This window comes from Coregonus clupeaformis, chromosome 15, assembly GCF_020615455.1.
Source record: "Coregonus clupeaformis isolate EN_2021a chromosome 15, ASM2061545v1, whole genome shotgun sequence".
NCBI lineage: Eukaryota > Metazoa > Chordata > Actinopteri > Salmoniformes > Salmonidae > Coregonus > Coregonus clupeaformis.
Genome location: NC_059206.1, coordinates 12377597 through 12521775, shown reverse-complemented (window position 1 = coordinate 12521775; position 144179 = coordinate 12377597). Strand labels below are relative to the sequence as shown.

Below are 144179 nucleotides of genomic sequence, written 5' to 3'. Positions count from 1 at the left end.
AGAAGGTTGACGACATCCGATCCTCATTTATTAAGTCAATTGACACCGCTGGTCCTGCTCACACTGCCCTACCCTATGCTTTGACTTCTTTCTCCTCTCTCTCTCCAGATGAAATCTTGCGACTTGTGACGGCCGGCCGCCCAACAACCTGCCCGCTTGACCCTATCCCCTCCTCTCTTCTCCAGACCATTTCCGGAGACCTTCTCCCTAACCTCACCTCGCTCATCAATTCATCCTTGTCCGTTGGCTATGTCCCTTCCATCTTCAAGAAAGCGAGAGTTGCACCCCTCCTCAAAAAACCTACACTCGATCCCTCCGATGTCAACAACTACAGACCAGTATCCCTTCTTTCTTTTCTCTCCAAAACTCTTGAGCGTGCCGTCTATAGCCAACTCTCCTGCTATCTCTCTCAGAATGACCTTCTTGATCCAAACCAGTCAGGTTTCAAGACTGGTCATTCAACTGAGACTGCTCTTCTCTGTGTCACAGAGGCTCTCCACACTGCTAAAGCTAACTCTCTCTCCTCTGCTCTCATCCTTCTAGACCTATCTGCTGCCTTTGATACTGTGAACCATCAGATCCTCCTCTCCACCCTCTCCACCCTCTCCAAGTTGGGCATCTCCGGCGCGGCTCACTCTTGGATTGCGTCCTACCTGACAGGTCGCTCCTACCAGGTGGCGTGCTCTCACCACTGGTGTCCCCCAGGGCTCAGTTCTAGGCCCTCTCCTATTCTCTCTATACACCAAGTCACTTGGCTCTGTCATATCCTCACATGGTCTCTCCTATCATTGCTACGCAGACGACACACAATTAATCTTCTCCTTTCCCCCTTCTGATAACCAGGTGGCGAATCGCATCTCTGCATGTCTGGCAGACATATCAGTGTGGATGTCGGATCACCACCTCAAGCTGAACCTCGGCAAGACGGAGCTGCTCATCCTCCCGGGGAAGGACTGCCCGCTCCATGATCTTGCCATCACAGTTGACAACTCCGTTGTGTCCTCCTCCCAGAGTGCAAAGAACCTTGGCGTGACCCTGGACAACACCCTGTCGTTCTCCGCTAACATCAAAGCGGTGACCCGATCCTGTAGGTTCATGCTCTACAACATTCGCAGAGTACAACCCTACCTTACACAGAAAGCGGCACAGGTCCTAATCCAGGCACTTGTCATCTCCCGTCTGGATTACTGCAACTCGCTGTTGGCTGGGCTCCCTGCCTGTGCCATTAAACCCCTACAACTCATCCAGAACGCTGCAGCCCGTCTGGTGTTCAACCTTCCCAAGTTCTCTCACGTCATCCCGCTCCTCCGCACACTCCACTGGCTTCCAGTTGAAGCTCGCATCTGCTACAAGACCATGGTGCTTGCCTACGGAGCTGTGAGGGGAACGGCACCTCCTTACCTTCAGGCTCTGATCAGTCCCTACACCCAAACGAGGGCATTGTGTTTCTTCCACCTCTGGCCTGCTGGTCCCCCTACCTCTGAGGAAGCACAGTTCCCACTCAGCCCAGTCAAAGCTATTCGCTGCTCTGGCACCCCAATGGTGGAACAAGCTCCCTCACGACACCAGGACAGCGGAGTCACTCACCACCTTCCGGAGACACTTGAAACCCTACCTCTGTAAGGAATACCTGGGATAGTATAAAAGTAATCCTTCTACCCCCCCCCTACCCCACCCCCACAAAAAAAATAATAATAATAATAACAATAATAATAATAAAAAAAAAACATTATAATAAGAATTAAAAAAAATATATATATAAAAAATACAAAAAAATATATATATATTTACAAAATATATATATAAAAAAAATTATATATATATTTATATAAAACAAATGAAAATTAAAAATATACTCAAAAATAAAAAAATATTGAAAAATAACACAAAAAAAATTGTAAAGTGGTTGTCCCACTGGCTATCACAAGGTGAATGCACCAATTTGTAAGTCGCTCTGGATAAGAGCATCTGCTAAATGATGTAAATGTAATGTAAATGTAAATGTATATTGTATCGTATCGTATTGTATCGTATGGTATTGTATTTTATTGTATTGTATCATAATGTATTGTATTGTATTGTATTGTATCGTATCATATTATATTGTATCATATTGTATCGTATTGTATCGTATTGTATTGTATCGTATTGTATCGTATTGTATTGTATTGTATCGTATTGTATTGTATTATATTGTATCATATTATATTGTATCATATTGTATCGTATTGTATCGTATTATATTGTATTGTATCGTATCATATTGTATTGTATTGTATCGTATTGTATTGTATTGTATCGTATTGTATTGTATCATATCGTATTGTATGGTATTGTATTGTATCGTATTGTATTGTATCATATTGTATTGTATAATTGTATCGTATTGTATTGTATCATATCGTATTGTATCCTATTGTATTGTATTGTATTGTATTGTATCGTATTGTATTGTATTTTATACAGCGGGTGGTTTGGGATTCCCATTGTTACAGCCTCTCCTGCCAGTGATATATGAGACAGGATGCACACGGCCACGTTCAGATAGAGTGGCATCGTTTACGTCGTTACCTAGCAACGCACTACCACTCCAATTATAACAACTACTAGTCTTAGCACCTCTAACTCGTCATGGATGATTTTAAAGTCACTTTTGATTTGTTTCATCCACTAAGATGGGAAAATTCTCAGGAGTTTCTAAGCCACCGCAAGGACTGCTAAAGGAGACCGATATGGAATCAGCAGCTCCGCTGGACTGCGGGCCGGTCTAAACGGAGACCGATATGGAATCAGCAGCTTCGCTGGACTGCGGGCCGGTCTAAACGGAGACCGATATGGAATCAGCAGCTCCGCTGGACTGCGGGCCGGTCTAAACGGAGACCGATATGGAATCAGCAGCTCCGCTGGACTGCGGGCGGTCTAAACGGAGACCGATATGGAATCAGCAGCTTCGGCTGGACTGCGGGCGGTCTAAACGGAGACCGATATGGAATCAGCAGCTCCGCTGGACTGCGGGCGGGTCTAAACGGAGACCGATATGGAATCAGCAGCTCCGCTGGACTGCGGGCCGGTCTAAACGGAGACCGATATGGAATCAGCAGCTCCGCTGGACTGCGGGCCGGTCTAAACGGAGACCGATATGGAATCAGCAGCTTCGCTGGACTGCGGGCGGGTCTAAACGGAGACCGATATGGAATCAGCAGCTCCGCTGGACTGCGGGCGGTCTAAACGGAGACCGATATGGAATCAGCAGCTCCGCTGAACTGCGGGCGGTCTAAACGGAGACCGATATGGAATCAGCAGCTTCAGCTGGACTGCGGGCGGTCCCAAACGGAGACCGATATGGAATCAGCAGCTCCGCTGGACTGCGGGCGGTCTAAACGGAGACCGATATGGAATCAGCAGCTTAGCTGGACTGCGGGCGGTCTAAACGGAGACCGATATGGAATCAGCAGCTCCGCTGGACTGCGGGCCGGTCTAAACGGAGACCGATATGGAATCAGCAGCTCCGCTGGACTGCGGGCGGTCTAAACCGGAGACCGATATGGAATCAGCAGCTCCGCTGGACTGCGGGCCGGTCTAAACGGAGAACGATATGGAATCAGCAGCTCCGGCTGGACTGCGGGCGGTCTAAACGGAGACCGATATGGAATCAGCAGCTCCGCTGGACTGCGGGCCGGTCTAAACGGAGACCGATATGGAATCAGCAGCTCCGCTGGACTGCGGGCCGGTCTAAATCGGAGACCGATATGGAATCAGCAGCTCCGCTGGACTGCGGGCCGGTCTAAACGGAGACCGATATGGAATCAGCAGCTCCGGCTGGACTGCGGGCCGGTCTAAACGGAGACCGATATGGAATCAGCAGCTTCGGCTGGACTGCGGGCGGTCTAAACGGAGACCGATATGGAATCAGCAGCTCCGCTGGACTGCGGGCCGGTCTAAACGGAGACCGATATGGAATCAGCAGCTCCGCTGGACTGCGGGCCGGTCTAAACGGAGACCGATATGGAATCAGCAGCTCCGCTGGACTGCGGGCGGTCTAAACGGAGACCGATATGGAATCAGCAGCTCCGCTGGACTGCGGGCCGGTCTAAACGGAGACCGATATGGAATCAGCAGCTCCGCTGGACTGCGGGCCGGTCTAACGGAGACCGATATGGAATCAGCAGCTCCGCTGGACTGCGGGCCGGTCTAAACGGAGACCGATATGGAATCAGCAGCTCCGGCTGGACTGCGGGCGGTCTAAACGGAGACCGATATGGAATCAGCAGCTCCGCTGGACTGCGGGCGGTCTAAACGGAGACCGATATGGAATCAGCAGCTCCGCTGGACTGCGGGCCGTCTAAACGGAGACCGATATGGAATCAGCAGCTCCGCTGGACTGCGGGCCGGTCTAAACGGAGACCGATATGGAATCAGCAGCTCCGCTGGACTGCGGGCCGGTCTAAACGGAGACCGATATGGAATCAGCAGCTCCGCTGGACTGCGGGCCGGTCTAAACGGAGACCGATATGGAATCAGCAGCTCCGCTGGACTGCAGGCGGGTCTAAACCGCCACTTAAATGAGCCCACTGAGCCGGTCTTGGTGCCTGATGAGAGATATTGAGTTCCTGAACTCAGACAATGTGTTTGCTGGTATCATAATACAGCTGAGAAGGGAGCGCAGGGACGGGAAAAACATGAGGAGATGGAGTAACATCCTAACAGCTGGGTGCGACAACAGTTGTTCCTGAGAAACGGCACCCAGCTGCGCTTGGGACCCCGGGATTGAATGTATCATAAATAAATAGCTGTCGATGCTGTGACCATCTGGCAAAATGTGTCATTGTGGTTTCTGATCTGCTGTATCAATGTCTTTGCTACAATGTTTCAGCTCTGTTTTCAGATCCATGGACAGCACCCCTATGTCATGTTTTCCATCTGTCATTCAATTTTCCTATGCATAGACGTGCGCTGTGTTCAGAACCATGGACCAGCGTCTCTAGAAACCAAGGTTCTGGAACCATCAACCATCCCTTTGCTTTACATGGCAGTCAATGTGACTAGACCTAACGACCAGAGAGCACCTAACATGTCACCAGTGTTAGTGAATGTAGCATCACGTTTTGTTGAAAAATGGATGGTTTGGGAAAGAATATAGCTTTTTAATGCTGGTAACCCGTTGTATAAAAGCAATAATACACTGGAGTCCATGTGTCATGACATTTGTATCATGGCTGTGGTGGTCTGCTTGGCTTCACCTCGTGGCCATGACCAAGTCACAGCCATGTAACACATGCCATAACACATGGCCTCTCATGTATTATTGCTTAAGTATCGTATCGTATCGTATTGTATTTTATCCTATTGTATCATATTGTAAAGTATCGTATTGTATCGTATTGTATCCTATTGTATTGTATCCTATTGTATTGTATCCTATTGTATTTTATCCTATTGTATCATATTGTAAAGTATTGTATTGTATCCTATTGTATTGTATTGTATCCTATTGTATTGTATTGTATCCTATTGTATTGTATCCTATTGTATTCTTTGTATTGTATCCTATTGTATTGTATCCTATTGTATCCTATTGTATTGTATCCTATTGTATCCTATTGTATTGTATCCTATTGTAAACAGATTCCCTTCGGGGCAATAAAGGTTTTCAATCAATCAATTCTAATTGTATCATATTGTATCGTATTGTATTGTATCGTATTGTATTGTATCGGATTCTAATGTATTGTATTGTATGGTATCATATTGTACTGTATGGTATCTGATTGGTCAATGGCTGGACCATCAGTTATAGATCTATTGTCTTCTCCCTGTGTCTCCAGCGTGTCCTCCAGGGTTCTATGGAGCTGGCTGCAAACTGAAGTGTGAGTGTGGGGACAAGGGAAAGTGTGACCGCTTCCGTGGCTGTGTGTGTGAGGGACGACACGGTGCTCACTGTGAAAGAGAAGGTAAAAGGTTTTAAAACATTGTAACTTTAGCTCTATAAACTCTCCCACTATCCTTAAAGTTGATTGATTTGATTGATTGATTGATTGATTGATGGATTGAATGAATGAATTAATGATTGATTGTTGTTGTTGTTGCTGATGATGATGATGATGATCTTGTTGATGATGATGTTGCCTATAGACAGGGCGCCTGTTGTGGTCAGTAACCTGATCGATACAGAGTTGAACGCTGGGATTCACCACCTCGTCAACTGTAGCGCCACGGGCCAACCAGCACCATTACATGGAGAGATCATCCTACTCAAACCAGACAAAACCAGAATATATGTAAGTGGTAGCCTGGTCCCAGATCTGTTTGTGCTGTCTTGCCAACTCCTACGGTCATTGTCACACCCAGGCTATGTAAGTGGAACACAAATTATTTAATTTTTTTGTATAGATGTGTATCCTTAAGTAGATGGAAGTTAATTTGATGATGAAAAATCATTAGGATTAGCTATGATCAGCATACACACTCACAATCACCATTATTAGCAATCACTGCATTAGCCATTTCTTCTAATCAAATGCTTGATTTATATTTTCCTAGGCTTTTGACACTGATACGGTGGATGACCAGACCACGTCTACGTTCAGGGTGGATAAGATCACTGAGCGAGATGCTGGTCGTTGGATCTGCCAGGTGAAAACTACAGCAGGGCAGGCAGAGAGAGAGTTCATGGTCATCGTCCAAGGTAAGAGTCAAAATCACTCAAATTTAGTCCCGTTTCCCAGACCCAGATTATACCTAGTCTTAGACTAAAGTACTTTCAATGGATAATCTCCATTGAGAATGATTGATCTGGGTCTGGGAAACCAGTGCTGGTTAGTACCTTCTCCATAGCTATTCTGTGGATGTGGATCAGTTGCTTTCTCTCTTCAGTCCCTCCAAAGCCCCAGAACCCTCCCGTGTTGAACGGTAGTGGTCCGCATCACCTGGTTGTGTTGGTCAATAAGGAGCCGTACACAGGAGACGGACCGGTGACCTCTGTCAAGGTCATCTACAAGCAGGTCAATACCTCTGTATGGAAGACCGTTGAAGGTACTGTCCACCCACAGACATTAACTCTTATCTGCACTGTCCACCCACAGACATGAACTCTTACCTGCACTGTACACTCTTACCTGCTCGATGAAAGAACCATCCAATGCATAAGTCATCTGAAATATTTCTACTAGAATTAGAAAACAGCATACATTTCGTTTTTTCCACATTAAGTACCAATTGTTATTATAAAAATAAATAATTGTTGTTGTCATTTTTACCCTACTTTTTCTCACCAACTTCGTGATTACGATCTTGTCTCATCGCTGCAAGTCCCCAACGGGCTCGGGAGAGGGAAGGTCGAGTCATGCGTCCTCCGAAACATGACCCGCCAAGCCGAGCTTCTTAACACCCGCTCGTTTAACCCGGAAGCCAGCCGCACCAATGTGTCGGAGGAAACACCGTTCAACTGTCGAACGAAGTCAGCCTGCAGGCGCCCGGCCCGCCACAAGGAGTCGCTAGAGCGTGATGAGCCAAGTAAAGCCCCACCCGGCCAAACCCTCCCTAACCCGGACGACGCTGGGCCAATTGTGCGCCGCCCTATGGGACTCCCAGTCACGGCCGGTTGTGGCACAGCCTGGGATCGAACCTCAGGCTGTAGTGACGCCACAACACTGCGATGCAGTGCCTTAGAACGCTGCGCCATTCAGGAGGCCTCAGAGTAGCCTTTTTGATCATAATGAATACGATTATATGGGCAGGGGGGACCTGAAGCACTCCGACTTTAAAGCACCCCTCTTGAATATGGGCCCTGGTCTCAAAGGGAGTATAATGATGTGCTAAATGATATCACATTCCTGTGAGCTTCAGTAAATGTTTCCTGAAACTTCATCCCACTAGTTGTTATCATGACTGTACTGAACAATTAGAATGATATCATCTCCCTGAGGGATGTTATTGTGTGTTGGAAACTAACATACTGCTTCCAGAAGGTCCTCTTCCACTTATGTGTTCTTCCAAGTATTACTTTCTTTGTACGTGTAGAAACCTTTGTCAACATCATCATATGGAGTCATTGATGCACGTGAGTGATGAGCCCCCCTCCCTCCCTCCCTCCCTCCCTCCCTCCCTCCATCCCTCCATCCCTCCCTCCCTCCCTCCTCCCTCCCTCCCTCCCTCCCTCCCTCCCTCCCTCTCCCTCTCAGTGGTTGGCCCGGTGGTGAAGCTAGAGAACCTGTCTCCTATGACCCAGTACACCACCTTTGTCCAGCTGAGTCGCCATGGCGCAGGAGGGGCGGGGTTTCCCGGGCCAGAGGCCAGCTTCTCCACACAGATGCTTGGTAAGAACTATAGAAGAACCAGAAGAACTATAGAATTAGAATGGATTGGTAAAAACCATATCATTAAAATGAACTAACACTGTAGTTCTGTGGTAAATACCACCCTAGTAACCACCCTAGTAACCACCCTAGTAACCCACCTCAGTAAGCCAGATGCTGGGTAAGAACCATCCCATTCTCTTTAAAATCCAACCTCAGGTGGACATCAGTAAGGGAATTTCCTCTGATCTGGACATTACAAATGACACATGGAGGCCTTACAGTAACCTGATTTACTGCTAGCCTCTGAGTTACAGTGCATTTGGAAAGTATTCAGACCCCTTGACTTTTTCCAGATTTTGTTACGTTTACAGCCTTATTCTAAAATGGATTAAATAAAACAATTTCCTAATCAATCTACACACAATACCCCATAATGACAAAAGGTTTGTAGAAATGTTTGCAAATGTATTAAAAATAAAAAACAGAAATGCCTACTTTACATAACTATTCATACACTTTGCTATGAGACTCGAAAATTGAGCTCAGGTGCATCCTGTTTCCATTGATGATCCTTGAGATGTTTCTACAACTTGATTGGAGTCCACCTGTGGTAAATTCAATTGATTGGACATGATTTGGAAAGGCACACACCTGTCTATATAAGGTCCCACAGTTGACAGTGCATGTCAGAGCAAAAACCAAGCCATGAGGTCAAAGGAATTGTCCATAGAGCTCCGAGACAGGATTGTGTCGAGGCACAGGTCTGGGGAAGGGTACCAAAACATTTCTGCAGCATTGAACGTCCCCAAGAACACAGTGGCCTCCATCTGTTTGGAACCACCAAAACTCTTCCTAGAGCTGGCCGCCCGGACAAACTGAGCAATTGGGGGAGAAGGGCCTTGGTCAGGGAAGTGACCAAGAACCCGATGGTCACTCAGACAGAGCTCCGGAATTCCTCTGTGGAGATGGGAGAACCTTCCAGAAGGACAACCATCTCTGCAGCACTCCACCAATCAGGCCTTTATGGTAGAGTGGCCAGACGGAAGCCACTCCTCAGTAAAAGGCACATGACAGCCTGCTTGGAGTTTGCCAAGAGGCACCTAAAGGACTCTCAGACCATGAGAAACAAGATTCTCTGGTCTGATGAAACCAAGATTGAACTCTTTGGCCTGAATGCCAAGTGTCACGTCCGGAGGAGACCTGGAACCATCCCTACGGTGATGCATGGTGGTGGCAGCATCATGCTGTTGGGATGTTTTTTCAGCGGCAGGGACTGGGAGACTAGTCAGGATAGAGGGAAAGATGAACGGAGCAAAGTACAGAGAGATCCTTGATGAAAACCTGCTCCAGAGCGCTCAGGACCTCAGACTGGGGTGAAGGTTCACCTTCCAACAGGACAACGACCCTAATCACGCAGCCAAGACAACGCAGGAGTGGCTTCGGGACAAGTCTCTGAATGTCCTTGAGTGGCCCAGCCAGAGCCCGGACTTGAACCCGATCGAACATCTCTGGAGAGACCTGAAAATAGCTGTGCAGCGACGCTCCCCATTCAACCTGACAGAGCTTGAGAGGATCTGCAGAGAAGAATGGGAGAAACTCCCCAAATACAGGTGTGCCAAGCTTGTAGCGTCATACCCAAGAAGATTTGAGGCTGTAATCGCTGCCAAAGGCGCTTCAACAAAGTATTCAGTAAAGGGTTTGAATACTTATTTAAATGTGATATTTCTGTTTTAATTATTTTATACATTTGCAAAAATAAAACCTGTTTTTGCTTTGTCATTATCGGGTATTGTGTGTAGATTTAAGAAGAAAAACATATTTTTAATCCCTTTTAGAATAAGGCTGTAACGTAACAAAATGTGGAAAAAGTCAAGGGGTCTGAATACTTTCCGAATAGCTAACCCCAGACAAGAATAGGCCCAAGGCATTTCACTACTAAATCAACTGACCTATGGCAGGATCCCAGTCTCTCCCTGACCTCAAGACTCTTTCTCTCCTTCTCCCTTACTCCCTCTCTCCCCTAACCCTCCCGCTCATCCAGATCACCCACTCCCCTCTGGGGTGAGGCTTGTCCCTGTATCCCAGACATCCCTGAGCCTGTCCTGGGACCGTGTCGTTGGGCCTGGGTCTCCCAAGGAAGACTGGACCTTCCAGGTAAGCGGCCCTCTGTGTCTGAGTTGTTTAGAGCATAGCTCTAGAAACACCAGGTTTGTGGGATCTATTCCTGGCTAGGGTCAGATACAACAACAATTATGTCACTCATTGTGTACTGTAAGTTCCTTTGGGAAAAAGTAGTAGTAACTTACTAAGTAGCTTTGTCCGATCCAGAACGGCCCATAGGGCAGGAGTCTATCTCCTGTTTCTGTAGAGTGAACCAGAACGGCCCATAGGGCAGGAGTCTACCTCCTGTTTCTGTAGAGTGATCCAGAACGGCCCATAGGGCAGGAGTCTACCTCCTGTTTCTGTAGAGTGATCCAGAACGGCCCATAGGGCAGGAGTCTATCTCCTGTTTCTGTAGAGTGATCCAGAACGGCCCATAGGGCAGGAGACTATCTCCTGTTTCTGTAGAGTGATCCAGAACGGCCCATAGGGCAGGAGTCTACCTCCTGTTTCTGTAGCGTGATCCAGAACGGCCCATAGGGCAGGAGACTATCTCCTGTTTCTGTAGAGTGATCCAGAACGGCCCATAGGGCAGGAGTCTATCTCCTGTTTCTGTAGCGTGATCCAGAACGGCCCATAGGGCAGGAGTCTATCTCCTGTTTCTGTAGCGTGATCCAGAACGGCCCATAGGGCAGGAGACTATCTCCTGTTTCTGTAGCGTGATCCAGAACGGCCCATAGGGCAGGAGTCTATCTCCTGTTTCTGTAGAGTGAACCAGAATGGCCCATAGGGCAGGAGTCTATCTCCTGTTTCTGTAGAGTGAAGCAGAACGGCCCATAGGGCAGGAGTCTATCTCCTGTTTCTGTAGAGTGATCCAGAACGGCCCATAGGGCAGGAGTCTATCTCCTGTTTCTGTAGAGTGAACCAGAACGGCCCATAGGGCAGGAGTCTATCTCCTGTTTCTGTAGAGTGAACCAGAACGGCCCATAGGGCAGGAGTCTATCTCCTGTTTCTGTAGCGTGAACCAGAATGGCCCACAGGGCAGGAGTCTACCTCCTGTTTCTGTAGAGTGATCCAGAACGGCCCATAGGGTAGGAGTCTATCTCCTGTTTCTGTAGCGTGAACCAGAACGGCCCACAGGGCAGGAGTCTACCTCCTGTTTCTTTAGAGGGATCCAGAACGGCCCATAGGGCAGGAGTCTATCTCATGTTTCTGTAGAGTGATCCAGAACGGCCCATAGGGCAGGAGTCTATCTCCTGTTTCTGTAGAGTGATCCAGAACGGCCCATAGGGCAGGAGACTATCTCCTGTTTCTGTAGAGTGATCCAGAACGGCCCATAGGGCAGGAGACTATTTCCTGTTTCTGTAGAGTGATCCAGAACGGCCCATAGGGCAGGAGTCTACCTCCTGTTTCTGTAGAGTGATCCAGAACGGCCCATAGGGCAGAAGTCTATCTCCTGTTTCTGTAGAGTGATCCAGAACGGCCCATAGGGCAGGAGTCTATCTCCTGTTTCTGTAGAGTGAACCAGAACGGCCCATAGGGCAGGAGTCTATCTCCTGTTTCTGTGGAGTGAACCAGAACGGCCCATAGGGCAGGAGTCTATCTCCTGTTTCTGTAGAGTGAAGCAGAACGGCCCATAGGGCAGGAGTCTATCTCCTGTTTCTGTAGAGTGATCCAGAACGGCCCATAGGGCAGGAGTCTATCTCCTGTTTCTGTAGAGTGAACCAGAACGGCCCATAGGGCAGGAGTCTATCTCCTGTTTCTGTAGAGTGAAGCAGAACGGCCCATAGGGCAAGAGTCTATCTCCTGTTTCTGTAGAGTGATCCAGAACGGCCCATAGGGCAGGAGTCTATCTCCTGTTTCTGTAGAGTGATCCAGAACGGCCCATAGGGCAGGAGTCTATCTCCTGTTTCTGTAGAGTGATCCAGAACGGCCCATAGGGCAGGAGTCTATCTCCTGTTTCTGTAGAGTGATCCAGAACGGCCCATAGGGCAGGAGTCTATCTCCTGTTTCTGTAGAGTGAACCAGAACGGCCCATAGGGCAGGAGTCTATCTCCTGTTTCTGTAGAGTGATCCAGAACGGCCCATAGGGCAGGAGACTATCTCCTGTTTCTGTAGCGTGATCCAGAACGGCCCATAGGGCAGGAGTCTATCTCCTGTTTCTGTAGAGTGAAGCAGAACGGCCCATAGGGCAGGAGACTATCTCCTGTTTCTGTAGAGTGATCCAGAACGGCCCATAGGGCAGGAGTCTATCTCCTGTTTCTGTAGAGTGATCCAGAACGGCCCATAGGGCAGGAGTCTATCTCCTGTTTCTGTAGAGTGATCCAGAACGGCCCATAGGGCAGGAGTCTACCTCCTGTTTCTGTAGAGTGATCCAGAACGGCCCATAGGGCAGGAGTCTACCTCCTGTTTCTGTAGAGTGATCCAGAACGGCCCATAGGGCAGGAGTCTACCTCCTGTTTCTGTAGAGTGATCCAGAACGGCCCATAGGGCAGGAGTCTACCTCCTGTTTCTGTAGAGTGATCCAGAACGGCCCATAGGGCAGGAGTCTACCTCCTGTTTCTGTAGAGTGATCCAGAACGGCCCATAGGGCAGGATGCTAGTCTATCGCAGGGCTTCGGATAAAGGCTTCTGCTAAATATGATTTATTATTACGTTCTCAGGTGGAGTGTGTTCAGAGATCTGACTCTGGGAACGTGAAGATCTACCAGCTCCCTTCCAACTTGACGGGCATCCAGCTGATAGGTGAGGAGGACTGAACAGATATACTGTACGCTAATATTGTCATGAATTTACTGTACTGATTTAGTGTACGCCGGGGTTCCCCCCATGTCTTCCGAGCAAAAAATAATAATAAATACATTTATTTTTTATTTTTTATAGTTGGACATAAGACTGTAAAAACACAAGGAAATCAGCTCCAATTATTTTAATTTAAGAAATCTGTTCCCAAGTATTCCCACGTATAGTAGAGACATGTGATCGTATACAAATGTAAGCAAGGTTTGAAATTATTATGTTTTTGTCAAAGATTATATCTGTTTGGGCTTCTTGCGGTCAATTTGCAGTCTACAAATTATTTGTAATTATGTTCCAGCCCCCAGACCATCTGCTCAACAACAAATCGGCCCGCGGCTGAATCTAGTTGATGATCCCTAATATTGTCATGAATTTACTGCACTGACATAGTGTACACTAATATTATCATGAATTTCCATGGAAATCAAAGTATTGTATTGTGTTGTATTGTATCGTATCGTATCTGGTTGGTCACTGGCTAATCTCGGTAAACCCAGAACAAAAATCTCATGTAATTTGGTCAGATTTAAGTAGTTTAACCACAAGACATTACTCACTGGCTGGAGTACAATTTAGAATAATGGTGATTGCCTAGCTTATTGCTGGACTGTACAGTGATTTGGTAGGCATCATGTTTTTAGGACAGTAATGTAATGGGTTTGTTGTTTTCTGCCAGAGCTGAAGCCCAGACACAAGTATGAGTGCAGGGTGAGGATGATAACGGTGTCGGTGGGACAGCACAGCCTGCCTGTCTCTGCATGGACACTCAGCCACGGTAAGACCTGGGAGGGCAGTAGCTGGGGAACACTTAACTCTGTTCTCTTACACTGTATATACAGCAGTATGTGGACACCCCTTCAAATTAGTGGATTCTATTTCAGCCACACACGTTGCTGGCAGGTGTATAAAATCGAGCGCACAGCCATGCAATCTCCATAGACAAACATTGGCAGTAGAAGGGCCTTATTGAAGAGCTCAGTGACTTTCAACGTGGCGCCGTCATAGGATGCCACCTTTCCAACAAGTCAGTTCTTCAAATTTCTGCCCTGCTAGAGCTGCCCCGGTCAACTGTAAATGCTGTTATTGTGAAGTGGAAAAGTCTAGGAGCAACAACAGCTCAGCCGGGAAGTGATAGGCCACACAAGCTCACAGAACGGGACCGCCGAGTGCTGAAGCAACGTCAGCACAAGAACTGTTCGTCGGGAGCTTCATGAAATAGGTTTCCATGGCCGTGCAGCCGCACACAAGCCTAAGATCACCATGTGCAATGCCAAGCGTCAGCTGGAGTGGTGTAAAGCCCGCCGCCATTGGACTCTGGAGCAGTGGAAACGCGTTATCTGGAGTGATGAATCACGCTTCACCATCTGGAAGTCCAATGGACGAATCTGGGTTTGGCGGATGCCAGGAGAACGCTACCTGCCCCAATGCATATTGCCAACTGTAATGTTTGGTGGAGGAGGAATAATGGTCTGGGGCTGTTTTTTATCGTTTGGGCTAGGCCCCTTAGTTCCAGTGAAGGGAAATCTTAACACTACAGCATACAATCACAAGTCCCCGCAGCAATGTTCCAACATCTAGTGGAAAGCCTTCCCAGAAGAGTGGAGGCTGTTATAGCAGCAAAGGGGGGGAACCAACTCCATATTAATGCCCATGATTTTGGATTGAGATGTTCGACAAGCAGGTGTCCACGTACTTTTGGTAATGTAGTGTATATCGAGGTGGAGTTGAGTTTTTATAACTGGTCTCACGATTTGCAAGCAACAACATTGAGTTACCATCAGTCGATATTTGTAAAAATTCTGAAAACGCTTACCAGTACCTGTGTTTGTGCTGTACAACAGCGCTCCTTCTGCGCGGTGCTGAAATGTATACTTTTAATATAAACCTTTATTGAAAACAACCACCGACTTTTTCCTCATTTGTGTTGCTCGTACTAGGTACTACGTAAACTGAGATTCAATTGGCACATGCACATTATGCGATGAGTTGAGCAACACAAATGAGGAAAAAGTCGCTGGTTGTATAGATATAATCTCTGGTGTCTATACTATCCTATATCCTCTCTGGTGTCTATACTATCCTATATCCTCTCTGGTGTCTATACTATATCCTCTCTGGTGTCTATACTATCCTATATCCTCTCTGGTGTCTATACTATACTATATCCTCTCTGGTGTCTATACTATACTATATCCTCTCTGGTGTCTATACTATACTATATCCTCTCTGGTGTCTATACTATCCTATATCCTCTCTGGTGTCTATACTATCCTATATCCTCTCTGGTGTCTATACTATACTATATCCTCTCTGGTGTCTATACTATACTATATCCTCTCTGGTGTCTATACTATCCTATATCCTCTCTGGTGTCTATACTATCCTATATCCTCTCTGGTGTCTATACTATACTATCTCCTCTCTGGTGTCTATACTATCTTATATCCTCTCTGGTGTCTATACTATACTATATCCTCTCTGGTGTCTATACTATCCTATATCCTCTCTGGTGTCTATACTATCCTATATCCTCTCTGGTGTCTATACTATACTATCTCCTCTCTGGTGTCTATACTATCCTATATCCTCTCTGGTGTCTATACTATACTATATCCTCTCTGGTGTCTATACTATCCTATATCCTCTCTGGTGTCTATACTATCCTATATCATCTCTGGTGTCTATACTATCCTATATCCTCTCTGGAGTCTATACTATCCTATATCCTCTCTGGTGTATATACTATACTATATCCTCTCTGGTGTCTATACTATACTATATCCTCTCTGGTGTCTATACTATCCTATATCCTCTCTGGTGTCTATACTATCCTATATCCTCTCTGGTGTCTATACTATACTATATCCTCTCTGGTGTCTATACTATACTATATCCTCTCTGGTGTCTATACTATCCTATATCCTCTCTGGTGTCTATACTATCCTATATCCTCTCTGGTGTCTATACTATACTATCTCCTCTCTGGTGTCTATACTATCCTATATCCTCTCTGGTGTCTATACTATACTATATCCTCTCTGGTGTCTATACTATCCTATATCCTCTCTGGTGTCTATACTATCCTATATCCTCTCTGGTGTCTATACTATACTATCTCCTCTCTGGTGTCTATACTATCCTATATCCTCTCTGGTGTCTATACTATACTATATCCTCTCTGGTGTCTATACTATTCTATATCCTCTCTGGTGTCTATACTATCATATATCCTCTCTGGTGTCTATACTATACTATCTCCTCTCTGGTGTCTATACTATACAAAATCCTCTCTGGTGTCTATACTATCCTATATCCTCTCTGGTGTCTATACTATCCCATATCCTCGCTGGTGTCTATACTATACTATATCCTCTCTGGTGTCTATACTATGCTATATCCTCTCTGGTGTCTATACTATAATATCTCCTCTCTGGTGTCTATACTATACTATATCCTCTCTGGTGTTTATACTATCCTATATCCTCTCTGGTGTCTATACTATCCTATATCCTCTCTGGTGTCTATACTATACTATATCCTCTCTGGTGTCTATACTATACTATATCCTCTCTGGTGTCTATACTATCCTATATCCTCTCTGGTCTCTATACTACTCTATATCCTCTCTGGTGTCTATACTATACTATATCCTCTCTGGTGTCTATACTATACTATCTCCTCTCTGGTGTCTATACTATACTCTCTTGTGTCTATACTATACTATACTATACTATATCATCTCTGGTGTCTATACTATACTATATCATCTCTGGTGTCTATACTATACTATATCCTCTCTGGTGTCTATACTATCCTATATAATCTCTGGTGTCTATACTATACTATATCCTCTCTGGTGTCTATACTATCCTATATCCTCTCTGGTGTCTATACTATCCTATATCCTCTCTGGTGTCTATACTATAATATCTGGTGTCTATACTATACTATACTATATCATCTCTGGTGTCTATACTATACTATATCCTCTATGGTGTCTATACTATCCTATGTCCTCTCTGGTGTCTATACTATACTATATCATCTCTGGTGTCTATACTATACTATATCCTCTCTGGTGTCTATACTATCCTATATCCTCTCTGGTGTCTATACTATCCTATATCCTCTCTGGTGTCTATACTATACTATATCCTCTCTGGTGTCTATACTATACTATATCCTCTCTGGTGTCTATACTATAGTATCCCATGCTATCCTGTCTCTTCTACCAGAGTTGCCCCCGGCCCCGTCCAACATCAGGAGCTGTAACATCACCGACTCCTCTGCCATCATTACCTGGTCTCTGGTCGAGGGACATTCCATCTCCAAGGTCATTGATTGATTTATTGATTGAATGTATCATTAAAATACATATAAAGCCGCTCCAGTCAGAAACACTATTCCACACTTTTAAAACAGCTATCAAGGATTTAGTCTAAAGGCTTTTTTTCTATTAAATAAAATTAAAAAATACAGTTATTTATCCTTGAGGAGCATTACTTATTTCCATTGTGATTCTCAGGTGATGTTGCGTTTCCAAGACAACACACTGGCTGACTACAGCCAGCTGGCAGAGATCAACGTTCCGCAGCAGGGGGAGGGGCCAGAGCAGCAGACAGCCAATCAGATGCAGTTCCAGCTGCGTGGTCTGAAACCTGACACTCCGTACCTGGTGGAGATCTGGTCCAAGAACAACATGGGGGAGAGTCTAGAGGTACCTCAGATCCTCCTCCAGACCATGACGCTGCAGGAGAGCTCTCGTAAGTTAGTTACCCACAATACCTTACACCTGTAAATTAGTTACCCACAGTCAGGGCCTAAAATGATGGTACAAAATGCAGGTACATTTTGGCATTGGTGGGTAAGATGCCTATTTCACCAGCCACGTTGGCGGGTGGTCGGGGCTCCACAGTGAGAGCATTTCACTCACATTTGATCATGATCACATTTATAGTAAAATAAATGCTGCAGTAGCTGTTTTCAAAGTATTTCCACCTCGCGCTGCAACACTGCCTGGCTGAGGTAAAGAGCGGAGTGAAAGATTCATTTTTAGAAGTACTGTGCACAGGCATAAAAGTTGGTCTAATTTACTTGAAACAAAAGCCTAAATGCTCTATTAGACTGGTGCCGACGAAGATGGCGGCCTCGCGACTAGCTCTTAGGAAACTTTGCGGTATTTTGTTTTTTTATGTATTATTCTTTTACATTATTAGCTCAGAAAGTGTTTTGTATCATTACGTACAGCCGGGAAAAAACTATTGGATATCAGAGCGGCGGTAATTCACCAGCATTACGACAAGGAATACGACTTTCCCGAAGTAGATCCTTTGTTTGCTCTCCCCAGGGCAACTGAACTGATTCCAGCGGCTGACCCAAAACATCGACGATGGAGGAGAGGCACTCGGAGCGGCCTGCTGGTTTGACTGAGGAAGCGCGCACACCACCCACCGCTTCCAAGTATACTACTCGCTAATGTTCAGTCTCTGGTTAACAAGCTCGACGAGCTCCGGGCAAGGATTTCTTTCCAGAGAGACATCAAGGCCTGTAACATACTTTGTTTCACGGAAACATGGCTCTCTGGGGATATTCTGTCGAAATCGGTCCAGCCAGATGGGTTCTCAGTTCATTGCACAGACAGGAATACATATCTCTCCGGGAAGCAGAAGGGCGGAGGTGTGTGTTTCATGATTAATGACTCATGGTGTAATTGTAGTAACATACAGGAACTCGAGTCCTTCTGTTCACCCGACCTAGAATACCTCACAATCAAATGCCGACCGTATTATCTCCCAAGAGAATTCTCTTTGGTTATAGTCACGGCCGTGTATATCCCCCCTCAAGCCGATACCACGACGGCCCTCAAAGAACTTCACTGGACTTTATGCAAACTGGAAACCACATATCCTGAGGCTGCATTTATTGTAGCCAGGGATTTTAACAAAGCAAATTTGAGGACTAGGCTGCCGAAGTTCTATCAACATATCGACTGTTGTACTCGCGCTGCTAAAATCCTCGACCATTGCTATTCGAAGTTCCGGGATGGTTATAAGGCCCTCCTTTCGGCAAATCTGACCACGACTCCATTTTGCTCCTCCCTTCCTATAGGCAGAAACTCAAACAGGAAGTACCCGTGCTAAGGACTATTCAACACTGGTCTGACCAATCGGAATAACGCTTCAAGATTATTTTGATCACGTGGACTGGGATACGTTCCGGGTGGCTTGCGAAAATAATTTAGACGAATACACTGAAACGGTGACTGAAGGAACTGTAAAGGTGATGTTGTGCCCACTGTGACTATTAAAACCTACCCTAACCAGAAACCGTGGATAGATGGCAGCATTCGCGCAAAACTGAAAGCGCGAACCACCGCATTCAACCATGGCAAGGTGACTGGGAATATGGCAGAATACAAACAGTGTAGCTACTCACTCCGCAAGGCAATTAAACTGGCAAAACATCAGTATAGAGACAAAGTGGAGTCGCAATTCAACGGCTCAGACACGAGACACGTGTGGCAGGGTCTACAGACAATCATGGACTACAAAAGGAAAACCAGCCACGTCGCCGAGACCGACGTCTCGCTTCCAGACAAGCTAAACACTTTCTTCGCCCGCTTTGAGGATAACACAGTGCCACCGACGAGGCCCACTACCAAGGGCTGTGGCCTCTCCTTTTCTGTGGCCGACGTGATTAAGACATTTAAGCATGTTAACCCCCGCAAGGCTGCCGGCCCAGATGGCATCCCTAGCCGCGTCCTCAGAGCATGCGCAGGCTAGCAGGCTGGTGTGTTTATGGACATATTCAATCTCTCCCTTTCCCAGTCTGCTGTTCCCACATGCTTCAAGATGGCCACCATTGTTCCTGTACCCAAGAAAGCAAAGGTAACTGAACTAAATGACTAACGCACCGTAGCACTCACCTCTGTCATCATGAAGTGATTTGAGAGACTAGTCAAGGATCATGTCACCTCTACCTTACCTGTCACTCTAGACCCACTTCAATTTGCTTACCGCCCCAATAGATCCACAGACGATGCAATCGCCATCACACTTTACACTGCCCTATCCCATCTGGACAAGAGGTATACCTATGTAAGAATGCTGTTCATTGACTATAGCTCAGAATTCAACACCATAGTACCCTCCAAGCTCATCATTAAGCTTGAGGCCCTGGGTCTGAACCCCGCCCGGTGCAACTGGGTCCTGTACTTGACGGGCCGCCCCCAGGTGGTGAAGGTAGGAAACAACATCTCCACTTCGCTGATCCTCAACACTGGGGCCCCACAAGGGTGCGTGTTCAGCAATTATAGGCAATTAGCAAGACACCCCCAATAAAGAAGTGGTTCTGCAGGTGGTGACCACAGACCACTTCTCTGTTCCTATGCTTCCTGGCTGATGTTTTGGTCACTTTTGAATGCTGGCGGTGCTTTCACTCTAGTGGTAGCATGAGACGGAGTCTACAACCCACACACGTGGCTCAGGTAGTGCAGCTCATCCAGGATGGCACATCAATGCGAGCTGTGGCAAGAAGGTTTGCTGTGTCTGTCAGCGTAGTGTCCAGAGCATGGAGGCGCTACCAGGAGACAGGCCAGTACATCAGGAGACGTGGAGGAGGCCGTAGGGAGGGCAACAACCCAGCAGCAGGACCGCTACCTCCGCCTTTGTGCAAGGAGGAGCAGGAGGAGCACTGCCAGAGCCCTGCAAAATGACCTCCAGCAGGCCACAAATGTGCATGTGTCTGCTCAAACGGTCAGAAACAGACTCCATGAGGGTGGTATGAGGGCCCGACGTCCATAGGTGGGGGTTGTGCTTACAGCCCAACACCGTGCAGGACGTTTGGCATTTGCCAGAGAACACCAAGATTGGCAAATTCGCCACTGGCGCCCTGTGCTCTTCACAGATGAAAGCAGGTTCACACTGAGCACATGTGACAGACGTGACAGAGTCTGGAGACGCCGTGGAGAACGTTCTGCCGCCTGCAACATCCTCCAGCATGACCAGTTTGGCGGATCATGACCGGTTTGGATCCCTCAGGAGACCATCCGTCACCTCATCAGGAGCATGCCCAGGCGTTGTAGGGAGGTCCTACAGGCACGTGGAGGCCACACACACTACGGAGCCTCATTTTGACTTGTTTTAAGGACATTACATCAAAGTTGGATCAGCCTGTAGTGTGGTTTTCCACTTTAATTTTGAGGGTGACTCCAAATCCAGACCTCCATGGGTTGATAAATTTGATTTCCACTGATAATTTTTGTGTGATTTTGTTGTCAGCACATTCAACTATGTAAAGAAAAAAGTATTTAATAAGATTATTTCATTCATTCAGATCTAGGATGTGTTGTTGTTCCCTTTATTTTTTTGAGCAGTGTATAAATCAAGTAGCTGGCAAGCGTGCATGTGCAACATTTGGTTCTGGGTGCCAAGATTACAACCCACTCAATGTGACACAACTAGGGACTAACTAGGGACTAACTAGGGACTAACTAGGGACTAAGTAGTAAGATTTCACAACCCATGACTGTAGCCAACATATTTCCCGTAAAGATAGACACCCGCACGCTGATGAATGCTCCCGCAGCTAATTGTGCAATGTTTCGACCCAAAGGTCTTCATCAGGCTTAACCCGCATGAAGCTTTGAGCCAAGTTATTGGATGTGCATACACCATGTTTGAAACATATTACAGCTCCTCTCCCCCTCCTCCTCTCCTCCTCCCCCCCTCCTACCCCTCCTCCCCCCCTCCTACCCCTCCTCCTCTCCTCCTCCTCTCTTCCTCCCCCTCCTCCCCCTCCTCCTCCTCCTCTCCTCCCCTCCTCCTCCCCTCCTCCTCCCCCTCCTCCTCTCCTTTTACCCCTCCTCCCCTCCTCCCCTCCTCCTACCCCTCCTCCCTCTCCTCCTACCCCTCCCCCTCCTCCTACCCCTCCTCCCCTCCTCCCTCCTCCTACCCCCTCCTCCCTCTCCTCCTACCCCTCCTCCCTCCTCCCCTCCTCCTACCCTCCTCCCTCTCCTCCTACCCCTCCCCCTCCTCCTCCCCCTCCTCCCTCTCCTCCTACCCTTCCTCCCCTCCTCCCTCCTCCTACCCTCCTCCCTCTCCTCCTACCCCTCCCCCCTCCTCCTACCCCTCCTCCCTCTCCTCCTACCCTCCTCCCTCTCCTACCCTCCTCCCCTCCTCCTCCCCTCCTCCCTCCCTCCTCCCTCCTCCCTCCTCTCCTCCTCCTCCTCCTCCCCCTCCCCCTCCTCCTCTCCTCCTCTCCTCCTCCCCTCCTCCCTCTCCTCCTCCCCCTCCTCCTCCTCTCCTCCTACCCCTCCTCCCCTCCTCCTCCCCCTCCTTTTCTCCTCCTACCCCTCCTCCCCTCCTCCCCTCCTCCTCCCTCTCCTCCTACCCCTCCTCCCTCTCCTCCTACCCCTCCCCCTCATCCTACCTCCTCCCCTCCTCCCTCCCCCCCCTCCTCCTCACCTCCTCTCCTCCTACCCCTCCTCCCCTCCTCCCCCTCCTCCCCATCCTGCTCCCCTCCTCCCTCCTCCTCCTCCCCCTCCTCCCCTCCTCCCCCTCCTCCTCCTCCTCCTCCCCCAGGTCTAGCTGGGCTTGGCAGCGAGGGCAACATGCTGTTCTATGCCATCCTGGGTTCAGTTGGGATGACCTGCATCACCATCCTACTGGCCTTCTTCATCGTCCTACAGCTGAAGAGAGCCACCTTCCAGAGACGCATGGTCCAGACCTTCCAGAACATAGTGGTGAGTTCTGGGTCGGCCTGGCTCTCTTTAGTGCTGCCCTAATGGGTCGGCCTGGCTCTCTTTAGTGCTGCCCATATTGTGAATACATAAATACAGATGAGAACCCTCACGAAGCATTTACATTGTGGAAGAGACGTTAGCTGTAGACGGCAGTATTCTATTGCTTCCGTACACACTACAAACACAGATATATGGATGAGCACAACATCTCTAGAACAATCTATGATTTTCTCGTCCATGTGTAGAGAGAGGAGCCAGTGGTCCAGTTTAGTTCTGGCTCTCTCAACCTGCCCAATAAGAAACAGAAGAACCCAGAGCAGCTCGTGGCCTACCCCACCCTGGAGTGGAGCGACATCAAGTTCCAGGACGTCATCGGAGAGGGAAACTTCGGCCAGGTGCTCAAAGCTCGCATCAAGAAGGACGGGCTAAGGATGGACGCTGCTATTAAACGAATGAAAGGTGCTCCTTTAATTAATAAATGGATGGATGGATGGATGGATGGATGATGGATGAATTAATGAATTAAAAGATTTAACGTCTCACTATCTCATTATATTTAACAGAGTATGCGTCTAAAGACGACCACAGGGACTTTGCAGGGGAGCTGGAGGTGCTGTGTAAACTAGGTCACCACCCCAACATCATCAACCTACTGGGGGCCTGTGAACACAGAGGTAATATAATAATATCATCAACCTACTGGGGGCCTGTGAACACAGAGGTAATAGAATAACATCATCAACCTACTGGGGGCCTGTGAACACAGAGGTAATAGAATAATATCATCAACCTACTGGGGGCCTGTGAACACAGAGGTAATATAATAACATCATCAACCTACTGGGAGCCTGTGAACACAGAGGTAATAGAATAATATCATCAACCTACTGGGGGCCTGTGAACACAGAGGTAATAGAATAACATCATCAACCTACTGGGGGCCTGTGAACACAGAGGTAATAGAATAATATCATCAACCTACTGGGGGCCTGTGAACACAGAGGTAATAGAATAATATCATCAACCTACTGGGGGCCTGTGAACACAGAGGTAATATAATAACATCATCAACCTACTGGGAGCCTGTGAACACAGAGGTAATAGAATAATATCATCAACCTACTGGGGGCCTGTGAACACAGAGGTAATATAATAATATAATCAACCTACTGGGGGCCTGTGAACACAGAGGTAATATAATAATATCATCAACCTACTGGGAGCCTGTGAACACAGAGGTAATATAATAATATCATCATCAACCTACTGGGGGCCTGTGAACACAGAGGTAATATAATAATATCATCAACCTACTGGGGGCCTGTGAACACAGAGGTAATATAATAACATAATCAACCTACTGGGGGCCTGTGAACACAGAGGTAATATAATAACATCATCAACCTACTGGGGGCCTGTGAACACAGAGGTAATATAATAACATCATCAACCTACTGGGGGCCTGTGAACACAGAGGTAATATAATAATATCATCAACCTACTGGGAGCCTGTGAACACAGAGGTAATATAATAACATCATCAACCTACTGGGGGCCTGTGAACACAGAGGTAATATAATAATATCATCAACCTACTGGGGGCCTGTGAACACAGAGGTAATAGAATAATATCATCAACCTACTGGGGGCCTGTGAACACAGAGGTAATATAATAATATAATCAACCTACTGGGGGCCTGTGAACACAGAGGTAATATAATAACATCATCAACCTACTGGGAGCCTGTGAACACAGAGGTAATGTAATAATATCATCATCAACCTACTGGGGGCCTGTGAACACAGAGGTAATATAATAACATCATCATCAACCTACTGGGGGCCTGTGAACACAGAGGTAATATATTAATATCATCAACCTACTGGGGGCCTGTGAACACAGAGGTAATATAATAACATCATCAACCTACTGGGGGCCTGTGAACACAGAGGTAATATAATAACATCATCAACCTACTGGGGGCCTGTGAACACAGAGGTAATATAATAATATAATCAACCTACTGGGGGCCTGTGAACACAGAGGTAATATAATAATATCATCAACCTACTGGGGGCCTGTGAACACAGAGGTAATATAATAACATCATCAACCTACTGGGGGCCTGTGAACACAGAGGTAATATAATAACATCATCAACCTACTGGGGGCCTGTGAACACAGAGGTAATATAATAATATCATCATCAACCTACTGGGAGCCTGTGAACACAGAGGTAATATAATAATATCATCAACCTACTGGGGGCCTGTGAACACAGTTTCATCCAAACAAACCAAAATGTATTGTATACTGAAATATAAATATGGGGAGAAAAATGATGCAATGAAGTGCCATAATGCTCCCTGCTTCTCTCTGTCTCCAGGCTACCTGTACCTGGCCATAGAGTACTATGAACTGATTCAATTGTTATTAACCAGTGTTTTCTGTTACAGGCTACCTGTACCTGGCCATAGAGTTCGCCCCTCATGGCAACCTGTTGAACTTCCTGCGTAAGAGCAGAGTGTTGGAGACTGACCCGGCCTTCGCTATCGCTAACAGCACCGCCTCCACCCTCACCTCACAACAGCTGCTGCACTTTGCTGCGGACGTGGCCCGCGGCATGGACTACCTGGCTCAGAAACAGGTTAGCGTTAGCCTGGTTCCAGACCTGTTTGTGCTCTTGTAGCAGTGTTGCTTCCTTCCCTCTCCTTGCGCCAACCTGGGCTCGAACCGGGGACCCTCTGAACTCATGGACAACTGTCTCTTTCATAACGTCTGAGATCCCCAGAGATTGGAAAGCTGCCGCGGTCATCCCCCTCTTCAAAGGGGGTGACACTCTAGATCCAAACTGCTACAGACCTATATCCATCCTGCCCTGCCTTTCGAAAGTATTCGAAAGCCAAGTTAACAAACAGATCATCGACCATTTCGAATACCACCGTACCTTCTTCGCTATGCAATCCGGTTTCCGAGCTGGTCACGGGTGCACTTCAGCCACGCTCAAGGTCCTAAACGATATTATAACCGCGATTGATAATAGACAGTACTGTGCAGCCGTCTTCATCGACCTGGCCAAGGCTTTCGACTCTGTCAACCACCGCATTCTTATTGGCAGACTAAATAGCCTTGGTTTCTCAAATGACTGCCTCGCCTGGTTCACCAACTACTTCTCAGATAGAGTTCAGTGTGTCAAATCGGAGGGCCTGTTGTCTGGACCTATGGCAGTCTCTATGGGGGTGCCACAGGGTTCAATTCTTGGGCCGACACTTTTCTCTGTGTATATCAATGATGTCGCTCTTGCTGCTGGTGACTCTCAGATCCACCTCTACGCAGACGACACCATTTTGTATACATCTGGCCCTTCATTGGACACTGTGTTAACAAACCTCCAAACGAGCTTCAATGCCATACAACAATCCTTCAGTAGCCTTCAACTGCTCTTAAACACTAGTAAAACTAAATGCATGCTTTTCAATCGAACGCTGCTAGCACCCGCCCACCCGACTAGAATCACCACTCTCGACGGGTCTGACCTAGAGTATGTGGACAACTACAAATATCTAGGTGTCTGGTTAGACTGTAAACTCAACTTCCAGACTCACATAAAGAATCTCCAATCCAAAGTTAAATCTAGAATCGGCTTCCTATTTCGCAACAAAGCCTCCTTCACTCATGCTGCCAAACATGCCCTCGTAAAACTGACTATCCTACCGATCCTTGACTTCGGCGATGTCATTTACAAAATAGCCTCCAACACTCTACTCAGCAAATTGGATGTAGTCTATCACAGTGCCATCCGTTTTGTCTCCAAAGCCCCATACACTACCCACCACTGTGACCTGTACGCTCTTGTTGGCTGGTCCTCACTACATGTCCGTCGTCAAACCCACTGGCTCCAGGCCATCTATAAATCACTGCTAGGCAAATCCCCGCCTTATCTTAGCTCATTGGTCACCATAGCAGCACCCACCCGTAGTCTGCGCTCCAGCAGGTATATCTCACTGGTCATTCCCAAAGCCAACACCTCCTTTGGCCGCCATTCCTTCCAGTTCTCTGCTGCCAATGACTGGAACGAATTGCAAAAATCTCTGAAGCTGGAGACTCTTATCTCCCTCAATAACTTTAAGCATCAGTTGTCAGAGCACCTTACCGATCACTGCACCTGTACACAGCCCATCTGAAATTAGCCCGCCCAACTACCTCATCCCTATATTGTTATTTATTTTGCTCTTTTGCACCCCAGTATCTCTATTTGCACATAATCTCTTGCACATCTAGCATTCCAGTGTTAATACTATTGTAATTATTCTGCACTATAGCCTATTTATTGCCTTACCTCCATAACTTGCTACATTTGCACACACTGTATATATATTTTCTGTTGTATTTCTGACTTTATGTTTTTTTTACCCCATATGTAATTCTGTGTTGTTTTTATTGCACTACTTTGCTTTATCTTGGCCAGGTCGCAGTTGTAAATGAGAACCTGTTCTCAACTGGCTTACCTGGTTAAATAAAGGTGAAATAAAAAAATAAAAAAAATAAAAAAGGCATCGTTACCTGTCACTCCACAAAAGCTGCGTTTTTTGCGAAGCAAGGGAAACATTTAATTCTAGGTCTCAAAGCAGGTGACGTCACCGACTGAACGCTACTAGTGCGCACTGCTAACTAGCTAGCCATTTCACATCGGCTGCACTCTCTTGCCAACTCCTGTCACTTATTGTCACTTAGCGTGGGACCAGGCTAGGTTAGTGTCTCTCTGTGGTACCAGGCTAGGTCAGTGTCTCTCTGTGGTACCATGCTAGGTTAGTGTCTCTCTGTGGTACCAGGCTAGGTTAGTGCCTCTCTGTGGTACCAGGCTAGGTCAGTGTCTCTCTGTGGTACCAGGCTAGGTCAGTGTCTCTCTGTGGTACCAGGCTAGGTCAGTGTCTCCCTGTGGTACCAGGCTAGGTCAGTGTCTCTCTGTGGTACCAGGCTAGGTTAGTGTCTCTCTGTGGTACCAGGCTAGGTCAGTGTCTCCCTGTGGTACCAGGCTAGGTCAGTGTCTCTCTGTGGTACCAGGGTAGGTCAGTGTCTCTCTGTGGTACCAGGCTAGGTCAGTGTCTCTCTGTGGTACCAGGCTAGGTCATTGTCTCTCTGTGGTACCAGGCTAGGTCAGTGTCTCTCTGTGGTACCAGGCTACTTCAGTGTCTCTCTGTGGTACCAGGCTAGGTCAGTGTCAGACCCCAGAGACAAGAGATCTAGCTTTTACTCATCACATCCCATAAGGCATTGCACAGAGGATTTATTCTTGTGAGTTGAATAATCTGACCAGATCTTTTCCCATGTCTAGTTCATCCACAGAGACCTGGCAGCCAGAAACATCCTGGTGGGAGAGAGCTTAGGGGCCAAGATAGCCGACTTCGGTCTCTCCAGAGGGCAGGAGGTCTATGTGAAGAAGACCATGGTAAGAGTCTCTGAAGCTGACAAACTTCAACGTCAACATAAATTCACACTAAATGATCCTCTCAGGCCGCTGTGGTCACAAACAGAAGGCAGTCACCTAGCCTGCCTTCCAGTTGGGCGGAGGGACGCACGAGGGCTGCCCACTAGCACCACTCTTATTAGCCCTGGTGCTGAAACTTTGTTATTCACAAAGACATCTTTACTGTGTGTGTTGAGACAGACATGTCTTTTTATTGTGTGGATTGAGAAAGACATGTATTTTTATTGTGTGGATTGAGAAAGTCATGTCTCTTTACTGTGTTTTCAAACAGGGACGGTTACCTGTCAGGTGGATGGCCATAGAATCACTGACCTACAGTATCTATACCACCAACAGTGACGTGTGAGTACTGAATCCTACCACTGATAGTGACGTGTGAGTACCGCATCCTACCACTGATAGTGACGTGTGAGTACCGCATCCTACCACTGATAGTGACGTGAGTACTGAATCCTACCACTGACAGTGACGTGTGAGTACTGCATCCTACCACTGATAGTGACGTGTGAGTACTGCGTCCTACCACTGATAGTGACGTGTGAGTACTGCGTCCTTCCACTGATGTGTGAGTACTGCATCCTACCACTGATAGTGATGTGTGAGTACTGCATCCTACCACTGACAGTGATGTGTGAGTACTGCATCCTACCACTGACTGTGATGTGTGAGTACTGCATCCTACCACTGACAGTGATGTGTGAGTACTGCATCCTACCACTGACTGTGATGTGTGAGTACTGCATCCTACCACTGACAGTGATGTGTGAGTACTGCATCCTACCACTGACTGTGATGTGTGAGTACTGCATCCTACCACTGACAGTGATGTGTGAGTACTGCATCCTACCACTGACAGTGATGTGTGAGTACTGCATCCTACCACTGACTGTGATGTGTGAGTACTGCATCCTACCACTGACTGTGATGTGTGAGTACTGCATCCTACCACTGACTGTGATGTGTGAGTACTGCATCCTACCACTGACAGTGATGTGTGAGTACTGCATCCTACCACTGACTGTGATGTGTGAGTACTGCATCCTACCACTGACTGTGAGTACGGCATCCTACCACTGATAGTGATGTGTGAGTACTGCATCCTACCACTGACAGTGAAAGTTGCAGACTGAACATGTGCCAGATACACATATATGAACCAATGAATTGAAAACTGATTGTCTTTCTCTCTTCAATCCCAGATGGTCGTATGGTGTACTTCTCTGGGAGATAGTGAGCTTAGGTTTGTATCCAGTGTGGTAAATGATATATACACTGTACTGTTTGGAGTGAAGTGGAGTCTGATTTTTTATTTTTTTATTTAACCTTTATTTAACTAGGCAAGTCAGTTAAGAACAAAATCTTTTTTTTACAATTACAGTCTACTTACAATGACGGCCTACAATACAGAAATCAAATCAAATCAAATCAAATTGTATTGGTCACATGCGCCGAATACAACAGGTGCAGACATTACAGTGAAATGCTTACTTACAGCCCTTAAGCAACAGTGCATTTATTTTAAAAAAAAATAAATAAAAATAAAACAACAACAAAAAAAAGTGTTGAGAAAAAAAGAGCAGAAGTAAAATAAAGTGACAGTAGGGAGGCTATATATACAGGGGGGTACCGGTGCAGAGTCAATGTACGGGGACACCGGCTAGTTGAGGTAGTTGAGGTAATATGTACATGCGGGTAGAGTTAAAGTGACTATGCATAAATACTTAACAGAGTAGCAGCAGCGTAAAAAGGATGGGGTGGGGGGGCAGTGCAAATAGTCCGTGTAGCCATGATTAGCTGTTCAGGAGTCTTATGGCTTGGGGGTAGAAGCTGTTGAGAAGTCTTTTGGACCTAGACTTGGCACTCCGGTACCGCTTGCCGTGCGGTAGCAGAGAGAACAGTCTATGACTAGGGTGGCTGGAGTCTTTGACAATTTTGAGGGCCTTCCTCTGACACCGCCTGGTATAGAGGTCCTGGATGGCAGGAAGCTTTGCCCCAGTGATGTACTGGGCCGTACGCACTACCCTCTGTAGTGCCTTGCGGTCGGAGGCCAAGCAGTTGCCATACCAGGCGGTGATGCAACCAGTCAGGATGCTCTCGATGGTGCAGCTGTATAATTTTTTGAGGATCTGAGGACCCATGCCAAATCTTTTCAGTCTCCTGAGGGGGAATAGGCTTTGTCGTGCCCTCTTCACGACTGTCTTGGTGTGTTTGGACCATGATAGTTCGTTGGTGATGTGGACACCAAGGAACTTGAAGCTCTCAACCTGTTCCACAACAGCCCCGTCGATGAGAATGGGGGCGTGCTCAGTCCTCTTTTTTTCCCTGTAGTCCACAATCATCTCCTTTGTCTTGGTCACGTTGAGGGAGAGGTTGTTGTCCTGGCACCACACGGCCAGATCTCTGACCTCCTCCCTATAGGCTGTCTCATCGTTGTCGGTGATCAGGCCTACCACTGTTGTGTCGTCGGCAAACTTAATGATGGTGTTGGAGTCGTGCCTGGCCATGCAGTCATGGGTGAACAGAGAGTACAGGAGGGGGACTGAGCACGCACCCTGAGGGGCCCCCGTGTTGAGGATCAGTGTGGCAGATGTGTTGTTACCTACCCTTACCACCTGGGGGCGGCCCGTCAGGAAGTCCAGGATCCAGTTGCAGAGGGAGGTGTTTAGTCCCAGGATCCTTAGCTTAGTGATGAGCTTAGAGGGCACTATGGTGTTGAATGCTGAGCTGTAGTCAATGAATAGCATTCTCACGTAGGTGTTCCTCTTGTCCAGGTGGGAAAGGGCAGTGTGGAGTGCAATAGAGATTGCATCATCTGTGGATCTGTTGGGGCGGTATGCAAATTGGAGTGGGTCTAGGGTTTCTGGGATAATGCTGTTGATGTGAGCCATGACCAGCCTTTCAAAGCACTTCATGGCTACAGACGTCAGTGCTACGGGTCGGTAGTCATTTAGGCAGGTTATCTTAGAGTCCTTGGGCACGGGGACTATGGTGGTCTGCTTGAAACATGTTGGTATTACAGACTCAGTCAGGGACATGTTGAAAATGTCAGTGAAGACACTTGCCAGTTGGTCAGCACATGCTCGGAGTACACGTCCTGGTAATCCGTCTGGCCCTGCGGCCTTGTGAATGTTGACCTGCTTAAAAGTCTTACTCACATCAGCTACGGAGAGCGTGATCACATAGTCATCCGGAACAGCTGGTGCTCTCATGCATGCTTCAGTGTTGCTTGCCTCGAGCGAGCATAGAAGTGGTTTAGCTCGTCTGGTAGGCTTGTGTCACTGGGCAGCTCGCGGCTGTGCTTCCCTTTGTAGTCTGTAATAGTTTTCAAGCCCTGCCACATCCGACGAGCGTCAGAGCCAGTGTAGTACGATTCAATCTTAGTCCTGTATTGACTCTTTGCCTGTTTGATGGTTCGTCGGAGGTCATAGCGGGATTTCTTATATGCGTCCGGGTTAGAATCCCGTTCCTTGAAAGCGGCAGCTCTACCCTTTAGCTCAGTGCGGATGTTTCCTGTAATCCATGGCTTCTGGTTGGGGGTATGTACGTACGGTCACTGTGGGGGACGACATCATCGATGCACTTATTGATGAAGCCAGTGACTGATGTGGTGTACTCCTCAATGCTGTCTGAAGAATCCCGGAACATGTTCCAGTCTGTGCTAGCAAAACAGTCCTGTAGCTTAGCATCTGCGTCATCTGACCACTTTTTTATTAACCGAGTCACTGGTGCTTCCTGCTTTAGTTTTTGCTTATAAGCAGGAATCAGGAGGATAGAGTTATGGTCAGATTTGCCAAATGGAGGGCGAGGGAGAGCTTTGTATGCGTCTCTGTGTGTGGAGTAAAGGTGGTCTAGAGTTTTTTTTCCTCTGGTTGCACATTTAACATGCTGGTAGAAATTAGGTAGAACGGATTTAAGTTTCCCTGCATTAAAGTCCCCAGCCACTAGGAGCGCTGCATCTGGATGAGCGTTTTCCTGTTGATTAATGGCCTTGTACAACTCATTCAGTGCAATCTTAATGCCAGCATTGGTTTGTGGTGGTAAATAGACAGCTATGAAAAATATAGATGAAAACTCTCTTGGTAAATAGTGTGGTCTACAGCTTATCATAAGATACTCTACCTCAGGCGAGCAAAACCTCGAGACTTCCTTAGTATTTGATTTTGTGCACCAGCTGTTGTTTACAAATATACACAGACCACCACCCCTTGTCTTACCAGAGTCAGACGTTCTGTCCTGCCGATGTAGCGTATAGCCTGCTAGCTGAATGTTATCATTGTCGTCGTTCAGCCACGACTCGGTGAAACATAAGATATTACAGTTTTTAATGTCCCGTTGGTAGGATAACCGTAATCTTAAGTCGTCCAATTTATTATCAAATGATTGAACGTTGGCTAATAGGATTGATGGAAGAGGCAGTTTACTCGCTGGCCGTCGGATCCTTACAAGGCACCCTGACCTACGTCCACAATATCTCCGTCTCTTCCTCACGCGAATGACGGGGATTTGGGCCTTGTCGGGTGTCTGTATGATATCCTTCGCGGCCGCCTCGTTGAAGAAAAAATCTTCGTCCAATACGAGGTGAGTAATCGCTGTTCTGATATCCAGAAGCTCTTTTTGGTTATAAGAGACGATGGCAGAAACATTATGTACAAAATAAATTACAAATAACGCGGAAAAACACACATAATAGTACAATTGGTTAGAGGGCTGTAAAACGGCAGCCATCTTCTCCGGCGCTGTTGTTGTCATCTAGAATGACTAGAATGGGAAACCTAGTCAGTCATTCCATTACTATGGAGTCTCATAGTCCTGTTGCGTGTAAATAACAGTGTGTGTGTATCAGGAGGTACTCTGTACTGTGGGATGACCTGTGTGTGTGTGTGTGTGTGTGTGTGTGTGTGTGTGTGTGTGTGTGTGTGTGTGTATCAGGAGGTACTCCGTACTGTGGGATGACCTGTGTGTGTGTGTGTGTGTATCAGGAGGTACTCCGTACTGTGGGATGACCTGTGCTGAGCTGTATGAGAAACTCCCTCAGAGCTACCGGCTGGAGAAACCACTCAACTGTGACGATGAGGTGTAGGTACCACAGACGGACCGTCTTACAGAGCAGAGATCACAGGAATATACACACATACATTATTAGTAAAAACATCTACATTTGGAATCCAAGATTATTCACCATGTATAATACGGATATACAGTGTACCACCCCTCTCCTGTGTGGTCGTGTCCAGGTATGACCTGATGCGGCAGTGCTGGACAGAGAAGCCATGCGAGAGACCAACGTTCCAACAGATACTGGTCTCCCTCAAACGGATGCTGGAGGACCGGAAGGTAAATCAAACACACATTTCATTTTCTTCAGGAAATGTACCTTTTTGAGTTTCATATTATATACACTAGGGTCTGTAGTAAGGTGAACTGAATGTTTTCTAACCTTTCAATGAAAACAGTGTTCTAAATAAAATCCTATTGTTACTTGTTATTATTTCTGAATTAGTTTAATAATTAACATTATTTAATAATTAACATTATTTCTCTGTGTGTTGTTCAATAGACATATGTCAACACCACCCTGTATGAGAAGTTCACCTATGCTGGCATTGACTGCTCCGCAGAAGAAGCAGGATGATCTTGTGCTAAAACTACAGCGCAATAATTCTACCATCGTGTTGTACAGGAATCATAAATCTACGTGGGTTTAAGCCAATCCTACACCGGGGATTCAAGGACTAGTATTGTGCGCATATTGTGTATTCCAAGTTATGCGCTTAAACATTGAATCATAAAACTGACAGTCAAGACTGTCATCTTGATGTAAACCTGCGTTATTGTTGATGATTCCCAAATGGCACCCTATTCCCTATGGGTCCTGGTCAAAAGTAGTGCACTATATAGGGAATAGGGTTCTATTTGGGATGCATCCTATGATAGTCATTGGCTGACCTATAACAACATTGTAATGCAGTGAAACCAGATGTTACAGACATGTCAGCCAACAGTGATGTCACATGTATTGTAAATATCTTTTCACAAACTGAGGCCTAGATTCAATCAGATCGATGCGTTAACCGGCATAGCTAATGTTTTGGCGGCGTCTGAGGGCGTAACTGCGGTTGGGGCCTTAAAGGTGAGTGAGCAGCTGCTCTTGTGATCATTGCCAGAAGCCACACCCCGTCCCGCTCGCTTTAGAAGTTCACAACGAGAAAGTGTAGGCCACAGGCCTAGCCTGCAGAAATAATGACGCTCAAATTGAAAATCATTAAAGAAAATAATGAGGATTTCTATCAGCCTTATGGAGCTGTAGATTACATCTCACATTCCAGTGTTACAACTTGTAAACTAGGCTGCATGGGATTTATCTTAATGCGACTCCATGCGGCCAACGGCGACGTCCTCTTCAGGTATAATACCGGGAGCTTCTAGTGGATTTGACTGCTCTAACACAGTTCCGCCTCTGCCAAAACAACCGCTACAGAATCTAGCCTGAAACCACTACATAGACAACTGTATCCTTAAAACGAATAAAACGTTTTGTGATTAAATACTTATCTGTGATGTATGATTATTGACGCTTTTGACTAATGATATGAATACCTTACAATTCTGAGGATCTAACCACGTTTGTTCTTGTAAACGGCATATGGGCCTGAAACCACCTAGTGGTATAGTATTCAAGCAGTTTACAAAGCATTGAGCCATGTCCAACCAACCTACAGCATATGGGTCATTCCACCTAGTGGTATAGTATTCAAGCAGTTTCCAACCAACCTACAGCATATGGGTCATTCCACCTAGTGGTATAGTATTCAAGCAGTTTCCAACCAACCTACAGTATATGGGTCATTCCACCAATGCGGTGCCTTTTGAGAAGTGTAACTGGGTAAAAAATAAGAGTCTCCTGACTGTCCTAGTCTCCTGACTGTCCTAGTCTCCTGGGTGTCCTAGAGTCTCCTGACTGTCCTAGAGTCTCCTGACTGTCCTAGAGTCTCCTGACTGTCCTAGTCTCCTGACTGTCCTAGAGTCTCCTGACTGTCCTAGAGTCTCCTGACTGTCCTAGAGTCTCCTGACTGTCCTAGAGTCTCCTGACTGTCCTAGAGTCTCCTGACTGTCCTAGTCTCCTGACTGTCCTAGAGTCTCCTGACTGTCCTAGAGTCTCCTGACTGTCCTAGTCTCCTGACTGTCCTAGTCTCCTGACTGTCCTAGAGTCTCCTGACTGTCCTAGAGTCTCCTGACTGTCCTAGAGTCTCCTGACTGTCCTAGAGTCTCCTGACTGTCCTAGTCTCCTGACTGTCCTAGAGTCTCCTGACTGTCCTAGTCTCCTGACTGTCCTAGAGTCTCCTGACTGTCCTAGTCTCCTGACTGTCCTAGAGTCTCCTGACTGTCCTAGAGTCTCCTGACTGTCCTAGTCTCCTGACTGTCCTAGAGTCTCCTGACTGTCCTAGAGTCTCCTGACTGTCCTAGTCTCCTGACTGTCCTAGAGTCTCCTGACTGTCCTAGAGTCTCCTGACTGTCCTAGTCTCCTGACTGTCCTAGTCTCCTGACTGTCCTAGTCTCCTGACTGTCCTAGAGTCTCCTGACTGTCCTAGTCTCCTGACTGTCCTAGAGTCTCCTGACTGTCCTAGAGTCTCCTGACTGTCCTAGAGTCTCCTGACTGTCCTAGAGTCTCCTGACTGTCCTAGTCTCCTGACTGTCCTAGTCTCCTGACTGTCCTAGAGTCTCCTGACTGTCCTAGTCTCCTGACTGTCCTAGAGTCTCCTGACTGTCCTAGTCTCCTGACTGTCCTAGAGTCTCCTGACTGTCCTAGTGTCTCCTGACTGTCCTAGAGTCTCCTGACTGTCCTAGAGTCTCCTGACTGTCCTAGTCTCCTGACTGTCCTAGAGTCTCCTGACTGTCCTAGTCTCCTGACTGTCCTAGTCTCCTGACTGTCCTAGAGTCTCCTGACTGTCCTAGAGTCTCCTGACTGTCCTAGTCTCCTGACTGTCCTAGAGTCTCCTGACTGTCCTAGTCTCCTGACTGTCCTAGAGTCTCCTGACTGTCCTAGAGTCTCCTGACTGTCCTAATCTCCTGACTGTCCTAATCTCCTGACTGTCCTAGAGTCTCCTGACTGTCCTAGAGTCTCCTGACTGTCCTAGAGTCTCCTGACTGTCCTAGTCTCCTGACTGTCCTAGAGTCTCCTGACTGTCCTAGTCTCCTGACTGTCCTAGAGTCTCCTGACTGTCCTAGTCTCCTGACTGTCCTAGTCTCCTGACTGTCCTAGTCTCCTGACTGTCCTAGAGTCTCCTGACTGTCCTAGTCTCCTGACTGTCCTAGAGTCTCCTGACTGTCCTAGAGTCTCCTGACTGTCCTAGTCTCCTGACTGTCCTAGAGTCTCCTGACTGTCCTAGTCTCCTGACTGTCCTAATCTCCTGACTGTCCTAGAGTCTCCTGACTGTCCTAGAGTCTCCTGACTGTCCTAGTCTCCTGACTGTCCTAGTCTCCTGACTGTCCTAGTGTCTCCTGACTGTCCTAGAGTCTCCTGACTGTCCTAGAGTCTCCTGACTGTCCTAGTCTCCTGACTGTCCTAGTCTCCTGACTGTCCTAGAGTCTCCTGACTGTCCTAGAGTCTCCTGGGTGTCCTAGTCTCCTGACTGTCCTAGTCTCCTGACTGTCCTAGTCTCCTGACTGTCCTAGAGTCTCCTGACTGTCCTAGTCTCCTGACTGTCCTAGTCTCCTGACTGTCCTAGTCTCCTGACTGGCCTAGAGTCTCCTGACTGTCCTAGAGTCTCCTGACTGTCCTATTCTCCTAACTGTCCTAGTCTCCTGACTGTCCTAGTGTCTCCTGACTGTCCTAGAGTATCCTGACTGTCCTAGTCTCCTGGGTGTCCTAGTCTCCTGGGTGTCCTAGTCTCCTGACTGTCCTAGTCTCCTGACTGTCCTAGTCTCCTGACTGTCCTAGAGTCTCCTGACTGTCCTAGTCTCCTGACTGTCCTAGAGTCTCCTGGGTGTCCTAAGAACACAAGACCAGGAGTGGTCAGCGGAATCCCATCGGGCTGTCCTTGCGTCTCCTGTCCTAGGGACTCACGTCTGGCTACCCTAGGTTCCGGTGTTAGCCCTTGCTGGGGTCCCAGTCCAGTCTGTCTCTAGCTGGCCTATAGGGTATCCTGTCTGTCTTGTCAGGCTTCCTGTCCTAGGGTCCAGGTCCACAGGGCTGTCCCTCAGTGGCAGAAGATGGTTGAAGCTTTATGTCCCGGGATGAAGAAAAGTAATGTGGCATAAAACCACCTCATCAGACAGACTGACTGACTTACCAGAGACACACAGATACCTACCCACTCACTCAGCTCCACTGAGTTAAGAGGTACTATAGAGGTGGAATGAGAGTGCTTGGAGAGCTTTATGCAGGCCTGCTGCCGGACATCGATCTGATTGATTAGTCTCTCTTTATTAGCTCTAACAGAGTGTGTACAGTTGAAGTTTACATACACCTTAGCCAAATACATTTAAACTCAGTTTTTCACAATTCCTGACATTTAATCATAGTAAAAATTCCCTGTCTTAGGTCAGTTAGGATCACCACTTTATTTTAAGAATGTGAAATGTCAGAATAATAGTAGAGAGAATGATTTATTTCAGCTTTTATTTCTTTCATCACATTCCCAGTGGGTCAGAAGTTTACATACACTCAATTAGTATTTGGTAGCATTGCCTTTTAATTGTTTAACTTGGGTCAAACGTTTCGGGTAGCCTTCCACAAGCTTCCCACAATAAGTTGGGTTAATTTTGGCCCATTCCTCAAAAAAGAAAATGGTGTAACTGAGTCAGGTTTGTAGGACTCCTTGCTCGCACACGTTTTTTCAGTTCTGCCCACACATTTTCTATAGGATTGAGGTCAGGGCTTTCTGATTGCCACTCCAATACCTTGACTTTGTTGTCCTTAAGCCATTTTGCCCCAACTTTGGAAGTATGCTTGGGGTCATTGTCCATTTGGAAGACCCATTTGTGACCAAGCTTTAACTTCCTGACTGATGTCTTGAGATGTTGCTTCAATATATCCACATAATTTTCCTTCCTCATGATGCCATCTATTTTGTGAAGTGCACCAGTCCCTCCTGCAGCAAAGCACCCCCACAGCATGATGCTGCCACCCCTTGCTTCATGGTTGGGATGGTGTTCTTCGGCTTGCAAGCTACCCCCTTTTTCCTCCAAACATAACGATGGTCATTATGGCCAAACAGTTCTATTTCTGTTTCATCAGACCAGAGGACATTTCTCCAAAAAGTACGATCTTTGTCCCCATGTGCAGTTGCAAACCGTAGTCTGGCTTTTTTATGGCGATTTTGGAGCAGTGGCTTCTTCCAAGCTGAGCGGCCTTTCAGGTTATGTCGATATAGGACTCGTTTTACTGTGGATATAGATACCTTTGTACCTGTTTCCTCTAGCATCTTCACAAGGTCCTTTGCTGTTGTTCTGGGATTGATTTGCACTTTTCGCACCAAAGTATGTTCATCTCTAGGAGACAGAACGCGTCTCCTTCCTGAGCGGTATGATGGCTGCGTGGTCCCATGGTGTTTATACTTGCGTATTATTGTTTGTACAGATGAACGTGGTACCTTCAGGTGTTTGGGAATTGCTCCCAAGGATGAACCAGACTTGTGGAGGTCTACAATTCTTTTTCTGAGGTCTTGGCTGATTTCAAGCAAAGAGGCACTGAGTTTGAAGGTAGGCTTTGAAATACATCCACAGGTAGACCTCCAATTGACTCAAATTATGTCAATTAGCCTATCAGAAGCTTCTAAAGCCATGACATCATTTTCTGGAATTTTCCAAGCATTTTAAAGGCACATTCTACTTAGTGTATGTAAACTTCTGACCCACTGGAATTGTGATACAGTGAATTATAAGTGAAATAATCTGTCTGTAAACAATTGTTGGAAAAAGTACTTGTGTCATGCACAAAGTAGATGTCCTAACCGACTTGCCAAAACTATAGTTTGTTAACAAGAAATTTGTGGAGCGGTTGAAAAACAAGTTTTAATGACTCCAACCTAAGTGTATGTAAACTTCCGACTTCAACTGTAAGTAAACTAATAGTGTTGAGACACCTGAGGTAGAACAAAACAAAACCATGTGTTTTCACATCTCTAATGTCTCCCTTGTATGAAATGGATGTTTGTTTAAAAATATTTTACTGTAAAAGTTGTTAAATTGATCGATATTGTGAGACACCCCCTTAACTGAAAAAGTGCAGAATAATGCCTGGCTGGAGGGGGGGACACATAAACTCATGTAACCCAATATTGCAAGCTCTGATATTGCTATAATTTGGAATACAAGTAGTCAGTTGTATGTTAAGTCTTATGTATCATAAGTCAGTTGTATGCCCCACATACACAAAGAAATAGCATTAGGATATCGTAATGCATCTAGGAAATATAGACCTGTAAACAGGATAGAGGAGGAGATAGAGGAGATACAACAGGCGGAAATATCAACAATGAATATAACCTTTAACGTTGGTAAGGGAAAGGGGGATACCTAGTTAGTTGTACAACTGAATGCATTCAACTGAAATGTGTCTTCCGCATTTAACCCCACCCCTCTGAATCAGAGAGGAGCAGGGGGCTGCCTTAATCGCCATCCACGACGTCGGCGCCCGGGGAACAGTGGGTTAACTGCCTTGCTCAGGGGCAGAACGGCAGATTTGTACCTTGTCAGCTCGGGGATTCGATCCTACCCGCCAGGCTAGCTGATTAATAGACACATTTCCAAGTCAAATGTGCTCTCATTCAGTGCTGTATGGTCATGAATACATACAGCCAAAAATACATACAGTTTTACATCTTTTGATGTGTGGCTATTGTAATCGTCACACAAGTGGGCTCAAACATCCAAATTACAATTTTCTGGGGTCCAAAGTTTGTTGAAGGATTTTGTATCTTTAGCCCCTACTCTTGCAATTTAGTGAGGGGGTCACCACAGATTATCTTTGGGTCCACCCTGGACTTTGCCTCAACTCCAATATGGCGTCCAAAATCCAATATGGCTGCCATACTACCATTTGATGGAGGTCAAAGCACGTGTAAATATGAATTCTATAGATTATTGGTGCTAAACCGTGTTGTTGGAGTCCGGCATGCTAGCTGGCTGTGGCGTCTTATGACTAGGTGCCCTGGACGATTTTCACGGAAGAATACTGTACCTAGTTAGCTAGCTGAATAAACTAAGTTAGTCTATTCCTAGAAAACATTGAACCGCTGTAGTTTACAACAATTATAGTTTCTGAGGTGGAAGTTGGGAGAGTTATATTTGGGTGTTGTGGTGAGGGAGGCCCCGCTCTCTCCTTTCCCAGATGTTTAGTTAATTTCATTCCGATCTCCTTTGCATTATTGTAGCCATTTTCTGCAGCCTGTGAACTATGCCTCTGTCTATCCCTGTTCTCTCCTCTCCGCACAGGCTATACAAACGCCTCACACCGCGTGGCTGCTGCCTCTCTAACCTGGTGGTCCCTGCACGCACCACCCACGTGGAGTTCCAGGTCTCAGGCAGCCTCTGGAACTGCCGTTCTGCTGCCAACAAGGCAGAGTTCATCTCAGCCTATGCTACCCTCCAGTCCCTCGACTTCTTGGCGCTGACGGAAACATGGATTACCACTGAAAACACTGCTACTCCTACTGCTCTCTCCTCGTCTGAACATGTGTTCTCGCATACCCCGAGAGCATCTGGTCAGCGGGGTGGTGGCACAGGAATCCTCATCTCTCCCAAGTGGACATTCTCTATTTTTCCCCTGACCCATCTGTCTATCTCCTCATTTGAATTCCATGCTGTCACAGTCACTAGCCCATTTAAGCTTAATATCCTTGTCATTTATCGCCCTCCAGGTTCCCTTGGAGAGTTCATCAATGAGCTTGACGCCTTGATAAGTTCCTTTCCTGAGGATGGCTCACCCCTCACAGTTCTGGGGGACTTCAACCTCCCTACGTCTACCTTTGACTCATTTCTCTCTGCCTCCTTCTTTCCACTCCTCTCCTCTTTTGACCTCACCCTCTCACCGTCCCCCCCCCTACTCACAAGGCAGGCAATACACTTGACCTCATCTTTACTAGATGCTGTTCTTCTACTAATCTCACTGCAACTCCCCTCCATGTCTCTGACCACTACTTCGTATCCTTTTCTCACTCGCTCTCCTCCAACACTACTCACTCTGCCCCTACTCAGATGGTAATGCGCCGTCGCAACCTTCGCTCTCTCTCTCCCGCTACTCTCTCCTCTTCCATCCTATCATATCTTCCCTCTGCTCAACCCTTCTCCCTCCAATCTCCTGATTCTGCCTCCTCAACCCTCCTCTCCTCCCTTTCTGCATCCTTTGACTCTCTATGTCCCCTATCCTCCCGGCCGGCTCGGTCCTCCCCTCCAGCTCCGTGGCTTGATGACTCATTGCGAGCTCACAGAACAGGGCTCCGGGCAACCGAGCGGAAATGGAGGAAAACTAGACTCCCTGCGGACCTGGCATCTTTTCACTCCCTCCTCTCCACTTTTTCTTCATCTGTTTCTGCTGCTAATGCCACTTTCTACCACTCTAAATTCCAAGCATCTGCCTCTAACCCTAGGAAGCTCTTTGCCACCTTCTCCTCCCTGCTGAATCCTCCTGCCCCCCCCCCTCCTCCCTCTCTGTGGATGACTTCGTCAACCATTTTGAAAAGAAGGTTGACGACATCCGATCCTCGTTTGTTAAGTCAAATGACACTGCTGGTCCTGCTCACACTGCCCTACCCTATGCTTTGACTTCTTTCTCCCCTCTCTCTCCAGATAAAATCTTGCGACTTGTGACGGCCAGCCGCCCAACAACCTGCACGCTTGACCCTATCCCCTCCTCTCTTCTCCAGACCATCTCCGGTGACCTTCTCCCTTACCTCACCTCGCTGATTAACTCATCCTTGACCGCTGGCTATGTCCCTTCCGTCTTCAAGAGAGCGAGAGTTGCACCCCTTCTCAAAAAACCAACACTCGATCCCTCTGATGTCAACAACTACAGACCAGTATCCCTTCTTTGTTTTCTCTCCAAAACTATTGAGCGTGCCGTCTTTAGCCAACTCTCTTGCTATCTCTCTCAGAATGACCTTCTTGATCCAAACCAGTCAGGTTTCAAGACTGGTCATTCAACTGAGACTGCTCTTCTCTGTGTCACGGAGGCTCTCCGCACTGCTAAAGCTAACTCTCTCTCCTCTGCTCTTGTCCTTCTAGACCTGTCTGCTGCCTTTGATACTGTGAACCATCAGATCCTCCTCTCCACCCTCTCCGAGCTGGGCATCTCCGGCGCGGCTCACTCTTGGATTGCGTCCTACCTGACCGGTCGCTCCTACCAAGTGGGGTGGCGAGAAGCTGTCTCCGCACCACGTGCTCTCAACACTGGTGTCCCCCAGGGTTCAGTTCTAGGCCCTCTCCTATTCTCGCTATACACCAAATCACTTAGCTCTGTCATATCCTCACATGGCCTCTCCTATCATTGCTACGCAGACGACACACATTTCATCTTCTCCTTTCCCCCTTCTGATAACCAGGTGGCGAATCGCATCTCTGCATGTCTGGCAGACATATCAGTATGGATGACGGATCACCACCTCAAGCTGAACCTTGGCAAGACGGAGCTGCTCTTCCTCCCGGGGAAGGACTGCCCGTTCCATGATCTCGCCATCACGGTTGGCAACTCCGTTGTGTCCTCCTCCCTGAGTGCGAAGAGCCTTGGCGTGACCCTGGACAACACCCTGTTGTTCTCCGCTAACATCAAGGCGGTGACCCGATCCTGTAGGTTCATGCTCTACAACATTCGGAGAGTACGACCCTGCCTTACACAGGAAGCGGCACAGGTCCTAATCCAGGCACTTGTCATCTCCCGTCTGGATTACTGCAACTCACTGTTGGCTGGGCTCCCTGCCTGTGCCATTAAACCCCAACAACTCATTCAGAATGCCGCAGCCCGTCTGGTGTTCAACCTTCCCAAGTTCTCTCACGTCACCCCGCTCCTCCGCACACTCCACTGGCTTCCAGTTGAAGCTCGCATCTGCTACAAGACCATGGTGCTTGCCTAAGGAGCTGTGAGGGGAACGGCACCTCCGTACCTTCAGGCTCTGATCAGTCCCTACACCCAAACGAGGGCATTGCGTTCATCCACCTATGGCCTGCTGGCTCCCCTACCTCTGCGGAAGCACAGTTCCCGCTCAGCCCAGTCAAAACTGTTCGCTGCTCTGGCACCCCAATGGTGGAACAAGCTCCCTCACGACGGCAGGATAGCGGAGTCACTCACCACCTTCCGGAGACATTTGAAACCCCACCTCTTTAAGGAATACCTGGGATAGGATAAAGTAATCATTCTACCCCCTTACCACACCCCCCAAAAAAAAACATTGTAAAGTGGTTATCCCACTGGCTATAAGGTGAATGCACCAATTTGTAAGTCGCTCTGGATAAGAGCGTCTGCTAAATGACATAAATGTAAATGTAAATATATATATATATATATATATATATATATATACAGTGGGGGAAAAAAGTATTTAGTCAGACACCAATTGTGCAAGTTCTCCCACTTAAAAAGATGAGAGAGGCCTGTAATTTTCATCATAGGTACACGTCAACTATGACAGACAAAATGAGAAAAAAATCCAGAAAATCACATTGTAGGATTTTTTATGAATTTATTTGCAAATTATGGTGGAAAATAAGTATTTGGTCAATAACAAAAGATTCTCAATACTTTGTTATATACCCTTTGTTGGCAATGACACAGGTCAAACGTTTTCTGTAAGTCTTCACAAGGTTTTCACACACTGTTGCTGGTATTTTGGCCCATTCCTCCATGCAGATCTCCTCTAGAGCAGTGATGTTTTGGGGCTGTCGCTGGGCAACACGGACTTTCAACTCCCTCCAAAGATTTTCTATGGGGTTGAGATCTGGACACTGGCTAGGCCACTCCAGGACCTTGAAATGCTTCTTACGAAGCCACTCCTTCATTGCCCGGGCGGTGTGTTTTTGATCATTATCATGCTGAAAGACCCAGCCACGTTTCATCTTCAATGCCCTTGCTGATGGAAGGAGGTTTTCACTCAAAATCTCACGATACATGGCCCCATTTATTCTTTCTTTTACACGGATCAGTCGTCCTGGTCCCTTTGCAGAAAAACAGCCCCAAAGCATGATGTTTCCACCCCCATGCTTCACAGTAGGTATGGTGTTCTTTGGATGCAACTCAGCATTCTTTGTCCTCCAAACACGACGAGTTGAGTTTTTACCAAAAAGTTCTATTTTGGTTTCATCTGACCATATGACATTCTCCCAATCCTCTTCTGGATCATCCAAATGCACTCTAGCAAACTTCAGACGGGCCTGGACATGTACTGGCTTAAGCAGGGGGACACGTCTGGCACTGCAGGATTTGAGTCCATGGCGGCGTAGTGTGTTACTGATGGTAGGCTTTGTTACTTTGGTCCCAGCTCTCTGCAGGTCATTCACTAGGTCCCCCCGTGTGGTTCTGGGAATTTTGCTCACCGTTCTTGTGATCATTTTGACCCCACGGGGTGAGATCTTACGTGGAGCCCCAGATCGAGGGAGATTATCAGTGGTCTTGTATGTCTTCCATTTCCTAATAATTGCTCCCACAGTTGATTTCTTCAAACCAAGCTGCTGACCTATTGCAGATTCAGTCTTCCCAGCCTGGTGCAGGTCTACAATTTTGTTTCTGGTGTCCTTTGACAGCTCTTTGGTCTTGACCATAGTGGAGTTTGGAGTGTGACTGTTTGAGGTTGTGGACAGGTCTCTTTTATACTGATAACAAGTTCAAACAGGTGCCATTAATACAGGTAACGAGTGGAGGACAGAGGAGCCTCTTAAAGAAGAAGTTACAGGTCTGTGAGAGCCAGAAATCTTGCTTGTTTGTAGGTGACCAAATACTTATTTTCCACCATAATTTGCAAATAAATTCATTAAAAATCCTACAATGTGATTTTCTGGATTTTTTTTCTAATTTTGTCTGTCATAGTTGACGTGTACCTATGATGAAAATTACAGGCCTCTCTCATCTTTTTAAGTGGGAGAACTTGCACAATTGGTGGCTGACTAAATACTTTTTTTCCCCACTGTGTATATATAATATATATATATATATATATATATATATATATATATATATATATATATATATATATATATATATATATATATATATATATATATATATATAATATAAATAATAATCACATTCCTTTCAATCTTTTACCCAGATTTTAGCAGAGATGCAGAGAAGCAGATTTCGTTTCTTTAAAAAAAAGAACCACCAGTCAGGAGGGTACAGACAGCTCAAGAGAAATACTTAGATATGCAGAAAAATAGACATATATATATATATATATATACATTTTTTACATAGAATTAAGCATAATGATTATGGCTATAGATTGCAAGAAAAAGCTGTTTCAGCGAACCTCACGTACTTTGTGCACCCTCAGATGTTTGTGGTGCATGACACCCCTGCCGTTGCCTGTATATAAATTACCCTGGTTTATTTTGTATTGTGTTATTCAGTCTTTAAAAGCCCTTAGATCGCAATATCTACTAAGTTAACATATGGAATTGTTTTAAGATGGTCATCAAATGTATCATTTAGCCATTTGATTTGGAATTTTAGGACCCTTGTAAGTATAAAAAAAAGATACCAAAATATTGGATGAAACATTGAATTTGGTCTTTACTGCTATCACCCATAGAAACGCATTGAATAACATATTCATAAATGGCAAAACAGAACATCAAAAAATTAATAATAAGTGTAGTGATGTCTGATAGTTATCCCCGTAATTGATTGGTTATGTGTGTCAACGTCATAACCGGATGTGACTGACCTAGCGAACTACGCTAATATGACTAACCTAGCAATAAGGACTAGCAGATAGTAGCTCGGTGGACTGCATGTTATTTGTCTGATTTAAGAGTTATTAAACATAACTAAACCAGATAATTCACTGCCTGGTCTCCATCATGACATGGTGTCAGAATTATAGAACTCACACGCCGAAGATTACTGAGGAAAATTTGGAAATTAAACCCACCAGAGCCGTTTGATTTCTCGCAGCCGTCGGCGTGTCTGATCTGGAGACAACAGCTGTGTTCGAATACTCATACTAACCTCATTAACCCTACTATTTGTGACGTAAATTGAGTATGTAGTATGCTTATTGGTCATAGTATGGTTATAGTTAGTATGCCATAAGTTCCTGGATGTCGTACTACATTCGCCAAAATACAAAGTATACAAGCAGTGGACACTATTTCCGTTCTTTGAGGGCCCATAATGCAATTCTTCCGAAAATGGGTGTGACTTCACAATATTTTCAGATTAGAAGAAAATGGTGGAAAATATGCAGCCGAAGTCCGACGAGAGCGGATCCAAATTCACTGCTTTAACTAATTATGACAAATGTTAAGAAAATGTGGAGCAATGTAATAAAGTAATTACTTTTCAAATAAGTTACGTTACACGTTATGTTGGCTGATAATTTGTTAGCTACGCTATCCTTACGAACCGCATAACATATCATTACAGCAGTATGTGCTGGTATGTTAGCGAGCAACCTAACGTTAGTTGGCTACTAATACATCAAACTTGGCAGTATATTAACTATATGCTATCTAACTAACTACCCAAAGTTTATTGACTTGATTATTCACCTCATTCTTAGCTTAGCTAAGTGGTATAGTCATTGTGCGTTCTCAATGGACATTGTTAATTCGGGTGTGTTCGTAAATTCGCTCTGGCTATCTACTCCGATTTCAGAGCACTCTTGTCTGAGTGTGACAGAGCGCAGAATAACTGATTAATTTACGAATGCTCAACACCCATTGAATATGGCATGTGTCAGTAAACGTCTGCAAAAAATCGTAATTAAATTGTTGCTAAGAGCACAGTTACAGTCACCAACGCTCTGGATAACATGAAAACAGCCTAACCAGCTCTGCTAGGGCGAGTAGAATGGTCAGAGTGAGCTGTTCTCTCATTTGTGTCAAGCTAGCCAACGTTGGATCAACCCTACTCCTCGGCCAGAGCGTCCAGTGTGCGCTCTGAATGCTCCAAGAGCGAAACGCTCTGAATTTACGAACTGACAATCTGACAACGCTCTGAATTTACGAATGCCCAGAGCACACTCTGGCACTCCAGATTGAATTTACAAAACACACCCGAAGTCATAAAATGTCTAGCTAGTAATTTGTTATGCTAACAAGCTAGCAAGAGGTTGCATAGCAACAGCATCAACTTCCGGTAGACAGGCGTAGCGCTAGTACTGTCAACTGAAAGGATACCGTTCATTTACAGTATACTAAAATTAACTATTAGTATGTAGTATGCAGTATGTTAGTGTGGGTATTCCAACACAGCTAACGTTTTTCCCGTTTTCGAGTGGCATCGAAACTGGATAAGGAGGCCGGTGTGGTGCAGGTGAATTCACTACTTTATGCCCAGGGGGAAAGATGCAGACATTGTCTACAATGCATTCTCCTTTGATGACTTTAATGATGAGTTCGACTATGATGTGGTGATCAATAAACTAAATGAACATTTTGTGCCACGGCGCAACGTGATTCACGAATGAGCATGTTTCTATTAACGGATTCAAAAAAAGGGGGAGAGACAGTGGAATCTTTTGTAAGGAATCTGTATGAGCTGAACACTGCGAGTTTGAAACTACAAAGGACGAACAAATAAGGAGTTTGGAACTAGAAAGGACCAACAAATAAGGGACAGGATTTGTGTGATTGGCAGTATGGACAGTGATGTTTCACAAAAGCTACAGCTCAAGCCAGACTTGACATTTGTTGGTGAACACATAATTGGAGAGGAAGTACAAAACCAACGACGCTAGACAGAGAGGAATTTGCTTAAGCAAAAGGCAGTTTATTAAAACAGAGATAGCTGGTACTGCTCAAGCTACATGCATGGGCCCTATGCATGGACCCAATCAATTGCCTCTTATGGAGACAGTTGAGAAGGATGATTAAAAGAGTTTACAGCATTACTTTATACAATGTAACATAAAGGAAGGGGTCCTTCTTCTAGTCCCTTGATTGGTTCCCGAGGCGTAGGAGGCGGGTCTGCTCTGTCCAGAGCAGATGCCCCATTGGTGCACGGCAGAGTCCTCTGCCCTTGGCACCCGACCAGTAGAAGGGGAGTTGAGAATGTGTGTGCGTCCACAGTGAGATGTGTGTGTGTGTGTGTATGTGTGTCAAGTTGAGAATGAGTGTGCGTCCACAGTGAGATGTGTGTGTGTGTGTGTGTGTGTGTGTCTCAAGGGAAACTCGTGGGGAGCAGCAAGTGATTGTGGCCTGTGGCGTGGGTGTTGTCCTTGGCCACCTGGTGACAAGATATGGTCCTCTGTCCATTGTTCTTGCATAGGAACAGCATTTATTGAAAACAAGCTCCTGACACAATTTGTCTTGCACAACCTTTTGCACAACATTTTACTCAGATCAATCTATAACATTTTATATTTACTACGACACACTGGAGAAGGCGATAAAAACCGCGCAGCAGATAAAGCAGCATCGCGCGGGAGCTGAGAAGGACGTTGGTGAGGTGAGACGCAAACCACAGCGTTACAACAAACACTGCTGACTGCAGGCGGCCACAACAAAAAGAAACAGCCAGTCAAAACAGGGAAATTGCTCACGTTGTAACCCGCAGCCATGATGACAGTGAAAATTATCCAGCACCCGACAAAAGATGCAGGAAGAAAATGGGGCATTTTGAGATTTCATGCAAAACAAAAAAATGGTCAAAGAAGTTACAGCAGAAGATGAAGAGGGGGATCTGTTTAGGATCAGTTACCAATCAGTCTGATTCTGAAGATCAGTGGCATGTTGAGCTCCCACTGAATGTCACACGTGTAAAGTTCAAGATTGACACTGGTGCTGATATTACGGTGATGTGTCAGAGCATTTACCAGAGCTTGCCACAGCGCCCCCTACTGGTTAACATTGAAACTGACGTTCACAGCCCAGGTGGCAGGATTGATTGGAAAATTCCTAGCCATGAGTAAAAGAAAAGTAGAAAAGTAGAAATTCTGGATCTTTGTGATTCGAGGACCATATGCTAATAACCTACTTAGCAGAACCGTTGCATGCAAGATGGGTTTGGTCCTCAGAGCAGATAAGGTAAGATAAGATAAGCTATATTTTAAAATTAATATTAATAAGATCAGCACAGATGTGTTTGGAGAGATTCAGTAGGGCTTCTGAACTGTGAACCGGTCAAGATTGAGCTTGATGCAGTCCCCTATTCTCCGACTACGCCACGCAGAATTCCTTTTTCCACTCCTTCCAAAAGCAAAGGAAGAACTGGACAGAATGGAAAGAAATGGCATCATCGAGGGAGTAACCGAGCAAGACTGGTCCCATTGTGCTGGTGATTAAGAAAAAATGGCAACGTGAGAACATGCGTAGCCTTAGAGGGGAGTAGCTTTCATTATTAAACTGTAATGTGTTAGAGGACAGTCTTCCTCCCGGGGAAGGAGCCTTTCTATCCCTCTGACACTGAGACAGGTAGAACCTATTCTATTAACCTCTCAAGGAACACACCCTGCTTTTCACTTTTCCTCCTTAAATGACATACCCAAATCTAACTTCCTGTAGCTCAGGACCTGAAGCAAGGATGTGCATATCCTTGATACTATTTGAAAGGAAACACTTTGAAGTTTGTGGAGATGTGAAATGAATGTAGGAGAACATAAACACAATAGATCTGATAAAAGACCAAACAAACAACAAAACATAGTTGTTGTTGTTGTTTTTTTGCATAATCTTTGACATGAAAAATAAAAGCCATACATTCAGATGGGAAGTTGGAGGGAATTGAGATGTTGTCCACAAGAGGTCAACAGTGTATGTGCAGAGTTTCAGACTGATACCTTCAAGAATGATGGAGCTACATAACATTTAGTATGAAGTCACCCAGGTGTCCCTCACCAGTTTGCCCAAATGTACCCAGGTGGCCTCCAAGTGGCTGAATTGGTAAATTGATACATTTTCAAGTACATACAGTGAGGGAAAAAAGTATTTGATCCCCTGCTGATTTTGTACGTTTGCCCACTGACAAAGAAATGATCAGTCTATAATTTTAATGGTAGGTTTATTTGAACAGTGAGTGACAGAATAACAACAAGCAAATCTATAAAAACGCATGTCAAAAATGTTATAAATTGATTTGCATTTTAATAAGGGAAATAAGTATTTGACCCCCTCTCAATCAGAAATATTTCTGGCTCCCAGGTGTCTTTTATACAGGTAACGAGCTGAGATCAGGAGCTCCTAATCTCATTTTGTTACCTGTATAAAAGACACCTGTCCACGTACAAAATCAGCAGGGGATCAAATACTTTTTTCCCTCACTGTATCTATAGAGAACATACAAACATGCTATGGTAATAACAAATACAAGTTTACACACTCCCAGGAACGTCGTACATGATGGATCATTATCTTCCCTACATAAAATATACTAACAGGAGAATGCTGATCCAATGCCTCCCAACACAGAAGTGAACTATTTAAGATAAGGGTCAAGTTAGCAGCCAACACTGATCTAATGTCGTAAGTGAACACACCACAAACCACACACAAAGTGACAATTAAAAAAATATACAAATATATTTACACACTATTTACAATTCCAGTCTTTAGAACACCCACAGTCCTCTACACAAGATTGCCAAGTCCCATAGCAGTCTCGTTCTGCTGTAAAGGGTAAGAGAACTAGTAGTGGATGGGAGATTTCTTGTGACACCTGGGTGACTTCATACTAAATGTTATGTATTCATATACCTTATGGAACAGCGGGGACTGTGAAGCAACACAAACATAGACACAGACACACGCATACACACACACGATAACATACGCACTATACACACACGTACACATGGATTTAGTGTTGTAGATATGTTGTAGTGGTGGAGTAGGGGCCTGATGGCACACAGTGTGTTGTGAAATCTGTGAATGTATTGTAATGTTACAGCTAATGGGGATCCATAATGGGGATCCATAATAAATACAAATACAAATACAATGATGCCTCCCTGCTGTGCTCTTTTGGCCCTGAGGCACATTCATGTCAGCAGTAATGTATTTTGGCAGGTGAACACCACTGGTGGCAGGAGTAGAGGGGTGAAGATGAAGGGGCTGTACTTTCCAGTCATGTCCAGCTGAGGTCCTGGCTGCCTTTTCGGTCAAAATGTTGGTGGAAGTGGCTCCACATCATCTTCTGGGCTGGCCTCTTCACACCTCTAGATGGCCGGGCGGGGGGAGCAGTGGAGCCAGAGACAGCAGCAGGGGTCGGCCTGAATAAATAAAACAATTCAGTAAGAATACTTTTACAGATGAGCCCTGCATCAATACATCAAATAAACAACACATATCTATAAACATATATATTATATAGAGTAGGGGCAACACAATCACTGTGGTGAAGTGTGTGTACCAATGGTAAATAAGGCTGGTGAGGGGAGGACGGCTCGTAGTGGTGGCCGGGGTGGGGTGAGTGGGATGGGGAGGACGGCTCGTAGTGGTGGCCGGGGTGGGGTGAGTGGGATGGGGAGGACGGCTCGTAGTGGTGGCCGGGGTGGGGGTGAGTGGGATGGGGAGGACGGCTCGTAGTGGTGGCCGGGGTGGGGTGAGTGGGATGGGGAGGACGGCTCGTAGTGGTGGCCGGGGTGGGGTGAGTGGGATGGTATCAAGCACATGGTTTTCGTCTGTTTGGTGCTGTTCCATTCACTCCATTCCGGCCATTGTTGTTGGCCGTCCTCCCGTCACCAGCCCCCACTGGCTTTTATATATATATATATATATATATATATATATATATATATATATATATATATATATATATATATATATTTGTGATGTCACGAGAGGCTACACAGCTTTCAGCGGGGATTGCTCAAGTAGTGCAAGGAGACCAGGTTCAACCAAAACAAGGATTTTATTAAAGGTCTTGGGAAACTAACGAAAGTATAACACAATTCTGTTCTCTGGTGGCTCTTTAAGGGTTAACAGTTCAGGGATGTCTCTTCCACATCCAAAATCATAACTCTCCCTCGCTCAAATAACTTTTCCCCAGTCTTACTGTATTCCACGTTGCAGCTAGTGGCCAACCCAGCAAAACGTCCTTCCAAATGTCCCACACGTATTTCCACAGGTGCATATATCCAAAGGTGAGTATTTCCCAAAGGTAAGTATCTCCAAATCCTTATATTCCTCATGGAAGTGGACGTGCAGCACTCTTGTCCTCCAGAGAGCCCAGGTTGGAGACCGTGTCTCTTCCCTCCAACAAACCTTCAGCTCATCAGCTCCTGATTGGTTTCAGCTGCGTGGGAAGATTGGCCATAGAGGGTTGGAGTTCCCGACCATACCAGCAGATGGAGCCATAGCTGTCTGGGTTTGCAGCCATCTCAGGGGGATGTAACGTCCCTCCAGGACACAGCCTCTCGTGACATCACACATCCCCCTCCTCGGGACCGACGTCCTCGTCGGGGTAAAGGCAGCGAAGAAGGCATCACGCCGGGAGAGGGCGTCCGCATTGCCGTGGTGCTTGCCAGCCCTGTGGACAACAGAAAAGTTAAACGGTTGCAAGCTCAAAAACCATCTGGTTACTCTACTGTTTGATTCCTTGTTCTTGGCCATCCACTGCAGAGGGGCGTGATCAGATACCACCATGAAACGTCGGCCCAGGAGATAGAACCGAAGGGACTCCAGGGCCCAGACTACAGCCAGACATTCTTTCTCCCATGCGTTCAATGACCTCATATGGTCCTTGCCAGGTTGCCAGGAATTTGCACTCAACGGTTGGCACCAGGACCAGCACTCTGTCCCCCGGCTTAAACTCCCTGGGTTGAGCAGATCTGTTGTAGGAGGCTTGCTGTTGCCGCTGACTGGCCTCCAGGTGTTCCCGCATCATGGGATAGATGGCCTTCATTCTCTCCCTCATAGCCCCTACATGGTCGATCAGTGTCCGCTGTTGGCATGGCTGCTCCTCCCAGGCCTCCTTGGCGATGTCGAGCAGTCCTCTGGGTCTGTAGGAAAGCAAGAGCTCAAAGGGTGAAAAACCAGTAGAAGACTGAGGTACCTCTCTCACCGCAAATAATATGTATGGTAACAGCTGATCCCAGTTGCGCCCATCTTCCCCTACCGCTTTCCGCAGCATGGATTTTAGTGTTTTGTTAAAACGTTCGACTAGGCCATCTGTCTGGGGGTGGTAGACCGAGGTTCTCAGCTGTTTGATTTTCAGTAAAGCACAGAGTTCTTTCATCACCCTGGACATGAACGGAGTCCCTTGGTCTGTCAATATCTCTTTTGGGATTCCCAGACTAGTTGAGAGACGGAACAGCTCCTTGGCGATTTGTCTGGATGTAGCCTTCCTCAGCGGAATGGCCTCCGGGTACCGGGACGCATAGTCCAGAATGACCAGAATGTATTGATGTCCCCTGGCACTTTTCGGTAAGGGCCCGACTATGTCTAATCCAATCCTCTCAAAAGGAGTTTCGATAATGGGCAAGGGAATGAGCGGGTTTCTATATGTGGGCTTTGGCGCAACCTGCTGACACTCAGGGCAACTACGGCAGTAGTTCTCTATCTCTTTGTGTACTCCTGGCCAAAAGAAACGTTGCATGATTCTTTCCTTAGTCTTCTCTACCCCCAAGTGGGCCCCTAGCGGGTGTGTGTGGGCTAGGTTGAGTACTGTGGCCCGATAGGGCTGTGGCACGAGGAGCTGTTCATGCACTTCCTCATTTTTCTTGACTATCTGATATACTAACCCCCGGTTTACTGCGAAATGGGGGTAAGTAGGGGTTGTCTTATCACCTAACACTACACCTTCTAATACCTGCACATTTCTTAAGGCATTTGCAAGAGTAGGATCTTGTAATTGAGCCGTACCATACTGGCCTGTGAGAGGGGGAAGCTCTTGGGTGCCTGGGACGTCTTCTTCACTGGAGAACGGAGCACTTTCCTGGGCTGCGTTCTCTTCTCCCGTATCCGGACCAGTCTCGGTGTCGGTCTGGGCACCTGCCATCCCTATCAGAGCCCGGGGCGGGAGTGAGTAACTCGGAGGATTGCACCGGAGCCTTCCCAGGATGAGTCTTGCCTCTCCGTTTCCGAGGTACTCGGGTTATCCTCTCCTGAGACTCTCTCCAGAGTGGGTAAAAGGCTGGGCAGTCTCGTCCAATTAGGACAGGGACGGGGAGGGAATCAACCACCCCGCCGTCGTGTGTATGGTTCCCCGTGTGCTGGTCATTGTAAGTTCAGTAATGGGGTATTCTCTGGTGTCCCCATGGACACAGGAAACTGGGAGGACTTTCCCCGGGGTCAGACACGTTGGGCCCACCAAATCCTTACGCACCAGGGTGGCCCGGCTACCAGAATCCAGTAAGGCCTCCACATCATGGTGATTCACAGTTACCGGGCAGGTGGGGGGTCGATCTGGGCCGCCATCTACGACTCCCAAGAGCGAGGCAACACGGTGTGTGGGTGCTGAGCTGGAGGACTCCGCAGTGGGCATAGGTTCATCGGCTGGTTTCCCACACTGCCAGGAGATATGTCCCATCTCCCCACACCGGTAACACTGTCGAAGTTTCCCCCTCCTGGTGTACTCTTCTTGGCCCCGCCTGGTTTCTGGCTCCCCCTGGAGCCGGGATAAGTCCTGACGTGGCTGGGTTCGAGACCTTGGGGTCCTTTGGACGGGTTCTTCCCATTTGTGGTGGGGCCGCACTCCTGGGGTCTTTTCGGGAAGCATTCAGCATCTCCGCTGTGGCCTGGTACTTTTCCACAGCTTCCACGGTCAGATCAGCCGTGGTCAAGGCCTGTTGACTGATGAACCGTTTTGCCTCATAAGGCAGGGGCGCGTAGGTAACGATCCACCACAACGGCCTCCACCACCGCCGCTGCTGTATTCCTCTGCGGATCCAGCCATTTCCTTGCGATTCGGACAAGTTCATGCATCTGCGCCCGAGGAGGTTGGTCTGGTTGGAAGGTCCAGCTGTGAAAGCGCTGGGCCATACCAAACTTTGTGAGTCCATATCTGCTGAGGATCTCAGACTTCAGGGCATCATAGTCAGTAACCTGGTCAGGGCCCAGGTCCCGGACAGCATTCAGCGATTCCCCGGTTAGAAAGGGGGCTAACAGACCAACCCACTGTTGCTTGGGCCAGGCTTCCCTAGTGGCCGTGGCCTCAAATGCATGCAGGTATGCCTCAATGTCATCGGTAGCTCCCATCTTAGATATAAAGTCACTTGCCTTTATTGGGCGGGTATTTTGGACAACCCTCTGTCTCTGCAACTGCAATTCCTCTGCCTTCAGAAGGTTGGCTTTCTTTTGCTCCTCCAAGAGAGCCACGTTTGCTTGCATCTGGGCGTGCTGGCCAGCAACAAGGGCTTTCAATATGTCCTCCATTTCAGTCGGGCGGGAGCCTACGGCCAACTTGGAAAACTGGGTGATCAAACCTTCGGTATCCTCCTCTGACATGCACTATTAACGCTTGAGCGTGCCCGTATTCTCCACCATCTGTGATGTCACGAGAGGCTACACAGCTTTCAGCGGGATTGCTCAAGTAGTGCAAGGAGACCAGGTTCAACCAAAACAAGGATTTTATTAAAGGTCTTGGGAAACTAACGAAAGTATAACACAATTCTGTTCTCTGGTGGCTCTTTAAGGGTTAACAGTTCAGGGATGTCTCTTCCACATCCAAAATCATAACTCTCCCTCGCTCAAATAACTTTTCCCCAGTCTTACTGTATTCCACGTTGCAGCTAGTGGCCAACCCAGCAAAACGTCCTTCCAAATGTCCCACACGTATTTCCACAGGTGCATATATCCAAAGGTGAGTATTTCCCAAAGGTAAGTATCTCCAAATCCTTATATTCCTCATGGAAGTGGACGTGCAGCACTCTTGTCCTCCAGAGAGCCCAGGTTGGAGACCGTGTCTCTTCCCTTCAACAAACCTTCAGCTCATCAGCTCCTGATTGGTTTCAGCTGCGTGGGAAGATTGGCCATAGAGGGTTGGAGTTCCCGACCATACCAGCAGATGGAGCCATAGCTGTCTGGGTTTGCAGCCATCTCAGGGGGATGTAACGTCCCTCCAGGACACAGCCTCTCGTGACATCACAATATATATATATATAGACCCACAATGTATAGCCAATGTGTATTTTATGTAGAGGTCTGTAATTTTTATCATAGGTACACTTCAACTGTGAGAGACGGAATCTAAAACAAAAATCCAGAAAATCACATTGTATGATTTTTAAGTAATTAATTTGCATTTTATTGCATGACATAAATATTTGATCACCTACCAACCAGTAAGAATGATGTAGTAACCAAAACAGTGTTGTGCGCGTGCTGAATACACAGGCTTTTCCTCAGACAAAGGACCACCTCATACTCCTGTAAAGCCCTGCTCATTGGCTATCTAGCTAGCTGTGTTTCAAAACAATAGGTGGTCAATCAAGTGAACACCACCCGTCTCATCGGCGCGTAATGATGTCGTGGCTAAAATTGTTTCTGTATCGGATATACCTAATGCAGAATGATGAAGCAAAGGCTGGTTACCTTCTAGAGTGTCTGAGGAATAAATAGGAACCTTTCTTGACTGGCTGAAACAAGTTTTAGCTTTCGATTTTCACAGATTTCTTTCTTTGCAAGTTGAACGAGTGGGAATACAACATGGTTCGTGCATACAACATGGATCGTGTTAAGATATAAAAATGGATTTTATCAAACAAAACTATGCTATATTTTATCTCTGGGACCCTCAGGATGACAAATCAGAGCAAGATTACTGAATGTAAGTACATCATCTTCAGAGATGAATGAATCAAACCAGTTGCCGTGATAAAAGTGTTTTGTTGTTGTGCACTATCCTCAAACAATAGCATGGTATGTTTTAGCTGTAATACCTACAGTAAATTGGACACTGCAGTTAGATGAACAATAATTGAAGCTTTCTGCCCATATAAGACATTTATATGTCCGTGAAAATGTGCTTTTGTTTACAAAGTCATTGTAGTCACATTATCTGTATTGAGAAACAACTGTCCCGATTTCGGGACACCCCATCCAGTAGAGGTTAAACTAGCTGATGTAAACAGCCTCCTTTAAACTAGCTGATGAGCTAGCTGAGGTTAAAACGACTCAACCAAGCAGTGAAACGGGTTAATCTTACCCACCTTGCAGGATATAGCACCAAAGCTATCCGGGGCAAGAGTCTTCTCCACACTCGATGCGTCTAGCAGGTTTTTGGCAGGTACCGCGTGAATCCAGCTGCAGAAAATGGACGACTTTCATCACTCCTGTGGGGAGATTCTGCTTCAAGCACCTTCCTTTTGGAATAACCAGTGTGCCAGAGGTCTTTTAGAGGGAGATGAGAAAGCTCCTGAGAGGACATGAGGGCACTGTCGTCGTGAAGGATGACATACTGATCTATGGTGCAAACAAGGAAGAACACGACAGGAATCTGAGCAAAGCACTACAGACTATCAAAGAGTCAGGACTAAAGCTGAACAAAGTCAAGTACCACTTTGGGAAGTCGGAGATCCGGTACTTCGGTCATGTGATCGGAGTGGATGGGATAAAGCCGGATGACAGCAAAGTGAAAGCCGTCTCCGAGATGCCCAGTCCAACAAACATCGCTGAGCTTCGCCAAATGCTGGGACTGGTGAGCTACTTGGGCAAATTCTTGCCGGGCCTGTCATCAGTGCTACACCCCATCACTGAGCTGTGTGCCTGGCAGGTGTATGGGCATGTGAACGATTTGCCCGCTACCTGCAGCGCATGGACAGCTTTGTTTTACAGACAGACCATAAGCCACTCCTTCCATTGATCAACACGTACGACCTGGACTGCTCATGAAACCCACAGACACAGAAGAAGAAGAAGTCAAAGCTGTGGAAGCTGTTGGGGAGAGCCGACCAGTGTCTGCTCACAGGCTGGATGACATCAGAGAGGTGACATGCAACAATGCAGATCTCGAAATGGTCATGGGCTACATCCGAAAAGGCTGGCCTCAGAGAACGGCGCAGCTACCCTACTCCCTACAGGGATACCACACAGCGAGAGCGCAAGAAGTAAGCATTTCACGCCAAGGTCTACACCTGTTGTATTCGGTGCATGTGACAAATAACATTTGATTTGATTTGATTTATCAGAGCGGGACGGACTTGTGCTATATCAAGACAGGATTGTCATCCAAGCTTCACAGAGAGAAGAAGTTCTACAACAGATACACGAAGGTCACATGGGGGGCTGACAAAGTGCAGAGAAAGAGCCAAGATGTCGGTGTGGTGGCCGGGCATCAGCGCCCACATCGCGAGAAAAGTGATCTCATAAAGGTTCTCTACAGAGAACAAACCAACTCAAAAGAGAGAAGCACTTGTCATGACACCTTTACCTAAGGGTCCGTGGCAGAAGATCGCAGCGGACCTGTGTCAGCTAGAGGGTAAGAAATACCTCATAGTGGTGGACGACTATTCTGAGGACATAGAAATACCTCATAGTGGTGGACGACTATTCTGAGGACATAGAAATACCTCATAGTGGTGGACGACTATTCTGAGGACATAGAAATACCTCATAGTGGTGGACTACTATTCTGAGGACATAGAAATACCTCATAGTGGTGGACTACTATTCTGAGGACATAGAAATACCTCATAGTGGTGGACTACTATTCTGAGGACATATAAATACCTCATAGTGGTGGACTACTATTCTGAGGACATAGAAATACCTCATAGTGGTGGACTACTATTCTGAGGACATAGAAATACCTCATAGTGGTGGACTACTATTCTGAGGACATAGAAATACCTCATAGTGGTGGACTACTATTCTGAGGACATAGAAATACCTCATAGTGGTGGACTACTATTCTGAGGACATAGAAATACCTCATAGTGGTGGACTACTATTCTGAGGACATAGAAATACCTCATAGTGGTGGACTACTATTCTGAGGACATAGAAATATCTCATAGTGGTGGACTACTATTCTGAGGACATAGAAATACCTCATAGTGGTGGACTACTATTCTGAGGACATAGAAATAGCTCGCCTGCCCACTACCACTAGCCATCAGGTCATCACCCGCCTCAAAGGTATGTTTGTAAGATGGTGGATACCTACCGAGCTCGTTAGCGACAACGCTACTCAGTTTGTCTGCACTGAGTTCAGAAAGAAGCATAGTTTCGCTCATACCACCTCCAGTCCCCATTACGCTCATACCACCTCCAGTCCCCATTACGCTCATACCACCTCCAGTCCCCATTACGCTCATACCACCTCCAGTCCCCATTACGCTCACACCACCTCCAGTCCCCATTTCGCTCATACCACCTCCAGTCCCCATTACGCTCATACCACCTCCAGTCCCCATTTCGCTCATACCACCTCCAGTCCCCATTACGCTCATACCACCTCCAGTCCCCATTACGCTCATACCACCTCCAGTCCCCATTTCGCTCATACCACCTCCAGTCCCCATTACGCTCATACCACCTCCAGTCCCCATTACGCTCATACCACCTCCAGTCCCCATTACGCTCATACCACCTCCAGTCCCCATTTCGCTCATACCACCTCCAGTCCCCATTACGCTCATACCACCTCCAGTCCCCATTACGCTCATACCACCTCCAGTCCCCATTTCGCTCACACCACCTCCAGTCCCCATTACGCTCACACCACCTCCAGTCCCCATTACGCTCATACCACCTCCAGTCCCCATTACGCTCATACCACCTCCAGTCCCCATTACGCTCATACCACCTCCAGTCCCCATTTCGCTCATACCACCTCCAGTCCCCATTTCGCTCATACCACCTCCAGTCCCCATTACGCTCATACCACCTCCAGTCCCCATTACGCTCATACCACCTCCAGTCCCCATTACGCTCATACCACCTCCAGTCCCCATTACGCTCATACCACCTCCAGTCCCCATTTCGCTCATACCACCTCCAGTCCCCATTTCGCTCATACCACCTCCAGTCCCCATTACGCGCAGGCAAATGACGCTGCGGCGCAAGCTGAGCGACGGTCCACGTGCTGGATGCGAAACTCAGCCACAACAGTGTTAAACAGAACCACCACCTCAGCCAGCCTCACCACCACTGGTGAGTATGACCTCCAGAGGTCGAGAGGTAAAACTACCACTGAGGTTCAGAGACACTTTAATAATCCTGATGATAATGCGGACAAAGGGCTGTATACCCTAATGTGCTAGTTGACACAGTTATGTGTATTGTCGATGTTATATAGAAATTGTTTGTATTGAAACGGTCCACAGGGTGAATATTTGTATTTGGCAGAGAAGATATTCTAGTTTTGATTTCTCTCAGAAAAGGGGAGATGTAGTGATGTCTGATAGATATCCCCGTAATTGATTGGTTATGCGTGTCATCTTCATAACCTGATGTGACTGACCTAGGGAACTACGCTAATATGACTAACTTAGCAATGAGGACTAGCAAATAGTAGCTCGGTTAACTGCATGTTAATTGTCTGATTTAAGAGTTAATGAACATAACTAAACCGGATAATTCTCTGCCTGGTCTCCGTCATGACAATAAGGAACAAGGTTCTGAAGTGTCTGTCCTATATCTGAGAGATATAAGAAAACCCACGTTTGGGCACGTTATTTTTGGCAAATGTTCCCCTTTCCCCTGAAGCTGGTGTATCATAGAGCAGAACAACCGACACCTTTGTGTTTGTGAGAGTCTCCCCTTTTGAAATTGGTGACACATTAGTTTGTAGCTCTAACTGTTCGGTCTGGACAGTCGGTTTTGTGAGAAGACCCCTTCAAAATGAGGATGTCCATAAAGAGTTCGGAAGACTGCCATAAAGCTTGCGGATGTCCTAGAGCCAAACAAACCGACACTGTTGTGTTCGAGACAGTATCCCCCTTTCGGTATTGGTGACGTATTAGTTTGTAGCTCACACGATTTCGTGACTGTTGTCTTGTGCCGGGTCCTCTCATGTGTAGAAAAAGCCCCATGTTAGATGCAAACTTTATATCGGTGGAAAAAGGGGATTGAACTGCAGCCACTACTAGAAAGGGTAAGTCTCTAGCATAAACACACAGGGAGCTATTCATTATTCAAAATGATGTCACCATGTACACACGATGCGTGACTCTAGATCATGAGCATAGAGAAGAAAAATACATGCTTAGAACTGATAATTGATCGGATGGTGCAAGAATGAATGCAATGAATTGATTATTGAATGTTATGATGGTCACAGCTTTATAGAACCAAAACATACACAGACTCTGCTCAACAAACCGGAGAACAAATAATTTGGGGGGCTGCAGTTCACGTATTGACATTGTGCTTAACACCCTCACAGCAGTCAATCATAACTCTTTTGAGTTTTCAGTTTATCGTTCGCCGGTAGGGGGTCCTGCGTGCTCTGGGCATTACTGACTCAAATGAACGAAATGTGTCGAAAGATTTGTTCTTTTGACTGAACAAGTCGATGAGATCTGAGTCAGTAAAAAAAAGAAAATCCCATCACAACAACAAAAGAGTCCGTGAAATGGCTGTCACAAACAGACCTTAGATCTTTCCAACAACTAATTGACCTGTGGTTGGAGTTTTCTATGTTGAATGTGGCAAAAAAAAAAGTCCTGCTGGTCACATCCTACATATTCCTTTATATTTCTTTGGAAGTCAGGTAGGATGATTATTTGGCTGATATTTACTGTGGGTAGTTGGCTGTGATTACGGTCTGGGGCAGGCCCAGCAGGAGATGAGGAGACAGAACCTGTGAGGGTGACCTCAGGTTACCTAGAGGTCACAGACTATGACTATGAAGCATTGGTTAAGAGGGACGTAGCACAGCTCCAAAAAACATCTGAAGGTGATCCCTGGGCTTTGATGGACAGTAAAGGGGTTGCAGAGGAGGTGTAACTAATCAAGCATGGTGCACAAAAGACCACTATCTCCCAGTCAATCGCCAGCCACCACACACTATGACATACATACGTTTTGCCATCCTAAGGGACCTCTTGTTGGCCATAGATGGCATTATGTCCTTATAGGATATTATTTGGGATTACTGAACAGTTTCCCAGACCACAACATGAGTCACCACAACATGAGTCACCACAACATGAGTCACCACAACATGAGTCACCACAGCATGAGTCACCACAACATGAGTCACCACAGCATGAGTCACCACAACATGAGTCACCACAACATGAGTCAACACAGCATGAGTCACCACAACATGAGTCACCACAACATGAGTCACCACAGCATGAGAGCTCATTCTTCACATGCGAGTCCAGTTCAGGTGTCACATGGGCTGGCCAGCCATGGGTGGTAGCAACATCGGTACATATGAGGGCAATGCACGCCAGCACTTTCCAGTTGGCATTTTGGCCTCCTGTTGAATGGCCTCCTGTTGAATGGCCTCCTGTTGAATGACCTGCTGTTGAATGGCCTCCTGTTGAATGGCCTGCTGTTGAATGGCCTCCTGTTGAATGGCCTCCTGTTGAATGGCCTCCTGTTGAATGGCCTCCTGTTGAATGGCCTCCTGACATGTGGCAGTCCAGTTCCTTGGTGTCTCTGTGGGCCTATTGAGGACAGTTCTGGGATATTCAGGATGGCATTGGAGAGGTGTGCTGGTTCAGTGTGGTGAACACCTGCCTTATGAGCTTGTCATCATTTTCAATCTAAGCCTACTAAAAAGGGTGTGCCCTCAGGCCTGAAGGGAAGCAAAGGTTATTCCCCTACCTGAGAACAGTAAAGCCCCCTTAATTGGCTCAAATGGCCGACCAATCAGCCTGTTACCAACCCTTCGTAAACTTTTGGAAAAAATTGTGTTTGACCAGATACAATGCTATTTACAGAAAACAAATTGACAACAGGCTTTCAGCACGCTTATAGGGAAGGACATTCAACAAGCACAGCACTTACACAAATGACTGATGATTGGCTGAGAGAAATTGATGATAAAAAAGATTGTGGGGGCTGTTTTGTTAGACTTCAGTGCGGCTTTTGACATTATAGATCATAGTCTTTTGCTGGAAAAACGTATGTGTTATGGCTTTCACCCCCTGCTATATTGTGGATAAAGAGTTAACCTGTCTAACAGAACACAGAGGGTGTTCTTTAATGGAAGCCTCTGCAACATAATCCAGGTAGAATCAGGAATTCCCCAGGGCAGCTGTTTAGGCCCCTTACTTTTTTCAATCTTTTCTTTTTGCCAGTGTGTCCATGTATGTGGATGACTCAACACTATACACGTCAGCTGCTACAGCGACTGAAATGACAGCAACACTTAACAAAGAGCTGCAGTTAGTTTCAGAATGGGTGGCAAGGAATAAATTAGTCCTAAATATTTCAAACTAAAAGCATTGTATTTGGGTCAAATCATTCACTAAACCCTAAACCTCAACTAAATCTTGTAATAAATAATGTGGAAATTGAGCAAGTTGAGGAGACTAAACTGCTTGGAGTAACCCTGGATTGTAAACTGTCATGGTCAAAACATATTGATGCAACAGTAGCTAGGATGGGGAGAAGTCTGTCCATAATACTGCGCTGCTCTACCTTCTTAACAGCACTATCAACAAGGCAGGTCCTACAGGCCCTAGTTTTGTCGCACCTGGACCACTGTTCAGTCGTGTGGTCAGGTGCCACAAAGAGGGACTTAGGAAAATTGTAATTGGCTCAGAACAGGGCAGCACGGCTGGCCCTTGGATGTACATGGACAGCTAATATTAATAATATGCATGTCAATCTCTCCTGGCTCAAAGTGGAGGAAAGATTGACTTCATCACTACTTGTATTTGTGAGAGGTATTGACATGTTGAATGCACCGAGCTGTCTGTTTGAACTACTGGCACACAGATTGGACACCCATGTATACCCCACAAGACATGCCACCAGAGGTCTCTTCACAGTACCCAAGTCAAGAACAGACTATGGGAGGCGCACAGTACTACATAGAGTCATGACTACATGAAACTATATTCCACATCAGGTAACTGATGCAAGCAGTAAAATAAGATTTAAAAAACAGATACAAATAAACCTTATGGTTAGTTTTGGTATTTTATTAGGATCACCATTAGCTGTTGCAAAATCAGCAGCTACTCTTCCCGGGGTCCGCACAAAACATGAAACATGACATAATACAGAACATTAATAGACAAGAACAGCTCAAGGACAGCCTCCATTCACTATTCCAGTGCATACAGTGGGGGAAAAAATAATTTAGTCAGCCACCAATTGTGCAAGTTCTCCCACTTAAAAAGATGAAAGAGGCCTGTAATTTTCATCATAGGTACACGTCAACTATGACAGACAAATTGAGAAAAAAAAATCCAGGAAATCACATTGTAGGATTTTTTATGAATTTATTTGCAAATTATGGTGGAAAATAAGTATTTGGTCACCTACAAACAAGCAAGATTTCTGGCTCTCACAGACCTGTAACTTCTTCTTTAAGAGGCTCCTCTGTCCTCCACTCGTTACCTGTATTAATGGCACCTGTTTGAACTTGTTATCAGTATAAAAGACACCTGTCCACAACCTCAAACAGTCACACTCCAAACTCCACTATGGCCAAGACCAAAGAGCTGTCAAAGGACACCAGAAACAAAATTGTAGACCTGCACCAGGCTGGGAAGACTAAATCTGCAATAGGTAAGCAGCTTGGTTTGAAGAAATCAACTGTGGGAGCAATTATTAGGAAATGGAAGACATACAAGACCACTGATAATCTCCCTCGATCTGGGGCTCCACGCAAGATCTCACCCTGTGGGGTCAAAATGATCACAAGAACGGTGAGCAAAAATCCCAGAACCACACGGGGGACCTAGTGAATGACCTGCAGAGAGCTGGGACCAAAGTAACAAAGCCTACCATCAGTAACACACTACGCCGCCAGGGACTCAAATCCTGCAGTGCCAGACGTGTCCCCCTGCTTAAGCCAGTACATGTCCAGGCCCGTCTGAAGTTTGCTAGAGTGCATTTGGATGATCCAGAAGAGGATTGGGAGAATGTCATATGGTCAGATGAAACCAAAATAGAACTTTTTGGTAAAAACTCAACTCGTCGTGTTTGGAGGACAAAGAATGCTGAGTTGCATCCAAAGAACACCATACCTACTGTGAAGCATGGGGGTGGAAACATCATGCTTTGGGGCTGTTTTTCTGCAAAGGGACCAGGACGACTGATCCGTGTAAAGGAAAGATTGAATGGGGCCATGTATCGTGAGATTTTGAGTGAAAACCTCCTTCCATCAGCAAGGGCATTGAAGATGAAACGTGGCTGGGTCTTTCAGCATGACAATGATCCCAAACACACCGCCCGGGCAACGAAGGAGTGGCTTCGTAAGAAGCATTTCAAGGTCCTGGAGTGGCCTAGCCAGTCTCCAGATCTCAACCCCATAGAAAATATTTGGAGGGAGTTGAAAGTCTGTGTTGCCCAGCGACAGCCCCAAAACATCACTGCTCTAGAGGAGATCTGCATGGAGGAATGGGCCAAAATACCAGCAACAGTGTGTGAAAACCTTGTGAAGACTTACAGAAAAAGTTTGACCTGTGTCATTGCCAACAAAGGGTATATAACAAAGTATTGAGTAACTTTTGTTATTGACCAAATACTTATTTTCCACCATAATTTGCAAATAAATTCATAAAAAATCCTACAATGTGATTTTCTGGATTTTTTTTCCTCATTTTGTCTGTCATAGTTGACGTGTACCTATGATGAAAATTACAGGCCTCTCTCATCTTTTTAAGTGGGAGAACTTGCACAATTGGTGGCTGACTAAATACTTTTTTCCCCACTGTACATACTTTTTTTTTAAGGCACACGTAGTTTAATTTTTGCTGCGTTACGAAAGAAACTAGACACGGACATGAATTATCTGTTTAGTGTGTTAACACACTCTTGGTGGTTTGTTGTAACCAAGTATTGGTGCTAAACTGTGTGTTATTGGATGCTAGCATGCTAGTTAGCTATGGCGTCATAGCTAGGCATCGTGGGCTGTTGTGGTTAGTTACTGTGGGTTGGCATTGTTGTTCGGCGGTGCCGGGGGTAGCACGAAGCTAGCTAGCTAGCCGTTCTTCAAACAAGGTCAACACAGTGGCCATTGCTAGCTAGCCAACAGACACGGACACGAATTATCTGCTTTGTGTTAACACACTATTGGTGGTTTGTTGTGACCAAGTGTTGGCGCTAAACTGTGTGTTTTTGGATGCAAGTGTTGGTGCTAAACTGTGTGTTTTTGGATGCTAGCATGCTAGTTAGCTATGGTGTCATAGTTAGCTAGCTGAATAAAGTGGGTTGAGTCTATTCCTTTAAACATTGAACCGCTGTGGTTCACAACAATTCTGATTTCTAAAGGTGGAAGTTGGTAGAGTTTTTGTTCAGGTGGTTCAGTGAAACAATTATAGTTGTTAGAAGTAGAAGTTTTGGTGAGGGAGGCCCTGCTCTCTACTCTCCCAGATGTTTAGTGCATTTCATTCCGATCTCCTCTGCATTATTGTAGCCATTTGCTACAGCCTGTCAACTATGCCTCTGCCTATCCCTGTTCTCTCCTCTCTGCACAGGCTACACAAACGCCCCACACCGCGTGGCTGCTGCCTCTCTAACCTGGTGGTCCCTGCACGCACCCCACACCTGGAGTTCCAGGTCTCAGGCAGCCTCTGGAACTGTCGTTCTGCTGCCAACAAAGCTGACTTCATCCCAGCCTATGCTAATCTCCAGTCCCTCGACTTCCTGGCGCTGACGGAAACATGGATTACCACTGAAAACATTGCTACTCCTACTGCTCTCTCCTCGTCTGACCATGTGTTCTCGCATACCCCGAGAGCATCTTGTCAGAGGGGTGGTGGCACAGGAATCCTCATCTCTCCCAAGTGGACATTCTCAATTTTTCCCCTAACCCATCTGTCTATCTCCTCATTTGAATTCCATGCTGTCACAGTCACTAGCCCATTTAAGCTTAATATCCTTGTCATCTATCGCCCTCCAGGTTCCCTTGGAGAGTTCATCAATGAGCTTGACGCCTTGATAAGTTCCTTTCCTGAGGATGGCTCACCCCTCACAGTTTTGGGGGATTTCAACCTCCCTATGTCCACATTTGACTCATTTCTCTCTGCCTCCTTCTTTCCACTTCTCTCCTCTTTTGACCTCACCCTCTCACCGTCCCCCCCTACTCACAAGGCAGGCAACACGCTTGACCTCATCTTTACTAGATGCTGCTCTTCTACTAATCTCACTGCAACTCCCCTCCATGTCTCCGACCACTACTTTGTTTCCTTTTCTCTCTCGCTCTCCTCCCACACTACTCACTCTGCCCCTACACAGATGGTAATGCGCCGCCGCAACCTTCGCTCTCTCTCTCCCACTACTCTCTCCTCTTCCATCCTATCATCTCTTCCCTCTGCTCAATCCTTCTCCCTCCAATCTCCTGATTCTGCCTCCTCAACCCTCCTCTCCTCCCTTTCTGCATCCTTTGACTCTCTGTGTCCCCTATCCTCCCGGCCGGCTCGGTCCTCCCCCTCCAGCTCCGTGGCTTGATGACTCATTGCGAGCTCACAGAACAGAGCTCCGGGCAGCGGAGCGGAAATGGAAGAAAACTAAACTCCCTGCCGACCTGGCATCTTTTCACTCCCTCCTCTCTACATTTTCTTCATCTGTTTCTGCTGCCAAGGCCACTTTCTACCACTCTAAATTCCAAGCATCTGCCTCTAACCCTAGGAAGCTCTTTGCCACATTTTCCTCCCTCCTGAATCCTCCCCCCGCCCCCCCTCCTCTCTCTCTGTGGATGACTTCGTCAACCACTTTGAAAAGAAGGTTGACGACATCCGATCCTCGTTTGTTAAGTCTAATGACACTGCTGGTCCTACTCACACTGCCCTACCCTATGCTTTGACTTCTTTCTCCCCCTCTCTCTCCAGATAAAATCCTGCGACTTGTGACTGCAGGCCGCCCAACAACCTGCCCGCTTGACCCCATCCCCTCCTCTCTTCTCCAGACCATCTCCGGTGACCTTCTCCCCTACCTCACCTCGCTGATCAACTCATCCTTGACCGCTGGCCATGTCCCTTCCGTCTTCAAGAGAGCGAGAGTTGCTCCCCTTCTCAAAAAAACCAACACTCGATCCCACTGATGTCAACAACTACAGACCAGTATCCCTTCTTTCTTTTCTTTCCAAAACTATTGAGCGTGCCGTCTTTAGCCAACTCTCTTGCTATCTCTCTCAGAATGACCTTCTTGATCCAAACCAGTCAGGTTTCAGGACTGGTCATTCAACTGAGACTGCTCTTCTCTGTGTCACGGAGGCTCTCCGCACTGCTAAAGCTAACTCTCTCTCCTCTGCTCTTGTCCTTCTAGACCTGTCTGCTGCCTTTGATACTGTGAACCATCAGATCCTCCTCTCCACCCTCTCCGAGCTGGGCATCTCCGGCGCGGCTCACTCCTGGATTGCATCTTCCTACCTGACCGGTCGCTCCTACCAAGTGGCGTGGCGAGAAGCTGTCTCCGCACCACGTGCTCTCACCACTGGTGTCCCCCAGGGCTCAGTTCTAGGCCCTCTCCTTTTCTCCCTATACACCAAGTCACTTGGCTCTGTCATATCCTCACATGGCCTCTCCTATCATTGTTACGCTGACGATACACAACTAATCTTCTCCTTTCCCCCTTCTGATAACCAGGTGGCGAATCGCATCTCTGCATGTCTGGCAGACATATCAGTATGGATGACGGATCACCACCTCAAGCTGAACCCCTGGCAAGACGGAGCTGCTCTTCCTCCCGGGGAAGGACTGCCCGTTCCATGATCTCGCCATCACGGTTGACAACTCCGCTGTGTCCTCCTCCCAGAGTGCGAAGAGCCCTAGGCGTGACCCTGGACAACACCCTGTCGTTCTCCGCCAACATCAAGGCGGTGACCCGCTCCCTGCAGGTTCATGCTCTACAACATTCGGAGAGTACGACCCTGCCTTACACAGGAAGTGGCACAGGTCCTAATCCAGGCACTTGTCATCTCCCCGTCTGGATTACTGCAACTCGCTGTTGGCTGGCCTCCCTGCCTGTGCCATTAAACCCCTACAACTCATCCAGAATGCCGCAGCCCGTCTGGTGTTCAACCTTCCCAAGTTCTCTCACGTCACCCCCTTCCTCCGCACACTCCACTGGCTTCCAGTTGAAGCTCGCATCCGCTACAAGACCATGGTGCTTGCCTATGGAGCAGTGAGGGGAACGGCACCTCTGTACCTTCGGGCTCTGATCAGTCCCTACACCCAAACGAGGGCATTGCGTTCATCCACCTCTGGCCTGCTGGCTCCCCTTCCTCTGCGGAAGCATAGTTCCCGCTCAGCCCAGTCAAAACTGTTCGCTGCTCTGGCACCCCAATGGTGGAACAAGCTCCCTCACGACGCCAGGACAGCGGAGTCACTCACCACCTTCCGGAGACATTTGAAACCCCACCTCTTTAAGGAATACCTGGGATAGGATAAAGTAATCCTTCTACCCCCCAAAAAAAAAAAAATTGTAAAGTGATTATCCCACTGGCTATAGGGTGAACGCACCAATTGGTGAGTCGCTCTGGATAAGAGCGTCTGCTAAATGACGTAAATGTGCCCTTGAGCAAGGCACTTAACCCTAATTGCTCCTGTAAGTCGCTCTGGATAAGAGCGTCTGCTAAATGACTAAAATGTAAATGTAAATGTAGTCTACATATCAATACATACACACACATTTTCTAGGTCAAATAGGGGAGAGGTGTTGTGTCGTGAGGTGCTGCTTTATCTGTTTTTTGAAACCAGGTTTGCTGTTTATTTGAGCAATATGAGATGGAACGGTGACATTAGAGAAGCTTCCATTAAAGAAAACTCTTTGAGTTCTATTAGATAGATATCTCTGAATCCACGATATGGCCAAGGTTGAAAAGCCATAACACATACGTTTTCTCAACAACAGGTTATGGTCAATAATATCAAAGGCTGCACTGAAATCTAACAGTACAGCTCCCACAATCTTCTTAATATCAATAATATTTTTCAACCAATCATCAGTAATTTGTGTCAGTGCAGTACATGTTGAGTGCCCTTCTCTATAAGCATGCTGAAAGTCTGTTGTTAATTTGTTTACAGAGAAATAGCATTGTATTTGGTCAAACCCAATGTTTTCCAACAGTTTGCTAAGAGCTGGCAGCAAGCTGATAGGTCTACTGTTAGAATCAGTAAAGGCTGCTTTACCATTCTTGGGTAGCGGAATGACTTCAGCTTCCCTCCAGGCCTGAGGACAAAGACTTTCCTCTAGGCTCAGATTAAAGATATGACAGATAGGAGTGGCTATAGAGTCAGCTACCATCCTCAGTAGCTTTCCATCTAAGTTGTCAATGCCAGGAGGTTTGTCATTATTGATCGATAACAAAAATGTTCCACCTCTCCCACACTAACTTTACAAAATTCAAACTTCTTTCATTATTTTATTTTTTATGCATGAATACAATGGCTCACTGTTCATTGTTGGCATCTCCTGCCTAAGTTTGCCCACTTTGCCAATGAAGTAATCATTAAAATAATTGGCAACATCAAATGGTTTTGTGATGAATAAGCCATCTGATTCGATGAAAGATGGAGTTGAATTTGTCTTTCTACCCATAATTTCAGTTAAAGTACTCCAATATTTTTTCCCCCATCATTCTTTACATCATTGATCTTGGCTTCATAATACAGTTTCTTCTTCTTTTTGTTGAGTTTAGTCACATGATTTCTCTATTTGCAGTAAGTCAACCAGTCAGATGTGCAGCCAGACTTATTAGCCACTCCTTTTGCCCCGTCTCTTTCAACCAGACAGTTTTTCAATTCCTCATCAATCCACGGAGCCGTAACAGTTCTAACAGTCAGTATCCTAACAGGTGCATGTTTATCAATAATTGGAAGAAGCAATTTCATAAATTCATCAAGTGCAGCATCTGGATGCTCCTTATTCATCACACCAGACCAACAAATATTTGTTTCAGCAGCTAATGGGGATCCATAATAAATACAAATACAAATGTGTGGTTGCATCCACCCCATAATGTCACCAAGTCAACATATACAGCAAATCCAGGGTAGAAATGATTTAAAAAATATATATACTTGTGCCAGTTCCACCCGGACAGTATAAGAGTGCACCATGTTGGATTCAGGCAGCCATATTGGACTAGCCATGAATGTAAACAATAAGGAGGTGACTTAAGAGCCCGATCCTGGAGACAGTGATACCACAGTGGGTAAACCGGACGTCGTAGATACCACAGTGGGTAAACCGGACGTCGTAGATACCACAGTGGGTAAACCGGACGTCGTAGATACCACAGTGGGTAAACCGGACGTCGTAGATACCACAGTGGGGTAAACCGGACGTCGTAGATACCACAGTGGGTAAACCGGACGTCGTAGATACCACAGTGGGTAAACCGGACGTCGTAGATACCACAGTGGGTAAACCGGACGTCGTAGATACCACAGTGGGTAAACCGGACGTCGTAGATACCACAGTGGGTAAACCGGACGTCGTAGATACCACAGTGGGTAAACCGGACGTCGTAGATACCACAGTGGGTAAACCGGACGCTGAGATACCACAGTGGGTAAACCGGACGTCGTAGATACCACAGTGGGTAAACCGGACGTCGTAGATACCACAGTGGGTAAACCGGACGTCGTAGATACCACAGTGGGTAAACCGGAAGTCGTAGATACCACAGTGGGTAAACCGGAAGTCGTAGATACCACAGTGGGTAAACCGGACGTCGTAGATACCACAGTGGGTAAACCGGACGTCGTAGATACCACAGTGGGTAAACCGGAAGTCGTAGATACCACAGTGGGTAAACCGGACGTCGTAGATACCACAGTGGGTAAACCGGAAGTCGTAGAGTTTGGGAGAGGGTGTCCAGGGTTCTTTTCCCTTTCGTTGGAGCCTCCAAGTTGCCTAATTTATCCTCAGAGGCTCGTGACTTGGAATACTTGTTGTTGCCATGCCAAGCAGTCTGCTGCAAACATTTTTTTTACAACCATCCATTTCATAAATGGGAGACATTAGAGATTAGTTAATGAGCTCAGATGAAGAGATTGAAGCTCAGTGTTTCGCTCAACAACAGATGTGCACAACACCAGTAGAAGGTGAAACTAACCCATTTGAAATGACAGGAAAGATTCTGAGAAAAGGAATCAAAATAAACTTTATTGGTTCTGGTGTAGTCATGTTGACATGGAATCATGAACAGTCAAACCGAATTCAACCCAGAACAGTAAATATGTGTTAGTGTTTTATAGTAAAACAGAATAAACATCCAGTTCCTGTGTCGGACCAAGCTTGGGACTATACACTTCAGACTGTGATGATTGTATGACATTTTTTTAGTCATTTAGCAGACGCTCTTATCCAGAGCGACTTACAGTTAGTGAGTGCATACATTTTCCATACTGCCCCCCCCCGTGGGAATCGAACCCACAACCCGGGTGTTGCAAGCGCCATGCTCTATCAACTGATAGCTACAGGGGACAAACTGCATGGCAGTGTTGCTAAAGTCTCACACAGGACTACCATATTCCCCAGGATAAGGATGCTACGGGTTCAGATTAGACTGGATGGCAGTGTTGCTAAAGTCTCACACAGGACTACCATATTCCCCAGGATAAGGATGCTACGGGTTCAGATTAGACTGGATGGCAGTGTTGCTAAAGTCTCACACAGGACTACCATATTCCCCAGGATGAGGATGCTACGGGTTCAGATTAGAATAGAAAGAAGTCCTCACGGTGAAGTGATTGAAAAACATGATCATGATTGATGTACATCTTATTTGAAGAGTAACTCAATGCTAACAGCACCTGAAAGGACCTGTGAAAGTACAGAAGCTATAGTCATTCTGTTTGTCCTGCTGTCATTGATCATCCTGGGTACCTGAAGTCAAGTGACAGTATTTCATTTCTCAAAAAAAGACTCCACAGTCCATCTGCTTTTGAATCATAAAAATGTACACAGATGAAACATCAAATTAACTCAATGTGATTCAACAAATAAATGTAATTGTTATAAACTATGAACTAAGCAATCACAGATTCAACCACATGAATGGTAGCTAAATCAAGACGGTTATTAGTCAAACCCCATGATGACACTTGCCATTCCTGCAAGGTTAAACTCACTAAACACAGGACACTTGCCATTCCTGCAAGGTTAAACTCACTAAACACAGGACACTTGCCATTCCTGCAAGGTTAAACTCACTAAACACAGGACACTTGCCATTCCTGCAAGGTTAAACTCACTAAACACAGGACACTTGCCATTCCTGCAAGGTTAAACTCACTAAACACAGGACACTTGCCATTCCTGCAAGGTTAAACTCACTAAACACAGACTAAATTAATGAAAACAACAGAATGATTTCACCGTCTCCACACCAAAGATCATTATTACAAACATGAAAACATAACATTTTGTGATGATTTTCAACTGTCCTTTTGAAAACTAAGAGGAAAAGCAGGTTCCAAAACAAAACATAATTAAACAACTAAAACCATGTTATCATTGGAGACTAATTAAGCCAACTACAACCAACACCAGGAAAACGTCTGTATCCGTCCACATCATATCAAATACCTCATCAGTGTATCAAAACATCATCAGTGTATCAAAACATCATCAGTGTATTAAAACATCATCAGTGTTTTAAAACATCATCAGTGTATCAAAACATCATCAGTGTATCAAAACATCATCAGTGTATTAAAACATCATCAGTGTATCAAAACATCATCAGTGTATTAAAACATCAGTGTATTAAAACATCATCAGTGTATCAAAACATCATCAGTGTATTAAAACATCATCAGTGCTTTAAAACATAATCAGTGTATTAAAACATCATCTGTGTTTTAAAACATCATCAGTGTATCAAAACATCATCAGTGTATCAAAACATCATCAGTGTATTAAAGCATCATCAGTGTTTTAAAACATCATCAGTGTATCAAAACATCATCAGTGTATTAAAACATCAGTGTATTAAAACATCATCAGTGTATCAAAACATCATCAGTGTATTAAAACATCATCAGTGCTTTAAAACATAATCAGTGTATTAAAACATCATCAGTGTATTAAAACATCATCAGTGTATTAAAACATCATCAGTGTATTAAAACATCATCAGCGTATTAAAACATCATCAGCGTATTAAAACATCATCAGCGTATTAAAACATCATCAGCGTATTAAAACATCATCAGCGTATTAAAACACCATCAGTGTATTTACCATGTGCAGCATTCTACAAAGCTTTAGTCCTACTGTAGAGCGCCCCATAGTGGTGGAAGGAGGTCAGGTTCTACCAGCAGTCAGTCAGGTGGTCCTAGTAGTCATAGTCCCTATATAGTGCACTACTTTGAATCATCAGGACCCATACAGCTCTGGTCAAAAGTAGTGCACTATATAGGGAATAGGGTGCCATTTGGGACTCAACCTCTATTACGCAATCAACTCATGTAAACTTTAGTTACTCAGTTCCTCCTCAATGACGTGGTGTTACAGAGGGAGATCCTCCTCAATGATGTGGTGTTACAGAGGGAGATCCTCCTCAATGACGTGGTGTTACAGAGGGAAATCCTCCTCAATGACGTGGTGTTACAGAGGGAGATCCTCCTCAATGACGTGGTGTTACAGAGGGAGATCCTCCTCAATGACGTGGTGTTACAGAGGGAGTTCCTCCTCAATGACGTGGTGTTACAGAGGGAGATCCTCCTCAATGACGTGGTGTTACAGAGGGAGATCCTCCTCAATGACGTGGTGTTACAGAGGGAGTTCCTCCTCAATGACGTGGTGTTACAGAGGGAGTTCCTCCTCAATGACGTGGTGTTACAGAGGGAGTTCCTCCTCAATGACGTGGTGTTACAGAGGGAGATCCTCCTCAATGACGTGGTGTTACAGAGGGAGATCCTCCTCAATGACGTGGTGTTACAGAGGGAGTTCCTCCTCAATGACGTGGTGTTACAGAGGGAGTTCCTCCTCAATGACGTGGTGTTACAGAGGGAGTTCCTCCTCAATGACGTGGTGTTACAGAGGGAGATCCTCCTCAATGACGTGGTGTTACAGAGGGAGATCCTCCTCAATGACGTGGTGTTACAGAGGGAGATCCTCCTCAATGACGTGGTGTTACAGAGGGAGTTCCTCCTCAATGACGTGGTGTTACAGAGGGAGATCCTCCTCAATGACGTGGTGTTACAGAGGGAGATCCTCCTCAATGACGTGGTGTTACAGAGGGAGATCCTCCTCAATGACGTGGTGTTACAGAGGGAGATCCTCCTCAATGACGTGGTGTTACAGAGGGAGATCCTCCTCAATGACGTGGTGTTACAGAGGGAGATCCTCCTCAATGACGTGGTGTTACAGAGGGAGATCCTCCTCAATGACGTGGTGTTACAGAGGGAGATCCTCCTCAATGACGTGGTGTTACAGAGGGAGATCCTCCTCAATGACGTGGTGTTACAGAGGGAGATCCTCCTCAATGACGTGGTGTTACAGAGGAGATCCTCCTCAATGACGTGGTGTTACAGAGGGAGATCCTCCTCAATGACGTGGTGTTACAGAGGGAGATCCTCCTCAATGACGTGGTGTTACAGAGGGAGTTCCTCCTCAATGACGTGGTGTTACAGAGGGGAGTTCCTCCTCAATGACGTGGTGTTACAGAGGGAGATCCTCCTCAATGACGTGGTGTTACAGAGGGAGTTCCTCCTCAATGACGTGGTGTTACAGAGGGAGATCCTCCTCAATGACGTGGTGTTACAGAGGGAGATCCTCCTCAATGACGTGGTGTTACAGAGGGAGATCCTCCTCAATGACGTGGTGTTACAGAGGGAGATCCTCCTCAATGACGTGGTGTTACAGAGGGAGATCCTCCTCAATGACGTGGTGTTACAGAGGGAGATCCTCCTCAATGTCGTGGTGTTACAGAGGGAGATCCTTAAAGTAAACAACTACAGTAGAAATAGTAGAGTCTGTCTTTGCTACAGTGCCTATCATCCATCCATCCATCCAGCCATCCAGCCAGCCAGGTATATCTGTAGGTAACAGGTTCTTCTCTGGCTATCAGAATGACAGTGATTACATCTAGCTAGTTGAATCACGCTGATGATGTCATCAAGCTTCAGAGTCAACTGTGTACCCCTCTGTATCTCCATGGTAACCTCCTGCCATGCCAGCAGGGTGAGGTGACCCAGAAACTGATCATAGCTGCTCCAGTCGTTCTGCAGCACCTCAGTGACACATCCCAGACGTCATCTCTTTCTGGAAGAGAGAAAAGAAACACAGTTACACGTGACTGAGGATGAAACAACTTCAAAAGTCACATCATTTGTTTTCATGCACACTTGACTTCCAAATGTGCCCCCTCTAGTGACAGCAGATTCCGCCAACCATTTGGCCAGGTGGGTATTTGACATACTGAGCTCCACCCTGACAAGGTCCACTGACACACACAGCCAGCCAGCCAGTTAGGCAGCAGCCTTCCTCTCTACCGAGCAGGGACAAGATCCCCAGTGTTCTCCTCCTCATTCTCTCTCTCTCTCTCTCTCTCTCTCTCTCTCTCTCTCTCTCTCTCTCTCTCTCTCTCTCTCTCTCTCTCTCTCTCTCTCTCTCTCTCTCTCTCTCTCTCTCTCTCTCTCTCTCTCTCTCTCTCTCTCTCTCTCTCTCTCTCTCTCTCTCTCTCTCTCTCTCTCTCTCTCTCTCTCTCTCTCTCTCTCTCTCTCTCTCTCTCTCTCTCTCTCTCTCTCTCTCTCTCTCTCTCTCTCTCTCTCTGTCTCTCTCTCTCTCTCTCTCGCTCTCGCTCGCTCGCTCTCTCTCTCTCTCTCCTCCTCATACCCTACCTCCTCTCTCTCCTGTGTGTGTACGTTACTTGCTCTGTTGCCTATCAACAAAATAACTCTCCCCACCTCCTCTCTCTCCCCACCTCCTCTCTTTCCCTCTCTCCTGAGCCACCATAAGACCAAATGAGAAGGATTCACATACAGGACAGGGGACAGGTAAATGGTAAATGGAAATATTTTAATATAATTATGCACTGAACATCCAACTTAACTTTGAATAATGTTTGGTAAAGGAAAACTGACCAGGCAAGAGCATTTTAAGGTTCCGTATTGCTTTAAAACAAACAAACAAACCGCTATTTTAATCAAGCAAACAAAAACACTATTAGCGCAATGTTGCTTGATCTGATCCGCTCAGCCTCTGATTCCTGCCAGACTTTCACAGTGGCCTTCTCTCTCTCTCTCTCTCTCTCTGGGCTGTTTCAAATCTGCGTGGGTGTTGGCATTCTCCTGCCATGGTCATGGGGATCTCTTATGATAATCAAGAGAAAGAAGTCATTGTCCTTTGCTTTTTAGCTCGGCTTGTTTTATTATTTTATTTTATCACTCCCCTCCACCCCTCTTAACAAGTCTTCATTGTCTGCTTGTGTTCTGTTTACAGAACCTCACTTGTAGGCCTATTTTATATTCACATTTAACTCAGAAGGGATTTGAGTTAAAAGACTGAAAATATTTGTTGGAGGAGTTGGAGGCAGCAGGACTGAGAAGAACTTCTCTCTCTATGCAAATAACAGCTCCATTCATTATTATTCATGTTCACTGAAGGCGTTTTCATTGCGAAATGTGGCAAAAGAAAGAATGCACAATAAGAATGAATGCACAAGAAGAGGTAGAGTGGGGTTATTACACCAGGAGAGTAGAGTTATTAGACCAGGAGAGTGGGGTTATTAGACCAGGAGAGTGGGGTTATTAGACCAGGAGAGTGGGGTTATTAGACCAGGAGAGTGGGGTTATTAGACCAGGAGAGTGGGGTTATTACACCAGGAGAGTGGAGTTATTAGACCAGGAGAGTGGAGTTATTAGACCAGGAGAGTGGGGTTATTAGACCAGGAGAGTGGGGTTATTAGACCAGGAGAGTGGGGTTATTAGACCAGGAGAGTGGGGTTATTAGACCAGGAGAGTGGGGTTATTAGACCAGGAGAGTGGGGTTATTAGACCAGGAGAGTGGGGTTATTAGACCAGGAGAGTGGGGTTATTAGACCAGGAGAGTGGGGTTGTTAGACCAGGAGAGTGGGGTTGTTAGACCAGGAGAGTGGGGTTATTAGACCAGGAGAGTGGGGTTATTAGACCAGGAGAGTGGGGTTATTAGACCAGGAGAGTGGGGTTATTAGACCAGGAGAGTGGGGTTATTAGACCAGGAGAGTGGGGTTATTAGACCAGGAGAGTGGGGTTATTAGACCAGGAGAGTGGGGTTATTAGACCAGGAGAGTGGGGTTATTAGACCAGGAGAGTGGAGTTATTAGACCAGGAGAGTGGGGTTATTACACCAGGAGAGTGGGGTTATTAGACCAGGAGAGTGGGGTTATTAGACCAGGAGAGTGGAGTTATTACACCAGGAGAGTGGGGTTATTACACCAGGAGAGTGGGGTTATTAGACCAGGAGAGTGGGGTTATTAGACCAGGAGAGTGGAGTTATTAGACCAGGAGAGTGGGGTTATTAGACCAGGAGAGTGGGGTTATTAGACCAGGAGAGTGGGGTTATTACACCAGGAGAGTGGGGTTATTAGACCAGGAGAGTGGGGTTGTTAGAATGGAACTCTACTCCTCTTTTGTATTTTCTTCTGTATTACGACAGTAGGGAGGACAGGAGGACAGGAGGGAGGACAGGACAGGAGGACGGGAGGGAGGACAGGAGGACAGGAGGGAGGACAGGAGGAAAGGAGGGCAGGAGGGAGGACAGGAGGATGGAAGGGAGGACAGGAAGGAGGATAGGAGGACGAAGGGAGGACAGGAGGACAGGAGGACAAGAGGGAGGACAGGAGGGAGGACAGGAGGGAGGACAGGAGGACAGGAGGGAGGACAGGAGGACAGGAGGACAGGAGGGAGGACAGGAGGATGGAAGGGAGGACAGGAAGGAGGATAGGAGGACGAAGGGAGGACAGGAGGACAGGAGGACAAGAGGGAGGACAGGAGGGAGGACAGGAGGGAGGACAGGAGGGAGGACAGAGGGAGGACAGGAGGAAAGGAGGACAGGAGGGAGTACAGGAGGACATGAGGACAGGACAGGAGGAAAGGAGGGCAGGAGGGAGGACATGAGGAAAGGAGGACAGGAGGGAGGACAGGAGGAAAGGAGGACAGGAGGGAGGACAGGAGGAAAGGAGGACAGGAGGGAGGACAGGAGAATGGGAGGGAGGACAGGAGAACAGGAGGGAGGACAGGAGGAAAGGAGGACAGCAGGAAAGGAGGACAGGAGGAAAGGAGGACAGGAGGAAAGGAGGACAGGAGGGTGGATAGGAGGACAGGAGGGAGGACAGGAGAACAGGAGGACAGGTGGGAGGACAGGAGAACAGGAGGACAGGAGGGAGGACAGGAGGTTAGGAGGAAGGACAGGAGGACAGGAGGGAGGGAGAGTCCACGTGGAGACACAGACAGACAGACAGACAGAATGGGGATGAATAGCATAGAAGGTGGCTAAGCTATATGTGGTCCGGAGGCAGCTGTATTGAACACTGATCTCTTAATCTTCTTTGATCCTTGATTTCCTTCTAACCCGTAGGTGACACCAGTCCAGTCAGACCCTATAGAACATTTACATTTGAGTCATTTAGCAGACGCTCTTATCCAGAACAATTAGGGTTTAGTGCCTTGCTCAAGGGCACATCGACAGATTTTTCAACTAGTCGGCTCAGGGATTCGAACCAGAGACCTTTCGGTTCCTGGCCCAATGCTCTTAACTGCTAGCTGCCTGCCGCCAGAGTAGACGACTACCGGGTGACCACAGGCTTTTAATAAACACCTAGCCACTTGTGTATATCTGAGAGGATTGCATAGGTTTCTCCTTGTACTCCTACTCACGAGTCCTGGTCAATAGTAGTGCACTATATACGGAATAGGGTGCCATTAGGGATGCACCCTCTGTCTTGACTTGACTCACCAGTGGCTCCAGCTCCTTGCGGTCTATGAGGTTGAGTTCTGTGCTAAAGTAGTAGAAGTGCTTGTAGCAGGTGTTAACGTGGGCCTCAGCTCCCATCAGCATCATACGGTCAAAATGGTGGATGTAGACGTGAACAAACACCCGGAACAGACGGCAGATGATCTTCTTACAGATCTGGATGAAGTTCTTGGGGAAGGGGATACCTGTGGGGGAGGGAGAGAGAGAGACATAGAGACAGAGAGAGAGAGAGAGAGAGAGAGAGAGAGAGAGAGAGAGAGAGAGAGAGAGAGAGAGAGAGAGAGAGAGAGAGAGAGAGAGAGAGAGAGAGAGACAGAGAGAGAGAGAGAGAGAGAGAGATAGACAACGAAAGAAAGAGAGAAAGAGAAAGAGAAAGAGAGAGAGAAAAAGAAAGAAAGAGAAAGAAAGAAAGAAAGAAAGAAAGAAAGAGAGAGAGAGAGAGAGAGAGAGAGAGAGAGAGAGAGAGAGAGAGAGAGAGAGAGAGAGAGAGAGAAAGAGAGAGAGAAAGAGAAAGAGAGAGAGAAAGAGAAAGAAATAAAGCGAAAGAGAGAGAGAGAGAGAGAGAGAGAGAGAGAAAGAAAGAAAGAGAAAGAGAGAAAGAGAGAGAGACAGAGAGAGAGAGAAAGAGAGAAAGAGAGAAAGAGAGAGAGAGAGAGAGAGAGAGAGAGAGAGAGAGAGAGAGAGAGAGAGAGAGAGAGAGAGAGAGAGAGAGAGAGAGAGAGAGAGAGAGAGAGAAAGAAAGAAAGAAAGAAAGAAAGAAAGAAAGAAAGAAAGAAAGAGAAAGAGAAAGAGAAAGAGAAAGAGAAAGAGAAAGAGAAAGAGAAAGAGAGAGAGAGAGAGAGAGAGAAAGAGAAAGAGAAAGAGAGAGAGAGAGAGAGAGAGAGAGAAAGAGAAAGAGAAAGAGAAAGAGAAAGAGAAAGAGAAAGAAATAAAGCAGAGAGAGAGAGAGAGAGAGAGAGAGAGAGAGAGAAAGAAAGAAAGAGAAAGAGAGAAAGACAGAGAGAGAGAGAAAGAGAGAGAGAGAGAGAGAGGCAGAGAGAGAGAGACAGAGAGACAGAGAGACAGAGAGAGAGAGAGAGAGAGAGAGAGAGAGAGAGAGAGAGAGAGAGAGAGAGAGAGAGAGAGAGAGAGAGATAGAGAGAGAGGGAGGTTAGAAGAGAACAAACACAATAAGCTCTACTTCCAGTCTCTGGGTGGTCAGTCACACCAGACCGTGTGCCAACCCCCTCACTCCCCAGCTGAGGTCTGATCTGGTTAACATAATCAGACTAGGGTCAACATTGGCCAGATTAGAAACTCCAGATCTAACCTTTATTAAAGACAGATATACAAGGATATCTATTTACAGACCTTCAGGATAAAAGGGATGAGAAACACTTAAGGATCATCCTGGTCCACTTCTGATTCGTACATTAATAAATAGGCTTCCCAAGGGGTCCAAACGTCTAATGAAAATCATGAAATCCAACAGAAACCCTCACAGTCCATGTCTGGTGACATCTAGAAAGGCCTTTGCTCTAAAGCAGGGCCCATTTTGTAGGCCTGTGGATAAATCATCCCAGAAACGTCCCTTTTTCAGGACCCTGTCTTTCAAAGATAATTCGTAAAAATCAAAATACCTTCACAGATCTTCATTGTAAAGGGTTTAAACACTGTTTCCCATGTTTGTTCAATGAACCATAAACAATTAATGAACATGCACCTGTGGAACGGTCATTAAGACACTAACAGCTTACAGACAGTAGGCAATTAAGGTCACAGTTATGAAAACTTAGGACACTAAAGAGGCCTTTCTACTGACTCTGAAAAACACAAAAAGAAAGATACCCAGGGTCCCTGCTCATCTGCGTGAACGTGCCTTAGGCATGCTGCAAGGAGGCATGAGGACTGCAGATGTGGCCAGGGCAATAAATTGCAATGTCCGTACTGTGAGACGCCTAAGACAGCGCTACAGGGAGACAGGACGGACAGCTGATCGTCCTCGCAGTGGCAGACCACGTGTAACAACAGCTACACAGGATCGGTACATCCGAACATCACACCTGCGGGACAGGTACAGGATGGCAACAACAACTGCCCGAGTTACACCAGGAACGCACAATCCCTCCATCAGTGCTCAGACTGTCCGCAATAGGCTGAGAGAGGCTGGACTGAGGGCTTGTAGGCCTGTTGTAAGGCAGGTCCTCACCAGACATCACCAGCAACAATGTTGCCTATGGGCACAAACCCACCATCGCTGGACCAGACAGGACTGGCAAAAAGTGCTCTTCACTGACGAGTCTCGGTTTTGTCTCACCAGGGGTGATGGTCGGATTCGCGTTTATTGTCGAAGGAATGAGCGTTACACCGAGGCCTGTACTCTGGAGCGGGATCGATTTGGAGGTGGAGGGTCCGTCATGGTCTGGGGCGGTGTGTCACAGCATCATCGGACTGAGCTTGTTGTCATTGCAGGCAAATCTCAACGCTGTGCGTTACAGGGAAGACATCCTCCTCCCTCATGTGGTACCCTTCCTGCAGGCTCATCCTGACATGACCCTCCAGCTTGACAATGCCACCAGCCATACTGCTCATTCTGTGCGTGATTTCCTGCAAGATAGGAATGTCAGTGTTCTGCCATGGCCAGCGAAGAGCCCGGATCTCAATCCCATTGAGCACGTCTGGGCCCTGTTGGATCGGAGGGTGAGTGCTAGGGCCCATTCCCCCCAGAAATGTCTGGTAACATCTCACAGCAAGAACTGGCAAATCTGGTGCAGTCCATGAGGAGGAGATGCACTTCATTACTTAATGCAGCTGGTGGCCACACCAGATACTGACTGTTACTTTTGATTTTGACCCCCCCTTTGTTCAGGGACACATTATTTCATTTCTGTTTGTCACATGTCTGTGGAACTTGTTCAATTTATGTCTCAGTTGTTGAATCTTGTTATGTTCATACAAATATTTACACATGTTACGTTTGCTGAAAATAAACGCAGTTGACAGTGAGAGGACAGTGAGTTTCTTTTTTTTGCTGAGTTTATATACATTTATATATATTAGTTTTTTTAGTAACTCAGTTGGGATCTCAACTTACTGTTGAGAGTTAAAATAGTTGCAATTTTGAAATGTGGTTGTGCATCAGTAGTTTTTCTCTTCTTATGTCAGTAACTCAATTAGCCCATGTCAGCTAACATTTTGGTAACACTTTTTTTTTTTTTTACAATAAGTAACATTTAATTCATTCACTACCTACTAACCCCAACAAAATGTTGCCAAAAGGCATCTGACTGCATGTGTGGGTACGCAGGCCACAATCCACTGCGGCCCCTCATGATGAGTTCAGATTTTTTGTGGCCCCCCATCGCTACTAAGTAATGTTGTTTGTATTTATTAGGGATCCCCATTAGCTCTTCCTGGGGTCCAAACATATTAAAGCACTTACATTACATATAAAACAAAATATAAAACAGTACATCATATGACATTATTACACCACTACATATCTACAATACAAAATGTTTAATACGCCATACAACAATATCACAATGTGTGCTATACCCTTCTGTGTGTCTCTTCACAGTCCCCGTTGTTCCATAAGGTGTATTTTTACCTGTTTTTTTAAAATCTGATTCTACTGCTTGCATCAGTTACCTGATGTGGAATAGAGTTCCATGTAATCATGACTCTATGTAGTACTGTGTGCCTCCCATAGTCTGTTCTTGACTTGGGTACTGTGAAGAGGCCTCTGGTGGCATGTCTTGTGGTGTATGCATGGGTGTCTGAGCTGTGTAGTAGTAGTTTAAACAGACAGCTCGGTACATTCAGCTTGTCAACACCTCTTACAAAAACAAGCAGTGATGAAGTCAATCTCTCTTCCACTCTGAGCCAGCAGAGACTGACATGCATGTCATGTAATGTTAGCTCTCCGTGTACTTTTAAGGGCCAGCCGTGCTGCCCTGTTCTGAGCCAACTGCAATTTTCCCAAGTCCCTCTTTGTGGCACCTGACCACACGACTGAACAGTAGTCCAGGTGTGACAAAACTAGGGCCTGTAGGACCTGCCTTGTTGATAGTGTTGTTAAGAAGGCAGAGCAGCGCTTAATTATGGACATACTTCTCCCCATCTTAGCTACTGTTGTATCAATATGCTTCGACCATGACAGTCTACAATCCAGGGTTACTCCAAGCAGTTTAGTCTCCTCAACTTGCTCAATTTCCACATTATTCATTACAAGATGTAGTTGAGGTTTAGGGTTTAGTGAATGATTTGACCCAAATTCAATGCTTTTAGTTTTGGAAATATTCAGGACTAACTTATTCCTTGCCACCCATTCTGAAACTAACTGCAACTCTTTGTTAAGTGTTGCAGTTATATCAGTTGCTGTAGTAGCTGACGTGTATAGTGTTGAGTCATCCACATACATAGACACACTGGCTTTACTCAAAGCCAGTGGCATGTCATTAGAAAAGATGGAAAAAAGCAAGGGGCCTAGACAGCTGCCCTGGGGAATTCCTGATTCTACCTGGATTATGTTGGAGAGGCTTCCATTAAAGAACACCCTCTGTGTTCTGTTAGACAAGTAACCCTTTATCCACAATATAGCAGGGGGTGTAAAGCCATAACACATACGTTTTTCCAGCAGCAGACTATGATCGTTAATGTCAAAAGCCGCACTGAAGTCTAACAAAACAGCCCCCACAATCTTTTTATCATCAATTTCTCTCAGCCAATCATCAGTCATTTGTGTATGTGCTTGTTGAATGTCCTTCTCTATAAGCATGCTGAAAGTTTGTTGTCAATTTGCAGTAAAATAGCATTGTATCTGGTCAAACACAATTTTTTCCAATAGTTTACTAAGGGTTGGTAACAGGCTGATTGGTCGCCTATTTAAGTCAGTAAAAGGGGGCTTTACTATTCTTAAGTAGCGGAATGACTTTTGCTTCCCTCCAAGCCTGGGGGCACACACTTTCTAGTAGGCTTAAATTGAAAACATGGCAAATAGGAGTGGCAATATCGTCCGTTATTATACTCAACAATTTTCCATCCAAGTTGTCAGACCCCGGGGGCTTGTCATTGTTAATAGACAACAATACCTTTTTCACCTCTTCCACACTCACTTTACGGAATTCAAAATTACAATGCTTGTCTTTCATAATTTGGTCAGATATACTTGGATGTTTAGTGTCAGCAATTGTTGCTGGCATGCCATGCCTAAGTTTGCTAATCTTGCAAATGAAAAAAATAGGAAAGTAGTTGGCAATATCAGTAGGGTTTGTGATGAATGAGCCATCTGATTCAATGAATGATGGAGCTGAGTTTGCCTTTTTTCCCAAAATTTCATTTAAAGCTTTTTACTATCATTCTTTATGTCATTTATCTTTGTTTCATAGTGTAGTTTCTTCTTCTTTTTATTCAGTTTAGTCACATGATTTCTCAATTTGCAATAAGTTTGCCAATCGGTTGTGCAGCCAGACTTATTTGCCTGTGTCCATACCCCTAACGACATATTTACGTCAAACACAAGGTAGGGCGTGGTTACTAATGCTTGACCCAAAAGGGTTCTACGGATGTCCCAATAGGAGAACCCTTTTTGGTTCCAGGTAGAACACTTCTTAGTTTCAGGTAGGTTCTACATGGAACCCAAAAGGGTTCTACCTGGAACCCAAAAGGGTTCTACATGGAACCCAAAAGGGTTCTACCTGGAACCAAAAAGGGTTCCACAACCTTTCTAATTAGTATTTTTTTGTGTGTGTAGCATTTACAGTACAGTACACAGTAATTTACAGTACAGTACACAATCATTTACAGTACAGTACAGTACACAATCATTTACAGTACAGTACAGTACAGTACACAGTCATTTACAGTACAGTACAGTACACAGTCATTTACAGTACACAGTCATTTACAGTATAATACAGCACACAGTCATTTACAGTATAGTAGCATCGACAGAACTGAACACTTCTCCCCTCTCGTGCAGTAGCTTTATCACCACTACGGGCTGAACCTGGCCGCTGTCATCTCTCATAACAGGATGCTCTACCTCAGCCTGTGGCACTGAACCTGGCCGCTGTCATCTCTCATAACAGGATGCTCTACCTCAGCCTGTGGCACGTCAAAAAGGAAATGTTTTGCTCCTGCAGCTCTTAGGGAAGGCGCGCGAAGGGAAGGCGCGCGTAGGGAAGGCGCGCGAAGGGAAGGCGCGCGTAGGGAAGGCGCGCGTAGGGAAGGGAAGGCGCGCGTAGGGAAGGCGCGCGTAGCAGGGAAGGCGCGCGTAGCAGGGAAGGCGCGCGTAGGGAAGGCGCGCGTAGGGAAGGCGCACGTAGGAAAGGCGCGCGTAGGGAAGGCGCGCGTTGGGAAGGCGCGCGTAGGGAAGGCGTGCATTTATTACGTCTTAATCGGCCTCCATGAGACTACCCAGTGGAGTTTTACCCATACGTATGGTTTTACCCTGTACACATGGATGAATGTATGGTATGTATGGGATTGGGTCGTATGAAATGGCATTGTTTCACAACAGCTTACTGTAAGATCACTGGTTTACTGTATAGCTTTCTACTAATAACCACACGGCACAGTCACTCCACACAACATCAAACCGGACGCCTTAAAGTTGAAGCTACAAAAATGTTGGAGTTGACAACAGGCTTTGCATTATGGATAAGCTCATTCAGTGGAACATTAACGTTGACTCTCAAAGTTCCATGTTTCACTCATTGATCCGATAACAGGCAGAGGGCACCAGAGGGAATCAGAGAGCCCAGCTCACAGAAGAGCTCCACAGGACAGAGCTGAGGGCATCAGAGAGCCCAGCTCACAGAAGAGCTCCACGGGACAGAGCTGAGGGCATCAGAGAGCCCAGCTCACAGAAGAGCTCCACGGGACAGAGCTGAGGGCAGCAGAGAGTTTTGTGTGTGGGTGACATGACACGGCACGCTCCACAGTGCAACTCCATTAGCCTGTTCTGTTCTACATCTCCTATAGCCGGTTCTGTTCTGTTCAACATCTCCTATAGCCTGTTCTGTTCTACATCTCCTATAGCCGGTTCTGTTCTACAACTCCTATAGCCTGTTCTGTTCTGTTCAACAACTCCTATAGCCTGTTCTGTTCTACAACTCCTATAGCCTGTTCTGTTCTGCATCTCCTATAGCCGGTTCTGTTCTACATCTCCTATAGCCTGTTCTGTTCTGTTCAACAACTCCTATAGCCTGTTCTGTTCTACATCTCCTATAGCCTGTTCTGTTCTGTTCAACAACTCCTATAGCCTGTTCTGTTCTACATCTCCTATAGCCTGTTCTGTTCTACAACTCCTATAGCCTGTTCTGTTCTGTTCAACAACTCCTATAGCCTGTTCTGTTCTGCATCTCCTATAGCCTGTTCTGTTCTACATCTCCTATAGCCTGTTCTGTTCTGTTCAACAACTCCTATAGCCTGTTCTGTTCTACATCTCCTATAGCCTGTTCTGTTCTACAACTCCTATAGCCTGTTCTGTTCTGTTCAACAACTCCTATAGCCTGTTCTGTTCTGCATCTCCTATAGCCTGTTCTGTTCTACATCTCCTATAGCCTGTTCTGTTCTGTTCAACAACTCCTATAGCCTGTTCTGTTCTACAACTCCTATAGCCTGTTCTGTTCTACATCTCCTATAGCCGGTTCTGTTCTACAACTCCTATAGCCTGTTCTGTTCTACATCTCCTATAGCCTGTTCTGTTCTGTTCAACAACTCCTATAGCCTGTTCTGTTCTGCATCTCCTATAGCCGGTTCTGTTCAACAACTCCTATAGCCTGTTCTGTTCTGCATCTCCTATAGCCGGTTCTGTTCAACAACTCCTATAGCCTGTTCTGTTCTACAACTCCTATAGCCTGTTCTGTTCTACATCTCCTATAGCCTGTTCTGTTCTGTTCAACAACTCCTATAGCCTGTTCTGTTCTACATCTCCCATAGCCTGTTCTGTTCTGTTCAACAACTCCTATAGCCTGTTCTGTTCTAAAACTCCTATAGCCTGTTCTGTTCTACATCTCCTATAGCCTGCTCTGTTCAACAACTCCTATAGCCTGTTCTGTTCTACATCTCCTATAGCCTGTTCTGTTCTGTTCAACAACTCCTATAGCCTGTTCTGTTCTACATCTCCTATAGCCTCCGTGGTCCTCTGTAGCTCAGCTGGTAGAGCACGGCGCTTGTAACGCCAAGGTAGTGGGTTCGATCCCCGGGACCACCCATACACAAAAAAAAAAAATGTATGCACGCATGACTGTAAGTCGCTTTGGATAAAAGCGTCTGCTAAATGGCATATTATTATTATTATTATTATTATTATTATTATTATTATTTATTATTTATAGCCTGTTCTGTTCTGTTCAACAACTCCTATAGCCTGTTCTGTTCTAAAACTCCTATAGCCTGTTCTGTTCTACATCTCCTATAGCCTGTTCTGTTCTGTTCAACAACTCCTATAGCCTGTTCTGTTCTACAACTCCTATAGCCTGTTCTGTTCTACATCTCCTATAGCCTGTTCTGTTCTGTTCAACAACTCCTATAGCCTGTTCTGTTCAACAACTCCTATAGCCTGTTCTGTTCAACATCTCCTATAGCCTGTTCTGTTCTGCATCTCCTATAGCCTGTTCTGTTCAACATCTCCTATAGCCTGTTCTGTTCTACATGTCCTATAGCCTGTTCTGTTCTACAACTCCTATAGCCGGTTCTGTTCTGTTCAACAACTCCTATAGCCTGTTCTGTTCTACAACTCCTATAGCCTGTTCTGTTCTACAGCTCCTATAGCCTGTTCTGTTCTACAACTCCTATAGCCTGTTCTGTTCTACATCTCCTATAGCCTGTTCTGTTCTGTTCTACATCTCCCATAGCTTGTTCTGTTCTACATCTCCTATAGCCTGTTCTGTTCTACAACTCCTATAGCCTGTTCTGTTCTACATCTCCTATAGCCAGTTCTGTTCTGTTCAACAACTCCTATAGCCTGTTCTGTTCTGTTCAACAACTCCTATAGCCTGTTCTGTTCTAAAACTCCTATAGCCTGTTCTGTTCTACATCTCCTATAGCCTGCTCTGTTCAACAACTCCTATAGCCTGTTCTGTTCTACATCTCCTATAGCCTGTTCTGTTCTGTTCAACAACTCCTATAGCCTGTTCTGTTCAACAACTCCTATAGCCTGTTCTGTTCTACATCTCCTATAGCCTGTTCTGTTCTACAACTCCTATAGCCTGTTCTGTTCTGTTCAACAACTCCTATAGCCTGTTCTGTTCTACATCTCCTATAGCCTGTTCTGTTCTACAACTCCTATAGCCTGTTCTGTTCTACATCTCCTATAGCCTGTTCTGTTCTACAACTCCTATAGCCTGTTCTGTTCTACAACTCCTATAGCCTGTTCTGTTCTACAACTCCTATAGCCTGTTCTGTTCTGTTCTACATCTCCTATAGCCTGTTCTGTTCTACAACTCCTATAGCCTGTTCTGTTCTGTTCTACAACTCCTATAGCCTGTTCTGTTCTACAACTCCTATAGCCTGTTCTGTTCGACATCTCCTATAGCCGGTTCTGTTCTGTTCAACAACTCCTATAGCCTGTTCTGTTCTACAACTCCTATAGCCTGTTCTGTTCTACAGCTCCTATAGCCTGTTCTGTTCTACAACTCCTATAGCCTGTTCTGTTCTACAACTCCTATAGCCTGTTCTGTTCTACATCTCCTATAGCCTGTTCTGTTCTGTTCTACATCTCCTATAGCCTGTTCTGTTCTACATCTCCTATAGCCTGTTCTGTTCTGTTCAACAACTCCTATAGCCTGTTCTGTTCTAAAACTCCTATAGCCTGTTCTGTTCTACATCTCCTATAGCCTGTTCTGTTCTGTTCAACAACTCCTATAGCCTGTTCTGTTCTACAACTCCTATAGCCTGTTCTGTTCTACATCTCCTATAGCCTGTTCTGTTCTGTTCAACAACTCCTATAGCCTGTTCTGTTCAACAACTCCTATAGCCTGTTCTGTTCAACATCTCCTATAGCCTGTTCTGTTCTGCATCTCCTATAGCCTGTTCTGTTCAACATCTCCTATAGCCTGTTCTGTTCTACATGTCCTATAGCCTGTTCTGTTCTACAACTCCTATAGCCTGTTCTGTTCTACAACTCCTATAGCCTGTTCTGTTCTACATCTCCTATAGCCTGTTCTGTTCTACAACTCCTATAGCCTGTTCTGTTCTACAACTCCTATAGCCTGTTCTGTTCTACAACTCCTATAGCCTGTTCTGTTCTGTTCTACATCTCCTATAGCCTGTTCTGTTCTACAATTCCTATAGCCTGTTCTGTTCTACAACTCCTATAGCCTGTTCTGTTCTACATCTCCTATAGCCTGTTCTGTTCTGTTCTACATCTCCTATAGCCTGTTCTGTTCTACATCTCCTATAGCCTGTTCTGTTCTGTTCAACAACTCCTATAGCCTGTTCTGTTCTAAAACTCCTATAGCCTGTTCTGTTCTACATCTCCTATAGCCTGTTCTGTTCTGTTCAACAACTCCTATAGCCTGTTCTGTTCTTCAACTCCTATAGCCTGTTCTGTTCTACATCTCCTATAGCCTGTTCTGTTCTGTTCAACAACTCCTATAGCCTGTTCTGTTCAACAACTCCTATAGCCTGTTCTGTTCAACATCTCCTATAGCCTGTGCTGTTCTGCATCTCCTATAGCCTGTTCTGTTCAACATCTCCTATAGCCTGTTCTGTTCTACATCTCCTATAGCCTGTTCTGTTCTACAACTCCTATAGCCTGTTCTGTTCTACAACTCCTATAGCCTGTTCTGTTCTACATCTCCTATAGCCTGTTCTGTTCTACAACTCCTATAGCCTGTTCTGTTCTACAACTCCTATAGCCTGTTCTGTTCTGTTCTACATCTCCTATAGCCTGTTCTGTTCTACAACTCATATAGCCTGTTCTGTTCTGTTCTACAACTCCTATAGCCTGTTCTGTTCTACAACTCCTATAGCCTGTTCTGTTCTACATCTCCTATAGCCGGTTCTGTTCTGTTCAACAACTCCTATAGCCGGTTCTGTTCTGTTCAACAACTCCTATAGCCTGTTCTGTTCTACAACTCCTATAGCCTGTTCTGTTCTACAACTCCTATAGCCTGTTCTGTTCTACATCTCCTATAGCCTGTTCTGTTCAACAACTCCTATAGCCTGTTCTGTTCTGTTCTACATCTCCTATAGCCTGTTCTGTTCTACAACTCCTATAGCCTGTTCTGTTCTGTTCTACAACTCCTATAGCCTGTTCTGTTCTACAACTCCTATAGCCTGTTCTGTTCTACAACTCCTATAGCCTGTTCTGTTCTACATCTCCTATAGCCGGTTCTGTTCTGTTCTACAACTCCTATAGCCTGTTCTGTTCTACAACTCCTATAGCCTGTTCTGTTCTACAACTCCTATAGCCTGTTCTGTTCTACAACTCCTATAGCCTGTTCTGTTCTACATCTCCTATAGCCTGTTCTGTTCTACATCTCCTATAGCCTGTTCTGTTCAACAACTCCTATAGCCTGTTCTGTTCTGCTCAACAACTCCTATAGCCTGTTCTGTTCTGCATCTCCTATAGCCGGTTCTGTTCTGCTCTCACTCTGCCAAGTCCACTCAGCGTTCCAACACAACACAGACCCAGACCCAGACAGCCATCTCTCTAATCCACACCATTGGCTTAGATGTTACAGAACACACCATTGGCTAAGATGTTACAGAACACACCATTGGCTAAGATGTTACAGAACACACCATTGGCTAAGATGTTACAGAACACACCATTGGCTAAGACGTTACAGAACACACCATTGGCTAAGATGTTACAGAACACGCCATTGGCTAAGATGTTACAGAACACGCCATTGGCTAAGATGTTACAGAACACGCCATTGGCTAAGATGTTACAGAACACGCCATTGGCTAAGATGTTACAGAACACACCATTGGCTAAGATGTTACAGAACACACCATTGGCTAAGATGTTACAGAACACACCATTGGCTAAGATGTTACAGAACACACCATTGGCTAAGATGTTACAGAACACACCATTGGCTAAGATGTTACAGAACACACCATTGGCTAAGATGTTACAGAACACACCATTGGCTAAGATGTTACAGAACACACCATTGGCTAAGATGTTACAGAACACACCATTGGCTAAGATGTTACAGAACACACCATTGGCTAAGATGTTACATAACACACCATTGGCTAAGATGTTACAGAACATACCATTGGCTAAGATGTTACAGAACACGCCATTGGCTAAGATGTTACAGAACACACCATTGGCTAAGATGTTACAGAACACGCCATTGGCTAAGATGTTACAGAACACGCCATTGGCTAAGATGTTACAGAACACGCCATTGGCTAAGATGTTACAGAACACGCCATTGGCTAAGATGTTACAGAACACGCCATTGGCAGTTTAGCAGGGCAGAGAAAGAAAGTGGCTCCATCTTGTTCCAAAACCTCCTTTCAACCCAACAAGCTTTCAGCCCCAACCTCTAGCCATTCAATCTCAATAGACAAACACTGTCAGTAGAATGGCCTTACTGAAGAGCTCAGTGACGTTCAACGTGGCACCGTCATAGGATGCCAGCTTTCCAACAAGAAAGTTAGTCAAATTTCTGCCCTGCTAGAGCTGCCACGGTCAACTGTAAGTGCTGTTATTGTCAAGTGAAAATGTCTAGGAGCAACAACGGCTCAGCTGCGAAGTGTTAAGCCACACAAGCTCACAGAACGGGACCGCCGAGTGCTGAAGCCTGTCCTCAGTTGCAACACTCACTACTGAGTTCCAAACTGCCTCTGGAAGCAATGTCAGCACAATAACTGTTCAACGGGAGCTTCATGAAATTGGTTCCAATTGCAGAGCAGCCTAAGATCACCATGTGTAACGCCAAACGTTGGCTGGAGTGGTGTAAAGCTCGCTGCCATTGGAGCAGTGGAAACGCGTTCTCTTGAGTGATGAATCACGCTTCACCATCTGGCAGTCTGACGGACAAATCAAGGTTTGGCGGATGCCAGAAGAACGCTACCTGCCCGAATGCTTAGTGCCAACTGTAACATTTGGTGGAGGAGGAATAATGGTCTGGGGCTGTTTTGCATGGTTCGGGCTAGGCCCCTTGGTTCCAGTGAAGGGAAATCTTAACGCTACAGCATACAATGACATTCTAGACGATTCTGTGCTTCCAACTATGTGGCAACAGTTTGGGGAAGGCCCTTTCCTGTTTCAGCATTACAATGACCCCGTGCACAAAGCGAGTTCCACACAAAAATGGTTTGTCGAGATCGGTGTGGAAGAACTTGACTGGCCTGCACAGAGCCCTGACCTCAACCCCATCGAACACCTTTGGGATGAATTGGAACGCCGACTGCGAGCCAAGGCCTAATCGCCCAACATCAGTGCCCGACCTCACTAATGCTCGTGGCTGAATGGAAGCAAGTCCCCGCAGCAATGTTCCAACATCTAGTGGAAAGCCTTCCCAGAAGAGTGGAGGCTGTTATAGCAGCACAGGGGGGGACCAACTCCATATTAATGCTCATGATTTTGGAATGAGATGTTCGACGAGCAGATTTCCACATACTTTTGGTCATGTAGTGCACCATATCAGCAAGACTGTGGGCTCAGACTTCATAATGGATGGGTTTGGTTCCAGGTTTAGGTGAAATAGCAGGCCTACCATTTAAACAGTGAGAAAAACTGCCAGTTAGATTTTCCTATCGAGCTTCACGTTGATTGCTCAGCCCTCAACTTCCGGACTTATCTCCGTGCTGTTGTGCTGTTTGGCTATCTGCCAAACTTTTCAGTTTTTAATACATTTACCAATGTCAGTTTTTTACTCGCTCAACTTTTTTTTTCATTCAACTTTTTCACCCCGGACTTTATCTGGCCATGGTTCTACAGGACCTCCACCAGCCGTAATGGCCTCTAAACCGTCAAGCTGCATACTGGACCCTATTCCAACTAAACTACTGAAAGAGCTACTTCCTGTGCTTGGCCCTCCTATGTTGAACATAATAAATGGCTCCCTATCCACTGGATGTGTACCAAACTCACTAAAAGTGGCAGTAATAAAGCCTCTCTTGAAAAAGCCAAACCTTGACCCGGAAAATGTAAAAAACTATCGGCCTATATCTAATCTCCCATTCCTCTCAAAAAATGTTGAAAAAGCTGTAGCGCAGCAACTCACTGCCTTCCTGAAGACAAATAATGTATACAAAATGCTTCAGTCTGGTTTTAGACCCCATCATAGCACTGAGACTGCACTCGTGAATGTCGTAAATGACCTTTTAATGGCATCAGACCAAGGCTCTGCATCTGTTCTCGTGCTCTTAGACCTTAGCGCTGCTTTTGACACCATCGATCACCACATTCTTTTGGAGAGATTGGAAACCCTAATTGGTCTACACGGACAAGTTCTTGCCTGGTTTAGATCTTATCTGTCGGAAAGATATCAGATCGTCTCTGTGGATGGTTTGTCCTCTGACAAATCAATTGTAAGTTTCGGCGTCCCTCAAGGTTCTGTTTTAGGACCACTATTGTTTTCACTATATATTCTACCTCTTGGTGATGTCATTCGGAAACACAATGTCAACTTTCACTACTATGCGGACGACACACAGCTGTACATTTCGATGAAACATGGTGAAATTGCCTACCGTGCAAGCCTGTGTTTCAAAAACATAAGGAAGAGGATGGTGGGAAATGTTTTACTTTTAAACTCGGACAAAACAGAGATGCTAGTTCTAGGTCCCAAGAAACAAAGAGATCTGCTGTTGGATCTGACAATTAATCATGATGGTTGGACAGTCGTCTCAAATAAAACTGTGAAGGACCTCGGCGTTACTCTGGACCATGATGTCTCTTTTATACGAACATATCAAGAATATTTCAAGGACAGCTTTTTTCCATTTTCGTAACATTGCAAAAATCAGAAAAGTTTTGTCCAAATACGATGCAGAAAAGCTAATCCATGCTTTTGTCAATTCTAGATTAGACTACTGCAATGCTCTACTCTCCGGCTACCCAGATTAAGCACTAAATAAACTTCAGTTAGTGCTAAACACGGCTACTAGAATCCTGACTAGAACCCAAATATTTGATCATATTCCTCCAGTGCTAGCTTCCTGTTAAGGCTAGGGCTGATTTCAAGGTTGTACTGCTAACCTACAAAGCATTACATGGGCTTGCTCCTACCTATCTCTCTGATTTGGTCCTGCCGTACATACCTACAAGATGCAGGCCTCCTTAATGTTCTTAGAATTTCTAAGCAAACAGCTGGAGGCAGGGCTTTCTCAGTTGGTAGAGCATGGCGCTTGCAACGCCAGGGTTGTGGGTTCGATTCCCACGGGGGGCCAGTATGAAAAAGAAAAAAGAAAAATGTATGTACTCACTAACTGTAAGTCGCTCTGGATAAGAGCGTCTGCTAAATGACTAAAATGTAAAATGTAGAGCTCCATTTTTATGGAATGGTCTGCCTATCCATGTGAGAGACGCAGACTCGGTGTCACGGTTTCGGCCGAGGCTGCCTCTCTCCCTTGTTCGGGCAGGCTTCGGCGTTCGTCGTCTCCGGAATTCTAGCTGCCACCGATTGATGTTTCATGTTCGTTTGCTTTTGTCTGTTTGTTTCTACACCTGTTTCTGTTTTGTAGTAATTAGTGTCCTATAAGTTTCTCGTTGTGTTTGTCTTGTGTTGTGTGTGATTGTTACCGTCAGTCTGTGTATTGCTCGGTTGAGCGTTATTTTCTCCACTGTTTGCTGGAGCGTTCGTTGCACTTGTGTGTGCACTTATTTCATCCTGACGCACCTGTTTGTGCGCATTGTCTTTTCGCCTTCGTGCGTATTTTGCTGTCAGGCTTATTTCGTCCTGTTGCCTGTGTTTAGGCAGGAATACAGCTTTTGGAATTCAGTCTGCTTCCTGCGTTTGATTCCTACACCACACCTACAACACGACCTGACAGAATCACACACCACACAGTATGGAATCAGCAGGAGCCGAAGCAGCACATTCAAGACTGGAAACCCAGGTTCGGGAACAGCAAGAGCAGCTCCTGCAGATGGGGCCGCCCTGCAGGAGGTGATGACCACCCTCCGAGGCTGGGGTCCGCCTCCACCGCCAGCCGCCCTGCCAGCACCATCGGCCAGCCCACCCAGTCCAGCGCCGGAACCTCGCGGAGTCCGACTATCTCTCCCGAGGTCCTACGACGGGACCGCAGCTGGGTGTCAGGGATTCCTGCTCCAGGTAGAGCTGTACCTGGCCACAGTACATCCGGCACCTTCAGGGCATGAGAGCGTGTCCGCCCTGATCTCCTGCCTGGCCGGTAAAGCGTTGGAGTGGGCCAACGCGGAGTGGAGGAAGATCGACGCCACGACTATTACATACACCGAGTTCTCCCGCCGCTTTAGGGCGGTGTTCGACCATCCCCGGAGGGGAAAGCGGCGGGGAGCGTCTGGTCTTCCTCAGGCAGGGGAGGAGGAGTGCCCAGGAATTCGCACTCGATTCCGTACTCTAGCGGCAGATGCAGGGTGGAATGAGCGGGCCCTCATCGATCTATACCGATGTAGCCTCAGAGAGGACGTCCGTCGGGAGCTGGCCTGTAGGGACACCAGTCTCACTTTCGACCAGCTGGTCGACATGTCAATCAGGTTAGATAACCTATTGGCTACCCGCGGACGTCCTGAGGGGGGTCCGTCCATTCCATCCTCCAGCGCATCCGAGCCGTGTCCTATGGAGCTCGGGGCGCTGGCGCTAGAGATAGGAGGAGTCGGCAGACTAGGGGGTCCATCCACTGCACCAACTGTGGTCGGGGAGGACACACCGCGGCTAGGTGCTGGGGATGGCCTCCTAGGGGAGATGACGACAGGTCCCGCACTGGGGATTCCTTCCAGGTGAGTAGGCGCCCCACTCACCCAGAGCTCTCTGTTGCCCATTTCTGTATGCCTGTATGTTTTCCACAGGTAGCACCTCATGCCCAGCATAAGGCGCTGGTAGATTCAGGCGCAGCTGGGAATTTTATTGATAAAAAGTTTTGTTTAGCGTTAGGGATTCCCCTCATTCCTGTTGATGTTCCTTTTCCCGTTCACGCCCTAGATAGTCGTCCGTTGGGTACGGGCTTGATCAGGGAGGTCACGGCGCCACTTAGGATGTGTGCGCAGGGGGGATCATCAGGAGATGATTCAGCTGTTCCTGATTGACTCTCCTGCGTATCCGGTGGTGCTGGGCATGCCCTGGTTGAGTACCCATAACCCAGTGATTTCGTGGCAGGAGAGGGCTCTGATGGAGTGGTCTGCTCAGTGTGTGGGTAGATGTTTGGGCGTTTCCGTGAGGGGCTACCTCGGTGGAGAGTCCAAACCAGGTGCCCGCATTGCACATTCCACCTGAGTATGGGGATTTGGCTATCGCGTTTAGTAAGGCGAGGGCGACGCGGTTGCCACCCCATAGGCAGGGGGATTGTGCGATAAACCTTCAGGCAGGAGCTGCGCTCCCACGGAGTCATGTGTATCCTCTGTCTCAGGAGGAGAAGAAAGCTATGGAGATTTACATAGACGAATCGCTGAGACAGGGATACATACGGCCGTCCACTTCCCCCGCGTCCCTCGAGTTTCTTTTTCGTGAAGAAGAAGGATGGTGGTTTGCGTCCGTGCATCGATTACCGTGGTCTCAATCAGATTACGGTGAAGTATAGTTATCCACTCCCGCTGATTGCGACCATGACTGAGTCGTTGCATGGGGCGCGTTTCTTCACGAAATTAGATCTCAGGAGCGCTGCACAACTTGGTGCGCATCAAGAAGGATGATGAATGGAAAACAGCCTTTAGTACCACCTCGGGCCATTACGAGTATCTAGTCATGCCATACGGGTTGATGAATGCTCCGTCGGTTTTCCAATCATTTGTGGATGAGATCTTCAGGGACATGCAGGGACAGGGAGTCGTTGTGTACATAGATGACATTCTCGTGTACTCACCTACCCGTGTCGAGCATGTGGCCCTGGTGCGCAGAGTGTTGCGGAGGCTGGTGGAGCACGACCTGTATGTGAAGGCAGAGAAGTGTCTGTTTTTCCAGGAGTCTATCTCCTTTTTGGGGTATCAGTTGTCAGCGTCAGGGGTGAAGATGGAGGTAGACCGAAGCGTCGGCCGTGCGTAATTGGCAAACACCAACCACTGTGAAAGAGGTGCAGCAGTTTTTGGGGTTTGCGAATTACTACCGGAGGTTTATCCGGGGTTTTGGGCAAGTGGCAGCTCCCATCACGTCTCTCTTGAAGGGGGGGTCCGGTGCGTCTGCAGTGGTCAGTCGAGGCGGACAGGGCGTTTGGGAGGCTGAAGGACCTGTTTACCTCGGCTCCGGTGCTGGCGCATCCGGATCCCTCTTTACCATTTCAGGTAGAGGTGGACGCGTCTGAGGCCGGTATTGGCGCCGTGCTTTCACAACGGTCAGGCGCGCCACCTAAACTCCGCCCCTGTGCCTTCTATTCCAAGAAGCTCAGCCCGGCGGAGCGAAATTATGACATAGGGGACAGGGAGCTGTTAGCTGTGGTACAGGCCCTTAAGGTGTGGAGGCACTGGCTTGAGGGGGGCTCAACACCCTTTCCTCATTTTGACGGACCACCGTAACCTGGAGTACATCCGGGCAGCGAGGAGGCTGAACCCTCGGCAGGCTAGATGGAGTATGTTTTTGACCCGTTTCTCTTTTAAGATCACCTACATCCCTGGGTCACAAAACGGGAAGGCAGATGCGCTGTCTCGGCTGTATGGACGGGGAGGAGAGGTTCGTGGAGCCCACTCCCATACTGCCGGAGTCGTGTCTAGTGGCACCGGTGGTGTGGGAGCTCGATTCTGAGCTCGAGCGGGCATTACGCACCGACCCTAGTCCACCACAATGCCCGGAGGGTCGGAAGTATGTTCCGCTCGAGTGTCGGGATCGATTGATCTATTGGGCTCACACGTCACCCTCCTCTGGACACCCGGGTATCGGCCGGACAGTGCACTGTCTTAGTGCCAAATATTGGTGGCCCACGTTGGCCAGGGATGTGAGGGTTTATGTTTCCTCCTGCTCGGTGTGCGCCCAGTGTAAGGCGCCTAGACATCTGCCTAGGGGTAAGTTACTGCCCCTGCCCGTTCCACAACGACCATGGTCCCACCTCTCGGTGGATTTTATAACTGACCTTCCCCTCTCAAGGGAATACTACCATCCTGGTCGTTGTGGACCGGTTCTCTAAGGCCTGTCGTTTGCTCCCCATGCCGGGTCTTCCTACTGCCCTGCAGACCGCCGAAGCTATATTCACCCATGTGTTCCGGCACTACGGGGTGCCCGAGGACATTGTGGCTGACCGAGGTCCCCAATTCACCTCCAGAGTCTGGAGAGCTTTTATGGAGCGGTTGGGGGTCTCGGTGAGCCTCACCTCGGGTTACCACCCGGAGAGTAATGGGCAGGTGGAGCGCGTTAACCAGGATGTGGGTAGGTTTCTCAGAACGTACTGCCGGGATCGGCCGGAGGAGTGGGCGAGATATGTGCCCTGGGCCGAGATGGCACAGAACTCTCTCCGCCACTCCTCCACCCAACTAACCCCTTTTCAGTGTGTTTTGGGGTACCAGCCGGTTCTGGCACCATGGCATGAGAGCCAGATCGAGGCCCCCGCTGTGGATGAGTGGGTGCGGCGCTCGGAGGAGACGTGGGACGCTGCACACGTCCATCTGCAGCGTGCCATACATCGACAGAAGACGAGCGCCGACCTACACCGCAGTGAGGGGCCAGTGTACGCACCTGGAGATCGAGTCTGGCTCTCTGCCAGAAACCTGCCCCTCCGCCTGCCCTGTCGGAAGCTGGGTCGGCGGTTTGTAGGGCCATTTAAAGTCCTGAGAAGGTTGAACGAGGTATGTTATAGATTACAGTTACCAGTTGAGTATAAGTGTATTAACCCCTCGTTCCATGTGTCCCTTCTCAGGCCGGTGGTAGCAGGCCCACTCCAAGAACATGAGATCTTGGGAGACCCCCCGGCCCCGTTGGACATCGAGGGGGTACCGGCGTACACCGTGAGATCCATCTTGGATTCTAGACGTCGGAGAGGGGGTCTTCAGTATCTAGTGGAGTGGGAGGGTACGGTCCGGAGGAGCGGTGCTGGGTGCCGAGGAGAGACATCTTGGACCCGTCGCTCCTGACGGAATTCCATCGGGGGTATCCGACGCGCCCTGCGCCGCGGCCTCCGGGTCGTCCCCCAAGGCCGAGATCGGCGCGCCGTCTGGAGCCGCGCGTCAAGGGGGTACTGTCACGGTTTCGGCCGAGGCTGCCTCTCTCCCTTGTTCGGGCAGGCTTCGCGTTCGTCGTCTCCGAATTCTAGCTGCCACCGATTGATGTTTCATGTTCGTTTGCTTTTGTCTGTTTGTTTCTACACCTGTTTCTGTTTTGTAGTAATTAGTGTCCTATAAGTTTCTCGTTGTGTTTGTCTTGTGTTGTGTGTGATTGTTACCGTCAGTCTGTGTATTGCTCGGTTGAGCGTTATTTTCTCCACTGTTTGCTGGAGCGTTCGTTGCACTTGTGTGTGCACTTATTTCATCCTGACGCACCTGTTTGTGCGCATTGTCTTTTCGCCTTCGTGCGTATTTTGCTGTCAGGCTTATTTCGTCCTGTTGCCTGTGTTTAGGCAGGAATACAGCTTTTTGGAATTCAGTCTGCTTCCTGCGTTTGATTCCTACACCACACCTACAACACGACCTGACACTCGGTCTCAACCTTTAAGTCTTCACTAAAGACTCATCTCTTCAGTAGGTCCTATGATTGATTGTAGTCTGGCCCAGGGGTGTGAAGGTGAACGGCAAGGCACTGGAGTGACGAACCGCCCTTGCTGTCTCTGCCTGGCCGGTTCCCCTCTCTCCACTGAGATTCTCTTCCTCTGACCCTATTACGGGGGCTGAGTCACTGGCTTACTAGTGCTCTTCCATGCCGTCCCTAGGAGGGGTGTGTCACTTGAGTGGGTTGAGTCACAGACGTGATCTTCCTGTCCGGTTTGTCGCCCCCTCTGGCTCGTGCGGTGGAGGAGATCTTTGTGGGCTATACTCAGCCTTGTCTCAGGGTAGTAAGTTGGTGGTCTGTTGACATCCCTCTAGTGGTGTGGGGGCTGTGCTTTGGCAAAGCGGGTGGGGTTATATCCTGCCTGGTTGGCCCTGTCTGGGGGTATCGTCAGACGGGGCCATGGAGTCACCCAACCCACCCCTCTCTCAATCTCCTGTATCTATGCTGCAATAGTCTATGTGCTGGGGGGCTAGGGTCAGTCTGTTATATCTGGTGTAAATCAAATCAAATTTTATTTTCCACATGCGCCGAATACAACAGGTGTGAAATGCTTACTTACAAGCCCTTAACCAACAATGCAGTTTAAAAATAAAAAATTAAAATTAAAGAGCAGCAGTAAAATAAAATAACAGTACGGAGGCTATATACAGGGGGGTACCAGTACAGAGTCAATGTGCGGGGGCACATAGTCGAGGTAATTGGGGTAATATGTACATGTAGGTAGAGTTATTAAAGTGACTATGCATAGCTAATAAACAGAGAGTAGCAGCAGCGTAAAAGAGGGGGATGGGGTGGGGTGGGGGGGCAGTGCAAATAGTCCGGGTAGCTATGATTAGCTGTTCAGGAGTCTTATGGCTTGGGGGTAGAAGCTGTTAAGAAGCCTTTTGGACCTAGACTTGGCGCTCCGGTACCGCTTGCCGTGCGGTAGCAGAGAGAACAGTCTATGACTTGAGTGGCTGGAGTCTTTGACAATTTTTAGGGCCTTCCTCTGACAACGCCTGGTATAGAGGTCCTGGATGGCAGGAAGCTTGGCCCCAGTGATGTACTGGGCCTTACGCACTACCCTCTGTAGTGCCTTGCGGTCGGAGGCCGAGCAGTTGCCATACCAGGCGGTGATGCAACCAGTCAGGATGCTCTCGATGGTGCAGCTGTATAACTTTTTGAGGATCTGAGGACCCATGCCAAATCTTTTCAGTCTCCTTAGGGGGAATAGGTTTTGTCGTGTCTTCTTCACGGCTGTCTTGGTGTGTTTGGACCATGATAGTTTGTTGGTGATGTGGACACCAAGGAACTTGAAGCTCTCAACCTGCTCCACTAAAGCCCTGTCGATGAGAATGGGGTCGTGCTCAGTCCTCTTTTTTTTCCTGTAGTCCACAATCATCTCCTTTGTCCTGACCACGTTGAGGGAGAGGTTGTTATCCTGGCACCACACGGCCAGGTCTCTGACCTCCTCCCTATAGGCTAGCTAGCTTACATTAATAATGTTAGCTAATAGTTAGGCCTACATAGCTACCGGTTATATTGTCAGGGTAAATTTGATTTAGCTAGCTAACAGTTACATACCATATGTCTCCTTTCACCGCGTTCCGTTTCGGGTGGAGGTACAATGCCGGGGCGTCGGAGGGAAGGAGGGACAGATACTTCTTAAGCGAAGCTACCAGGCAGAGGGGATCTCCCGGCAGTTCAAACATGAATCCCCGTCCACTCTCCCTGTTGTTCTCCTGCGGGTCCTTGTGGTTTTTTGTGGGTTCGTTAAACGAGAGAGTTACATACTGTAGACTGTTCTCATCTGTACATATTTTAAATGAGTCAGGTTTTCAGCAGACGGTTTCCCTCCTTCCCCCAAACCCTCAGGTGTTTCGGTGTCCAGAGCCTTGGACTGTTTGATGAGCTGCATGTCGTGTTCGGTTATGGCTGCGTGGTGGGCAGCTTTGTCCCACCCCTCTTTACTCAACTTTTTAATTACGCCGACAAACACATTGTTGCTTGTTGTGAATTTGGTGTCCTTCTGTATATGCCAAACTGAGAAGGGGGTCGTTGAGTCCAGCGTAGCTGCTGATCCCATATCCATTCATGTTTCTCACTGAACCATAAAAGTCCCGTAGGACGTAGTTCAGCTCCATTTTGTTGTATTCACAAACTCATAATGCATCTCTTTTTCCGCACACCAGTCAGTGAAGCAGGAAGTACCAGTCAGTGAAGCAGGAAGTACCAGTCAGTGAAGCAGGAAGTACTTTGTTTGTTTCACAGTGTTCTTTTTGTTTAGGATTCTCTCAAGTTCATCAAAACACTTATTTTCTACACGGGCATGTCGAGCTGTTCTTGATGTAGCCATTTTATCAAGGTGAAAAGGCTAAATGATATCAAGGTGAAAAGGCGCAATGATATCAAGGTGAAAAGGCTAAATGATATCAAGGTGAAAAGGCGCAATGATATCAAGGTGAAAAGGCTAAATGATATCAAGGTGAAAAGGCGCAATGATATCAAGGTGAAAAGGCTAAATGATATCAAGGTGAAAAGGCGCAATGATATCAAGGTGAAAAGGCGCAATGATATCAAGGTGAAAAGGCTAAATGTCATATTCATGGTATACGGTCTCACATACACATGGCTGAATGCTGTTTTAGCCAATCAGCATCCTGTATCCAAACTACCCGGTTTATAAAATGCATTAATGTATCCATGACATGGTATAATGCATTATAGAGCAGAGGATCAGCAGAAGGAATCAGAAACTAAACTACTTTCTTTCTTTCTATCAACTGAGTGTATCCTATTGTCTGGAGACCAACAGAGGCTGTAGTCTACTGTCTGGAGACCAACAGAGGCTGTAGTCTACTGTCTGGAGACCAACATAGGCTGTAGTCTACTGTCTGGAGACCAACAGAGGCTGTAGTCTACTGTCTGGAGACCAACAGAGGCTGTAGTCTACTGTCTGGAGACCAACAGAGGCTGTAGTCTACTGTCTGGAGACCAACAGAGGCTGTAGTCTACTGTCTGGAGACCAACAGAGGCTGTAGTCTACTGTCTGGAGACCAACAGAGGCTGTAGTCTACTGTCTGGAGACCAACAGAGGCTGTAGTCTACTGTCTGGAGACCAACAGAGGCTGTAGTCTACTGTCTGGAGAACAACAGAGGCTGTAGTCTACTGTCTGGAGACCAACAGAGGCTGTAGTCTAATGTCTAGAGACCAACAGAGGCTGTAGTCTACTGTCTGGAGAACAACAGAGGCTGTAGTCTACTGTCTGGAGACCAACAGAGGCTGTAGTCTAATGTCTGGAGACCAACAGAGGCTGTAGTCTACTGTCTGGAGACCAACAGAGGCTGTAGTCTACTGTATAGAGACCAACAGAGGCTGTAGTCTACTGTCTGGAGACCAACAGAGGCTGTAGTCTACTGTCTGGAGACCAACAGAGGCTGTAGTCTACTGTCTGGAGACCAACAGAGGCTGTAGTCTACTGTCTGCAGACCAACAGAGGCTGTAGTCTACTGTCTGGAGACCAACAGAGGCTGTAGTCTACTGTCTGGAGACCAAGACAGGCTGTAGTCTACTGTCTGGAGACCAACAGAGGCTGTAGTCTACTGTATAGAGTCAACAGAGGCTGTAGTCTACTGTCTGGAGACCAAGAGAGGCTGTAGTCTACTGTCTGGAGACCAACAGAGGCTGTAGTCTACTGTCTGGAGACCAACAGAGGCTGTAGTCTACTGTCTGGAGACCAACAGAGGCTGTAGTCTACTGTCTGGAGACCAACAGAGGCTGTAGTCTACTGTCTGGAGACCAACAGAGGCTGTAGTCTACTGTCTGGAGACCAACAGAGGCTGTAGTCTACTGTCTGGAGACCAACAGAGGCTGTAGTCTACTGTCTGGAGACCAACAGAGGCTGTAGTCTACTGTATAGAGACCAACAGAGGCTGTAGTCTACTGTCTGGAGACCAACAGAGGCTGTAGTCTACTGTCTGGAGACCAACAGAGGCTGTAGTCTACTGTATAGAGACCAACAGAGGCTGTAGTCTACTGTCTGGAGACCAACAGAGGCTGTAGTCTACTGTCTGGAGACCAACAGAGGCTGTAGTCTACTGTCTGGAGACCAACAGAGGCTGTAGTCTACTGTCTGGAGACCAACAGAGGCTGTAGTCTACTGTCTGGAGACCAACAGAGGCTGTAGTCTACTGTCTGGAGACCAACAGAGGCTGTAGTCTACTGTCTGGAGACCAACAGAGGCTGTAGTCTACTGTCTGGAGACCAACAGAGGCTGTAGTCTACTGTCTGGAGACCAACAGAGGCTGTAGTCTACTGTCTGGAGACCAACAGAGGCTGTAGTCTACTGTCTGGAGACCAACAGAGGCTGTAGTGTACTGTATAGAGACCAACAGAGGCTGTAGTCTACTGTCTGGAGACCAACAGAGGCTGTAGTCTACTGTCTGGAGACCAACAGAGGCTGTAGTCTACTGTCTGGAGACCAGTAGAGGCTGTAGTCTACTGTCTGGAGACCAACAGAGGCTGTAGTCTACTGTCTGGAGACCAACAGAGGCTGTAGTCTACTGTCTGGAGACCAACAGAGGCTGTAGTCTACTGTATAGAGACCAACAGAGGCTGTAGTCTACTGTATAGAGACCAACAGAGGCTGTAGTCTACTGTCTGGAGACCAACAGAGGCTGTAGTCTACTGTATAGAGACCAACAGAGGCTGTAGTCTACTGTCTGGAGACCAACAGAGGCTGTAGTCTACTGTCTGGAGACCAACAGAGGCTGTAGTCTACTGTCTGGAGACCAAGAGAGGCTGTAGTCTACTGTCTGGAGACCAACAGAGGCTGTAGTCTACTGTATAGAGACCAACAGAGGCTGTAGTCTACTGTCTGGAGACCAACAGAGGCTGTAGTCTACTGTCTGGAGACCAACAGAGGCTGTAGTCTACTGTCTGGAGACCAACAGAGGCTGTAGTCTACTGTCTGGAGACCAACAGAGGCTGTAGTCTACTGTATAGAGACCAACAGAGGCTGTAGTCTACTGTATAGAGACCAACAGAGGCTGTAGTCTACTGTCTGGAGACCAGTAGAGGCTGTAGTCTACTGTCTGGAGACCAACAGAGGCTGTAGTCTACTGTATAGAGACCAACAGAGGCTGTAGTCTACTGTCTGGAGACCAACAGAGGCTGTAGTCTACTGTATAGAGACCAACAGAGGCTGTAGTCTACTGTCTGGAGACCAACAGAGGCTGTAGTCTACTGTATAGAGACCCAACAGAGGCTGTAGTCTACTGTCTGGAGACCAACAGAGGCTGTAGTCTACTGTCTGGAGACCAACAGAGGCTGTAGTCTACTGTATAGAGACCAACAGAGGCTGTAGTCTACTGTCTGGAGACCAACAGAGGCTGTAGTCTACTGTCTGGAGACCAACAGAGGCTGTAGTCTACTGTATAGAGACCAACAGAGGCTGTAGTCTACTGTCTGGAGACCAACAGAGGCTGTAGTCTACTGTCTGGAGACCAGTAGAGGCTGTAGTCTACTGTCTGGAGACCAACAGAGGCTGTAGTCTACTGTATAGAGACCAACAGAGGCTGTAGTCTACTGTCTGGAGACCAGTAGAGGCTGTAGTCTACTGTCTGGAGACCAACAGAGGCTGTAGTCTACTGTCTGGAGACCAACAGAGGCTGTAGTCTACTGTATAGAGACCAACAGAGGCTGTAGTCTACTGTATAGAGACCAACAGAGGCTGTAAAGGTGTGTGATCCAATTACATGCCACTCCACTCTACTTTATGTATCCCACTCTGGTAGCAATACAACTGTACTCTATAATGTTATGGAGAACACGAGTGTGGGTCAAGTCATCTCAAAGTGTGATCCAATGACATGCCAGCTACTAGTACCACACCAGCCTGTATCCTGAGTTCGTAGCTATAATTGAATTGAATAAACTTTATTGATCACAACATGGACATTTGCTTTGTCCCCAGCATTGGACACATACAGGGACAAGTTAGTCAAGGTCAATACAACCAGACTATCAGATTATAGGACAATCTAAATGCCAGGCAGAACAGATGACAGATACACAATCTGATCTAGGTAGAACCAGATGCTTTAGTTTACCTTTTACTGTATATCTTGTTGCTATCAGTAACCTTTCATTGTCTGCTAGACTGCCTGTGTTGTGTTTGATGGAAAATGCCACTTCGACCAAGCCAATTATAGGGTGAGTGCCTTCCACCACACAGTGATAACAGGTTCAGCCTGCAGACACATATCACAACCCACTGGATGATTAGACTACTGGCTAACCCAAAACTACTGGTTACCTGAGAGGCAACACAATATCATACAACGTTGGTATTTGTAAAAAAAATAATGGACATGCAGACTTAACCTAAGAGCCCTATCTACACAGCACAGCCCTATCTACACAGCACAGCCCTATCTACACAGCACAGCCCTATCTACACAGCAGAGCCCTATCTACACAGCACAGCCCTATCTACACAGCAGAGCCCTATCTACACAGCAGAGCCCTATCTACACAGCACAGCCCTATCTACACAGCACAGCCCTACCTACATAGCAGAGCCCTATCTATACAGCAGAGCCCTATCTACATAGCACAGCCCTATCTACATGGCAGAGCCCTATCTACACAGAACAGCCCTATCTACACAGCAGAGCCCTATCTACACAGCAGAGCCCTATCTACACAGCACAGCCCTATCTACACAGCAGAGCCCTATCTACACAGCAGAGCCCTATCTACATAGCAGAGCCCTATCTACACAGCAGAGCCCTATCTACATAGCACAGCCCTATCTACATAGCACAGCCCTATCTACACAGCACAGCCCTATCTACACAGCAGAGCCTTACCACCATAACAACCTCCCATTCCCCTGGCCTGGTTGCCACCATAACAACCTCCCATTCCCCTGGCCTGGTTACCACCATAACAACCTCCCATTCCCCTGGCCTGGTTACCACCATAACAACCTCCCATTCCCCTGGCCTGGTTACCACCATAACAACCTCCCATTCCCCTGGCCTGGTTACCACCATAACAACCTCCCATTCCCCTGGCCTGGTTACCACCATAACAACCTCCCATTCCCCTGGCCTGGTTACCACCATAACAACCTCCCATTCCCCTGGCCTGGTTACCACCATAGCAACCTCCCATTCCCCTGGCCTGGTTGCCACCATAACAACCTCCCATTCCCCTGGCCTGGTTGCCACCATAGCAACCTCCCATTCCCCTGGCCTGGTTACCGCCATAACAACCTCCCATTCCCCTGGCCTGGTTACCGCCATAACAACCTCCCATTCCCCTGGCCTGGTTACCACCATAACAACCTCCCATTCCCCTGGCCTGGTTACCACCATAACAACCTCCCATTCTCCTGGCCTGGTTACCACCATAACAACCTCCCATTCCCCTGGCCTGGTTACCACCATAACAACCTCCCATTCCCCTGGCCTGGTTACCACCATAACAACCTCCCATTCCCCTGGTCTGGTTACCACCATAACAACCTCCCATTCCCCTGACCTGGTTGCCACCATAACAACCTCCCATTCCCCTGGCCTGGTTACCACCATAACAACCTCCTAATCCCCTGACCTGGTTTCCACCATAACAACCTCCCATTCCCCTGGCCTGGTTACCACCATAACAACCTCCCATTCCCCTGGCCTGGTTACCACCATAACAACCTTCCATTCCCCTGGCCTGGTTACCACCATAACAACCTCCCATTCCCCTGACCTGGTTTCCACCATAACAACCTCCCATTCCCCTGGCCTGGTTACCACCATAACAACCTCCCATTCCCCTGGCCTGGTTGCCACCATAACAACCTCCCATTCCCCTGGCCTGGTTACCACCATAGCAACCTCCCATTCCCCTGGCCTGGTTACCACCATAACAACCTCCCATTCCCCTGGCCTGGTTGCACCATAACAACCTCCCATTCCCCTGGCCTGGTTACCACCATAACAACCTCCCATTCCCCTGGCCTGGTTTCCACCATAACAACCTCCCATTCCCCTGGCCTGGTTACCACCATAACAACCTCCCATTCCCCTGGTCTGGTTACCACCATAACAACCTCCTATTCCCCTGGCCTGGTTACCACCATAACAACCTCCCATTCCCCTGGCCTGGTTACCACCATAACAACCTCCCATTCCCCTGGCCTGGTTACCACCATAACAACCTCCCATTCCCCTGGTCTGGTTACCACCATAACAACCTCCCATTCCCCTGACCTGGTTGCCACCATAACAACCTCCTATTCCCCTGGCCTGGTTACCACCATAACAACCTCCCATTCCCCTGGCCTGGTTACCACCATAACAACCTCCCATTCCCCTGGCCTGGTTTCCACCATAACAACCTCCCATTCCCCTGGCCTGGTTACCACCATAACAACCTCCCATTCCCCTGGCCTGGTTTCCACCATAACAACCTCCCATTCCCCTGGCCTGGTTACCACCATAGCAACCTCCCATTCCCCTGGCCTGGTTACCACCATAACAACCTCCCATTCCCCTGGCCTGGTTACCACCATAACAACCTCCCATTCCCCTGGCCTGGTTACCACCATAACAACCTCCCATTCCCCTGACCTGGTTACCACCATAACAACCTCCCATTCCCCTGGCCTGGTTACCACCATAACAACCTCCCATTCCCCTGGCCTGGTTACCACCATAACAACCTCCCATTCCCCTGGCCTGGTTACCACCATAACAACCTCCCATTCCCCTGGCCTGGTTGCCACCATAACAACCTCCCATTCCCCTGGCCTGGTTGCCACCATAACAACCTCCCATTCCCCTGGCCTGGTTACCACCATAACAACCTCCCATTCCCCTGGCCTGGTTACCACCATAACAACCTCCCATTCCCCTGGCCTGGTTACCACCATAACAACCTCCCATTCCCCTGGCCTGGTTACCACCATAACAACCTCCCATTCCCCTGGCCTGGTTACCACCATAACAACCTCCCATTCCCCTGGCCTGGTTACCACCATAACAACCTCCCATTCCCCTGGCCTGGTTACCGCCATAACAACCTCCCATTCCCCTGACCTGGTTACCACCATAACAACCTCCCATTCCCCTGGCCTGGTTACCACCATAACAACCTCACATTCCCCTGGCCTGGTTACCACCATAACAACCTCCCATTCCCCTGGCCTGGTTACCACCATAGCAACCTCCCATTCCCCTGGCCTGGTTACCACCATAACAACCTCCCATAACCCTGGCCTGGTTACCACCATAACAACCTCCCATTCCCCTGGCCTGGTTACCACCATAACAACCTCCCATTCCCCTGGCCTGGTTACCACCATAACAACCTCCCATTCCCCTGGCCTGGTTACCACCATAGCAACCTCCCATTCTCCTGGTTACCACCATAACAACCTCCCATTCCCCTGGCCTGGTTACCACCATAACAACCTCCCATTCCCCTGGCCTGGTTACCACCATAACAACCTCCCATTCCCCTGGCCTGGTTACCACCATAACAACCTCCCATTCCCCTGGCCTGGTTACCACCATAACAACCTCCCATTCCCCTGGCCTGGTTACCACCATAACTCTTTCTGGTTGTTGTTACCCTGTCAGCCTGCCTCCACTTGCCCCTATACGCCCCAGCTAGAGGGAGAGACACTGGAAGGGGGAAAGAGAGGGGGAGGAGAGGGGATGGGCAGGGAGGGAAGGAAGGAGGGAGGGGGAGTGAGGGGGGAGGGAGGGAGGAACAAAGAATGAAACGCCTGCACCCTGCGGCTGGAATGCCCTCCCCGTGTTTATTTATTAGCCTGGTGGCTGTAAGTATTCAGGCATATATATAATTGTGAAATAGGCCTCGTGAAATCATTGTCAAAAGCGCAAGAGACACTGTTACATGTAGGTCTAGATTATTTATGGATTGATCATATAGAAATATCCAAACATTCTTTAAAACAACTCCAAAGCAATTGCATGTGGCGCAGGAACCACTGACTCACTGCATGTTTCTATTATCAAGACACCTGCTGGTAACTGTTAACTGGTGAGGACAGCTCATGTCCACTAGGTGGGACTCTTATGACTAAAGAGGCTTCATGCAAAGCTTTTATTTTGACCCATCAGAGTAAAATGCCTCTATTCTCAGCACTTACCACCAATGGTCTACTCTGAGACGCTTTGTGGCTACGGGCCCACGTGTGTGTGGATCCAGCATGGATCTCTGTCTGTGTGGATCCAGCATGGATCTCTGTCTGTGTGGATCCAGCATGGATCTCTGTCTGTGTGTGTGGATCCAGCATGGATCTCTGTCTGTGTGTGTGGATCCAGCATGGGATCTCTGTCTGTGTGTGTGGATCCAGCATGGATCTCTGTCTGTGTGTGTGGATCCAGCATGGGATCTCTGTCTGTGTGTGTGGATCCAGCATGGGATCTCTGTCTGTCTGTGTGGATCCAGCATGGATCTCTGTCTGTGTGGATCCAGCATGGATCTCTGTCTGTGTGTGTGGATCCAGCATGGATCTCTGTCTGTGTGTGTGGATCCAGCATGGGATCTCTGTCTGTGTGTGTGGATCCAGCATGGATCTCTGTCTGTGTGTGTGGATCCAGCATGGGATCTCTGTCTGTGTGTGTGGATCCAGCATGGATCTCTGTCTGTGTGTGTGGATCCAGCATGGATCTCTGTCTGTGTGTGTGGATCCAGCATGGATCTCTGTCTGTGTGTGTGGATCCAGCATGGGATCTCTGTCTGTGTGTGTGGATCCAGCATGGATCTCTGTCTGTGTGTGTGGATCCAGCATGGATCTCTGTCTGTGTGTGTGGATCCAGCATAGATCTCTGTCTGTGTGTGTGGATCCAGCATGGGATCTCTGTCTGTGTGTGTGGATCCAGCATGGATCTCTGTCTGTGTGTGTGGATCCAGCATGGATCTCTGTCTGTGTGTGTGGATCCAGCATGGGATCTCTGTCTGTGTGTGTGGATCCAGCATGGGATCTCTGTCTGTGTGTGTGGATCCAGCATGGATCTCTGTCTGTGTGTGTGTGGATCCAAGGATAGATCCACTGCGAGGAGTGGATCGATAGATGTTTTCCAGTGAGGGTTTAGGATCTGAGATCTCTGTCAGGACCCTTGGAGAGAATACAGGAAACTGTACAGCAGGAGAGAGGTCTGTCTGCAGCCGGACACGTTATCGGTAATCCAATACTAACTAGCAGGTCAATACTGACTGGGGCAAGGTGATCACAGAGGGGAAGAGGCTGCTTGTTACACATTTACAATCAGTCAAGGGTGACAGAGCAGACATCCTCTACGTGACCTATGACCCAGACGAGATGGCTCTAACTCATTGATCTGACTCCAACTACAGTGAGCACCAAAAGTATTGGGACAGTGACAATTTTGTTTGTTTGTTTTGACTCTGTACTCCAGCACTTTGGATTTGAAATGATACAATGACTATGAGGTTAAAGTGCAGACTGTCAGCTTTAATTTGAGGGTATTACCATTAATATCGGGTGAACCGTTAGACACACACATACCCCCAAGTCATGCTAACCTCTCACCATTAAAATAACAGGGGAGGTTAGCATTTTATATTATACCCCCAAGACGTGCTAACCTCTCACCATTACAATAACAGGGGAGGTTAGCATTTTATATTATACCCCCAAGACGTGCTAACCTCTCACCATTACAATAACAGGGGAGGTTAGCATTTTATATTATACCCCCAAGACGTGCTAACCTCTCACCATTAAAATAACAGGGGAGGTTAGCATTTTATATCATACCCCCAAGACGTGCTAACCTCTCACCATTACAATAACAGGGGAGGTTAGCATTTTATATTATACCCAAGACGTGCTAACCTCTCACCATTACAATAACAGGGGAGGTTAGCATTGTATATTATACCCCCAAGACGTGCTAACCTCTCACCATTACAATAACAGGGGAGGTTAGCATTTTAGATCATACCCCCAAGTCATGCTAACCTCTCACCATTACAATAACAGGGGAGGTTAGCATTTTATGGGGGGTATGATATTTATGCCTCTAACTTACTCATTCATCATTATTCACGATTCATTCAGGATTATCCGTAACCATGGTAGCGTCCACATTAATGTAGAAGGGTTTAGAAACATTATATTCTTATTTACAATAAAAGTGACTCAAAAATGACACAATACATTATTTACCAATAATTTCTATTGGGCACAAAATAATCTGAAACACAACCAAAACAAACAGCAAGCTTGATGGAATCATTGCGTGCTAGGAATATGGGACCAAATACTGCACTTTAACCTCATAGTCATTGTATCATTTCAAATCATTGTATGATTTTTAAGTAATTAATTTGCATTTTATTGCATGACATAAGTATTTGATACATCAGAAAAGCAGAACTTAATATTTGGTACAGAAACCTTTGTTTGCAATTACAGAGATCATACGTTTCCTGTACGTCTTGACCAGGTTTGCACACACTGCAGCAGGGATTTTGGCCCACTCCTCCATACAGACCTTCTCCAGATCCTTCAGGTTTCGGGGCTGTCGCTGGGCAATACGGACTTTCAGCTCCCTCCAAAGATGTTCTATTGGGTTCAGGTCTGGAGACTGGCTAGGCCACTCCAGGACCTTGAGATGCTTCTTACGGAGCCACTCCTTAGTTGCCCTGGCTGTGTGTGTCGGGTCGTTGTCATGCTGGAAGACCCAGCCATGACCCATCTTCAATGCTCTTACTGAGGGAAGGAGGTTGCTGGCCAAGATCTCGCGATACATGGCCCCATCCATCCTCCCCTCAATACGGTGCAGTCGTCCTGTCCCCTTTGCAGAAATGCATCCCCAAAGAATGATGTTTCCACCTCCATGCTTCACGGTTGGGATGGTGTTCTTGGGGTTGTACTCATCCTTCTTCCTCCAAACACGGCGAATGGAGTTTAGAACAAAAAGCTCTATTTTTGTCTCATCAGACCACATGACCTTCTCCCATTCCTCCTCTGGATCATCCAGATGGTCATTGGCAAACTTCAGACGGGCCTTGACATGCGCTGGCTTGTGCAGGGGGACCTTGCGTGCGCTGCAGGATTTTAATCCATGACGGCGTAGTGTGTTACTAATGGTTTTCTTTGAGACTGTGGTCCCAGCTCTATTCAGGTCATTGACCAGGTCCTGCCGTGTAGTTCTGGGCTGATCCCTCACCTTCCTCATGATCATTGATGCCCCATGAGGTGAGATCTTGCAAGGAGCCCCAGAACGAGGGTGATTGACCGTCATATTGAACTTCTTCAATTTTCTAATAATTGTGCCAACAGTTGTTGCCTTCTCACCAAGCTGCTTGCCTATTGCAGGTCTACAATTTTATCCAAGATGGCGTAGTAGTGCAGTTGTGTTTTTATCGTATGTCTGTAAATAGCCTGTAAATACCCTATTTTTCTGTATTTTTCTTACATATTTCCCTATCAGACTTTTCATCCTTCTACAAAATATACTTTCCTGCAACCCGCCTCACTCAATGTGGAACGGATTCTATTATTGACTTACCTTTATCTAGAATCTAGAATCTCCAGTTGAAACTAGCTAGCCAGCTAACTAGCTACTTGCTATTAGCCACAGCTAGCGGTATTTCACCCAGAACATTGGATTTTTTTTCTGCGGGATTAATTTTAATCACTGGACATTAATCACCGGATATTCGGCCAGTCTGCACAGCGCGTTATCGACCCAGAACATATCAGTTTTTCCGCCGGAATCACTGAATCACTGGACCTTTAACTCCGGATTCATCGCTACCAGCTAGCTACAACAAAACGGACGCTGTGGTCTGGCTAATCATCCTGAGCTAGGCCCATCTCCCGGCTATCTACCTCTCTGTCAACCGGACGGGACCACCTAGTGTTGACACGGAGCCCCGCCGATCCTACACGACTGGTCTGCCGACGAAATCGTCTGATGTGGTTACGACGTTAACCACGAAGATTCCATCCATCTGCTAGCCCCGGCCCGCTAGCACACGCTAGCCGTGGCCTCTTACTCACTAGTGCTTTACCACCGGACCTTATGATAACTCAGCTATACAGCTGATGTCTGCTGGACTGTTCCTTTTTACGGTACTACATCCTGTTTATGTTTAGCCTCAGCCCAAACATGGTTAGTTTATTGTTGTTTCGGTTATTTCTAATTGTACTAGATCACTGTAGACCCCCCAGCCTAGCTAAACCTGCCTTAGATAGCTCCTTTGCCCCTCCCCCTATACACGCGGAGACCGACTCAATTGATGCCTCCAGCGATGCTATCTTTTTCATTGTTACCCAACGCTTAGGTTTATCTCCACTTTACTCATATCCTTCCATATTCTTGTCTGTACATAATGCCCTGAATCTTTTCTATAACACCCGGAAATCTGCCCCCTTTATTCTATGTACCCAACGCACTAGAAGACCAGTTCTTAAAGACTTAGCCGTATCCTTATTCTAGTCCTCCTCTGTTCCTCTGGTGATGTAGAGGCTAACCCAGGCCCTGCAGCCCTCAGTATCACTCCTACTCCCCAGGCGCTATCATTTGATGACTTCTGTAATCGCAAAAGTCTTGGTTTCTTGCACATAAATATCAGAAGTCTACTTCCTAAGTTTGAGTTATTCACTGCGTTAGCACACTCTGCCAACCCTGATGTTCTAGCAGTGTCTGAATCCTGGCTCAGGAAGGCCACCAAAAATTCTGAAATTTCCATCCCCAACTATAACATTTTCCGTCTAGATAGAACTGCCAAAGGGGGTGGAGTTGCAATCTACTGTAGAGATAGCCTGCTGAGCTCTATCATACTATCCAGGTCTGTGCCCAAACAGTTTGAGCTTCTACTTCTAAAAATCCACCTTTCCAGAAATAAGTCTCTCACTGTTGCCGCTTGCTACAGACCCCCCTCAGCCCCCAGCTGTGCCCTGGACACCATATGTGAATTGATTGCCCCCATTTATCCTCAGAGTTTGTACTGCTTGGTGACCTAAATTGGGATATGCTTAATACCCCAGCCATCCTACAATCCAAGCTAGATGCCCTCAACCTCACGCAAATTATCAACGAACCTACCAGGTACAACCCTAAGTCCGTAAACATGGGTACCCTCATAGATATCATCCTGACTAACATACCCTCTAAATACACCTCAGCTGTCTTCAACCAGGATCTCAGCGATCACTGCCTTATTGCCTGCGTCCGTAACGGGTCCGCGGTCAAACGACCACCCCTCATCACTGTCAAACGCTCCCTAAAACACTTTAGCGAGCAGGCCTTCCTAATTGACCTGGCCCAGGTATCCTGGATGGATATAGATCTCATTCCGTCAGTAGAGGATGCCTGGTTGTTCCTTAAAAGTAATTTCCTCTCAATCTTAAATAAACATGCCCCATTCAAAAATACAGAACTAAGAACCGATATAGCCCCTGGTTCTCCTCAGACTTGACTGCCCTTGACCAGCACAAAAACATCCTGTGGCGTACAGCATTAGCATCAAATAGCCCCCGCGATATGCAACTTTTCAGGGAAGTTAGGAACCAATATACACAAGCAGTCAGGAAAGCAAAGGCTAACTTTTTCAAACAGAAATTTGCATCCTGTAGCACTAACTCCAAAAAGTTTTGGGACACTGTAAAGTCCATGGAGAATAAGAGCACTTCCTCCCAGCTGCCCACTGCACTGAGGCTAGGAAACACTATCACCACCGATAAATCTACAATAATCGAGAATTTCAACAAGCATTTTGCTACAGCTGGCCATGCTTTCCATCTGGCTACCACTAACCCGGCCACCAACTCTGCACCCTCTGCTGCAACTTGCCCATGCCCCCCCCGCTTCTCCAATTCAGACAGCTGATGTTTTGAAAGCGCTGCAAAATCTGGACCCCTACAAATCAGCTGGGCTAGACAATCTGGACCCTTTCTTTCTAAAACTAGCCGCCGAAATTGTCGCAACCCCTATTACTAGTCTGTTCAACCTCTCTTTCATAACGTCTGAGATCCCCAGAGATTGGAAAGCTGCCGCGGTCATCCCCCCTCTTCAAAGGGGGTGACACTCTAGATCCAAACTGCTACAGACCTATATCCATCCTGCCCTGCCTTTCGAAAGTATTTGAAAGCCAAGTTAACAAACAGATCACCGACCATTTCGAATACCACCGTACCTTCTCCGCTATGCAATCCGGTTTCCGAGCTGGTCACGGGTGCACTTCAGCCACGCTCAAGGTCCTAAACGATATTATAACCGCGATTGATAATAGACAGTACTGTGCAGCCGTCTTCATCGACCTGGCCAAGGCTTTCGACTCTGTCAACCACCGCATTCTTATTGGCAGACTAAATAGCCTTGGTTTCTCAAACGACTGCCTCGCCTGGTTCACCAACTACTTCTCAGATAGAGTTCAGTGTGTCAAATCGGAGGGCCTGTTGTCTGGACCTATGGCAGTCTCTATGGGGGTGCCACAGGGTTCAATTCTTGGGCCGACACTTTTCTCTGTGTATATCAATGATGTCGCTCTTGCTGCTGGTGACTCTCAGATCCACCTCTACGCAGACGACACCATTTTGTATACATCTGGCCTTTCATTGGACACTGTGTTAACAAACCTCCAAACGAGCTTCAATGCCATACAACAATCCTTCAGTAGCCTCCAACTGCTCTTAAACACTAGTAAAACTAAATGCATGCTTTTCAATCGAACGCTGCTGGCACCCGCCCACCCGACTAGAATCACCACTCTCGACGGGTCTGACCTAGAGTATGTGGACAACTACAAATACCTAGGTGTCTGGTTAGACTGTAAACTCAACTTCCAGACTCACATAAATAATCTCCAATCCAAAGTTAAATCTAGAATCGGCTTCCTATTTCGCAACAAAGCCTCCTTCACTCATGCTGCCAAACATGCCCTCGTAAAACTGACTATCCTACCGATCCTTGACTTCGGCGATGTCATTTACAAAATAGCCTCCAACACTCTACTCAGCAAATTGGATGTAGTCTATCACAGTGCCATCCGTTTTGTCTCCAAAGCCCCATACACTACCCACCACTGTGACCTGTACGCTCTTGTTGGCTGATCCTCACTACATGTTCGTCGTCAAACCCACTGGCTCCAGGCCATCTATAAATCACTGCTAGGCAAATCCCCGCCTTATCTTAGCTCATTGGTCACCATAGCAGCACCCACCCGTAGTCTGCGCTCCAGCAAGTATATATCTCACTGGTCATTCCCAAAGCCAACACCTCCTTTGGCCGCCATTCCTTCCAGTTCTCTGCTGCCAATGACTGGAACGAATTGCAAAAATCTCTGAAGCTGGAGACTCTTATCTCCCTCACTAACTTTAAGCATCAGTTGTCAGAGCACCTTACCGATCACTGCACCTGTACACAGCCCATCTGAAATTAGCCCACCCAACTACCTCATCCCTATATTGTTATTTATTTTGCTCTTTTGCACCCCAGTATCTCTATTTGCACATAATCTCTTGCATATCTAGCATTCCAGTGTTAATACTATTGTAATTATTCTGCACTATAGCCTATTTATTGCCTTACCTCCATAACTTGCTACATTTGCACACACTGTATATATATTTTCTGTTGTATTTTTGACTTTATGTTTTTTACCCCATATGTAACTCTGTGTTGTTTTTATTGCATTGCTTTGCTTTATCTTGGCCAGGTCGCATGTGTAAATGAGAACCTGTTCTCAACTGGCTTACCTGGTTAAATAAAGGTGAAATAAAAAAAATAAAAAAATCCCTGATGTCCTTACACAGCTCTCTGGTCTTGGCCATTGTGGAGAGGTTGGAGTCTGTTTGATTGAGAGTGTGGACAGGTGTCTTTTATACAGGTAACGAGTTCAAACAGGTGCAGTTAATACAGGTAATGAGTGGAGAACAGGAGGGCTTCTTAAAGAAAAACTAACAGGTCTGTGAGAGACGGAATTCTTACTGGTTGGTAGGTGATGAAATACTTACGTCATGCAATAAAATGCAAATTAATTACTTAATAATCATACAATGTGATTTTCTGGATTTTTAAAAATTACAGACCTCTACATGCTTTGTAAGTAGGAAAACCTGAAAAATAGGCAGTGTATCAAATACTTGTTCTCCCCACTGTAGGTCACATGTCCACAGTACCACACACAGGTTAATACAGCCTCTACCAACACCATGGAGCTTTCTAAATATAGCCAGATAAGCCATCCACCATCAACACAGGACAAGCTAAGAGGATCAAAGCAGTGTAGGTTTCTGGTCCGTGTTGCTGTGTGTAGCAGCCAACAGGAGAGAGTGGAAGAATCCCTGGTCCTGTGGACAGTATGGTGGGAAACCAAACAAAGACCGCCAATAATCATCATGCTGTGAGCCTTAACACAGTATCTTAAATCACTCTGTGAGCCATAACACAGTATCTTCATCATTCTGTGAGCCATAACACAGTATCTTAATCACTCTGTGAGCCATAACACAGTATCTTAATCACTCTGTGAGCCATAACACAGTATCTTCATCATTCTGTGAGCCATAACACAGTATCTTAATCACTCTGTGAGCCATAACACAGTATCTTAATCACTCTGTGAGCCATAACACAGTATCTTCATCACTCTGTGAGCCATAACACAGTATCTTAAATCACTCTGTGAGCCATAACACAGTATCTTAAATCACTCTGTGAGCCATAACACAGTATCTTAATCACTCTGTGAGCCATAACACAGTATCTTATTCACTCTGTGAGCCATAACACAGTATCTTATTCACTCTGTGAGCCATAACACAGTATCTTCATCATTCTGTGAGCCATAACACAGTATCTTATTCACTCTGTGAGCCATAACACAGTATCTTATAGGGAGGCAAAACACAGAGAGAGAGAGAGAGAGAGGCCCAATAATTCTGGATCTTCATAACACTGTGAGTGGCAGATGGATATCTCACTGAACTAACAAAGCAGTTATCTAGCATTTTTAGTAAATGGTTGGGCTGACAAGTGAACTGGAATAGAGAACGCAGACCTTATAGTCCTCTGTCCCGAGACCAGAACAGAGCAGACCAGAGCAGACCAGAACAGAGCCGAACAGAACAGAACAGAGCAGAACAGAGCAGAGCAGAACAGAGCAGAGCAGAGCAGAACAGAGCAGAGCAGAACAAAATGATCCAGTAACAGAGGTAGTCCTTAACATGTGTTTAGAGAGAGTAGCTCTCTCTCTCTCTCAGGATGTACACCCACTACATCAACCCAACTAGCACTGTGTGTGGATGTGATGCAGTAGCCAATCAGCCGAGGGCTACGCTGTGCTCCGTCCAGCCCAGAGTCTGTTCACCACAACAAAACAACTTCTCCATGGATGGTCATCTGGATATTTTCTTTTTCATCAGAGTTATGAACTTAGAACATTAAAGCTGCAATATGTAACTTTTTGGGCAACCTGACTAAATTCACATAGAAATGTTAATTATAGATCTGTCATTCTCATTGAAAGCAGGTCTAAGAAGCGGTAGATCTGTTCTATGTGGGCTATTTCTATGCTTCCTGTTCTTAAGTTTAGTTTTTGCGTCTTTTACTTTCAGTTTTGTACACCAGCTTCAAACAGCTGAAAATACAATATTTTTTGGTTATGGAAAATACTGTATATTTCACAGCGGTTTAGATGGTACAATGATTCTCCACACTATACTTGCTTGTTTTGTCACATTAACTGAAATTAGGCGAACTATTAGAATTTTAGCAACCAGGAAATGGCGGAGCGATTTCTGCATAGTGCATCTTTAAGTGTGTTTGTAAGCAGAACAGAGGAGGTAGTTGTAAATTACGTAATGTTAGTTTACTGCTGCATGCAGTTCCTAAAACAGATTAGACAATGGTCATGAAACGGCAGATATTTGTTTTTCCTGAAGTATGGGAGGAGGAGGATGATGTGGATGCTACAGTTCATTAACTCTAGGTCAGATGGGTCTGCTGCAGAGTGCTGCTGGAGAGATTCTACCTCATATTCGGAACAACAAAACACAGAGGACATGTAAAGATTATCAGACATAATATCAAAACTAAACGAATGTTACTAGGGTACTGTATATTCTGAGTCTCTGGCAAAGGTATCCTATGCTATGACGAGCGTAAGCTTCAGTCATTAGCTCAGTTGGTAGAGCATGGCGCTTGCAACGCCAGGGTTGTGGGTTTGATTCCCATGGGGGGCCAGTATGAAAAATGTATGCACTCACTAACTGTAAGTCGCTCTGGATAAGAGCGTCTTATAAATGAATAAAATGTTATGTAAATGTCATTACTGCAACAACAAAAAAACTGAGAGCAATCCTTCAATGCAACAATAACTCATTTTATTCTTGAAGGACAATAGAGGAACCCAGACATTCCCTGTGTATACTGACAGTCCAGCTATAAGTTCCCTCCATCCCCCTGACAGTCCTATAAGCTCCCTCCACCCCCCTGACAGTCCTATAAGCTCCCTCCATCCCCCTGACAGTCCTATAAGCTCCATCCATTACCCTGACAGTCCTATAAGCTCCCTCCATCCCCCTGACAGTCCTATAAGCTCCCCCCATCCCCCTGACAGTCCTATAAGCTCCATCCATTACCCTGACAGTCCTATAAGCTCCCTCCATCCCCCTGACAGTCCTATAAGCTCCCTCCACCCCCCTGACAGTCCTATAAGCTCCCTCCATCCCCCTGACAGTCCAGCTATAAGCTCCCTCCATCCCCATGACAGTCCTATAAGCTCCCTCCATCCCCCTGACAGTCCAGCTATAAGCTCCCTCCATCCCCCTGACAGTCCTATAAGCTCCCTCTATCCCCCTGACAGTCCTATAAGCTCCCTCCATCCCCCTGACAGTCCTATAAGCTCCCTCCATCCACCTGACAGTACTATAAGCTCCCTCCATCCCCCTGACAGTCCTATAAGATCCCTACATCCCCCTGACAGTCCTATAAGCTCCCTCCATCCCCCTGAAAGTCCTATAAGCTCCCTTCATCCCCCTGACAGTCCTATAAGCTCCCTCTATCCCCCCTGACAGTCCTATAAGCTCCCTCCATCCCCCCTGACAGTCCTATAAGCTCCCTCCACCCCCCTGGCAGTCCTATAAGATCCCTCTATCACCCTGGCAGTCCTATAAGCTCCCTCTATCCCCCTGACAGTCCTATAAGCTCCCCCATCCCCCTGACAGTCCTATAAGCTCCCCCCATCCCCCTGACAGTCCTATAAACTCCCTTCATCCCCTTGACAGTCCTATATGCTCCCTCTATCCCCCCTGACAGTCCTATAAGCTCCCTCCATCCCCCGACAGTCCTATGCTCCCTCCATCCCCCTGACAGTCCTATAAGCTCCCTCCATCCCCCTGACAGTCCTATAAGCTCCCTCCATCCCCCTGACAGTCCTATAAGCTCCCTCCATCCCCCTGACAGTCCTATAAGCTCCCTCCATCCCCCTGACAGTCCTATAAGCTCCCTCCATCCCCCTGACAGTCCTATAAGCTCCCTCCATCCCCCTGACAGTCCAGCTATAAGCTCCCTCCATCCCCCTGACAGTCCAGCTATAAGCTCCCTCTATCCCCCTGACAGTCCTATTAGCTCCCTCTATCCCCCTGACAGTCCTATAAGCTCCCTCCATCCCCCTGACAGTCCTATAAGCTCCCTTCATCCCCCTGACAGTCCTATAAGCTCCCTCTATCCCCCTGACAGTCCTATAAGCTCCCTCCATCCCCCTGACAGTCCTATAAGCTCCCTCCACCCCCCTGGCAGTCCTATAAGCTCCCTCTATCACCCTGGCAGTCCTATAAGCTCCCTCTATCCCCCTGACAGTCCTATAAGCTCCCCCATCCCCCTGACAGTCCTATAAGCTCCCCCCATCCCCCTGACAGTCCTATAAACTCCCTTCATCCCCTTGACAGTCCTATATGCTCCCTCTATCCCCCTGACAGTCCTATAAGCTCCCTCCATCCCCCTGACAGTCCTATAAGCTCCCTCCATCCCCCTGACAGTCCTATAAGCTCCCTCCATCCCCCTGACAGTCCTATAAGCTCCCTCCATCCCCCTGACAGTCCTATAAGCTCCCTCCATCCCCCTGACAGTCCTATAAGCTCCCTCCATCCCCCTGACAGTCCTATAAGCTCCCTCCATCCCCCCTGACAGTCCTATAAGCTCCCTCCATCCCCCTGACAGTCCAGCTATAAGCTCCCTCCATCCCCCTGACAGTCCAGCCATAAGCTCCCTCTATCCCCCTGACAGTCCTATTAGCTCCCTCTATCCCCCTGACAGTCCTATAAGCTCCCTCCATCCCCCTGACAGTCCTATAAGCTCCCTCCATCCCCCTGACAGTCCAACTATAAGCTCTCTCTATTCCCCTGATAGTCCAGCTATAAGCTCCCTCTATCCTCCTGACAGTCCTATAAGCTCCCTCTATCCCCCTGACAGTCCTATAAGCTCCCTCCATCCCCCTGACAGTCCTATCAGCTCACTCCATCCCCCTGACAGTCCTATAAGCTCCCTCCATCCCCCTGACAGTCCTATAAGCTCCCTCCATCCCCCTGGCAGTCCTATAAGCTCCCTCCATCCCCCTGACAGTCCTATAAGCTCCCTCCATCCCCCTGACAGTCCTATAAGCTCCCTCCATCCCCCTGACAGTCCTATAAGCTCCCTCCATCCCCCTGACAGTCCTATAAGCTCCCTCCATCCCCCTGACAGTCCTATAAGCTCCCTCCATCCCCTGACAGTCCTATAAGCTCCCTCCATCACCCTGACAGTCCAGCTATCAGCTCCTCTATCCCTCTGACAGTCCAGCTATGTGGATGCATTGCCGACAGGAAGAGATGACTCAGTATGTAGCCGATGTGGAATCACTAGCTAGTTCTTTTGAAGCGATAGGTAGCGCTGCTTGGTCAGTGCAGTCAGAAGTGTTGTTGTGTAGAAGGTCTCAGTGATGGACAGTGATGGGACCTACTCTGTAACACACACACACACACACACACACACAAACACCAGTAACTGATCGCCAAGAGGGTCATACTGACTCACTGAGCTTAGTCTTCACCATGCACCGCTCATGTCACAGTGACAGCCTGTGTCCCAAATGGCACCCTATTCCCTACGTAGCACACTACATATGACCAGGGTCCACAGGGCACTATATAGGGAACAGGGCACCATTTGGGACGCTGCCACAGTCTACTTGCTCGGCTCCGCTGGGTCTGGCGTAACGGCATCTCACAATCCAGGAACAGATTACTCCATTATTGCCCGAGGTATTAGGTCGACGTTGAAACTGTAAGAATTCAACCATTCAGGTCTACAACGGAGAAGCTGAATATATATATATAACTATTAAAGCACATCTCAGGGAGCCCTGCAGTGTTACCTACAAGCATAGGGAGTAGCCAGCGATTAGCCAGCGAGTAGCCAGCGAGTAGCCAGCGAGTAGCCTGCCAAATAGAAAAGCAGCCCGACAGACTCCCCTGAGATGTGTTAAGATTTGTTTTTGTCGAATAAGCTCTTTTTTTGGTGGCCTCTGGTACATTCTAATGCTAGATTGTATTTTTTACCAGCAGTATCAGGAAATAACACTGTTCACTTTTACAGTGTCAGTTTCATCAGCTGTTGTGATATAAAACACAGGAAAAACGTAATTTTGACTGCACTGGGCCTTGTAAGAATTCTGTAAGAGTCTGCTGACTTCCACAGGCTTCAAGCTTCCTTTTAAGAGGCATTTTGTCAGCTATCTGCAATTCAGGTATGATTGAAGAATGAAGAGGTGTTAAACATGGGCTTTGCTACACAGAAAGCAGCAGTTGACTACTTCATTGTCAGATTAAATCAGTAGACCTATATCAATACCATATACAGAACATTCGTGGTCCTCTGTAGCTCAATTGGTTCGATCCCCGGGACCACCCATATGTAAAAATGTATGCGCACATGACTGTAAGTCGCTTTGGATAAAAGCGTCTGCTAAATGGCTTATTATTATATTATTATTGATTCGGAAAGTATTCAGACCCCTTGACTTTTTCCACATTTTGTTACGTTACAGCCTTATTCTAAAATGTATTAAATAGTTTTTTCCCCTCATCAATCTACACACAATACCCCATAATGACAAAGCAAAAACAGGTTTTTAGAATTTTTTGCAAATGTATAAAAAATAAAAAACGGAAATATCACATTTACATAAGTATTCAGACCCTTTATTCAGTACTTTGTTGAAGCACCTTTGGCAGCGATTACAGCCTTGAGTCTTCTTGGGTATGACGCTACAAGCTTGGCACACCTGTATTTGGGGAGTTTCTCCCATTCTTCTCTGCAGATCCTCTCAAGCTCTGTCAGGTTGGATGGGGAGCGTCGTTGCACAGCTATTTTCAGGTCTCTCTAGAGATGTTCGATTGGGTTCAAGTCCGGGCTCTGGCTGGGCCACTCAAGGACATTCAGAGACTTGTCCCGAAGCCACTCCTGCATTGTCTTGGCTGTGTGATTAGGGTCATTGTGCTGTTGGAAGGTGAAGCTTCGCCCCAGTCTGAGGTCCTGAGCGCTCTGGAGCAGGTTTTCATCAAGGATCTCTCTGTACTTTGCTCTGTTCCTTTGCCTCGATCCTGACTAGTCTCCCAGTCCCTGCCGCTGAAAAACATCCCCACAGCATGATGCTGCCACCACCATGCTTCACCGTAGGGATGGTGCCAGGTTTCCTCCAGACGTGACGCTTGGCATTCAGGCCAAAATGTTCAATTTTGGTTTCATCAGACCAGAGAATTTTGTTTCTCATGGTCTGAGAGTCCTTTAGGTGCCTTTTGGAAAAATCGAAGTGGGCTGTCATGTGCCTTTTACTGAGGAGTGGCTTCCGTCTGGCCACTCTACCATAAAGGCCTGATTGGTGGAGTGCTGCAGAGATGGTTGTCCTTCTGGACGGTTCTCCCATCTCCACAGAGGAACTTTTCAGCTCTGTCAGAGTGACCATCGGGTTCTTGGTCACCTCCCTGACCAAGGCCTTTCTCCCCTGATTGCTCAGTTTGGCCGAGCAGCCAGCTCTAGGAAGAGTCTTGGTGGTTCCAAACTTCTTCCATTTAAGAATGATGGAGGCCACTGTGTTCTTGGGGACCTTCAATTCTGCAGAAATGTTTTGGGTCCCTTCCCCAGATCTGTGCCTCGATACAAGCCTGTCTCGGAGCTCCGCAGACAATTCCTTCGACCTCATGGCTTGGTTTTTGTTCTGACATGCACTGTCAACTGTGGGACCTTATATAGACAGGTGTGTGCCTTTCCAAATCATGTCCACTCAATTGAATTTACCCCTGGTGGACTCCAATCAAGTTGTAGAAACATCTCAAGGATGATCAATGGAAACAGGATGCACCTGAGCTCAATTTCGAGTCTCAAAGCAAAGGGTCTGAATACTTATGTAATTAAGGTATGTTTTGTATTTGTAATACATTTGCAAACATTTCTAAAAACCTGTTTTCACTTTGTCATTATGGGGTATAGTGTGTAGATTGATGAGGATTTGTATTTATTTAATCAATTTTAGAATAAGGCTGTAACGTAACAAAATGTGGGAAAAGGGAAGGGGTCTGAATACTTTCCGGAATGCACTGTTATATCTACGTTGTATGATCTAGGAATGGCAAGGATATGAGATCGACTTAATTCAGTTCGACACCTTTTATAAACTAGTCCAGCTTGCTGTTCGTCAATCAAAGCACAGTAAATAGCTTATCCGCTACCAATCCGTGGCTGCATATGAAACACGCCAGGGTCCAACGTTAACTTTTGGCCAAAAATCTGCTCGGACCCGGACATGGTGTAGTTCCTAAATGCATTGGGGCCTAGAGGTTGGCACACTTTCTATTAAAGCTGCAATATGTATTTTTGGGGGCGACGCAACCAAATTCACATAGAAATGTGAGTTATAGATCTGTCATTGTCATTGAGAGCAAGTCTAAGAAGAGGTAAATCTGTTCTATGAGTGCTATTTCTATGCTTCTCATTCTTAAGTTTTGTTTTTGCTTCTTTTACTTTAGGTTTTGTGCACCAGCTTCAATATTTTTGGTTATTGAAAATATATTTCACTGCGGTTTAGATCGTGCAATGATTCTCTACAATACATGATCTAGTGCAGAGTTTCCCAAACTCGGTCCTCTGGACCCCAAGGGGTGCACGTTTTGGTTTTTTTGCCCTAGCACTACACACCTGATTTAAATAATCAACTAATCATCAAGCTTTAATTATTTGAATCAGGTGTGTAGTGAAAGAGAAAAAACCAAAACATGCACCCCTTGGGGTCCCGAGGACTGAGTTTGGGAAACACAAAAGTATGTCTTATTTACTTTGAAGAACTACTAAAATAGTGATTTTGTCAGACAGCAGCTCTATAGAGATGAGATGATGACTTGGAATGAAATAATAAGATAAATAAATAAAACAAATATGTTAGTAAAGTAATGTGAATAAATGATGGTTAATAAGTGATAAGCAGTAATGGACAGTCACTACCATCATGAGACTTGTATTAATTGTTGTATTCTGTGTTGTTACAGCATTCAACCCACATAATGCATTTAATGTCTATGAAAACAACCGAAATCAAAAACCATGATAATTTTTTTATAATCTAACCGAAACCGAACCGACCTCAAAAAGCACTAATTATTCTGCACTAATGTTTTTACAAAAAACGCATTTGAAAAGTTAATGTCAAGGGCCAGTGACTGACGAGATCCACTGGCCCAACATGTTTTTACTGGTCTGGGCCATCGTTAATGTTGGACCCTGCACGCGGAAGAAAATAAATTAATGTGCCAGATAATAATAGGCTAAGTGGATTCCGATCGTTACCATATATATGGGACGGAGTCTGTTTGATTGAGTGTGTGGACAGGTGTCTTTTATACAGGTAACGAGTTCAAACAGGTGCAGTTAATACAGGTAATGAGTGGAGAACAGGAGGGCTTCTTAAAGAAAAACTAACAGGTCTGTGAGAGACGGAATTCTTACTGGTTGGTAGGTGATCAAATACTTAAGTCATGCAATAAAATGCAAATTAATTACTTTAAATTCATACAATGTGATTTTCTGGATTTTTGTTTTAGATTCCGTCTCTCACAGTTGAAGTGTACCTATGATAAAAATTACAGACCTCTACATGCTTTGTAAGTAGGAAAACCTGCAAAATCGGCAGTGTATCAAATACTTGTTCTCCCCACTGTATATGGAACGTACATATTGCAGCTAATATAGAAAATGCACTGTAGGCTAGTCAGAGACGGCAGAATAATTTTTTTACGGGGTGCAGGATATTTCTGGCCTGATTTAGATATGTTTCTGTTTATAATTTACAACGTGTTGGTTGACTATTTGTTAGTCTACTTGTCTATATAATTAGATACATGCAGCTTCTCTTCTGTCATTATATGTTGCCCTAGAAGACTAAATAAACCCTTGATCACCAGAATGATGTCATAAATCAATAGAATAAATGCTTCAATCTAGTTGACATCAGATGACATCGGTAAAGTTTTCTCTGTCATCTCTGCTTCTTTCACAGAGCAAAGATGTTTAGGGACCGGGGAGAAAATGCAATAACAAAGCAAAAAACTGGAAAGATTTTCTGTGCAAACTGTGCAAAATCAGTTTGACCGGTTGTAAAGAAATGAAAACAGCCCAACATGTTTCAGTTCGGCTTGGATGCATATTAAATGTGGTTGAAATACTATATCAGCTTTTATGATGCTAATAAAGACAGCATATCTACCCAAACCCTGACTATCCTAACCCTGACTACTGTAACCCTGACTACTGTAACCCTGACTACTGTAACCCTGACTACTGTAACCCTGACTACTGTAACCCTGACTACACTAACCCTGACTACTCTAATCCTAACATTGACTACACTAATCCTGACTACACTAACCCTAACCATACTAACCCTAACTACACTAACCCTAACTACACTAACCCTAACCCTAACCATACTAACCCTGACTACACTAACCCTAACTACACTAACCCTGACTACACTAACCCTAACTACACTAATCCTGACTACACTAACCACACTAACCCTAACTACACTAACCCTAACTACACTAACCCTAACCATACTAACCCTGACTACACTAACCCTAACTACACTAACCCTGACTACACTAACCCTAACTACACTAACCCTGACTACACTAACCCTAACTACACTAACCCTGACTACACTAACCCTAACTACACTAACCCTAACTACACTAACCCTGACTACACTAACCCTAACCATCCTAACCCTGACTACACTAACCCTACTAACCCTGATTACACTAACCCCTCCCTGACTACACTAATCCTGACTACACTAACCCCAACTTTGACTATAATAACCATGACTACACTAACCCTAACCCTGACTAAACTAACCCTGAGTACACTAACCCTAACTACCCTAACACTAAACCTGACTAAACTAACCCTAACCCTGACTAAACTAACCCTAACCCTAACTACCCTAACACTAACCCTAACTACCCTAAACCTAACTACCCTAACCCTAACCCTAACTACCCTAACCCTAACTACCCTAACCCTAATCCTAACTACCCTAACTACCCTAACCCTAACTACCTAAAACCTAACTACCCTAACCTGGCCTAACTGCCTAGCCTAGCCTACCCTAACTGCCTAACCTGGCCTAACTACCTAACCTAACTGCCCTAACCCTAACTGCCTAACCCTAACTACCCTAACCCTAACTACCCTAACCCTAACCCTAACTACCCTAAGCCTAACTACCCTAACCCTAACTACCCTAACCCTAACTACCCTAACCACCCTAACTACCCTAACTACCCTAACCCTAACTACCCTAAACCTAACTACCCTAACCACCATAACCCTAACTACCCTAACCCTAACTACCCTAACTACCCTAACCCTAACTACCCTAACCCTAACAACCCTAACTACCCTAACCCTAACTACCCTAACCCTAACCCTAACTACCCTAACCACCCAAACCCTAACTACCCTAACCCTAACTACCCTAACCCTAACTACACTAACTACCCTAATCCTAACTACCCTAACTACCCTAACCCTAACTACCCTAACTACCCTAACCCTAACACTAAACCTGACTAAACTAAGAGGTCTAAACAAAGGCTACACCTGGCACACACAAACGCATGATGACAGGACTGAGCATGCTCCAGAGTGAATTATTGATGTGTAGCTGAGGGACATAAAACAAGAGGGAGGAGAGAGAGAGAGAGAGAGAGAGAGGGGAGGGGGAGAGAAAGATAGATAGAGAGAGGAGAGAGAGGGAGGAGGAGAGAGAGAGGAGGAGGAGAGAGAGAGAGAGGGGGAGGAGAGAGAGAGAGAAAGAGGGAGGAGAGAGTGAGAGGAGAGAAAGAGAGAGAGAAAGAGGGAGGAGAGAGGGAGGAGAGAAAAAGGGAGGAGAGAGAGAGAGAGAGAGAGAGAGAGAGAGAGAGAGAGAGAGAGAGAGAGAGAGAGAGAGAGAGAGAGAGAGAGAGAGAGAGAGAGAGAGAGAGAGAGAGAGAGAGAGAGAGAGAGAGAGAGAGAGAGAGAGAGAGAGAGAGAGAGAGAGAGAGAGAGAGAGAAAACACTCATGGTTGGTAGCCAGTGACTCATGTGCCTTTAAAGGCTGCAGAACAGGGGGCCTAAGGGACGAGACTAGAAGGCTGGGTAGGTATCAGGTCAGGAATGCATCCCAAATGGTACCCTATATAGTGTACTTCTTTCGACCAGATCACTATTTGGGCTGCTCCCAGAGCTATGGCAGATCAGATGTTCCTGCATTATTCACAGGCTGTTCTGATACTGATACCCATTCTCTACATCACCATGGTTAGCAGCTACGAGTGATCTCTCTCTCTCTCTCTCTCTCTCTCTCTCTCTCTCTCTCTCTCTCTCTCTCTCTCTCTCTCTCTCTCTCTCTCTCTCTCTCTCTCTCTCTCTCTCTCTCTCTCTCTCTCTCTCTCTCTCTCTCTCTCTCTCTCTCTCTCTCTCTCTCTCTCTCTCTCTCTCTCTCTCTCTCTCTCTCTCTCTCTCTCTCTCTCTCTCTCTCTCTCTCTCTCTCTCTCTCTCTCTCTCTCTCTCTCTCTCTCTCTCTCTCTCTCTCTCTCTCTCTCTCTCTCATTCAAGGGGCTTTATTGGCATGGGAAACATATGTTTACATTGCCAAAGCAAGTGAAATGGATAAACAAAATTGAAATAAACAAGTTCCAAAATAATAGAGACATTTCAAATGTCATATTATCTCTATATACAGTGTTGTAACGACGTGCAAATAGTTACAAAAGGGAAAATAAATTAACATAAATATGGGTTGTATTTACAATAGTGGTTGTTCTTCACTGTTTGCCCTTTTCTTGTGGCAACAGGTCACAAATATTGCTGCTGTGATGGCACACTGTGGTATTTCACCCAATAGATATGGGAGTTTATCAAAATTGGGTTTGTTTTCGAATTCTTTGTGGATCTCTGTAATCTGAGGGAAATATGTGTCTCTAATATGGTCATACATTTGGCAGGAGGTTAGGAAGTGCAGCTCAGTTTCCACCTCATTTTGTGGGCAGTGTGCACATAGCCTGTCTTCTCTTGAGAGCCAGGTCTGCCTACAGCGACCTTTCTCAACAGCAAGGCTATGCTCACTGAGTCTGTACATAGTCAAAGATTTCCTTAATTTTGGGTCAGTCACAGTGGTCAGGTATACTGCCACTGTGTACTCTCTGTTTAGGGCCAAATAGCATTCTAGTGTGCTCTGTTTATTTGTTAAGTCTTTCGAATATGTCAAGTAATTATCTATTTGTTTTCTCATGATTTGGTTGGGTCTAATTGTGTTGCTGTCCTGGGGCTCTGTGGGGTCTGTTTGTGTTTGTGAACCAGGAACAGCATGCTAAGGGGGCTCTTCTCCAGGTTCATCTCTCTGTAGGTGATGGCTTCGTTATGGAAGGTTTGGAAATCGCTTCCTTTTAGGTGGTTGTAGAATTTAACGTCTCTTTTCAGGATTTTGATAATTAGCGGGTTTCGGCCTAATTCTACTCTGCATGCATTATTTGGTGTTTTACGTTGTACATTGAGAATGTTTTTGCAGAATTCTGCATGTAGAGTCTCAATTTGGTGTTTGTCCCATTTTGTGAATTCTTGGTTGGTGAGTGGACCCCAGCCCTCACAACCATGAAGGGCAATGGGTTCTATAACTGATTCAAGTATTGGTATGTCAAATTGTATGTTCTTTTTGATGGCATAGAGGGCCCTTCTTGCCTTGTCTCTCAGATCGTTCACAGCTTTGTGGAAGTTACCTGTGGCGCTGATGTTTAGGCTGAGGTATGTATAGTTTTTTGTGTGCTCTAGGGCAACGGTGTCTAGATGGAATTTGTATTTGTGGTCCTGGCAAATGGACCTTTTTTGGAACACCATTATTTTTGTCTTACTGAGATCTACTGTCAGGGCCCAGGTCTGAAAGAATCTGTGCAGAAGATCTAGGTGCTGCTGTCAGCCCTCCTTGGTTGGGGACAGAAGCACCAGATCATCAGCAAACAGTAAACATTTGACTTTAGATTCTAGTAGGGTGAGGCCGGGTGCTGCAGACTGTTCTAGTGCCCTCGCCAATTCATATATATATATATGTTGAAGAGGGTGGGGCTTAAGCTCTATCCCTGTCTCACCCCACGGCCTGTGGAAAGAAATGTGTGTGTTTTTGGCCAATTTTAACCGCACACTTGTTGTTTGTGTACATGGATTTTATAAAGTCGTATGTTTTTCCTCCAACACCACTTTCCATCAATTTTTATAGCAGACCTTCATGCCAAATTGAGTCAAAAGCTTTTTTGAAATCAAGAAAGCATTAGAAGACTTTGCCTTTGTTTTGGTTTTGTTTCTTTGTCAATTTGGGTGTGCAGGGTGAATATGTGGTCTGTCGTATGGTAATTTGGTAAAAAGACAATTTGACATTTGCTCAGTACATTGTTTTCACTGAGAAAATGAACTAGTCTGCTGTTAATGATAATGCAGAGGATTTTCTATCCCTCTTCCTCTCCCTCCCACCCTCCCTCCCTGAGCTGACAAGGTGAAAAATCTGTTGATACTACTATGCATGACCCTGTAAAACAACACATTTCACTGCACCTATTTGATGTATGTGACAATAAAATATAAATATATACACACTATATATACAGTATATTTTTTTATATCTAATCCAGCCTAGTTTACTTCTACTTTATTCCATGAGCCAAAATAAAACTATAAGCAGCTTATACAGTGAGGGAAAAAGTATTTGATCCCCTGCTGATTTTGTAAGTTTGTCCACTGACATAGAAATGATCAGTCTATAATTTTAATGGTAGGTTTATTTGAACAGTGAGAGACAGAATAACTACAAAAAAATCCAGAAAAACGCATGTCAAAAATGTTACAGATTGATTTGCATTTTAATGAGGGAAATAAGTATTTGACCCCTCTGCAAAACATGACTTAGTACTTGGTGGCAAAACCCTTGTTGGCAATCACAGAGGTCATACGTTTCTTGTAGTTGGCCACCAGGTTTGCACACATCTCAGGAGGGATTTTGTACCACTCCTCTTTGCAGATCTTTCGAGGCTGATGTTTGGCAACTCGAACCTTCAGCTCCCTCCACAGATTTTCTATGGGATTAAGGTCTGGAGACTGGCTAGGCCACTCCAGGACCTTAATGTGCTTCTTCTTGAGCCACTCCTTTGTTGCCTTGGCCGTGTGTTTTGGGTAATTGACATGCTGGAATACCCATCCACGATCCATTTTCAATGCCCTGGCTGAGGGAAGGAGGTTCTCACCCAAGATTTGACGGTCCATGGCCCCGTCCATCGTCCCTTTGATGCGGTGAAGTTGTCCTGTCCCCTTAGCAGAAAAACACCCCTAAAGCATGATGTTTCCACCTCCATGTTTGACGGTGGGGATGGTGTTCTTGGGGTCATAGGCAGCATTCCTCCTCCTCCAAACACGGCGAGTTCAGTTGATGCCAAAGAGCTCCATTTTGGTCTCATCTGACCACAACACTTTCACCCAGTTCTCCTCTGAATCATTCAGATGTTCATTGGCAGGATTTCAGTCCTTCACGGCGTAGTGTGTTACCAATTCTTTTCTTGGTGACTATGGTCCCAGCTGCCTTGAGATCATTGACAAGATCCTCCCGTGTAGTTCTGGGCTGATTCCTCACCGTTCTCATGATCATTGCAACTCCACGAGGTGAGATCTTGCATGGAGCCCCAGGCCGAGGGAGATTGACAGTTATTTTGTGTTTCTTCCATTTGCAAATAATCGCACCAACTGTTGTCACCTTCTCACCAAGCTGCTTGGCGATGGTCTTGTAGCCCATTCCAGCCTTGTGTAGGTCTACAATCTTGTCCCTGACATTCTTGGAGAGCTCTTTGGTCTTGGCCATGGTGGAGAGTTTGGAATCTGATTGATTGATTGCTTCTATGGACAGGTGTCTTTTATACAGGTAACAAGCTGAGATTAGGAGCACTCCGCAATCTCAGCTCGTTACCTGTATAAAAGACACCTGGGAGCCAGAAATCTTTCTGATTGAGAGGGGGTGAAATACTTATTTCCCTCATTAAAATGCAAATCAATTTATAACATTTTGACATGCGTTTTTCTGGATTTTTGTTTTGTTATTCTGTCTCTCACTGTTCAAATAAACCTACCATTAAAATTATAGACTGATCCTTTCTTTGTCAGTGGGCAAATGTGCAAAATCAGCAGGGGATCAAATACTTTTTTACCTCACTGTACATAAAGGACGAGGATCTCTTGCACTCACCACCATCAAGTAAACAATTTAGGATTTGGATCTTGTGACCTAAGCTGACATAAATAAGGTTTCACAGTCCGTTGGATGCTATAGGGTTTAACAAGTGAGATCATTGTTATCTAGCAGCGATCTACTTTGTCTGCGGCTGAAATAGCACGCTATTCCCTAACTACTTTTGGCTAGGGCTCCTTAGTCCTTGTAGTGGTAACCCACTCCGTTAGAGCAGGTTGGACAGGTGTAAGGTCAGAGGTTATAGGTCAGGGTTGTTAGAGGTTCTATCCAATTAGCCTCCACCCCCGGCCCATCTGCCCCTCCGCAGGATCACCTGTCTTTTCATGTCAGCATCAAAGCAGCCATCAGCAACACCGTGACAACACCGTGACAACACCGTGACAACACCGTGACAACACCGTGACAACACCGTGAGTAGTGTTCCTTTTTTAACAGTCTTTCTGTTCTTTTGTTCAAAGAGATCTACAGAGGAATGCTGACAGTCAAAGGTTGGGGTTATATTGCATAAGGGTCCAAGAGGGTCCTGACTGATGCTCAGTTGGGGTTGAAGAATTCCAGGTTGGACTATTCCATCACAGTTAATTCCCTGCTGATTGCAGAAATCCTCTAGCCGGGAATTCAGAAAAATGTTTTGTGGAAAGTTCAGGGAATTTTGCAACTGTTAATAATAATAATAATAAGGCCCATAAGCAATAGTACTCACCTATACTGGTGGGGAAGATATCCTCATTGTTGATCTGGACCTCGATCCAGTCCATCAGCAGGTTCATGTACTTGGGAGCCGGTAGAGCCGTGGGTTTCTTGTACTTGTGATCGTCCTGCCATCGGTACTCATACCTCGGCCCCCCGGACATCACCGGACAACTCTTCTCTGTGCAGAACTCACACACCGTCCCGTAGATGAGGTTGATCCGGTTGAAGAAGTCGACCACGTGAACGGCCACCCAGTCGTTCAGATCCTCCCCATGGGGCAGAGCAACCGCCGCCCTCAGGTCAACCCCGGAGCTCAGCGACGCCTGGGCCTTCTTATGCAGCTCGAAACGCTGCGTCCCCGGCTCAAATTTACGCTTTGGCCGGAAGGTCTTGTCCTTGTTGAAGACCTGCTTCAGGGCGATGGACATGTTGCCTAGGATGGGGGCTAGGGGGGGGTGAGGACTGTGGCGAGAGGGGAGAGGGGTTTCAGGGACGGGGACAGGGGGAGCAGAGAGGAGGGGAACAGTGGGGGTTTGTCAGCAGACCGTGTAGGGGGGGACCCCTGGGAGGAACCGACGGTACCAATAGTAACTTCTGGAGGAGCAGAAAGAGGATGAGGAGGAAAGGAAGCGGGGGTTCCTGTGAACAAAACACAAAAAATAAAAAAGTTTTAAATGAAGTGCAGTGTGCAGGTTTTCTTTCTCTGTTACATGTGAAAATGATCTTCTATTTCCAACGCACCTGCAAAAATTATATTCTATTTCGCTACGCACCTGCAAAAATTATATTATATATATATATATATATTCTGATGTGCGAGTGCTTTTCACGTCCAAAACACATTCCAAGAGTAAAAAAACAACAAAGCAAAGACAATGTTTAAAAGACATACTGTCAGTGACTCTCCCACTAATCTAAACTCCTAATCCACTGAATGTGGGAATCAGAGAACACAACAGAACAGGGAGTTTCCGTTACTAAGCTGATAATTTCATGTTTAGGCAGGTTAGTTGTGAAATGTGAGTGGTTCCATTACTCTAGTTTTAGTCAGGACTCTGATAGCATCATTCTGGCAGTGTATCAGTGATGTATTAAAGCTAAGCTTGAAGCTCTCTCTTTCTCTCTCTGTCGGTGGACAAAACAGGTCTTGAAGCTATCTCTTTCTCTCTCTGTCGGTGGACAAAACAGGTCTTGAAGCTATCTCTTTCTCTCTCTGTCGGTGGACAAAACAGGTCTTGAAGCTATCTCTTTCTCTCTCTGTCAGTGGACAAAACAGGTCTTGAAGCTATCTCTTTCTCTCTCTGACAGTGGACAAAACAGGTCTTGAAGCTATCTCTTTCTCTCTCAAAACAGGCCTGAACCACAGAACAATGGTGTGCAAATGTTAAATCTAGGGCTGCGTCCCAAATTGCACCCAATTCCCCTAGGACTCTGGTAAAAAGTAACGCACTATATAGGGAATAGGCGGCCATTTGGGACGCATGCTAAGGTTTCCGTTTATTGATATCTGCACTCAGATCTTGTTGCCACTTGTTCTAACTCTAACCCAGCAGCACACTGGATGACTCTGTGATGATGTCAGTGTAAAGAGAGGCTGTTCTAACCCGAGCCCTGTCAACTCCTCGGAACTCAGGTTACATTTACATTATTTAGCAGACGCTCTTATCCAGAGCGACTTACAGTTAGTGCATACATTATTCTTATTTTTTTTCATACTGGCCCCCCGTGGGAATCGAACCCACAACCCTGGCGTTGCAAACGCCATGCTCTACCAACTGAGCTACCTCCCTGCCGGCCATTCCCTCCCCTACCCTGGACAACGCTGGGCCAATTGTGCGCCGCCCCACTGGTCTCCCGGTTGCAGGCGGCTACAGCAGAGCCTGGAGTCGAACCAGGATCTCTAGTGGCACAGCTAGCACTGCGATGCAGTGCCTTAGACCACTGCGCCACTCGGGAGGTTGTCTCAAATTGTATCCTTTTCCTATATGCAGCGCAAAAAAATATGTAGGCTCAAAAATAGTGCACTATATAGGGAATAGGGTGCCATTTGGGATACATTCAGTGTAAATAAAGGCTGTTCTAACTATGGGGCCTGTCAACACCGTTCACACTCTACTTAAAATACCTGTCAACACCGTTCACACTCTACTGAAAAGTATCTGTCAACACCATTCACACTCTACTTAAAAGGCCATGTCAACACCGTTCACACTCTACTGAAAACACCTGTCAACACCGTTCACACTCTACTGAAAAGTCTCTGTCAACACCGTTCACACTCTACTTAAAAGGCCATGTCAACACCGTTCACACTCTACTTAAAACCCCTGTCAACACCGTTCACACTCTACTTAAAACCCCTGTCAACACCGTTCACACTCTACTTAAAACCCCTGTCAACACCGTTCACACTCTACTGAAAAGTATCTGTCAACACCGTTCACACTCTACTTAAAAGGCCATGTCAACACCGTTCACACTCTACTGAAAACCCCTGTCAACACCGTTCACACTCTACTGAAAAGTCTCTGTCAACACCGTTCACACTCTACTGAAAAGTCTCTGTCAACACCGTTCACACTCTACTTAAAAGTACCTGTCAACACCGTTCACACTACTTAAAACCCCTGTCAACACCGTTCACACTCTACTTAAAACCCCTGTCAACACCGTTCACACTCTACTGAAAAGTATCTGTCAACACCGTTCACACTCTACTTAAAAGGCCATGTCAACACCGTTCACACTCTACTGAAAACTCCTGTCAACACCGTTCACACTCTACTGAAAAGTCTCTGTCAACACCGTTCACACTCTACTGAAAAGTCTCTGTCAACACCGTTCACACTCTACTTAAAAGTACCTGTCAACACCGTTCACACTACTTAAAAGTACCTGTCAACACCGTTCACACTCTACTTAAAAGTCTCTGTGAACACCGTTCACACTCTACTTAAAAGGCTCTGTCACAGAATGGATAACATTGGAAACTCTGTCTGGGACAATGTACAAACAAAACACTCCATCATCCTTTCTATCATTGTGAACATGATGCAGTATCCAGATAAACAAGAGCTTCATTGTACTATAATATATTCAGATACAGACATGAATGAGAAGTAACATGCTTGACCTTCTTTAGTGATGTTGAATGGACTTAGACCTACGTTCAAATACAGTGCCTACAACTAATACCCCATAATGACAAAGTGAAAACAGGTATTTAGACATTTTTGCAAATGTATTAAAAGTAAAAGCCAGAAATATCTTATTTACATAAGTATTGAGACCCTTTGCTATGAGACTCAAAATTGAGCTCAGGTGCATCCTGTTTCCATTGATCATCCTTGAGATGTTTCTACAACTTGATTGGAGTCCACCTGTGGTAAATTCAATTGATTGGACATGATTTGGAAAGGCACACACCTATCTATATAAGGTCCCACAGTTGACAGTGCATGTCAGAGCAAAAACCAAGCCATGAGATCGAAGGAATTGTCCGTAGAGCTCCGAGACAGGATTGTGTCGAGGCACAGATCTGGGGAAGGGTACCAAAAAATGTCTGCAGCATTGAAGATCCTCAAGTACACAGTGGCCTCCATCATTCTTAAATGGAAGAAGTTTGGAACCACCAAGACTCTTCCTAGAGCTGGCCGCCCGGCCAAACTGAGCAATCGGGGGAGAAGTGTCTTGGTCAGGGAGGTGACCAAGAACCCGATGGTCACTCTGACAGAGCTCTAGAGTTCCTCTGTGGAGATGGGAGAACCTTCCAGAAGGACAACCATCTCTGCAGTACTCCACCAATCAGGCCTTTATGGTAGAGTGGCCAGACGGAAGCCACTCCTCAGTAAAAGGCACATGACAGCCCGCTTGGAGTTTGCCAAAAGGCACCTAAAGACTCTCAGACCATGAGAAACAAGATTCTCTGGTCTGATGAAACCAAGATTGAACTCTTTGGCCTGAATGCCAAGCGTCACGTCTGGAGGAAACCTGGCACCATCCCTACGGTGAAGCATGGTGGTGGCAGCATCATGTTGTGGGGATGTTTTTCAGCGGCAGGGACTGGGAGACTATTCAGGATCGAGGCAAAGATGAACAGAGCAAAGTACAGAGAGATCCTTGATGAAAACCTGCTCCAGAGCGCTCATGACCTCAGACTGGGGTGAAGGTTCACCTTCCAACAGGACAATGACCCTAAGCACACAGCCAAGACTACGCAGGAGTGGCTTCGGGACAAGTCTCTGAATGTCTTTGAGTGGCCCAGCCAGGGCCCGGACTTGAACCCGATCGAGCATCTCTGGAGAGACCTGAAAATAGCTGTGCAGCAACGCTCCCCATCCAACCTGAAAGAGCTTGAGAGGATCTGCAGAGAAGAATGGGAGAAACTCCCCAAATACAGGTGTGCCAAGCTTGTAGCGTCATACCCAAGAAGTCTCAAGGCTGTAATTGCTGCCAAAGGTGCTTCAACAAAGTACTGAGTAAAGGGTCTGAATACTTATGTACATTTCAAACAGGCCATTCTTCCAGTAAACACTAAACGTATTGTACTGTATCATGTTGCTTACAGGCAGCCTGATAAAGATTACAAGAGTGGTTTAATTCAGAATTAGAAGTATACAATGGATTATACTTCCCTTGTAACACCCTCATTATGAGTTTATGTCTGAATAATCCCTCATTGGTATGGTAGGCATAACAGGCCTCCTACTTCAGACGCATCACTTTATATATTTAAATGAAACCTCTGCATAAGGAACCTCAGCATAAAATGCAGTCAAAGTTACACCCCAGTGTACCAGTTACGCCCCAGTGTACCAGTTACGCCCCCCCAGTGTACCAGTTACGCCCCCCCAGTGTACCAGTTACGCCCCAGTGTACCAGTTATGCCCCAGTGTACCAGTTATGCCCCAGTGTACCAGTTATGCCCCAGTGTACCAGTTACGCCCCAGTGTACCAGTTACGCCCCCCAGTGTACCAGTTACGCCCCCCCAGTGTACCAGTTACGCCCCCCAGTGTACCAGTTACGCCCCAGTGTTACGCCCCCAGTGTACCAGTTATGCCCCAGTGTACCAGTTATGCCCCAGTGTACCAGTTATGCCCCAGTGTACCAGTTACGCCCCAGTGTACCAGTTATGCCCCAGTGTACCAGTTACGCCCCAGTGTACCAGTTACGCCCCCCCAGTGTACCAGTTACGCCCCCCAGTGTACCAGTTACGCCCCCCAGTGTACCAGTTCGCCCCCCAGTGTACCAGTTACGCCCCAGTGTTACGCCCCCAGTGTACCAGTTATGCCCCAGTGTACCAGTTATGCCCCAGTGTACCAGTTATGCCCCAGTGTACCAGTTACGCCCCAGTGTACCAGTTATGCCCCAGTGTACCAGTTATGCCCCAGTGTACCAGTTACGCCCCCAGTGTACCAGTTACGCCCCAGTGTACCAGTTACACCCCAGTGTACCAGTTACGCCCCCCAGTGTACCAGTTATGCCCCAGTGTTACACCCCCAGTGTACCAGTTACGCCCCAGTGTACCAGTTATGCCCCAGTGTTACGCCCCCCAGTGTACCAGTTATGCCCCAGTGTACCAGTTATGCCCCAGTGTACCAGTTACGCCCCAGTGTACCAGTTATGCCCCAGTGTACCAGTTACGCCCCAGTGTACCAGTTACGCCCCCCAGTGTACCAGTTATGCCCCAGTGTACCAGTTACGCCCCAGTGTACCAGTTATGCCCCAGTGTACCAGTTATGCCCCAGTGTACCAGTTACACCCCAGTGTACCAGTTACGCCCCAGTGTTACGCCCCCCAGTGTACCAGTTATGCCCCAGTGTACCAGTTACGCCCCAGTGTACCAGTTATGCCCCAGTGTACCAGTTATGCCCCAGTGTACCAGTTACGCCCCAGTGTACCAGTTATGCCCCAGTGTACCAGTTACGCCCCAGTGTACCAGTTACGCTCCAGTGTACCAGTTATGCCCCAGTGTTACGCCCCCCAGTGTACCAGTTACGCCCCCCAGTGTAGCAGTTACGCCCCAGTGTACCAGTTACGCTCCAGTGTACCAGTTATGCCCAGTGTTACGCCCCCCAGTGTACCAGTTATGCCCCAGTGTTACGCCCCCCAGTGTACCAGTTACGCCCCAGTGTACCAGTTACGCCCCAGTGTACCAGTTTCACCCCCCAGTGTACCAGTTACGCCCCCCCAGTGTACCAGTTACGCTCCAGTGTACCAGTTATGCCCCAGTGTTACGCCCCCCAGTGTACCAGTTACGCCCCAGTGTACCAGTTACGCTCCAGTGTACCAGTTATTACCAAGTGTTACGCCCCCCAGTGTACCAGTTATGCCCCAGTGTTACGCCCCCCAGTGTACCAGTTACGCCCCAGTGTACCAGTTACGCCCCCCCAGTGTACCATAGTGGCTGACTGCCCTATGATGAACACAGGGGGGCCAGTATGAAAACATTTATGCACTCACTAACTGTAAGTCGCTCTGGTAAAGAGCGTTTGCTAAATGACTGAAATATAAAACGTATAATACCGACTTCAACTGTTTCTTTCATAAAGTCCATCAGGGACAGAACTGACCCAACACTACCAATGACCCAAGAGAGATAAATAACATGTTCCCAGACTCCCATTTACTTTACGGATAAAGTAAGGTCACTCATGAGCACTATACCCTCAAGAGCTTCTTGACTAATCTGTCTAAGATGACATATCATTTTTCGATACAGCAAAGCAAGATCTGAAGATGACGTCACCATTATAATGGCAGACTCTTCCTCCTTCAACTTTCAACCTGTCCTGAGCAACTTGAAAGACAACATTTCAGAAGCCCCATCATGGTTTGGAAGTGTATCGGAACATCACCAAAGGTTGTAACGATCCCGGCAGTCTGAGTCGGATCCTGTCTGTGGACTAGTTTTTTCTGCTCGGGATCTCCAGTTTCCCGAGGGTTCTGGAACGCTCCGGGGAGCTCTCTTGATTTCCGCACCTGCATCCCATCAGCAATCTGCACACCTGGTCCTGATCATCACCCTTCTTAGGCTCTGGCCTAACATCCATTCCCTGCCGGATCGTTAGCCATGAACAGTAGGTTTACCAGAGTATCAGTCTTAGAGCTTCTAGCGTTAGTTTTGTTGTTTTGCACCTTGTTGGTTTGTTGTTTACTTACCTCCGTTTTGTTCCATCTGCAGTCACTCGTCCGGAACCTTCATCCAACCTCTGCCTGGTGGTCCGGCGGCTGCCGAGCCATGATTGGATCAACCACTGCACCCCCAACAACTAATCAACGCCGCCGCTCTGTTCCCTGGATTATTCAGCATCACTCTTGAATTTGTAAATAAACACTCACCTTCGTTTCAACTTACCTTGTCCTGGTCTGCTTCTGGGTTCTGGCTTTGTAACTTTCGTGACAGAACGATCCGGCCAGTATGAACCCAGCGGACCTGGACTCTGTTCGCCATGCCATTACCCATCAGGAGAAGATGTTGGGCCATCATAGCACGGAGCTACAGGAGATCGCGTTGGCAGTTCGGAACCTTTCTACCGGTCTGACGGAGGTCCAGAACCAGCGCAAGTTTCCGGTGGAGGATCCACTACCGGTTTCACCCATCTCGCCTGCCGCGTCTGAAGCGGTGTCCTTCCGTGAGCCCAAGGTTCCGACGCCGGATAAATATGAGGGGGAGCTGGGAAGATGCCGTTCTTTCCTTATGCAGTGTGGGTTAGTGTTCGATCTACAGCCCTACTCTTATGCCACAGACAAGGCTAGGATAGCCTTTGTGATTGAGTTGCTGCGTGGTCGAGCGCTGGAGTGGGCTTCAGCCGTTTGGGAACGACAAGACCCCTGCATGGCTTCATACCCGGGGTTCACGGCCGAGATGAGGAAGCTCTTCGACCATTCCGTCCGAGGGAGGGACGCAGCTAGGCGCCTGTTTTCGCTCCACCAAGGAACTCGCAGCGTGGCCGACTTCGTGATCGAGTTCAAGACGTTGGCTGTGGAGAGTGGGTGGAATGAGGAGTCTCTGCAAGCGGCCTTTTACCAGGGTCTGTCGGAGCAGCTCAAGGATGAGCTGATCTCCTATCCGAGCCTAGTGACCTGGACAGCTTGGTAGCCTTGTCTATTCGGGTGGATAATCGAGTCCGAGAGCGAAGGAGGGAGAAGCAATGGGGTCCGTCCAGTCGATCAGCTTCTCAGTTCCCAGTCGGGTCGGGTGGTGGACCAGAACACGTCGATCATTCTCCACCACAAAGGATTAGTGGAGAGGTCCTCTCTCCCGATTCTGAACCCATGCAAGTGGGGCGGCACGGGTTAACCAAGGAGGAGCGTCAACATAGACGTAAGACCAACTGCTGCCTCTACTGTGGTAGCTCGGG

General features: G+C 46.7%; 3 protein-coding genes across 3 annotated transcripts in view; 1 reads left to right on the top strand and 2 right to left on the bottom strand.

Moving 5' to 3' along the window:
• LOC121581828 (tyrosine-protein kinase receptor Tie-2-like) overlaps positions 1-34928 on the top strand; it is a 68556-nt gene extending 33628 nt beyond the window's left edge. Inside the window, exons 8-27 of the mRNA XM_041897190.2 lie at positions 5826-5951; positions 6133-6278; positions 6541-6685; positions 6874-7032; positions 8181-8315; positions 10339-10451; positions 13061-13142; positions 13873-13971; positions 17432-17529; positions 17722-17959; positions 22778-22938; positions 23184-23397; positions 23502-23612; positions 25396-25586; positions 28275-28388; positions 28699-28769; positions 29627-29667; positions 33407-33503; positions 33662-33761; positions 33985-34928. Of these exons, the coding sequence (XP_041753124.2) occupies positions 5826-5951; positions 6133-6278; positions 6541-6685; positions 6874-7032; positions 8181-8315; positions 10339-10451; positions 13061-13142; positions 13873-13971; positions 17432-17529; positions 17722-17959; positions 22778-22938; positions 23184-23397; positions 23502-23612; positions 25396-25586; positions 28275-28388; positions 28699-28769; positions 29627-29667; positions 33407-33503; positions 33662-33761; positions 33985-34059 (2516 nt within the window). The 3' untranslated portion in view covers positions 34060-34928. The remainder of the gene's footprint in view (positions 1-5825; positions 5952-6132; positions 6279-6540; positions 6686-6873; positions 7033-8180; positions 8316-10338; positions 10452-13060; positions 13143-13872; positions 13972-17431; positions 17530-17721; positions 17960-22777; positions 22939-23183; positions 23398-23501; positions 23613-25395; positions 25587-28274; positions 28389-28698; positions 28770-29626; positions 29668-33406; positions 33504-33661; positions 33762-33984) is intronic.
• A 23544-nt stretch (positions 34929-58472) lies between these two features.
• LOC123492622 (loricrin-like) lies at positions 58473-60490 on the bottom strand. The gene is made up of 3 exons (XM_045225352.1): positions 59620-60490; positions 58732-58830; positions 58473-58528 (listed from the first exon to the last, which is right to left on the bottom strand). Exons 1-3 carry the CDS (start codon positions 60488-60490, stop codon positions 58473-58475), a joined length of 1026 nt encoding a protein of 341 aa, XP_045081287.1.
• Positions 60491-76570: 16080 nt separating this feature from the next.
• On the bottom strand, positions 76571-136360 carry LOC121581829 (MOB kinase activator 3B). The gene is made up of 3 exons (XM_041897191.2): positions 135826-136360; positions 80481-80683; positions 76571-76808 (listed from the first exon to the last, which is right to left on the bottom strand). The coding sequence occupies exons 1-3, from the start codon at positions 136241-136243 to the stop codon at positions 76779-76781; spliced, it is 651 nt and encodes a 216-aa protein (XP_041753125.1). The 5' UTR covers positions 136244-136360; the 3' UTR covers positions 76571-76778.
• Between the last annotated feature and the right edge of the window lie 7819 nt (positions 136361-144179).

Excerpts from the sequence above, each read along its gene's own strand:
- LOC123492622 (XM_045225352.1), bottom strand. The coding sequence starts at position 60,490 with ATGGGGACTGGAGGTGGTATGAGCGAAATGGGGACTGGAGGTGGTATG. Across the intron at positions 58,831-59,619 it reads CGTTGTCGCTAACGAGCTCG|AGAACCTTTATGAGATCACT; the intron begins GTAGGTATCCAC and ends TGTTCTCTGTAG. Across the intron at positions 58,529-58,731 it reads GCACTTTGTCAGCCCCCCAT|GGAGTAGGGTAGCTGCGCCG; the intron begins GTGACCTTCGTG and ends GTATCCCTGTAG.
- LOC121581829 (XM_041897191.2), bottom strand. The coding sequence starts at position 136,243 with ATGTCCATCGCCCTGAAGCAGGTCTTCAACAAGGACAAGACCTTCCGG. Across the intron at positions 80,684-135,825 it reads TATCTTCCCCACCAGTATAG|GTATCCCCTTCCCCAAGAAC; the intron begins GTGAGTACTATT and ends CCTCCCCCACAG. Across the intron at positions 76,809-80,480 it reads GCAAGGAGCTGGAGCCACTG|AAAGAGATGACGTCTGGGAT; the intron begins GTGAGTCAAGTC and ends TCTCTCTTCCAG.